The following is a 144,179-nucleotide window of genomic DNA, read 5'->3' on the forward strand; positions in this document are numbered from 1 at the left end:
AAATTCAAAATATCTGATCGAGTAACGTTAGGCAGGAAACACACGAATAATTTTGCGTCTATGGGATTGACGCTGATTCTACGTTTGCCATTGTTTAGCCTGTGGTGAATACCTCATTACAATGGAAAAGACTGGCTATCCCATCAACGCAAAATTGCTCGTGTGTTTTCGGTCTTTCGTCTCTTGTTTCATTGTCATCATATTTTCGGTTCGGCATTCTGTTAATCACGACAATATCTTCATCAGAAGCAACATTCTTCCCCCCATTCCACTGACATACAAAAAACTCATCTCTTGAAAAATTTATCGACAATATAGCCGAAGACTTAGTACATTTAACGATAATGGCACAAAAAAAACCTCACCACAAATGCAACACAAAAGAACCAAATGGTATATGCTGAACTGATGTTTTGTGTACTTTTCAGTTAATCTATTTTCGAAAATGTTTAAAATTTTGCTTCGATTTTCCCAATCGAAACAACAAACAAACAAAAATATGAAACTTTTCTCTCGACTTTTTGTGCAAACACAGTACTTAGTCTGATATCAACTATATTTTCAATTAAAAATATCTTTTGGCTACAGTCGTTTTAATAGAGGGTTTCGGTTCGTTTTTTTGTTGCTAATATACGTGAGTGTATGCCATGGATAGAACTGGAGAATATGAAAAGTTTGCATGCTCAACCAATATTCACTTTAGCTCTTCGAAAAACCGTACTCGTTTCGAATTTATGGTTTCTGTATCTGCATATTATACCTATATACCGTTTTCCAAACCAGACACAGGTGGGCAAAGGATTTAGATTCCTTTATGTCTGGCTTATGGTTTGTTAATCCCTATTATCGGAAATAGAGTATGATGTATAGTGCTTTTATGTGCAAGGCGGCTACGAAAACTGTGTGTATGTAAAATGTTGTTTGCAAGCAACTGATTTTAAAATTTTGTTTTTATTTGAAACAAAGTGAGATTCGAAAATAAATTTTAAAACAAATTTCATGTAATGGGTGGGTGTTATCAAGAGGCATTAGTTTTATGGTTAAGGGTTATTATACACACACCTAGCGATTATTTTAAAATATGTAATCGACAAAGAAATTACAGTCAACGGGCAATTTGAATCGGATTTTTTTCCTCGAATAGAGCCGTGTCCTGTTGTAAAACTTTTAATGGATTGGGCGTTATAAGGTCATTTCGTTCAATATTTCTGTGGCTATTACAATGTCATAGATTATTCATATCGTATGATCAATCAAAGTTACATCAATTTTTTCGATTCAATCGAAACTTTTTCCGCTTTTAATTGAAACAAAAATGATTTTTTTTTGTCATTTCCATCAACATCACTGTGAGTAATTTGCTTTTAACGAATTAACGGCAATGTCAATAATATTTACAAAATTACACTTCAAATCAGTCAACAGTTTTCGAATTCCGAATCAAATTCAAATTCAAAATTAAAAATTAAAAAAAAAAAATCGTTCCAAACATACATGTAACGCTGCGTAATGTATATATATAAATGAGTATATCGCTATATTATACACATAACCCATCCGCGAGTCCTGCAAAGTCTGTTAATTTCATTAACACGTAATACTATGCTTATCGTATCGTAAACGAGGATGATCGTTTAAATGCGCTCATTTTTTGTCCGTCTGTTAATAGCATCGCAACATTTTCTATTTTGTGATAATAACATATACAATGATTGTGTCGGTGTGCATAGTGTAAGTGAAAAGCTTTTGATGTAAATTGAAATATTTCGGTAATATTATCCGAGCATATCAGTTGGCTGAACCAAAATCGATGGTACTCTGCAAAAAAATAACTTTTTTTTTGGAGCAAAATAAAAAAATAAATAAATATGAACCAGTAGTCGAAGCATTTTTCTGTGAGCTCTTTAGGGCAGTTCTTGTATGGAGGAGATATACAGCAAAAATTTTTTTTTCATGTGGTTTAGAGCTCCATTTATATGAAATTTTGAGTACAAAAAATAAACAATTTTTTTTTAGTATTTACACTGCATATAATACAAATAAATATATTCAACTGAAAATAAACTCTCTTCACAATCCGTAAAATATAGGAATAGCATCAAATGAAATAGTTTTTTTTATTGTGTTGTTGTCGTCATCCTTCTTTTATCTATCTCAAAACCGCATTACATTTTTGCTTTATTCACCGGATTTTTTTCTGTTTTATAACTTAGTATAAACAAATATATCGTCATTCTCTATATCCCTTAAGTATATTACAAAACACAACACACACACTGAATTTTCTTTTCTTTCTTTCATTTCTCCTATGTTATATGAGTTACTCACATAATACATTATCGCACCGATTCCTATTGATTTAACACTATAAAATCAATTTAAGCGTAAACACAAATACGCTTAAACAAACCAATGATTGTTTGACAAAGAATGCTTGATGTAAACCTGAAGAGCCACTCAAACCCATGGTTTCAGTGGCTGAACTTCTTGAAACTTTGCTACGTGCCGCACCTTCGATGATATTACTGTTTTCGTCCTCATTGCCTGGTGACGCATTGGTGTTGTGGTGGGCATTCTGGTGAGTGGCTGGATGACGATCAAACGAAGACTTTGTATTGCTTTTGATACATTCGCTGGCGGGTGGATGCCAAACTTTTGTTATATTTGGATTGTGACCTTCGATGTATTCGGTGCCCTAAACAAACGGAAAGAAAATTTTATCAATTAAAATTTCTCCGAGCACATTTTCTCATCAAAACTGGAAGCGTTAAAGGTTTTTAGTAAAATAACGAAATTAAATGGGAACAATAAACCAGATTGGAGAGTCAACAAAATATGCAAATTATTGAATGAACGACATGAAAGTATATCGATTTTGCTTTAACCTTAATTTGAAAGTTCATTTTGTAAACGGTAAGATAAGCGATACAAGAAAGGTTATACATTCTTCGACTTGAGCCCCTGACTCAGTAATGGAACTCATTTGCATTCAAACACTAACCAACCCTAAACAGATAACGCAATTTAAACGAACATAAAAAGTCCTGAGGATAATTATCTTCAATTATGTATCTGCGGCTTCTTAAGACTGAACGCAAAATTAGACTTAAATGCAAATATTGAACTCTTTCGTGGTTACTGCCATAATAGAAACTAAAATAGCAGAGACGATGAGAGTGAAAATTATGCTTTCAATTTGAATAAAAAGGAATTGAATGTTCCAGTCACTCCTACGAACAAAAATCTAAAACAACGTTTCTGTACACAACAGATGTACGTATCTTTTCAACGTAGTGCTTCACTCGTAAAATGAACCTTTTGTGCATACTCGAAAAATGAAATTTCTACTGTGAACATTTCCTCAAAAGATCCTCTTCACATCTTGTGTTTGTAATCAACTTTCTTTTCGATATAGGGAAAAAGGCTGGACATAAAATGATTTAATTTTCTGAAGTCGTATCTTTTACGATTACGATAATGTCAACAAAGTCTTTCCTGGAATGTTGAATGCCAGTCTGATGTTACAAATGGTAAACGTTTCCGTTTTCTGACCGCAGAATTTTTTAGAAGCGGCTAATTAATCTCTTTTTATCTAGTCTTACGAATGTTTAAACTAATGAAGTAAAAGATTTTGCATCGCTTGACGAAATGCATCAAACGAGAGAGGTAACAGATTACGTAATAAATTACTTGCTTGTGATTTGTTAAACTACTTCGACCTTGGTTGATACGAAAAAGAAGCAAAAGTTCGTTGAACGTATTTAATACAACAAATCATCCCAGCACAGATTTCTTCACCAAAAGCTCCTTTGTTCATTATATAAAATCCAGATTTTTTACAACTAAATTTTTGTGCAAAATTCATTTAATTCAATCTTCACAAAAGTTTTTCCAAAGTTGCAACGGTTTACATTAAGTTTATTCTACCCTGAAAAGGAGACGCTGAAAGTATGCTAGCAATTTAAATTGAAAATATTAATAGTAATAACTCTAAGCGAAATGCTTTTATGGAATTAAAGGATTCGCGAACTCCCGCCTTTGTTACGTCAATCGGACGACCGTCGGAAAAAGCTTTTAGCACGAGACTTAATTTGTTGGCACAGAATCGTTTACTGAGTAGAAAGTGATTTTGAGTGTATTGATTCCAATATCAAATAAAAATGGAAAATTTATCGAAACAATTTTACTTCGCAAATTCTTGAAGGAAGTGAATACACTTTCGATCATCAGAAAGTTTTTATCTCAAAAACAAACTCTTCATCATTTCGCAAAATAAGAAAAAAATGCCAAAAATTAGTTCAAATTGCATTGTTCTATGGTGGAAATATTCGTAATATAAATTTTCCATATAAACCTCGAGGAAACCATAATAACATTTCGGAATAATAAATTTAACTTGTTTTCTATTGAATTTATTTACAACCATGGCAGAAATTGCAGAATTTAGTTTTATATCTGGCGACATCAATTCTAAATCTGTGTCAGCAGAAAAACAACAATTCTGGTAAACTGAGTAGATATATCAATACAATATAAACTTGGGTTGATTGTCGATTTTAGATTGTTACTTGTTACATAAGGTAGAGCGGTACAATAACAAAACGTCGATGTCGTTGTCGACAAATATGCTCGTCACACGTAAATAGAAGAAAGAAAAACAGATAAATGTACGGAAAAACTTATCTGCGAGACATTTGAAAATTGGAAAGGAAAAACTAATCAAAACATTGCATTTTGCAATGTGTGTATACATCTACCCTTCGTTTAATACCATTGATTGGTAAAGAACAACTGGAGTTCGATGGCATTAAATAAAATTTACTTTTATTTGTCTACACAGAGAACGGATATTAAAAGTGCTTACGTTTTTTTATTAGATACTTATGGAAGAGAGAACAAAATTGAATAATAAATTCAAAAGTTTTTATCTGCTCTCTGCCACCACCCTCACACGTAAGATAGAATACAGTATAAGACCGGTTTCTTACACTTTACATTATTCGGATATACCCCAGGAATCGAGACGAATACATGCCAATGCTGGTGCTCTTCGTTATTTTATATTAAGGTAAATTTATAATTCTATATATCTTGAAAGAAAAACGATTTTTTTTCCTTATCCCAGACGCTTCCATAGGTATTAGAAGAAAAGTGGTTTTATCGTATTTTATTGAAGATGCTTTTTAAAATGGAAATATTTTTCGCAACATCACCTTTTCGATTTCATCGTAAAGTATTAAAATACTCTCTACCCCAAATCCAAGATATACATTACAAATAAGGGTACATCATACATATAAGGTTCAGTTAGTTTGGTTCGTAGCCGGGAGTTTTCTATATACATTTCTTTTTTGTTAATACCACACCTCTCTCCGTATACCCTTTAACCCGATGATGTAATAGTGTGGTTTATGCAAAAGGCAACCGAGTTTATTTTTATACATTTTTTTTTCGTTATCACTTTGCATGTGCAAAATATTTTTTTAAAGATTGGGTTTAAAATTAGAGTGCTATATAACATATAGAATAGTCATTCGGTACTTTACCCTAGGTATTTGTAACGTACAATCTGTTGAACAGAACTGGCCCCGTTTCGTGAAAATTATTACGTTATTTCGAAGAGAGGAGCGGGGAGCGTTTTTTTTATAATCTAAAAAAATTGCTTCGAAATAGGAAAATATTTCAATTCGTCTGTCTGTGCACTAGGTATACAACATGTACAACGCTAAGCTACATATCCTCAATCTTTTTATTTCATGGTAATGTGGGTTTATAGGTTGAAAGGGTATTATAAAAATTTTTCTATTCCAAATTTGAATGAATAAAGTTTTTTTTTGTTCGTTGGTTTGCTGCTGCTGTTTTTTTTTCATGAATGAATGTATGGTTTATAGGAAGATTGGAAAACATTTTTTTGATTTATTTCATTTTATGGTTTTGCCGTTATTTTTTTCCGCCGTTTTTCTTAGTGTCTGGGAATTGGGAAGTACACTAAAAAACGGGAAGTATGTTGAAGGCAAATAAATGGAAGTTAAGCGATAAATCGTGGGATTTATTAAGTTGTGGATAAACGGAACGAATATGATTTATTGATTTTATATTTTTGAGGTAATGTACGATCGGTCGAAAGATAGTAGTTAACTTCGTTCCATTTAAGTAATTTGAGATTTTGAATGTACTTTTCGCATTCGCATAATTTTAGTTCGGCCTTTCATTATCATCATTTTTCAATGAAATCTTAAAAGGAAAAGTTTTTCTGGCGAGATTAGTGAGTTTTCAAATTTTCTTGCTGTTGCTAATTTCTGTACTTTCAGAAATGTATATATTCATCTGTCATCGATTACGGAGACAAAAATAAACGAAGAGCACTGGCAAGAGTGTAACCTTATATAGGAGAATATTAGTGTAACCAAAGTGAACAAACAAATGAAGTAAAAGATTTTCTGAAAAACTCTTGACTAGGACTGCCATGCAACGGAAGCCCTTGTGCGTAAATGGAATTTGCTACAAATCACATTATTTTTGACTTTAAGTTTTGATTGACCTACGACTTTTTCATGTGAGAAGATGTTGTCGAGAAGGTTTGTATCACTTACTAAAACTGTACGTGTTATTTTCGCAGAAATCAGAAAATTCAACAATTTTAAGTTTGACATATTGACCAGCTCTGGGAAAACTGAGCAATTTATGATAATTTCGTTAAACTGCTGACTTTTAACAGAGCCGGTCAAATGACTACAACCAATACTACTAATACGGTATTTCTACAACAAAAACTAAATTTTATTTAAAGCTAACACATTAGTGGTCGTTATTGCGGTCGGACATTTTTCAAAAATGATTCTGATGAAAAGATATCATCAAAAATGAAATACTAAACACACAAATGTAGGCTACAATTTTAGCTAAGCATCGATGTCTCTTAATCAGAGACTTCTTTTGTTCGAACTTCGAAGAATCATCCACAAGCATTTTTGATTCAGAATCTATGACTTCATTCGTTTCCACATACATTTCGATCATCAATGTTTCTCAAAGTTTGTTATCGACGAAAGCTAACCGAAGGCTTAATTTTTGCACCAGGGAACCAGTTCATGAATGTTTACTTTCAACAACATTTCAAAGAAATTTAAAAATTAAATCGTCCTCAAATCTTGGCATAATTCGCATCTACTCAACGGTTATCGTTATCATTTATTCAATTTTTTTTTCCTTCTGCCTTCCGCATAAAAGTTAACACAGCACATTATTCGTCTCACATTTCCACTGTACACACACAATTCTATCTCTGGCTACCAGTAGAACAATACAAAATTCGTACATTAAAGTTCACATAAAACACGCTTCAAAATTGTATTTTTAATTCGTCTTAGCAATTATCCTTAGCACACAGCTATACACACCGGCTTATCTGCATTTTCTTTAATTAAAATTATACGGAAAGCCAGAGAGCTTGTAATTAATACTTTTTTTTTCATGCAATTAGCCGACACGTTCATTAAAGTGATTTTTTTTTGTTCTTCTTTGAATGGATAGATTGTTGTTGGTGTTGTTCTTGTTGCTTTTTTTTCTCGTTAAATAAATTTTCTTTGACTCTTGGAATACCATAACAAAACTATAATAAATTAATTAAAAATAACTTTTGTTGAATTACACAAAGAAGGGTCCATTAAAAATTCCATATCTTTCATTCAGACACACATACACACATCCATGCACGCACACGTTTTCTCTGTACAATGGGTAACATCATCAATTAAAACGGAATGAGATTGCAACTTTTATAAATTATTTTGCTGTAAAAATGCCCATCACAAGTAAAAGCAATGAACTGAACTGAAGAAAGAGAGAGAGAAAAAAAAACCGAAACAAAATTTGTATTAAACAATAATGACTTACCGGTATTAATATGTTTTTGGCGTCCCAGCAAATTGCTTTAAATGACCCTCTTCTGGTGACTTGCTGAAAACTATCAAATTGATTTTTCCAATCGTACGTTACGAGACGTGACTCCAACGTCATGCCAGCCAGTTCTGTGGGAGACGCGATCAACACTGGATTCGAACCACTTTGGGGAATAAAAATGAAGATAGCACGAGAAAGAGAGAGAAAAAAACAAATTTATTTTCAAGCAAAATTGATGATTCAATTAGATTAATGAACACGAGGAAACTGTCAAATTTTTGTTGGTTTAAAGTGTTAATATATACATCGAGTCATTGTGGAATATATATGCGTGATGATCGTTGACGCATAAATGCTATTTCATGCAGTAGCCTCATTTTACTACTACAAAACCACAACGAATCGTTAGAAGCGTACACGCACATAGATCAATAATTAGATACGTGGACATCAAATTCAAAAATTTTAAACGACTGCAGAAGCAACCACAGTTCTTTACCAACATTCAATTTGACAGTATCATTTCAAATGTTCGTTTAACCAAAGGGCACTTACATTGCGAGCTCTTGTATTCCCAATGAATGAAGAACTGTTGGTAGACTAGGTAATGAATGACATGTGGTCAGCTTCTTCTGCCGCGGATAGTAATACGTTAGGACTATACAACTCTCTTCCCTGGTTGTTATCCCACCTAAAATTGTCATTTACATCAATTAGTTATTGCAAACGAAACTCGTTTCCCATTTTTGTTAACAACCTAATGTTATTTGGTCTCTAGTCGAGCTGTCGTATGTGCATTCAGATATCAGTCGATCGCCGGGCATAGTACGGATAGCCGTTGGCAGTCGCCTGTATTCTTGGTAATTCGGATCGATATTTTTGTCGGATGCAATCGGTGTGAATTCCTCATCGTTTCGGATGTGTCGCAATTTTATCTCCTTGCCAATCAGATGTGTTCGCATCATTACGGCAAATATTGAGATCCCCTGGCGGGGGAACGCTTTACGTGTACACTCTTCGATGCAATGACCTTCGGATACGACTTTTTCTTGGAATGGTGGAATTATGTGTCGCCAGTTCGGGTCCATGCCTGTTGGTAAGTTGGTAATTAAATAATGGATGTCAGTGTTCAATGCACCTTTCAGAAACGTCACTGGTCATCTGTTAGCAACAGCGACGACAAAAATGAACGATGAGCTCAATTAAGTCATCTATTGTATTGCAAATTGATTAAACAAATGAAGTAAAAGATTTTGCATCAAAGACCAGGCGATATAGTAAACAAAAGAAGTAACAGATTAAATCGCTGTTTTTGAAAGGCAAATTTAATTTCGCTTAATACAATGCGCTCTGTTTCCTAAATGAGTTATGTATAGAAAATCCTTTGGGCAACTGTATTTAAGAGACGAATGCTTTATGCTAAAATTAGCTCTAATTCGGGAGAGGCAAACGATCCATGAAATGATGAAACCAAAATTTTAAATGAAAATCCATTGTTGCCCATAAAGTCTGTATAGTTTGGATTACTGCAACAATCAGTAGATATTATCTTCTCGATAATAATTGAAAAGAACATGGCTCATTACGTTCATTATACGGAATATTGTTAAGCGAAACTACGGTCGTAAATATGGACCATATTGAATATGCACCATTTCAACTCAACATTATCTTGTTACATTAGTACCAATCCTATTGTTCCAATTAACGTCTATTCGACCGGCAAATATATAATACATTCATGCCCATCAATCGTTTGTGTATATATATACGTCTGTTAATATCAAATTCCCCGAGGAAACAAAAAGTGACATTGTCGTAAAATCACGTCCATACAATGTCGTTATTGCAATTACAGGAACAGGTATACATATACGTACAATGTTAGAACAATACCGATTTGCCATGGCTCACATGTACAAGGAAATCTTGTGTCATGCGTGCAACAAATATATAAATGTCTTGCAATAACGTTTTTCACTCTTCGAGAGACAGAACGGCAAATTATGACGAATATCACACAACGTACCTATGGACAGAACACCTGCGTCATGCTTCCTCAAATTGCTCGTATAATACAGTCTTAAACCGGAATTGTCTGCCTGCTGACGATTGGTTGATTTTATCGAATCGGCACTACTCAATGGATTGTTGTAGTGCGTTTCCATCATATAGAATTTCGTCTGTTTCGAGTCCAAAGCGTAGCCAGCCTCCAGTGGAAATGAAAATCCCTGTGAAAGGAGAAACAGACCGTCGTTGTACAACACACTCAATTTTACATAATTTATGTTGTCAACTCTCCGCGAAAATAACATTTTCCCGGACTATAACCTAATAATTATGCATTTTCATTCACTAGTACTACAACAAAATGTTTTAAGCAAAATACCTCAGAGCCCTTCGCCCATGTAGCAACGATAGCATTGCACGATAAAGGTGGATTATTTGGACGGTAGCACGGGCGACCTTGCTCCCTTGACATCAATTCCAGTTCGGGTGATGCCCCCTGACACTCGTACAGTATTATATGTTGCATATATGGAATGCTTGCCGCTGAATCAAATACTGGTTCGTACTGTGGAACATTATTTTCGGAGAAAAAACATTTAATTAAAAACTTAATTAAATTTCATGTCCTCTGCACATTATAGGGAATTGCGGGAAATGGTGAAATTTGAAAATTTACTAAAAACAATCGAGCAAGAATCATTTCCACGGTGATTTATTTGTTTTGAAATTGTATCGAAAGTTGTAAAAAGTTCATTAAAAATATGAAAACTTTAATTTTTCTAAAATCATCAACCGATTTTAAGATTTTACTCTTTTCAGTTTAGCTCCAGAATTTTATGTAAAAAAATCCAATGTCCACTTATTGAACGAATGAAACGTGAAATACTTACACTGAAGAGTATAACAATTTTCAAAAAAATACTCAACTCATTTATTATTTTTGATTAAACTCTAAACTTCTTAGAAAAATATTTTAAACAACAGCTCTTATGAGTTTAGAATTAATATGGTTGAAAATTCACACTTTCAGTGCTACTTGTTAAAAATTCAAAAACATTTCCTGCGAAATTCGTTCTCCGTTGAATTTGGACGTAAAATTTCACAAATAAAAAAAAGTGCAGAAAAATTGGAATCAGTTGATATTGACCAAATGGCTTTTTGTCAGTTTCACGATTTCTGTAAATAAGATCGCTAAAAATCGTTCATAAATTTACGACATCAATTCAACATCAAAAGATTGAACAAATTCATGCACATTCGTTCCAAATTTGAAAAGCGAATTTGCTCACATTTTATGTCATCAAATTTGAGCAAATTCGTTTCGCATCATTTGAAACGAATGTGCTCACATTCGCTCAAAAAATGTGGCGCGAATGTGGCCACATTTATTTTGAATTATTTTTGAAAATGCAAATTCACCAATAATATTGAATAATTCATGAAAATGATTTGCGAATCCGTAAAGTACAGGTCAATATCATTCTAGATGTGCGTCAAAAAAATCCGAAGTTAGTTGGTTCATGGGCGCATTCGTTCGATGAAGATGGGCGAATGTGCATTTTTTGGGCAAATTCGCTAAGTCTCATGGACAAATTTGTATTTAAAAAAAATATTTTCAGAATTTTTTGTTGTGTCACTAGATTGCTATGAGCCTGAAGTCTTCGGATCTGCAAAAATATTTCAAGATTTATTCAATATTGTTGGCGAATTTGCATTTTCAAAAATTGTCATAAAAAAATGTGGCCACATTCGTTTCAAATTATTTGAAACGAATGTGTCCACATTTGCCTCGCAAATGTGATCACATTCGCTTTCAAATTTGAAATAAATGTGAACGAATGCGAAATATGTTCTTTGAAGCAGAATGAATCAAAATGGTTTTTGAAGCATACTAAGATTGTATGTTAGAAATAAGTTTCAAGAATATAAGCTCGAGTGTTGGTTAAACACGAATTGGTTAAATACATTTGATTTTTTTGTGGTTAATAACGTTCGAATTTTGGGAGCACAATTTATTTAGCCTGGTTTCTCCAGACAAACACTAGAAAGAAATGTTGGTCTCATGAAGATGGTGTAAATACTAACTTTATTCAGCGTGAGTTATACGTAATTTTTGAAACAAAAGCTTTTTACTTTTGCTTTATAGATTGAGAGTTTATAGAGTAAGAAACGAAATTAATTAATTTTTTAATGTACGGTGCAAGTTTTATCATTCATGTTTCGTTGGTTCTATTAGTACCATCGTTAAACTTGTGGGTATACAGGCGTATACAGGGCTCAGAAACGATAGAGTCTAGAGTAAAATTAAAGAAGTAATCGGCTGTTTCGTTGATTTTTTTAGACAATAAAGTTTACAAACGTTGAAGCTCTATAAATCAAAGAGCTATATCGAAGTTACAATAAGTCTCGAAATGGATTAACGTTATGAACCTTTTTGCTGAGATTTAATTTTTGTTAAAATACCAAATATAAACATTTCCCGCAACTCCTAGTATGAGCGTTCATATATATATGTATAACATTCAGCTCTGACATGTTATGGTTGATAAATTTAACGTAAAACGGTGTATAATTTACCTTAATAACATGGCTCTTCTGGTTTATATCCTGTAATTTAAACATTTTGCACCAATATAGTGTGTCGTCTCCTTGAGGTAATTCAACATCTTGGTTACGTAATTCCATGATTTTCATGTTTGGATCAACATTTTGATGTTGTTGTGGTTTTTGTGTAAGGAACAATGACCGATAGCCCCTAAATGCAACTTCTGGATTCGGTAAATTACCTGGTATCAAAAGACCCCTTTGCGGTTCACTTTCATGGTACATGTAAATGACTCTCATAGTGTCGTTCTGTAAACAAAACATAAAATATTCACATAAATAACAAACATTGTACAATAAATATGTAACGATGGTGAATTTATATTATATAAATCTATGAGTGTGGTATATGTGCTGTCGGACGACTTGTATTATAAAAATGTAAAACAGCCAGCCATAGCGTTCTATATGGAAATCGTGTTAAATTTCGGCTGTAATAAAATGGTAATCAAACGACACGACACAATAACAGCTACGAAAAATCAATTCGATAATTACCCATGATTATAAACATTTGATTGGACATGGCTATAAAAATGCGCACCTACGCACGTAATAAATGGTTTGCCGGTTCATTAAAAGAAATGCCAAAACAAAAATTGTACACGATCAGTACTTAATTGAGAAGGAAAACATATGGCAATGACATAAAAGATAAATGCTAATTGCTACATATGTATATGCGGCTGAAATTGAGATATACCGTAATTAGAGAAGAAATGAACCATCCTGAAAAATGATACTTTTAAGCAAGATATAAAGATATATGCAACAAGACATGTATAGCGACGAAAGGAAAACAATTTGAAGTTTTCTTTTACCAATATATGTGGTGAAGTTGCTAATAAAGCTCATGTACTTGCACACTTTTGACGTGTTTTACCGAACCAATCATCGCTAGTAAAAGGTTTTTTCATCACGCGATACGTTTATTAACCCTTACCACGGTTGCAAAAGCAGGAGGCGATGAAAGGCAGTTAGCTTTTTATAGGAAAAAAGTCGGTTTTCGTAGACAGTCTTAAATTGAAATCGAATACAATGTTGACCTACCCAAAAAAGCGACCTTACTTTTATAAAAGAAGAAGATAGATGTATCAACAAAAAGTGGGCGTAGGAAGACCAAACAAACAAAACATCAATAAAACCATTAAACTTAAAAACCGAACCGATATTTTCGTTACATAAAAAGTTGAGACTGCGGCGAGGGGTAAACCACGCAAAAGAGGTGCAAACGAAAAAAAAGAGTCGCATCAAAGTTGCACGCTGAAAAAAAAAAGTTTTTCAAGCGATTACCTGAACTAACCCTTAGATAACTTCAAATATAGAACCCTATTAACATTTATAATATTTGATTAAATCAGCGCACTTCAAGCAAAAGTACTTTTAGTGACAGCTGTCAGAGTACTATTTTGCATGAAAACGTTTTCCAAATTTTTACAGTGCCAAAATTTGTATGATACACTGTCCAGTTTCAGTCCTCTATTTATCTTATCGGTATCAATCGAGTGCTTTACCCCTCAAACTGTGGAAACATAAAATCAGGTCCACAGCAGCGTCGCCGGAGCTTTTCAACATAGGTGCACTGTTTATGTGCCTGCCATAAATTCAATGTATCGGTAACCCTAAGGCTGTAACCTTTCCGAAAATATACAATTGACAAATCGAATCACTCCATATATTGGAAAAGTTTTTTTTTACACAAAAGGTAATTTAATGGTGCAACACCGAAGGAACCTTGATCTTGATGAATTATTAAACAGTTTGTCGGCACATATTTCGAGTAAAAAAAAAGAACGAAACACCGAAAATATATATAAATCAACTAATCAATATTCAGAATTATTTACATTTTTTTGTCATTTTCGTTGTGTTTAAGTTATACCCCACGTTATTCTCTTCTTTTTTGCTTTCTTTTACTTGGTATTCATCGATTTTTTATTCGTCACGAAAAATTTGGTTACCCACCGGCATGCTTCGTAAAATGGTAAAGTTATAAAAGAGTAAAAGATGAGATGTGAGTGGGTTCTTGATCTCTTTTTGAAAAGTTGCATGTTAAACATTATATATTATGTTCACAAACCAGATATATTGGTTTCATCATAAAATTAAGACAGGAAGCAAGTGGCTTTAATGTTGTTGGAATGTTAATAAGATTCTACCAGAGCAAAGATTGCCTGCTCGATTGAAAACACTTTTGTCAATATGTTGTCATTGGAGATACTCTTTTTGAAATTATATTTATGAAATATTAAAAAATGAAGAAAATCAGAGGCAAGATGAATGCTCTGTGTTTATATGTGAATGGATATATAGTCTCTCGGTATCGGTTCTAACATGTTTTACCGTAATTTTATTACGTGTATACAACTCAGATAGATGAATGAAAAAAAATATTGGGTAACATTTCTCCATCGTCAGTGTATCCATTGTGCATTCTGAAGCAGATGCATTTTTCTTGGTAGTTAGTTATGTTATGCATGAGGTGCTACACTTGAAGCCAGAACACGTTTTTGTCGATATTTTTTTGCAAGAATTTGCATCAAGAATCTCTTTTGGGTAAATTGAAAAAATTTTGTGTTTAAAGAGATATGTTTCGGATGAAGTGAACGATGAAGTTGAAATTATGTGCTTTCGAAAGGTTTTGATGCTGTTTTACATGGTTAAATTGTTGAATGCAAACAGCCTGACAATACAGTCAGAGGCAGTGAAATTTCAGCATGAATTTGCTTCAGCTGTTTTTCAGCTGATTCACAAATACAATCAAAACTGTTTATGCGGTTGAAGCTGCTAAACGTATAAACAAAAAAGTTTTGATTGTTTGTGTGGATCAGCTGAAAAACAGATGAAGCAAATTCATGCTGAAATTTCACTGTCTCTGACTGTATAACTTTTGACTAAATTTTTATTTCTTGATCTCTGACTGCGATTTGCGAGAACATAAAAACGCGTCCAAACAGCCTATCATTCAAAATGTTTCATTTTAATCGGTAAAACACGAAACGAACATTTTATGATGAATCATCTTCTAAACATCACCTTCATTAAAGTCATCCTCACAGCTAATACAATATCAATGTGGAGTTTATGAACTCATAAAAAATAAAATCTCTCAAAAATGGCTTTTGAATACGAAGCCGTATATATATAAATCTTATGATATGTTTAAATAAAAATTACTTTTCCGCTTGAGATTCACGTTGATTTGGATAAGTTTTAAATGTAAAAACTTGTCATACAAGTCATCTCGAACGATCATACATTATAAATACGAAATTGTTCGATTAAATATTTCCAAGTGATATTTTTACGCATACCGCATATATGTGTGGATATTATACATTTAGATGACATGGTAATGGATAAAAGGTGTTATTCCAATGCATGTATGTAGGCTTATTTTATAATTACAGTCTTACAATTTTGTAAGCATAAATTTAAAAGAAGAAGAAGTAGAAATAAAAAGTTTGTACCGAGGTAACATTATTGAGAAAATCTCGTAGCTAAGAATGTAAACGTTACATTGTGAAGTCGTAATGGATAAGAACTAATGACTCTGTAAGAAACGTTCTTATACCATTATGGAGTTTCCATTACAAAATTCATTAATAATTTTAATTATACCTCGGAAGGTATATTGGATGTCGACAAAAATTCGGTGCACAACGATAGGAAAAATTATTTTCTCATTCCTATAACTGCGTTCGAAAAATAATTAAACTTTGATTAAAAAAATCGTTTATCTTAGTCCAGCCGCGTTCTTTTTTTTATACCCAATTCACGCAACTTGTTTGATAAATTATCTTCAAAGTATTTAAGAAACAAAAAATTTAATTGATAAAAATCGAAAAAAGAAACCGTTCTCATGACGATAATACATTTTGAGACCGACTTTTTTCCAATGGAATAATCTACTTCTTTGTAAATTTTCTTATTTATTAATATTTTACCTCATCAAACCTACATTTGATTAACCTTTTCCTTTCATTTATCATGAAAAAAAAAATCTTTATTTGAATCAGAAGCAAATTGCCTTTAGATCAGTGTGTGGGAGTATATCGGTGTGAGTAAATAAAGGACGCCTAGTCTTTGTTCATGCCAACTATGCTGATTACTTTGAAGGATGTTAATTACAGGAACGAATCAATATTAAATTTATGTAAATGAAACCAGCTCGGTGGAGTCAACTCTCGGTAAATTAATTGGTACTTTCAAACATATTATTATTATCATAGATCAAAGGTGAAATGTAATTTATACAAATGTAAGAAGTAATAGGGGGAATGGTTGAAAATTTATAATTTCTACAGTATGTGGAGTGGAGGTGTGTAGTACATACATAATATTACTGTATTCAATAGAGTAACGAATGTTTTTTAACCTGACAGAAAGACAAGAATCCTAAATTTACTTTACAGTAACAGATATCAATAATGACCACTAAAACAAGCGATGAGCGCTTTCTAATTTTCTTCTATAAAGCTGAAGGAATGATCAAAATATTGAAGTAGTAGATTTCATATCAAAAAATTGGAAAAACTTAAAACAAGGGATTCAATGAATAATGTGTTCATGTGGCAAATAGATTAATTAAAATTTGTTTACATATAAAAATTTTAGGACCGTGTGGGATTACATTCGATTTGTTAGCGACTATTAGGGATTAATGTTTGTATTTTAATCCCACTGGGATATTTTTCTCTGTACGGTTCGAAATAAAACTCTGACGGGATTAAGTGCAAAGATTCTCAGCTGTTGTGCTGTAGGTTCAGATCTCGTCAGGTATATTACAAATTGCATACCTAACATTCAAACATTTCTCATTTCAGATAAGAGAAAAATGCCTCCCTAACGTAGTAGATGTCGGTACATCAAATAGTTATTTACATGACTCGGAATAAAAGATGAAAAGTAGAGATTTCGTGTGAATTTTGTTGATCCGAGGCGTAGCCGAGATCATTTACATTGCCTAATCACGTAAAGCATTGTACTTACGAGGTTCCAAGTTGTGTATTTGACAAGTGGGGAATACACCCCACTTATCAAATACACAACTTGGAACCTCGGAAGTAATATACTATTACATGCTGAGGGTGTCGAAAGGACAGCTTGAAACATGAAAAGTATGGTTTTCGACGCATGTATCCTGTAAAAAACTTTAATTTTACCAGTTCAAAATGTAACGAAAGTAATTCCATAGGGAATCAAATTTTAATTCAAAAGATAATGTTAATCTCTAAAATATTTAAATCTAGGTCCACATTTCTATCTGTGTAACTAACTTAACGTTGAGTTCTCCCCATTTACTGTACTACGGTAAATCACCCGCACTTTAAATTCGGATTGAAATTGATAATTACAATTCCTTCCCTGTACTCATATTTCGTTCAATTGAAATTGTTAAATTTGTACTGTACGATCTGTTCTCGATATTATGTCTTGGAGGAAGGAGAAAACACTCTGAATAATACGAAAAGCTTTCTATTCGATCCAATATAATTAAATTTGTCATTTAGCCGCCTTAATTCGTAATTTATAATTTACGTTAGTTAATCGCACCAATTACAGTAAGTAAAACCAGCTTACGTATTTGAGACTACAACAAACCAACCATGTCAGGTTCTGCATATTATAAATCACATAGTCTGCGACAACGTTTAAACATTTAAATTAAATTTAATAAGATTCTTCCCGTTTTGAGAGAGATTTTTTTCTAATCATTCGCTTTTTTCACATTTATCACAGACGCAATGGACAAGAGTAGGTTGTTAATTGCCATTGCGATGACAAAAAACCTGATTTGCATACCTATTATCCAAGCCACGATGTGCACACAATATGTATACACACGCTATGTGTATACATTGTACATATAAAAATGTTCATTCAATCTGTCCGAATATATATAAAATTTTATACATTACATCGTTGTTGGTAAGGCTGGCTGGCTGGCTGGCACAACAACGTTCATTACAATCGTTACTCGCAACTCTTAACCAGCTCACAACAATAATTCCACAAAAGCATTAAATCATTTACGAACGGTAATTGCAATTTTACATCCGGCAGTCGTGGTAGAGATGAGAAATTCTTTTCATTTGCATTATTTTGTAACCATTTTACATATATAAAATATTATAATGTACCACAGTCATAACACAAAACGAGCTTTTTGGTATAGCGTTTCGTGTAATAGAGACACGCAAAAGTGAATTTCGCATGTTCTAGTTTTCCATCACACAGGGGCTTAATGTACGGGGCCATACATTACGGGCTAATTTTACCTCATCAAGGAAATAAATTTAATGACAACATTCAACAAGTCGACACAAAACTGGGAGTTCGGCATTTCAACAGTTTGTCATACAAAATTTTTTTTTATTCTGTTAAAAAATTCATTTTACAAAATTCTTCGACTTTTTATGTATGGAAATGAATGTTGCTAATTATGAAATGACATGTAATTAAAAACAGATTAAAATTGTAATTTTTTTATGGAAATTCATTTCTAGCTTTGGTATGTGACGAATCAAATTTATTAAAACATTCACAGCAACGTATTTGATTTAGAAAAAAACTCGTGTGAAATAAACCTGCGCTTTTAAATTTGAATAGTCTAAAACTTCTGTTCATTTTTTCCTTTGTCAAATGTAATACTGTACAATTTTAACCTGTTACAGGCGACAGGCATATGACCAGTATTATTATCTGGTCTATTACTTCCATCGAAATCGATCAATAGTATATTACTTCCGAGGTTCCAAGTTGTGTATTTGATAAGTGGGGTGTTACAGCCCGACCCGAAGGGTAGGCTAAAAATTTGCCAAGGGGTGAGTGCTCTTAAATGTTTGCCCTCTGTTCATCTTTCAATCAATGAAAGTATACTCTATAGGTCTAATGTCAATGATGATTTTCATTGAAAGGTGAGTTTGTTTATATGAAATCGCTATTTCTTCCGGTTTGTATGGACAGACCATGCCTGTCTGGTCTGTACTTTCATTGCTTTCAATCGTATTTGAAACAATGGATTATTATTCGTAAATTTGATTCTGAAAAAGTTTCAAGAATTATTCTCAAAAATTCTTAAAGTTCCTGAAAATTCTTGAATTTTTGAAATTAATCTTAAAACTCCTTAGTAAAATCAAGTCAAAATAAAATGATCGATTCTAAGGATTTTCAGGGTATTGTGGTTCGAAAACTAGTACATAGAAAACATTTGAACTGTTTTTATTACTGTTGAAGGGTTCATTCACTGTAATTGAGCATGTGCGTGTGCACGGCTATATTCTTAAAAATTCCTGGATATTCTTAAAATTTCCAAGAATTTCTCAAAAATATTCCGAATAATAAGTCCTGTTTCAAACGCAATATTTTCGAATGAAAAGATTTATTTTCAATTATGTTCAGGTGCCCAAAAATAAAATCGATTCGAATTTAACCACTTAACACCCCCCGGCCAAATAACAATTGAATTTGATTAATCGAAACTCATTTCAATTATTGGAACATGTTTAAAATCATGTTGTAATAATTACAACCACTCCGATAACATCGGGGATTCGTGGTGGTACTAATAGAATGTAACTGTTACTCGATCCTTATGACTGGGTAAATGTTTCAACACTCATTATCATTAGTAAATTAGTTGTTCGAACGATAATAGCAATTTCAGAATGGAAAAAAATCCAACGGCTAAGATACAAAATTTCATGCCATTACTATCCAGATACACAAAGTGGCTATCTATTTTCACTTTTCTTGGGGCTTGGGGACGACTAATGTGAAAATGCTATAATTTATGGAGCTTAGGTTTTTTTTAACGAGGGTACACAGTGAATGTAACCATATGCTCTCACACAATTCAATTACAATAGAAAATTGTTTTCCCGGAATCGGTTACGAAAAACGATTTCAGTTGATTGTTAACGAAATTGGTTTTCTGACAACATTCTTTAATTGCTGAATGCGTTTTATGAAAAATTGTAGCGATTACATCCATCAATGTCATTCGGGCACACAAGTAGAGATATCACTGGATATTGCTATTTTCTTACAGTGTTAACATGACTATACAAATTCGACATTGTTTTGTAAGGCTCAAGTCAGAAAAATAAATGTAATTGCGAAGGATTAGACTTTTTATTGGGTATTTATAAAGCCGCCGTGAATGGAAACGTTTCAAAAGATTTTGAGAGATTTACTCGTAAAGAAAATATTTATTCAGGTTTTTGTTGCCGACATAAATGAAACTTTTTCACCGTTAATTATGTTACAACTGGTGGGTTGTTGGAAAATTTTTTCCAAAACGTGTTCGTTATATGTGAAAAGTGGTTCACGAATCTTTTCATAATAATTCCCATTATGACACCACACAAAACGGAATTCTTGAAAATTTCATTTTTCGGCTGAAGTGAGTTAAGTCATATTGATTTATAATGTTTAGAAAAAAAAATTAGAGAGAAAATCTGGAAGCTTTTAAGTAAACAAATATTGTATGAAAATCAACATAAAACATACATTATGCTCAAGTCATTCAAGTCTATTCAAGAAAAATATAAATTCTATTTTCAAAACACATTTTCTTGAATAATATTTTCTTAAAGGAAGTGTTACATCTTCGTTCACATAAAGACGAATAATGTATTACAATAAAATTCATCATCGATGTCGTTGTCGTTCACTTTTTTTTTCTTCTCTTCATCATCGTATTTATTTTGTGCACTTAAAAAAATATTCGAAAGAAATAACTTACCGAAATTGGAATATCGTAAGATGTATCACATGTGTCCAATTTCCGTTTAAATCGCATGACAGTATGAGTGGCATTTTCATAGCCTTTTATCAGTACGTAGTCTTGGGATGGATCGACAATTGGCTCGATATCATTCTTTTTTACATGACGATCCTGTAAATATATAGAGAAAAATACATGTTGTTTAGTTAATGATTTTGTCAATGGAATTGAAATAGCAGACGGTACAATTTATTTTAGGGCTTTAAACGGTTATTGTATAAGTCTGTACTGTCGTATTTGATGACACATTTTTTTGCCAAAATATACCGATCGATTACATCTGAATATATAAAACAGTGATATGGCGTTTCTTTTACAGACATATGTATGTCCTGTGTGTATGCTCGCCAGTTCCCTTTTTGCACTGTCTTTTCGATGTGCTCACATGAAATGTTTTAACGTTCCATTCATCACATGAAAGTTTCTCTGTGTTATGGTTACCTCAAATGGTTACGCATATTTTCTGCAGTTCACGTCAATCGAATTCAAAATCACAATTTATTGTTTAATTTGGGATTCAATCATTGAAGTGCAGAGGAAAAAATAAATTTTACATTTGGAAATAAATGGCCTGGAATTGGAATTTATGAGGCAGATTTGAATAATCCTTGGTGGAAATTGGTATCAGCCTACATTATATACTGGTAATGGTTTATGTATCTTATGCTAGGATTTAGTAGAAAACGTTTTTTTTAGGAAATATTACATTATACAAAATAAAGCGGTCATTAGTTGTATGTAAGTGCGTGTTCAGATGGCGCCATATAAAGAATGAGGACTAATTCTGTGTTGAACCCTATATTTACTGTGAAAATGAACTGATGTCGCCACTTTAAATCACCTCATGCTATTAATATCTTACTGTAAGTTATTAGAAGTTATTGATTTTCACAGCCCATGTGAAAGAAAAGTGAAAGAATCGATTCTCTAGTGAAGTCATAGTCAGAAGACACTATTCACAAGCAACTTAAGTTAACTCATTACATTAATCGCCATACAGTTTTAAATCTAATACTCCTTTCGTAAAACGTAGCACCTGGTGTTAAATGCAAAATCTATTACTTCATCTTCTCAAAATAAATTTTCTTATGCTAGCCAAGGTTCAACTTTTTTTTTCTCTAATTCGCTATTTGTCGGCTAGTTGCAAAAAGTCTCAGAACTAGAATTTTAGCAACTAGTACGCTAAACAGTAATACCATGAATCTAGGTATTCTCACAGACTAGTTAAAGTAAATGTTTTTCCTGTTAGTCAAGAGAATTTTTTCTCTATCAAAATGAATTAAAGAACATCCAATCATCGTTCAAACCATTAGTTATTATAATTCAATTCCATTTCTTGTCCACATGATAAGGGTGTGTTAGCGACGACAACGATCCCAATAATTCTAAATAAAATTTATTGAATCCATTCTTCCCATCAACATGGTAGATTTTCAAGCAATGAATTGAAGAATGTTTCTGTCAATAATGACTTTGAATTCGTGTTTCTTTTTATCATTCAACATTTTGATGTACGTTTTATGGCTCGATTGACGAAAGCAAACATCAGGCGAAATTTTTTTTAACTTGGTCAGAAAATAGTTTACCACACATTCAACAGAAACAATCTTTCAACAACAGTAGTCATCTGTTATCGAGAACAATAACAAAAATAAGCGATAGTATGATAACAATTGAAGTAGTAGATCATTTATTCATTATTTAAAAAGACGATTGAAGTACTTTTTCAAAAATGATCATCTGTAATCGAGAACAACGACAAAAATAAGCGATGAACTTTGTTTAAAATGTGTTTATATATAAAAATATTATGTTCAAACAAATGAAGTAATAGATTATGTATTGATCTTGCTTTAATTTTAAACAAAATAAGTCATAGAATCAAAAAATTTAATTATAATTTACTATGAATGTAATGGAGTCCTGTCGGATAAAGTTTGTACGAAAATATTACGAAATCCGTTTTCAATTGTGTGTTAGGTGGATAAGTCTAATTTAAGCCACAAGTAAAAAGGGCACATTTTTCTAACAAACTACCTGCAAGCAAAGATATTTCATTCGAAATGTTGATGATCATAATTTCTGTTTCGACATGTGCGTCCGTCGTATCCACCATATACGAATAAAATATTCAAATTCACATCAATTCAAATTTAAAATTAATATAAAATGCATAAACACAATGAATAATAATACAGTCGTTTTTTTCCCTTTTATTTTAAACAAAAAAAAAGTTCATTGATTTATGATTCGATGATGCCAACCTATGCTGTTTGAGTATGCGGCTATAACATAAAACATGTAAATAGCTGTACAAACAGCATATATAAGACAAACAACAAAACAAAATAATTATTTGTAAAAATATATGTTTGCCTGTCAACACCAACTGTATTATTAAAATGGGAAAAGAGAGGTTATAATTTAATTTGATATGGTATCAACATCGTCATGTCTATGTTGTGACGGGCATAATGACTGTTTTGTTCATAAATAAAAAAAAAAAAACAAATCTCATAGTCTTGAGTGAGTTTAGGTTAATATATCTGTTTGATGAAATGAAATTTATAATTTTCGTTACGATTGAAAACACTGGCTGCTCATCATCCACTGGTAACAACACGCAAATTTGTTTAACAAACACTTTGCAACAGTGAAATTAACAGTTGTCCTACGGCACTTAAATTATCCAATAATACTGTTTAATTGTGCCCGACGAAAGTATGCCAGTTCAATCACGTTCCACGGGTAATACATTTTGCTGAGGGGCAAAAACGCGCCGTTGTTTTCAGTCAAATTTGTGCTGATTGTATGAGTTTGACAAACAAATTGAACTGCTTGAATTGCACGGGATGGTTCTCGTTAATATTGATTTGTTATTATACGGCTTCCATTCCAAACTATTTTATTTTAAAGAATTTCGAAGCGGTTAGCTGATAGAAATGCAATTGTGTTATAACACTATTTAGAGACCAAAGGCATTTGTTTGCGGTAAAAACTGAAATTGAATTTCAATTCACCATTATACAGTTTTCTGTTTCCATTCAAGAGTGCATCCCCTATTTCTAGTAAATGATTTACACAATTATGTGTTGTTTGTTGCGTGTTCAGAAGCCATACCAGTCGTACCGAAAATAAAAGCAATTAATTTTCTAGACAAAAAACAATGGTAAAATAGCAGCTAAATATATAGCAATTAGAAATTAGTTTTTAATTACTGGTTAGTGTGTTTGAATTTAGTTTTCTGTTTTATGTAAACTTTTGGATGGTTTTTTGATGTTATCACTTTCAACCTTTCATTTAGGGACCCCTTTCATAAAAACGAGGTTAAACTGGTGTCATGTTCATTGGATTTAACGATGATGGAACACTAAATTCTATTGCTCAAATGTCTCAATCGGTACATGTTTGCCAAATGCAAACAGCTTGTGAATTCGAACCATAAATTACTCCACTTATGTCGCAATGCATGCAATTTTTCGACACACAAATTTTATATTCTTTAAAATCAATTTTCCCTTTTTATTCGTGTCAACATCTCAAGTGGCATAGAGAGAGTTTTTTACTTACTTGGATTCATATTGATATCAAATTACTGTTATGTCGACAGAGGTGTAATCTCGAATTGAATGAATAAAATATAGTTCATATCGAAAACCAAGCGCTACCTAAATGATGTAGTTTATTCCTAGAATTGAATGCCAATTGAATGGAGAAAAGCTGTCGCTCACAATATGAATTGGCATGCTTGACGGTTATATAACTTCTATCGTGTTGCAACCTGATGGTTACAATCGAATGTCCTTAGAACATTATTATCCATTTATTATTCAATGATATTTTCGATGAACATAATAGAACGAATGAAATGTTTGAAGACAGAACGAAAAAAAAAACGTTAGAAAAAGGTAATCTTTTCAGCTAGACTGATGGTTGACACCATATACAATGTTATAATGTACATCATCCCAAAAATATGTATTTTTAATTAAAAAAAGGGTAAAATATTTGTATACCGAAATCCTCGCCGAAATCTTTGCGAAACGAAATTCATAAAAGTTTAAAAAATATTCTGTCCCGACATCTGCAAAACAATTCAGACACCCCGTTAACTCTCCAGGCAATTCTTTACTCTTTTTGATGGGTACACACAGCTAAAACATTCCTTTTAACTTCGAATAAAAGCGTACTTCATTCAAAATGTTTTTTTGTTTCCCTTCTAATTGACCATTAATACGTTTAGCCACAATGGACACAATAGACAGAGTTTTGAGTGGCAAAACTAAACGCAGATAATAAACTTAATGTTGTTTTTTTCCTGAACGATCCATGGTATATATATATAGACATTTTAACGTATTTGTACAATAGATTTTTTGTTTAATAAATATCAATTCCGAACGTGTGGTAAAAGTGTTGGTATTCCATCTATTTGTCGATGGATGACTGCAAGAAATTATAAAAAAACATGTTAAAGTGTAGAAGGCAAAATATAGCTGATACACAGCATGATTCTTATACACAAAGTTCCGAAATGGATGGTCGAATGAATAGAAAAAAAAAGGTTTTTTCCATCAGAATTTTATTAATTAAAATACTAATAAAGAGTAGACGATTAAATAAATTTATTCAATTTCACACTTTCTGCTTAACATTTTATGAGATACATGTGAAAGGAATACACGTTAATGGATTTTGACACTCTTCTTAATTTGTCTTAACATAACATAATATGCAATATCATCATCCATATCTTTTGTGTAAATCGAATAAATTGACCAAGTCCACTCGACTACACACTTGATAGCCGATAGAGAGAGAGAGGGAGATAGAGAAACTATATCATCTTTCACATTCCATATCAGTATATTGATCTAAAAAGGGTTTTTTTTTCCTCTGGTGTTCGTAATGGATGAGAGTTACGTTACATTGTTATAAAATTTTTCATTTATTATTTCGAGTCTAATTTATGCGTCGAAAAATTTATATGGAAAAACGTTATCATTCAATCTCTAATATGTAGATTGCATTATTAGTTCTTGTAACGAAATTCAAAGCATAAAATGGAAAGAGGAAAAAATAAGATGAAGAAATTGCATTACATTAACCGAGTTTGTATTTTAGGCTATCAGATGATTTATACAAACTCGAACGTGATTCCATGGCCGAAATTCATATTTACATTTTTTTTGCAACGTTTTACACTGACATGGTGTATAATACATACAGTATATATATATACATGGTAGGATGTACTATATAAACCATGCTGTTTCTTTTTTCAGATGAAATTTAAGAGAAAAATAGTGTCAACGATGTTTTTACAACGGCGATGATGCTTTTTTTTCTGGGGTTTTTAAATTCAAACTACACGAAAAGATTATTAATAAAACGTGAACCTTCTACACAGTGCGATCGATAAGATCTAATTATGTTAGTCTGTCATTTTGAAAATCTATGGTACACAAAGTAATATGTGTATGGTCGACCGATTCCCATCAATCAATCACAAAAAAATGTTATTTGAATAAAATGTTACATCATTTTCGAAATGAGAAAACCAAACAGTGAAAGAATCCGATACTACGGCAATGCATGTAAAGCAATGGCACACAATAGTACACATAAGACCAATCAACAAAAAAAAAAAAACGGCTGACATAACGAATAGAAAAGTTTAATTGATACAGACGTTTTAATTGATATTTGAGTATAAAATCAACCAATTTAATTGATATTTCTTGCAGCGTAAATGGTAGAGGAACAAAAAAAAACTTGTATTATTATCAACAACATTATAACAATATGTTTAATATAGATCTTAACTTACGTAACGCTAATTGAAGGAGTCATATATAACTACATATGTGACCTTCAGCTTCGTATATACCATTTTTTTTCGATTTTAACATCTTGTCTGTTTTGCCTCACCGAATATTCAAAACCGTTTCGGCTTTAAATCACAAACGAGCTGTGCGATGAAAGATTAATTCTATTTCATTCAATTTGAATTTGCCTTTATGACACATTGAGGACATTTTTTTACAGATTGATTGTCAGTTCGACGATATAAGTATATATGTTTTATGTCGCATTATTGGTTACACTATAATAAATTATGGAAGCGCAATTCAATACCAGACCATATGTCGTATATCAAAGTAATTTTGTTGATTGAATTCAATCATTGTTTTTGAATGGTGTCTCCAAAGGAGATACAAATTAATAGTGTCACACCGATCAGAGTAGTTTTTTATTCAATTTAAGTTAAAGTAAATTATTTATCGTGACTATGGAATTAGCGTGGCTGAATGTTTCACATGAAACAGTAAATTTTTTCGAGTTGTCACCATTCATTCATAAAAAAGTTTAACAGTGAAAAAAAATGTGTGTCTGACTACTGGATCATGTCCACTAGCACAACCTGCCTGCCATTTTGAAACGAAAAAGTTAGACTGCTTCATACGGAATCGAACCGCAGTCCTAACCACTTGCCCATCGCATCACTCTTTCATTCGTGACAATCTCGGACTACATCGACCTTCTTATATTGGGAAATGTATGTTAATACTATTGAAGTAAAAGATTTTATATTTATCAAAAAAGCAACCAGCTCGTTTGTGAAAATTTGGTTTTGTACAGTCAGAGGTAGTGAAACTTCAGCATGAATTTGTTTCAGCTGTTTTTCAGCTGATCCATGCATACAATCAAAACTGGTTGTACATGTTTATACGGTTAAAGCTGCTTCACGCACGCGCTTGGTAATAGTACCGTATAAGTTGTGTGGATCAGCTGAAAAGCAGCTGAGCCAAATTTATGCTGAAGTTTCACTGTCTCTGGCTGTAGTTTGAATTTTGATTTTAAAAGATTCTGTGGAAAAATTGCATGATGTACAAAGATGGATGAAAAGACAATCGATGTTCGTTAAAGTACTCAAATAGAGTAACTAAAAGTTCAACAATGTATTGGTGCTATGCGGAATTCTATATTATCATGTTGTCGTTGAATTTATCGTTGAATTTATTAATTTTGATGAGATTTTCGTTATGTACATAGCAAAGGGTACAAAACAAGCGAGTCCTTGTCATACTCAATGATACTAGTGCCGTTACTGCCACAACATAATTATAAAATCTCATTATTCATTCTGGCAAAAGTAAACTAAATGTAATAATGCAAGCTGGAAGTTCACAGTTGCCGTAACGAAAATCAATAGTACGTGCTTCAATCTACATCAATTTTCCATGAATAGAAACACTTTTCGATCAAGCATGGACATTCATTCCATTCTATTTTTGCCTCAATTTAAATTTTGTTATCACATTAATTCCACATAATCTCAAATTAGTTAAACAATAATCAGATTATGTAAATATAGAATTTTCATAAAGCTCCGCACGTTGACTGCTCGTTTGCGTGTCATGTTTTTATCTATATATTTGATATAACAAAGCTCAAATAATACGCCGGTGGGATGAAACGGTCGGAAAGATTACTATTGATTTAAATTTCTATTCAATTGCGTATTTCCACCTCTAAATAGTAAGAACACGCATAAAATTCATTTTCTCCCATGTGCCGCTTTCCCACTTGAAATTGCTTTTTTACTGGAGTACTTTTACAACGTTACAAAATAGAAAAGCTGTGGGCTGTGCTGTATGGTGTTTTACGTAATGCTTATTAATTGAACATGAACATGTATGGGTTTAAGTTTTTACTTTTATGAGAATTTTATTGCCTTATTAGTTTTAGTGGCGAGAAAAATTTCACCATGAAAAAGTAGTAAATTAAAATTGCCTCATTGTACTCGAGAAATGAGTGGCAAATAAATTATTCTCTTTTCGTTTTTGTAAAAAGGGATCAGTTTTAAATCGAAAAACATTGCGCTAACGCAGAAGCGCGATCCAGATTTTTTGCACTTTGCACATTGCACATCTATAGAAGAATCAAAACACCGTAGTCACATACATGTTGTACGGCTTATGAAGGTTTGAAAAAACTTTTTTAAGTTCACACCGTATGAGACACAAAAGTCCAAACTTTGTTTAGCAGTTTCGCTTTGTGTTGGCTTAACCACAGACCACCACGAGTCTGCAAGGATAGTGATGAATTGGAATTTCATTTCGATTATGATTCGCAATACTTGTTCATGTGCAAATTGATATATTGTTCCTAGAGCATTGTATCAAGTACCACTGTCGCCATGGCCTGATGAGAAATGGTATTTTTTAACTGCAAACATGTCGAAAGGCATATTTAATTTTCTCACAGATCGAAACAGTGGTCAAACGTACCTTCAGAGCCGTAGTTAGAAGACACAACCTTGGACTTCCGATCTTTGTACAGAAACTAAGCTTGTAGTGTCAATACAAATATTAAAAAATAAAAAGTGGGGGCGCATAGAAGTTTTTGAAAGGCAAGGCCAAAACTGTTATAAAATTCGAATAGTAGAGTCTTATAACAGTTTTTATAACAGTTAAGCACACATTTCGGTATCGCATTCAAAAAACTTCTATGTGTCCCCACATTTCTTATTCTGAATGTCTATTGACACTACAAGCTGCTAAGTGCCTGTACAAAGATTGAAAGTTTTAGGGTTATATTTCCTTGCTACGGCTCTGCGTACCTTAATTTAATACGACCGAGTATGGAAAAAGTTTAAAGAAACGACAATCTGGCATCAACAAAGATGAGAGAATAAGCGGTGAACTCTGGATATTGTCCTCTTACATAGCTTACGTATGATTAAAATATAGAAGTGATAGATTTTGTGGACACTTGCCTATACTTTTAACAAAAGAACCAACAGATTTAATGATTTTGTTGCACAGGTGTTGCGGTTGATCTCCATAACACAAGTAGCGGCCGTTTGTTCCCGAATCAATTGATTTCTGGTTGTATTCTCCTAATAATCTAAAGCTCACGTATGTGAGCTCTTTTTTTCTACATGATCTTTGGTTGTGAATCTTTGTCTTAGTTATAAATGTTCGATTTTCGCTATGATATCTTTGTAATTGGGTGTGTAATCACCATACGCTAAATAAATGGAAGGAACACGAATCGAATACTTTACGTTACAGACGGTTGTCGCCTTCGGCTCTGGATACCAACTTTCCCCTCGTGAGTAAGCAAATTTTCCCGCAGGTGCGTAATATACTATAAATCTATTCACCAAGTTCAAAAGAATTAAACTTTTAATTTAATAAATAAACAACTGAAAACGCTGAATGTTATCAATAATAAATAATGCGATTTGCAGAATGTGTGTGCAAAGGTCTCTTTTATTAATACGAAAAATAAAAAAAACAGACCGAGTAAATGATGTAAGCATTAATATGTTTTTAATTTATTTTAAATTAATTTTTAATAATGTTTACGTTGAAATTGTGCGCTCTACGTAACCCAATCAATCCATATTTTAATATCAAAACAAATTCCAATTTTATTTATATAACGATGCTAATTATTTTAATTAACAGGAACATGACATCAAGTTATATCGATAAAATATTCCGATTATTTGCAGGACAACAATGGTGATGTTAGTATAATATGTACGTTCATATATATCCGAATTGTATCGGGGTATTTTGTATATGTATGAACTGTGGCGAAAACATGGTAGTATGCGGTTAAGTATTATTATTACATTTTTTCGGTTTCAAAACCATTTTCTGGAATAATTCATGTGATTTTTTTTAGTGGGTGGCTTTTATGTTCGTACATGACATTGTGTGTATAATACGTGTGACATTTTTGGGGTGCTCCCTAATATTAATATTATTAATTGCATATCCTTAAGAGGGTTGTAAATAGTTAAAGTAGTTGTAACGCCATACATATGTAATTTAATTATGAAATTGTGTGTAAATAACGAAATCCCAACGATTTACGATCGGCATAATATTTTGGGTTTATTCAGTACATAAGTTTAATTGCGAGCTCAGCTGGTGATTTCGGGGGTAGAATTTATATATTTGCGGTTTATACGATATAATGCTAGTGCCTACACTTATTAATTGAAATATTGAAAGAATGAGTGCAAGGTATTCAATGAAATTTTTGAATATAATTTGAGGCAGCCGGTGCTAATGGATTTTGTAAATAAAAGTTACACAATGATTGTGCTACCAGTATGGGATATAATTTGTTTCGATCAATTTTTACATTAACAACAATATATGTACAGCAGAGCAATAATTTCTTTACCATTTCGGTCATGGTTTATACTTTGGTAAAGATGGTCTTCACTCGAAATAAATAATTCAATTAATCCGGACATTTTGGAAATGAATCAAAATTGAATTAAATCTCAAATTGTACATCTACTGCATTCCGTTCCAAATGCATTCAAAAGTATACGACTCTGTGGTTGGAAGACGTGGGATTTATCTGACGATTTTCTAAACTAACCGAATAAATTGAATAGATTTTAATCTCGAAACTTTTAAATTACTCTTCCATTATTTTCCAATTTTTATCAATAATTGTCGTTAAAGACATAATTGGATTCGATAAACAGAATAGATGTAATAAAAAAAAATTGTTTAAAGTAAAGTGGTTAGACAAATTATCTTCAGCGACCAATTTGGTTTTTCAACTTTTCTGTATTGTTCTCTGATAAAATGCCTTGTCATCTGATTTATGACAGAGCTGTTAATTGAAAGAAGAAGAGAAAAAAATATGCTTCAACAACATAAGACGTTTATGACGAGGTTTATGTGTAGCTACTTACAATTTTAAGTAGAAATTTTACAGCATTTTAATTTAATTTACTAAACAACGCGATTGAACAACAATAGGTCTCTTAAAAATATTTTGACAGGTACTTATGAACTTCGATAAAAGAGTTGTGCTGCATCCATTATTAAGAATTGATTGTTGTTGCTTGTTCAACAAACAAAGAGATTGTTAAACACTTTAAAACAACGAGATGTGTTTAAAAATGCAAGAAAAATGTCTGTTCAATTGCATCTTGAAATTTTCGGAAAAATAAGAAATGCTTTCGATATCTGAAGACATTTTGTAACGTAATACCGTCGGTAGATAAGTATCATACGAGCATTTGAGGGCTTAGCTCGTTCGTTCCATAAATAATAGACGATGTGTTTTCGGTTGAAAAAATTCCAAGCAAAAATTGATATAGTGTCGGTTGATAAAACCTATTGAATATTGGATACGTTTGTCCCGAAAAAAAATGTTAAACAATATTCTTCAATAAAAAAAAAATTTCTGCTATCGTAGACCGATTAAGAACGATTGACATCTTCTTGTGTCTGTGCATCTAACGCCCTTTTTGTGTGATTGATTGACTGAGAATAGTCGAATATATCTATTTTTTCCACTTCGTTTGTCTGAACGACAATGACGTTCGATGTGAAGAAACACTCTCGATACAGTTCAGATATAGCGACTAAATGACCGTAAATAATTTATATTCCCAGACTTGTAACTTTGCCGTGTCTTTTTTTTAATGAAGTGAATGGAAACCCACGATCGAAGGAAAAACATTTCAGTTGTATTTCTGTTGCTTTGTTTTCGTTAATTGTTTCATGAATTGGTCTTAAGCATAACTATCATTAGTAATTTAATACATTTTTCTAGCTGGTTTGGTGGCTCGGGAAAAATGTTTTAAATGATTTTGTGTATTTGACTTGCGTCTAATTACACTTTTTGGTACAACGATTTTTTTTCTCTCTTTCGTTTCAAACCAATTAACCTGTTCGCTTTGCTATGATTAATTTACCGCTTGTCCTTCAGCACAACATAATCCATTTAACTGCTGTAACAAAATCGATTTTTTTTAAGCTCACTGCTCGCATAATACTCACTACTCAGGAAAATAACAAACTCTTTTTATTTGTTTGTTTTTTTTTTCTTTTTAAATTTTTTTTAAAAATTAAAATGGTTTATACAACCTCTGATCTATCTAGTTAAAAAAGATATTTTTTTCAAGTGTCATTTCATTTCGATCTTTGCTTGCAGTATAATATGTATACGCATTCAACAACGTTAACGTTCTCATTAACCAACGAATTGTTGATGAATGGAATCTCTTTCATACGTATGTGTTTATTATTAAGGAAATTATTTTAATTGCCTTGATTTTTGTAATAATAATAATGAATGATGATGATGGCGTTGCCGGGTTTGATGAATAAATAGAAATATAGACAGAAAAAAACGTTCAGGTTAAAGTTCGGCACATAAGTAATAATGGGTAATTTAGTCACAATTGATTAAGAGTAAACACAAATAATATTAAACTAAATAAATAAACGAAAATGTTGGTTCAACAATCGAAACTTACCTGAAAATACGTTTGGCCTTGACTAACCCAACCAATAGCAATGTCGGAGCCGGATAACACTCCATCTCTAGAAAAACCTAAGCCTATATACCCTAATGTCCTCACTTGCACTTCAACTGTCACCTCACGATCGACTATGTTCCACAGCATACGAAAATCATCGTTCAAATTAACCGAATTATCCCATCGTACGCCGCTCACGCAAATGATTAAAAATAATTTCAAAAATATTAAAATATATTTACACTGGCACAGAATGTATAATTTCATTTTTAATTTAATAATTTTTTGTTGTGTTTGTTTTTTTTTGCCTCTTTTTCTAGCGTTCACTAAAAACTTTATTTAACAATTTCAATTCAGTTCAATTTTCACAGTTTATTTGAAATGTAAAACGGAAAGGATTATCCGTTGAATTGCCTTTGGTGTTTATTTTACTGTTGATGTTCAGCAACATCTGAAATGGGAGAAAAATAATTTGCTAGTTAGTGACATCATTCAAGCTGAATATCGGATTATTTTATTATTATTAGCACTTCATTTGACTACATTGCACACAGGTCCGGAAGCAATATTTCATATCGAAGGCCTTATAGAAACGGCTAGTAATCTGCTATCGACAAGATAAGAATAAGTGATGAGCTATGACAAGTGTTCTGTTTTATAGCGAAATGTAAGATAAAAATATTGAAGTAGTAGATTTTGGATTAATACATTACACAAATAAAGTAGCAGATTCAATGACTTTGTTGTGGTAAGTTCGCCGTTCCTAAAATGTTAAAACTTTCACAGCCGTGCGTCGTCTTTCATAGCCAGTGCGGGCCTGACTAGACATCATTCAAACGTGTACTACATTTCATTCATCTTTTCATTAATTTCCAGCATAAAATGCTTAGCAAAAAAAAAGATTGATACAAAAAAAGAACTTATGAGAGATACTTTAATCGACTTAGTTGTGCCCCATATTTATTTCCCATCATATGAATATTCGTTTGAGGTTTTTTTTTCTTGAATGGTTATTAGTCGGTTTAATTACAGCTGACAAGTTTATGACACAAATCTCTATAAGAATTTAAAATTAATTTCAAAATAAAAACCGATTTTTAATGTCATAAAGTTTAACATTGCAGAACTCGCAGCAGAGTCACCGATTGTCACCATATCAATTTATAGTGCTCATTTGGGCAACATGCAGTAAACACAATAATCAGAAGACAATCGGCATCTTCAATTGATAGTGCTGGTGAGGCTTTTTCTCTCGAATAATCCATTTTCTACTTTTCATTCATTTCATTTTTGAAGTTAGTGTTCAGCTACTAGGATTATCATAGCTGCAACTGTATTATTAGCGGAGGAGTAGTGAATGTCAGAGAGCATCTAACACTCAAGCTTAATACGGTTTTCAACATGCTGACGCTCCAGCTTCAATCAATTCAATATCAAGTTAAAGTCAGCGATAAATTTGATTCGTTGAGCCTCTGTATAATGATTTTATTATGATTTCTAATGGCATAAATCTCTTAACCTAATAAAACGTATAAACCATCCATCGAATGGTCGGTCGTACTTTAAGATTTCTGGGAATACGCCTAAAGAACCAGAATCATCTACGAAACATGTATAAATGACAATTGGGGGAACATTTTGGGGGAACGTCCTCTTTACAATTTCACCTTTGAAATACGAAATGTGAACAAAGCACCGCACAGTAATGGTTTCAACGAAATTTAAATCCTTTCATTCCTTTAATGTGATATACAGCGGCTCTTAAAATAAACACAGAATTATTGCTCCCTATTGAATGACTGTGTAATTATTTACATTAACCGAAACCGAAAAACGTATAATAATTTCGTCTCTCTTCGCTTTCACACATGGATTCGCTTCATCAAGACGAAGAAAAAAACACACTAAATGAATTTCCAAAAATTTTAATGTTCATGAAGATGGATTTGTTTCTTCCACATGAAATATAGATGTAAATCCATCTTCGAAATAAAAGAAACACATCAGCTACATAATTCATCATCGCGTAATAAAAATAAAATTTTATTGGCTCTTTAAAATGTCTTAAAAATTCTGTCCACAAACAGATAAAATTTAAAAGTCGTTAATCCGACAAAGAACATCAAATATGGTTTTATTTATTCGAAAATTTCTCATAAGGGTGCGAGACAGTAACTGTAGTTTAAATTCGGTGGATATGTATATAAATACAATAAAGAATTCTGCCTGAAATATACTTAGCAGTTAGGTGAGATGAAATGAAATCATCGTACAGTAAATGTGTGAAAAATACATATTCCGCCAAAGTCACGTATTTCAGATTAATCGTGTTTGTGTTTGTATATCCGAAAAAAAAAGACGAAATATATTTTTTTTCGGTAAAAATATACTTTTGTATGCCAACATCACATGTATGCCCCAGCACAGAAAGAAAATCTTTTTTTTTGTCTTACACCCAAAACTTAAAATCCAAATGAACAACCGACGGCAGCAATAATTTTTAAGTACCGAATATCCTTTATGCCATTTAATGGTTTCTGTGTGTTTTTGTGTTACTCACGAATGATGAAATATAACGAAAACAGCACTACATAAGTCTAAAAGTGTAGCAAATTAATAAAATCCGACTTCAGAATCCAATTACATTGTCACGTACTGTGGATTAAATGTGTTTGTGTTCAGGCTACGACGAAAAAAATAAAAATAAGAGAACGGTTTCATGTATGCTATAATACAATATACATTTAAGAACCATTTGCGTCGATTTGGATATATTCCATGAACATGAGCTCTCTTTTTTATGTAAATACAAACGTTCAAACGCGCATAAAAAGGATAATAAAAATAAAATCAAATAAATCAAAGGATCAGAAATGAAATGAGAATTGTGTTGGGTGTTTTTTTTTTGCTGTGTGAGTTTCGCTTCAATATAATTAAAAGCGTACATTGTCTGGAAAAGGGGGATTGGATTTGCGATGAAACAAACCAGACACTCGTCCTCACTCACATAAATTGTTAAAATAAAAGTACCCCAAATATTTTTTCTTCTCTCGTGCAATGAAATAGAATCAATGGCGGCATAGTCACTGGACAAGTAGCATTTCTATTAAAATAACAATTGTATAAGTCACGTCACAATGCAAATTGTACTATTGCCACGATATATATGCCCTTGTCTAAATGACAATAACCGGATAGGTATACATGATTGACATTTTTTAAATTACATAGGATTAATGTTGTATCCTCTGCAGCATACACAGAGAGAGTAACGAGAGCATGTAGATTTTATACATTACTTACGGGTATGTGCCTCAATGTTAAATAATAATATTTGAAGCGAGAAATGTATTTAAAACACATTCTATTTTTGATACACTGTGTCGTGCCTACTCTCTATATATCGCATAAAAGTTATGGAAAAGTGTAACATAGAAATCCGGAGCGAATGGATTATGTTCCTTCTGAGTGATTTTGAATGGGAACAATATTTTTTTTCGTACATGGTTCAACTCACAATTGTATACCCTAAATTCGGGAATGATTGACTCAGATATCATTGTGATTTATATGTGGACACCGTCTATCAGCAGAATGTAATCAGTGTTCGTTTCTCGTTAGTGAGGATTTGATTAGTGAACAGATGTAAAAAATTTGTCTCTATGTTTGTCGTTCAATCGAAAAGAATTTAATTTTTACTTAACCGTTGCTGTGCTGGGAATTTGAGGGAGTGATTGTCTCCTTTGAAAAAAAGGTCGTGTGAAGAGCGTGAATAAAAAACGAATAAAAGTTAAATTGCATTGCATTTACTTGTATCCTATTTCAACAACGACATAGTTTTAGTTATACTACAGATTCGTTATGCTTTCATTCAATGTGTTTTTTATATGAATATCATTTATTGTCACAGTTGTTTTAATTAGTTTCAGCAACAACATACAGCATTATAAAACTTAGCGTGCAGCTAAGAACGAACGTTCTGCAATTCGTCACTGTTTATGCTCTCATCCAATATTTTTTTATAGAAATTTCTTTCGCATATAACTCCACATAAGTACAGGATAATATAACATTCACAATGCACACCAGCCTTTACTACATTTTTGATGAGGTGAACTTGTTTATCGCAGTTCGGGTTGTCACCAAGTTTTTGTTTGCTGCTGTGTGGAATTAACAAAAGTTTAGCATTCCAATTAACTTGGAAAAGTTTTTCACAAAAGATTCTTCCATCTCTCGCGTTCTACTAGTCTGATATTATTAAGTAAATCCAAGACTAGATCCAAACAAAAGCCGTTGCTGAGAATTAAGGTTTATTTTAGTTTATAATTTGCATTGGAATTTCTATATGTACTCTATATGCTGACACTTTTTAGCTAGAACCATTTTCGGTACGCTATTTTTGGTATTATCAGAACTTATGCAGACTTTGTTTTGTGTCTCTAAAACAGCAGGAGTCAATGCGATGGCTTTAATTAGGTAAAATGAAAACGCTTTAAAATGATCCATAAATGAGTTAAAAATACTAAACATGAAACTAAAATCACTCAATTCTACTGATTCTAGTGGTGTGTCGCCTTTGAACGTAGTATATCTACTCATCAACACTTTGAGTGTAGATGTATGTAATTAATGGATACATAATTGAAAACATTGTCAGAAGCACAAAATCGTTACGTGACAACTTCCGAAGTGTATATATATTCCACTACTGTATTTAGAACTATTATATTCTGGTGTGTATATAAACTAACAAAAGAAAACAAAAGCACTATATTGTACTGGATGGCATGGCTTCAATGCTATGCTATGGTGTGTATATACGCATGTATAATTATTTATTCAAATTATTTTTAAATTTTTAATTGTTTAACAAGTTTCACGGCGTTTTCCATCCAGCCAGTGCCATCACCAATTCAAATTTATACCATAAATTTAAAATTTAAATATCAACAAACATTATGATGCATTTGAAGAGAGGAGGGAAAAAAATATTGAAAAACAGTGTTTTTGGTGTGTTACAACCTTAACAACATTTATAAAAGCGATTTAACATAAATTGTTTTTTTTTTCGTTCTCTCTTTTTTTTAAAGGTTTGTTTGGTTTGAATATAAAATCTGTTTTCATTTTATTTACATATAATATTTAAATTCTTTTTTTTATGCTCTTTATAAATATATGTTTTTGGTATGAAGAACAAAAATAAGAAATTCATGCATTTCGTTCGGTATTTTATAAATCATATTTAAAACATCATGTAGAATGTTGTTCAAACAATAGTTGGATTCGAGGTGTAAATTGCAAAACGTGACTTGACTTCATCTTGATAAAAGTCTGGTGTGGAAAATGAGTGTGTGTGTCTATATGATGCCTTTTATACACAGAACGATATCTTCTTTTATTCCGTTGAAGAAACGAGCCTCTTAGTTCAATTGAGAATGAAATTGCTGTGGTTATGAGTATACAGTGAAGAGTAGATTTTTTTTAATGATGAATATTCGACATTAACATTTTACAGAGTCACCAATTAGAAGGTTTTTTTATATTTAAATGAGTCGAAACAAACCTTCCTGCGAGTACATGTAATGTATAGCAAACAGCTCATAAATTCCAAGAGACAGCAAAAAAAACCGATAAAAACCAAATTGCTTTTACCTTTCGACGAATATTAGATGTTGGATGGTATTAGGAATAAAATTTGTTCATGCGAAAGTGTCCCTATTGCATTTAAATGTTACGTTATTTCTTCTAAATGACCAAATAAAGAGAAAGAGAAAATTGGAAAAAAATGAGTGGTCGGATCGCAAAAACCTTTCCATTTCGAAATATCGTAACGAGAGTGTCTGGAAAAATATTCAATGATTTTGGAATAAGTAAAACCTGTTTTTTCTTCAAACAACAATCCCGGCATCCCAACCACCACCAATATAATCGTCAATCTAACAAAAAACCAAAAAAAAGCAGATCGCCCACCTGACACTGACAAAAGGAGTAAAAAAAATTGAATCAAGATGTAATCACCAATTCCAGGTTAGCAAAATGGATATCCGCATCCACCTTTAATATAACTACCAACGCCAAGAGCTTCAACAACAACAACGCATAGAACAAAAGAAACGACGACCACAAATAAACCAGAATGAAAATATCAAACATTTTTCTGCAGGGTACACGAGTGGGATTTAAGAATCACTTCCGTTAAATTAAAATCTCAAAATCCAAAGCGCCTGAATGGAAGTTAAATGCCTACAAAACCGTACTACGTATCATAGACAATTTTAATTCATAAAAACCGTGTGCTGTAAGATGTTGAACGAAAAATCGTGAAATCCAGAAACATCGACATTGGCACCCCGCAAATCCGTAAATGAACGATTCTATTTTAAGAGATGAAAGATGAAAATTGTAAGTGAAACAAAAATTTTCTTTGTGTGAATCAAAAGGAAATCAACTTTCGTTATATCTTAAGAGAATCTTCATTTCTTGTTGAGAAAAATTCGACAAAAATAATGAATTAATAGGACGAAATAGTACCATTTCAACCCACCATTCATCAACATTTCATGTGCATGTGCTCGTTCAAATTCTACAAGTTGTGGAGATGATAAAATATCAGAAGATAAATCGGAACATTTTTTTTCACTGTAATCAATCCTTGAGCCACATTCAACGATAACACTTCTGTTTGTGAACTTTTTGGTCATTGGTCTTGATTTAACAGAGGAAATCCAACATTAGCAAAAAAAGAGAGAAGAAAACAAATTAATGCCCCACTCATTCACAACTAATCAAAGCCTCTCCTGACAAATGTGTCCACATGGTATTCGGTTCGTCTATTTGCAGGAGAAACATTATTTATATCAATTAGATGTCTTAAGCACAGTTGATTTCAATAAGCCAAATTGTTAAATAAATTCACGTTCTTAGTCCCGTGCGGTTGTAGGAGCGTACTTGTGTGTGTATACATAGATTCGGTACAGCATTGTAAAAAGAAAATTCAGAATAATGCATTTCTGAAAAAGAATTTATTGAACCCCTTCAACCACATCGCATAAATTCAGACCAGAGGAAAAGAAACCGAGTCGTTAACGCAATAAATAAAATTAATTCTTTTATTTCCAAAACAGAAATACTATACCATATAACTGTTACGGTTTTTTTTCTTCTTCGTTTTTCTTCTATCTATAACACTTATCCAGATTGATGGCGACTTAAATTCGAACCGAGAAACGACTCTAATTTTTTTCCTTCTTCTTTTTTTTTCGTTTCATAAACATTTATTTTGTTATTTACGGGTTTCAATTACATAATCCCTTAAATACCATTGGTATTACGTTGCCGTTTAAATTTTCCTTCAGCCATAACGTTCGTTGAATGCTGTGTACTACATATCTAGTATAGTTTAATCTACAGAAAACATTACTTGCTCATACTCGGTATTATAACACGACACAAATATTGTTGAAATACAGCCGAACAGCACAGCACAAACGCTAGAAGTATTAAATTTCCAAAGCGAAGTTCATCATTCCGATAGAACGGGAAATGGTATAATAGGCGATAATGATCCATTTTATTTAAAGTAATGAGGCCTCGATTCCGATGTATGCTCTTTTTGCAACCAAATCTCTTCGAAGGATTCTATAATCCTCTTTTATGTTACAATGGAACACGTTATAGTCTATAACCTTATAACGAAAATCATAAATCGTGCGAAATAGATCCACTTTTATACAATGTTATAATTCCCATTCATATTCCCGACCCAATCCGAAAAACGCTCCTTCCAGCCGTTACCGAGACAAGTGAAATATATGGACTTATCGATTTTTGAGAGTGTTTAGCATGCAAATTCATTTTTACTTTAATGAATATTTTTTTTCCCATTTTAATTAAACTATGTCAAACAACAGTCACAAATTGATGTATTGAAGCACTATACTGGCAAAGCAGAGGGAAAAAAAAGTGAAACCAAACAACGGAAAAAACAAAAAAATAACAAAAAAAAACAAAATTACATATTTCATGTAGCCTCTGCCACAATATATCCCATGAGCATTGCCTTCAATATAACATTCAACCGCGCACCAAACCATAAACACAATCAACTTTGGGAATCAAAAAACGAAAAAAAAAGTTTTTTTATAAAATTTGCATGACAATTCAACATTAAACATTACCTTTTCGTCTCCTATTGTGAGTGTACAAAAAACATTATAAACTAAAAAAAGAGAAAAAAATGAAGAAAACTTTTAAACAACCCCACAATATGAAGCAATTAAATGATATAAAGAATGGGGAATAATTCCATTTCTGTATTGATGTTTATACCATGGTGGATATAACGACTGGTCTGGGTTCAGTTTTCAACAGTTTTCAAAAGCTTAATAATGCAATTGTTACAACCAACATAACATTTTTAATGTCATGTTTGGAAAGAAAATTGTTGTCCCATTCGCCATTGGCTGGTTTTTAGTTCAAACAATGGAATTGGATGACCGACAAACGTTCTTAGTTAAAAGGTTTCGGTCGATGGTGAAAAAACAACAACGAATTATTGAAATACTAACACTGTACAACCGAAAAAATTGTGATTTTAGCTATTATGAGCTTAAGCGTTCATCCAATATTTTTTGCGTTCGTCGTCCGTGTTCGAATATTGTTAAATACAAACGTATACGGCTAGCTCGGCATTCATCAGCAAATTTGAATAATTGAATTAGAATAGTGCCAAAGCAGCGTCGAAGCGTTGCATGCGAATGTTCGATAAAAAAAAAACAAAACAAATTCGTTCATGTAATTCAACGTGTATTTGTTGGAGAATTCAATAACAAATTGCAGAAAATGGTTGCAACAGCTTTTAATGGCTTTCAATAATTCACATGACTTTAAATTGTTGTTAAAACAGCAAGTATCGGGAATAAGATTTTATAATTATCGAAGGGAATGCTTTGGGGAGATTTTATATAAATTTGTTGAAAGAAAGAAAAAATTTGTTTGTAGATATTGGTGGACGTAATGGTAAATCGCAGAGGGGGAGACAGTCACCCCAATAATTTCTCAAAAAAATTACCAAATTTAAAAGTTTTTCTTTTATAAATTTCATTGAAAGCTAAATAGATTTCTCAGCAAAATCCATTAAGTGAAGCGATCCATCCATTTACATTCATCCAATGCAAGTTATACCTACATTTTTATTGAATTACAAATATATCGGCTAAGTTGCTAATTTTCTTTTATTGACCAAAGCTCATTTTATGCTGTGTGTATTGTTCGAAGGGTTCCCATTCATTTGCTGAATATATCCGCTGACTATGCTATTCTGCCAATTATCATCGAGAAATATTATTAATGAAGTGGATTCCGTTTTGAAAATGGGTCATAATTTAATTTAACTCAACGGAGCAGAACTTCCAATAAACAAATATATCTATATAGAACGGCTTTCACTTCGTTTGCAAATATCAAAAAAAAAAACGCTAACAAATACAATTCGAAAAGTTTTCTCTTAAATCTTAAATTAAACTTCACAGCCCCCAAACCAATTATTATACGTTATATCTCGCAATGATGAGAATATATATATTCGTACAAACAACACTTAGAGAAAATCAAGCGAAGGGTGGTGTGGTGATATAGACGAAAGTTCTCTATTCATTTCATCCATTAAGCATATAATTTAAATCGATATGAAATTATCAGTTTGGATACTTCAACTTCTAAAAATCTTTTTGTAGAGTTTACCGCATGTATACTAATCCTATGAAAGAAAAAGTGAAAAAAAAAAGAAAATGAAAAGGAAACTTTTTTTTGTGTGTGTGAGGAAAAGTTACTTAATGGAAATTGTTCGTTTTCTTTTGTGTCTTTTCAATAACTTGTCTTGTTTTCTTGACAATCGTTTCATTCAATTCATTATTTTCGAGAGTACGTCAGTTAGTTTGCGTGTAGTTTATAGTGTGCTGTTTTTGTATACTGATCCCGTGCTACCACATTATTCGTTATCGTTTATTGATATTACACAAATTACGTTTAAGGACTAGAAAGTCGTCGGTTCATCCTAACCGATTTACTTTAAATATTATGTATATAGATTGGAAAATAGACTCTCTTGTCACATCGGCTTTCTTTTGATTGACATGTTTTGTTATAACAGACAATTAAATTAATTATACTGTTTGTCCTACGGAGTAAATGACTTAGTCCTTTTCTCATAATAGCCATGTTATGTATACGTTGTTGCTGGTGTATTATTGTATAGATATGTATACAACAATTTGGATATGATAACTAACCAAGATTATGTTTAATAATCAAATTTGTTGGGTTGTTAATTCAATATTTCGGAAATATGGAAATTAGTAGAAGTTTAAGGGGCTAATCAATATAAGTAACAACTAACAACGTCGACTGTTCGAGTTTATGTAAAAGTTAATGATCGAGGTTATGCCAGATATTGACATAGATAAGTGTAATTAGCTATATTTGCCTTTGTAATCAACTTTGTTTATCGTTAATTAGTTAATTGAATATTTAATATCCTTTATGCTTCCCGGGCGTATACAATACTTACGCTATCCTGTCGATGGTTATACATAAAGACCTTTGAAATCAATCGTTGTTGGAAAAAGAATGGATGGAATGAGATAGAATGTATAATGTTACTATACATAGTCGAATCTAAATTTAGTTTTACACAAAGTGAGATTAAAACGATATTCATGTGGTTTATGGCTGGCTATACCATGGATAAAAGCAAAATGTTATCTAACGTTCAATTTGGTACCCTTCACTGATTGTTGGCCGTTATATAAAAGCTTAATATCCATGTCCAATATAGGGGATACAAGGTAAAATATTTGAGAAATTAAATACAGCTTTTTTCCGAGAAAAAGAAATTCTGCCATTAAAAAATCGTATATTGAATGGTCGAGTTATCAAACACACAACCAATTCGTAGAAAATGAACAATGGAAAAATGTGGGAAATGTTAGGAGAGAGAGAAAAAAAAGAAGTTGTTTATTCCTAGTTTAATCTTTTCTTGTTGGGATGGAATAAACAAATTGACTATACGAAATGAAAGACCCGGTCAAGCTTGAGAGCATTTCGAAACATTTTCAATTTATATATTTGTTTAAGGATGGGATTATACAAGAGGTCAAGAAATAGTTGGAATTCAAGAGAGATTAGGAATTCGGAAACCCAATCATTGACGACATAAAAGCAATCAGAAACGACACAAAAGCAATATCAAACAATTTGTTCAAGCTGAGATTATTAAATATTTGAACCGTTTTTTTTCGTCATATTCAATTAATTAACAAGATTATAAAAATACCAAAAATTCCATAAATTATCTAAATGGCTGCCAAACGAATGTTACAAAAATTCAATTATAAAAAATCATTCGTCTTCGAATTCAATTTCAATTCAAATTAAATGTAAAATAATTCACCTTTATAATCTCATTAAATTTTCGCAATTCTGTCGGAAAGAAAGTTTACACAAATAGCATTTAACTTCGTTTTTTTTCCTTACCCAGCGCCTCAATGATATAAATCGTGTGAAAGAACCATTCAACCCGACACGAAGGACGAATGAAATTCTTACCGCGTTGTAACACTAACGATATTCTTTTCATTCGAAACGACATAATGGACCCTGCGACGACGTCGTCGTTTCTGACTTGGTGGGAAATATATATACCTCTGCACAAAAAACCCATAATTTAGCGAACATTTAAAGGACCCATAAAAGAGTTTCTTCTACGACGGCATTTCAAATTCAATTAATTAATTTTTCGAGAGAAGAAAATATACGAACTTCGTACACACAAAAAATGTAAATCACTTTAAATCAGGTAAACATTACAAGCTTTTTTCTTTTTAGAAAATTCGTTAAAATTGTAGAATATATAGCACAAGGCCTGGTGGCTATACGTATATTATATATACATTCAAACCGTTTGTGTATCTGTACTTGAAGAGCGCACGAAAAGCTTTATTTGCCAACACCGAAAGATGGTAATGTAGAAAATATCAAAATTCACTAAGGTGAAATTAAATTTCCTGTGAAGCTCATTCCTATTGTATGATGGAATGTCGACTTTACCCAGTTACCATGTAAATCTAACATTATTCTTATTCAAATTTTACTCCTTCAACTCAGTGTTAATGACATTTTCTTATAACACAAAACCATATACAGATGTGTCTATATATATTTCAACTCGTCGTGTATATGTACAACATATTACGTCATATAATAACTAACCTTTAGGTATTCGTATATAAATTCAACAACTCCAGTGTGCCATATTAATATCGATCGTTTCGCATGGGTTGGGAATTTTATGTGATGATAAAGAGCAAGCTTTTTAGGTTTTACAATAGATGAAGGTATAATATACAAAACATACCAGTCTGCACCTAAATCCAAGCGAAATGGAATTATTCTTTGCTTATGGCATTTGCCAGGGTTTGTAGAATTTTGGAGGGTTATAGAATGGTTTTTACTATGGTGTGTGGAAGAAAATGTATGAGCTCTGAAGATGAATAACAACACGACGAAAAATATATCAATGAACAGCAAAATATTATATATACGGCGCAGCGTATAAAATAAATATGCCAAAAATGTCACTACATTTATACAGTTTGTGTCAGTTGTTGAAAAATATTAATAACATCTGTTGGTTGCTTTTTAATTTTCCGGCATTCATGCAAATGCACAACTATGTAATTAGGTATAATGCTAAGGTACGATTCAGAGAACGTTGTGGTTTTGCAAAATTTACATTACTGAGTCATTTCACATGATATGTTAGTATGTAAATCGGTAACGACATTTCATATAAACTATATATATAACCGGTACATGAAAATGTGAGTCATGTTGCGTGATATTCCAAGTGATTTCCAGTGCACAAATTATGGCGACAAAAAACGAATATATAACAAAAATCGAGTAGAAATATAATTAAGGAGAACACAGAAAAGTTGTTAATGTTAGCCGAAGGCGTGAAATGAATTGCGAAGAATTAAATTTAAAACATTTTCGGTCGGCATATTTTGTAATAATTTCAGTAGTCAATTTTATTGACATTATTCGGTCTGAGAGCAAAATGGTGGTCGTTTCGTATATATATATATTCCCGATTTACATCTGGCGTTTTACATTTCTATAGATATTTATTCGTGTCGAGTGTATTCGTTTTAAGTGGTTTGTCTCGGGCACCTGAAGCAAGTCATTTTTTTATTGCTACGATAATTTTTTAATGTTAAATAAAATAAATAAAATAAACAAGAAAGAACATCTACGGATAGTCGAAGATTCCATATTTTAAATCAGACAGACTTCTGCGGTATTTAGACGTTCAAGAAGGTAACATAACAATTATAATGCCATCAAAAACTTGTTAAACAGTTTAAGTATAACATCTTCGTCTGAACGAGAAAAAAAAGAGAATATATTCGAATTATCCTAATCGATTAATTAAGAAATTATGTATGGTCGGGTCCCGGTCCTACCTCAACAATTCATAATTCATTCTACGCTTCAACTCAAATTATATTAATACATTTCACATGGTTGGAAAAAAGAAATCCCGCCACGAAGCCATAAAAACCTATAATTATGTAAATCTATACTGATTGGTAGCACCAATTATTTATCAGCATTTACATAAAAAACCATGAAGTTTACACGGGTTCTAAAAGCATTTTTATTAGAACATTATTATTTTCTACAAAATAATATATGCATCACTCTTCATTCTTTGTGTAAAACAACACAAAAAACTAGAAAAATCCATATTTTATTGACACAATAAATTTAGATTGTGTCTTTATTCTATTTATGTTCATGTTTCCTGGTTCCAATAGAAAAAAGAAGAAAAAAAAGAACACAACAAAAGCCCGCGAGGTCTAACCATATAAAATGTGTATAGCAAAAGAGATAAGGACCGAATGATGTGCGGGTAGGAATAAAAAAAAATAAACGAAAAATCAATTTTAACCTATCTGGCTGATGTCCAATAAAATGTAAGTTATTAGAGTTTAAAAAAAAAGTGGGAATATTTAGTAGAGTAGGCTAGGTTATGGGGACTTTACGAATGGGACTTTTACATTTGTACACCGGAAAGGTGAAATACAGAATCAAGCAATGTTTGTGGTTTAACGAACCAACGGTTCGATAACGAGCTGGAACATAAATTTTCTAATTTTATATAGAGATGTTACGTAAAGACTCAGTGAGACCATTTATGTTATACGTATTATGTTACAAAACTCAGATGTTCGTTCTTTTTTTTGTGTTCGGTTTTCAGTGTTTCCCATTGGTATTACATGTGATATATTCTTCTCTACCTAACATATTTTTTAATCGATTTTTATTTGAAACATTTCTTCCCAGTTAAGATTAATGTAGCTGCTAGGTACTCAGGTGCATGTAACTAAAAGTTCCATGCTTGAAATAAATTAGTTTTGCGTCGGATTGGTGCTTAAATACGACATGTTCAAATATAAAGGTTTAACCATCTTACGTTTGAAGCTTCTTCTCTGCTACATATAACAAAATGTATAATGGAACATCACTCCTGTTATACTTCTATATGTGCATATATACTAAATACTTTATTCGTGATCTCATTTAGAGCTTTGTAAGACTTGAATTTTCAAACAGTTACATGCATAGATTGAATTTGAGTTTGAGTTCTCTGCGTACGTATATATACTACTACCGTTGAGTGTTTAGTATATTATCCATACTTTGTGTCTGTATTCAAATTCAATGGTTGAATATTGCAAGATATATTAATAAAGACATGGTACAGTACATTATTATGTATATGCTTCGAGCAATGCCAATAATTTTAATCAGCAGCAACGTGGACTGGGAGTGAATTTGTAGCTTTGTGTTCAGATGGATGATGAATGGCAGTGTCACCGTTGGATTCGTACACATGCTGCAATGTGAACAAACAGCGTCGCGAGGATTATATACATTAGAATCAGACAATTGAATTCATTTCTGAGATTATTTCTGGATTTTGGACTGGAATTTTTTTTTTGTAATAACTGTGCATCAGTGCACAATGAAAAGGGGTGGTCATTATTCGAAGAATTCAAGATTGACGACCAATTCATTTGCTTAACTCTTAGTATACGGATTCAATTTTGAATTCGCCTTCGGATAACTCACATCGAACTTTATTTGCTAAACTGCTACTAAACTTACGAATCTGAGTGAATAAAACGGAAAAGGATTTAAAATTGAATTTCATATTTCGTTGCTTCTCGATTTGTGGTGACATTTCACTGTCTCTATAGTCGTTCGTCAGCATACACACTAACACACAATTTTGCTCGAAATTCCCAGTGCTTTTGGCCTATTTTTATTTATTCTGCCACAATTCACTGCAGCATCTTACAATTTGTTTTGTTGCTTTTCTTGGTGAAATTGAATATAGTTTTTTTACAGAAGAAGACATGAGAAACGTTATTTCGATTTGAACTGATTTCAATATACAGGCAAACTATTTTCACTGATTCATTCATTTATTCCTAGACTGACAGAAGTGCACCAGAGGTTGGTCGACCTCAGGCTGTGCAATCTTGAAGGAAACTTAGACCTAATGAAACTTAATGTAGAAAATAATTATCCGTCGATTACCACCGAAAATTATCTTAAAACCTTTCGTGCTTGTGCTGCAATTTATAATTCCATTATTTTAATTACAAATTTACAGATTTCCATAGCAATGAAACATTTTACTAAAAACCAAATTTAATCCCAAACGAAAACACTTTTGCTCATCGTTTCATGTTGTTCTTTTCCATTTTATTTTCAAATTTAGCTAAAAATCCCCCACACACAGACAGCCGTTATTTGTATTGTGTTCCATCTAAACTAAATTATGCACTTGTCGTCTCTAATTATAAAATATGTTTCTACCCATTTTACCCATCAAGATAGAATCATTACAGCGCGCATCCGAAGCATTTCGTTCAAAAATTTATGCTAGGGGGAAATGTCATAATAAGAAAATTGGTTCGTAATTTGTCGGGCTTGTTTTCTAATTTTCATGTTTTTAGAAAACCACAATGTCTATTCAGTTGGATCCGCATGTTTTCAAATAGATTTATTGGATAAAATCAACTGTGTGACAGTTGTTGATGATGATTTTAATTTAATTTAATTTTTGTCGTAAATTGGATGGAAAAAAATATTTATGTGGGAGATGAGGCAAAGGATTTTACGGTCATTTTACGCGAATGAGTTATTTTTGTTGAACATATCTGTTTTTAGTAATTTAACGGAAAGATATTTTGTGCTGTCAGGGATTATTAGGTTCAATGAGCAGAGCTAAAATGAGGTGGCTATATTTAACCTTCCATAAACACTGACAGATGGCAACTATATCACTAATATAATTATGAATCTTTTGCTCTTGTTCCCGATTTTTTTTAAGAGACCGTTACCTCATTTGACTTTAAATTGATTTGGCTAGATGAAACGTCGGCCAAAGCCCATTGCTCCGTAAATGGTTAGGGAGACTTTATTTCATATCAGAAAGCCTAAACGCTAATAAGCGATAGTTGCCACTCAGCTGTATCATTATCATCTGTTAACCACATGGACGACATAAATAAGCGATGACTGCTAGAATTGCCAGCTTATATACAGTCAAATGATGTTCACACTGAATGAAGTAGAAGATTTTGAATCAAATTTTTGAAATCACTTAGATCAAAAGATGTAATAGATATTATAATTAAACCGACACGCTTATCGTCAATAAAAGGTTAACATCTGATCCGCATTCTAACTTTTATTTTCTGTTTTAATTAATTTCGATTATGTTTCTTGTTTGTACTTCCTGAACTGCGATATTATCAATTATATTGTACTGTTTCGATGATCGAAGCACATAAAAAAACTCTTGCGTTCGCATAATACAATATTTTGACGGCGTAATTACCTGTTTTCTATGTATCAAACAATGTGATATTTCATTTAACTTTCCCATTGAAAGCTTATTTTACCAAATTGTGTGGCAGCAAACAGAGTGTGTACTAACATAGTTAAAACATATTAGCTGATTCTGTTAATACAATAAACGAATTGTATTTTCGATTACATTCGAGCTACTTTTACGTTAGTGAAGCACAAAACAGCCCAAACACGTTACTAATTTTCCAATTTCGAAACTTTTAATTATTTCAGAAAATGGGAAATGAAATTTGACTGAAAACATTGTTCAGACAACTAACATCAGAATGTTTAACCCCTGTCGGATAGAGTTTAACAGAGCCGCAAGGCATTCTCGTTATACATTACACTGTACAACCGCATAGATCCGTAATCGAAATAAATGTTACAGAAAACAACATTAAAACCACCACGACAATATTTTCGTTGCAAGCTGATACCGCCCAGCATATAAAATGGTCTTGATTGAAATTATAAATTATAGACGACATGAGGGTACAAAAATTTTACTCTCACTTTTTTTGACATTTTTGTTTGGCAGAATTTATTACCAATAAGTGGGGATTAATCTTTGAAAGGTTGGTTTAGCGATTTGGATCAGAGGGTTTTTAGGTTGATTACCTTTTTTTTCGCAGAGCAGTCCATAAATATTATGTAGGGCGATAAAAACAATTACGAAAATAGAATTATTTTGCTCACTTGGTGGTTAAAATTGGTTTTGATTTTTAATATAGAGAGGCTCTGCTTCAAGGAGTGGCTGTTGTAATAATAATAAAATTATTTCATCTGATGTAGATAACAACGCTGAGCTCTAATTAAGTGGTATTTTTATAGAAAAATTTGTGTTAAAACAATGAAGTAAAAGATTTTGGATCAAATTTTTAACAAAGGAAGTAGTAGAATTAATGATTAAATCATTATACATTTTACCATTGCAAACGGTTAGATTAAATAATGTGCTGTGTGAAGCGTATCCGTTCATCTGATCTGAGCTAAAGATATTCGAAAGATATTGTATTTTCAGTTCGTAAAACTTAGTGAATAATTTTTGGCCAAGAATAGTTATTGGTTGACCGAGATGAAAAAGAAGTTGGAACATTTTTCACAACAAAGGCTCCTGAGGAATTACGGCATCAGTTCTCTATTCTGAATTTTATCTCAACTTTACCGATAGAGTGTGATTCAACTATTTCACTGGAAGATGTCGCTGCATTAAAATTAATTTTTTACTAGACGGATTTTAGGGAAATAAAATGCCGTCGTAAAGTACATACATATGTTTGATGTTTGCTGGACTATAGCGGTCATGTACATTTTATTTGACTAACATCCGTTAAAAATTAATTATTTTTCTGTTGACTTTGTTGGCGTTGTTGCAGCGACATCTTTCAGTGAATCTATCGGTATAGTTGAGATAGAATAGAGGAAAAGGAACTAATTCTGTAATTCCTGTACAGTACATAAAATTTTGTTGCTAATATAACTTCTGCCTAAACTAGAACTTTGCGTATACGATGTGTTGCCAACCTCGGCATCGCCTCGGGCTGTCAATTTTCTCTTATATTGCGCAAAATTTCTATTTAGGCACATGTTAGTAAAATAGTTATAAATCAATCTCTGTGAATCTGTGTAATCATGATGGCTCAGTATCATTATGAAACCTTGTAGTTTCTCAACATCTTTAATCAGGCATTTCTCAACCACTGTAACTAAGTATTTTATAATAGCAAAAAAAAGAGCTGGATGTTCAAACTACAAAAAAAATTAATTCAGTAAATTCTCACTTTGAACAACTGCATTAAAGTAATGCATTTCCGTAAAACTACAAAAGAATTCAACATTAAATAAACCGAAAGTGTTATTATTTATTTGATGTATTTAAAAGTAAATGTTTCATTCGTATAACCGCTGTATATATAATAAAATACAAAACTTATAAAATTACCTTTATTCCGAACCTTGTGCTGAAGTGTTTATACGTGTGGACTAATCTGAAACGAAAAAAAAAAACCACACTCAATTATGAATGATATTTTAAGTAATACAATTATTCTATATTAACTCCATCCTTTTATTCATCGGTAGAATATTTAAATGAATATTCATTAAGAAAGTAAATTAATGCAAATCTTTAATATTCATTAAAATGAAGTGACAAGACACATATATATATAAAATACAAAGAAGTTGCCGCCAAGCAAAGAAGCAACAGAAATTAAAGAATAAAAAAAATTATAACCGACAAAATAATAACAAAAATACCTGTCCAGGCATTTAACATTTTTGTCTGTATAATATCATATACAGTATATCTATACGCCGAGCCGGGTTAATGTTGATATATATATGTTCTACCTATAGTATTACGAAAGAAAAAAAGTTGTACTTCATCTTCATTTTCTTGAGGAACCACGGTTAAACTGATGGAAAATCATCACAAAAATGCACTATGGAGTACTTTTCAGTAGTATAGTTACCGAGTGTAATGAACTTTTCATAATTTTCTACTTATATCTTTAATGCATTTCTGAGCCACAAAATAGCTTAATGTTTTATGCGCTTACACGGCTTATGTTTATAGTTATAAATTAGATTTTATGTGCTTCATTCAGCTATAAATTATTTATAGAAAATTATAGTGGAGTGAAATGGCTTCTTGATTACCCTTAATTAAAGGAGGGCAAGCACACATCATATAGCAAAATGTGTTTAAAATAATGTAAAATGGAAGCATTTAGACTGGATGTGTTCAAAAAGGAGCATACACTGTGCTCATGTCTTTGGTAGTTTTACTACGTCAATTATGTATACCACATAAAGAACAACAACCATTCGATAAATAATTAAGTGCGGAGTGGTTTGGTTTTTTACAATTACTTGCTATTCTGTTTGTTTACTCTTTTTTTTTACAATCAACGAACTTGTGATTTTCTTTGCTTTTACAACGAACATAATATTCTTGTCTACACAATTCGATAAAAAAAAAGCAACGAGAAAGAAACACACTAACAGAATCATCAATGCTGTTTATTTGCATTAACGAAATATTGTCGATTTTATTTGTTTATGTTTGCAATGGCAACAATACCAAATGTCTAGACAATTTAGACATTCGAAAATGCTGCGTCACCCAATAGAATCAGTAAAAAAATTCCAAACTTTACATAAAACTTTCGAATAAATTATTCATAAGCAATTCACAGCTGAGAATTTACTCAGTATTTTCGTTTCGTCTAATAAACAAATCAATGGAATGCAACTTTGGTACCTCGTGACTTATTTCACAACACCAATGTTAGCGAACCGATCTAAAAAAAAGAACAATCGATTTCGTTACATCAACGTTATTAACTGCAGGTATATACCTAACCGTTGAGAAATGTTTTATTTATTTTTTTAAACCCTATAGGTCCAATTAGGTTAAATAAACATCAAACAAAACTGTTCCCGATGAGCAATTATCACATTTTTATTCCATTGAATTCGTGACAAAATCCATCTGCTTGTAAAATTCCGAACATAATCAAACTGAGAAAAACACTTACGTCGTCGTAAAATTTAAGATGAAGAAGAAGAAAAAAGAACCCGAAACATCTTTACGATACGCTACTTTAAATTTTCCATGCCAATAAATAACCAATAAATATTTATTTAAAGGGAAGTACTTACTTACTTGTACGACACGGAAGTCTTGTTTATGTTAACTAAATTATTCGCAGTGTTAAATGTGTATATAGTACAACATACACACATATTGTGTGAAATTTAAACTCCCATCTCTTGTGGTATTACTTCTTATACACCATTTTACAATATGCGAGTCTGCGTTTCACCATTACGGGAAAGTTTCTCTCAAGTCATTCGGAAATTGCAATCCACTTAAAAACTAAAATTATTAGAGTGTGATTAAAAGGAACGCTGTAGATACTTAATGAAATTGTATTTAATGTATTTTCTAGGAGGAGGCAGAAGAAGAAGAAGCGCTTGTAATAAATTTGATGTATAACTTTGGCCATGTTTTACATGCAAACATATTAGACAGAAATTTAATGAAAATTTTACATAATTTATGGAATGGATGACGAAGGCGATGGACTCGCTCGATTTAATCGTAATGTAAATATAAAAGTTTATTGGAAGAAATTTTTATGAAAATTACAATAACAAAAAAAAAAAGTTCTAATGAAACTGTCTAGACAGTAGAAAAAAAAACCCCGAACTGAAACTAATTTCAATGCGACTTAATTAATGAATCTAATCAATTTCTTTTCTTCACATAAATCAAAATGCAAAAGGGATGTTACATAATTTCATGCAACTTTTTTTTCTCATTAAATTTCCTTATAAAAATATATGGTAAAATGATCCTCCCTCTGCATTACTGCCTGCCTCATCATATGGAATGTTGTTCTGTGTTTTTTATTCCATTTCAGAAAAATTAGAACAATATTTTTTGAAGAAGCCGAAAACATTAAAAACGGAAACCATTTCACGCTTTATTGTATTTTCATATATGAAAACGGTTTTCTGTATAGGAGGTTGTTTTTTCATGTGTAAATGTGGTTTTGTATGAAAGAAAGATTATTCATATTTTTTGGGTTATATCCATATTCATTGTTGACACTCTTCATTTTCTGTATATAATATCCTTTTTGTATAAATAGATATATTACTAACCATACATAATGTAAAAATGCTTCTTGGTTGGTAGGGAATAATACTGTGTATAGTCGGTTTTTCAAATGTCAAGTCGTTAAATAACAAAATTGTAAAACAAATATCCATATCCATTGTAGGGACAAATTTATATTTCCAATAAAAATAAACAATATCTCTCTAACATTCATTCCAGTCATAAATAATAAAGTATAGTTATTTTAGGTAAAAACCATTCAAAATGGATGTGTTGTTTTTTTAAATATACAGAGAAAGACATGGGAAAGACGAACGTGTCGTGACATAAATTTCTGTTTTGAGGAAATTTCACAACAGTGCCGGGGGTTTAATGCCAATCAAATTACGAACTAATTTTGAGGTAGCGTTGAAATATCGCTCGTGGAAATAATTTAGAAATTAAAATAGAAAATTTATAACGCAGCGAATGACATCCTAAAACATAAATTAATTTCGTAAAATGTTGCCAGATTTTAATTGAGCATTTTGTTCCATAGAAATCCTATACACACCTGGATCCGTTTACTACCTGTGTAGTTATCTCATTTTTTTTCTCTCGAAAATTTACAGCAGCAGAACTGATAAATAAAACTATTAACCTGTCTATAGCTTAATGGTTTCCAGGTAGTTCAAAACGTACATTAATTGCTAACTTTATCAATTTTCTGTAGCCACAAAAATGTATTTTTTATATTTCTGTTGCTCATAAAACATTTTATAATTGGACTGATAGTTGCGTAGAACATTTTTAGGAAGTGCACAGTTCGGACAAGGGCGCCGTCGACTTTCGTGTTAGATGTTGGGGATACGATTATAATAACGACATCTATTACTTCTTTTGATTCAAGTATTTTTTTAAATATTTATAGAAAATCTATTACTTCATTAGTTTCAACATGCATTTGTCTATTAAACATCGCATTGACCTAAGGGTAATCGCCTATATTCGTTAGATCTGTCAATAACACATGACCTGTCGCCTGCAACAGCTCTGCAGCAATTTGCATTTTCTTATATGAATGATTAAAAGCAGAAAGGGGACATGTCCCAGATTCGCTAGAGGACATGTCCCCTTTCAAGAATCTAATCGCTCATTGTGGAGTGATCTGAGTTCAATTAATAGACGACTAGATGGGATATTTCTTCTTCTATATGCCAGAGAAAATTGGCCAGAACTCATCGCTTATTTTTGTCAACGTTGTCGACAATAGTAACTTCTAAAATCAGTAAAGCCTGAAACAGCAATTCATTAGTTCGACGACGATATTAGTTTGATTGTCTGGTTTAGAAACTCGTAGCAAGTAAACAGCGTGGATATCTTTACTAAAAGTGAGCCTTTGACTTGGGTCATTCAGCCTTAATGTCCGAGGCACATATTTCTAATAAAAATAATCTTTTAATTACCACTCCATAGTGGCTCCATAATTGAAATTTAAGTCTTAAAAATAATTTATGACTTTTCACCTCTCAAACGTCATTTCATTGAACAATTCAGCAATACTCCAGTGGACAGAAAAAAATATGAATTTTCCGCTTTCATTGACAATAATTCCCATATTAGTATTTTGAAAAATGAACTGAAATCCGGAGCATCGTTGAGCTCAACAGTAGACTGAATATATGTATTGTACAGGGGATTATCGATTAAACTCCTATCATTTTAATTGATGTGATTTATATTTTACCAGTCTACGCTTTAATGACAGTCTAGTGATCATCGCATCACTACATGATTTAACGTGCCAAGTTTTCGACTGCGATTCGTTTAATATTTAAAAAGAACAACAAAAAAAGATCAATTCTCGATTTGTTTAATAAATAGCGATGCCATTGTAACGAATAATAAGAGTGCATCAAAGTGAACAACATAAACATTCCGAAAATGAACAAAAACAAATTGTTCATACGATTCCATGTATTTATGCACGAAAAAGCAATACTTTTTCCATACACACTCCAGTATATATTTTAACGTGTAGCATATACCAGTTCGTTAAACATCGGTTCGGAATTATCCTATGGGCAACAGCGTAAAAAAGCAGATTTTTCATTTCGTATGTGGAGAACGTTTATCATAAACCTGAACAAAGCATATCTCAAAATTTTAATCTTCAACTTTAATCTTCCTCGCTCAATTGTGTAAAATCCAACAATAGAAGAGTTTCGTTCTTTTGTCACATAACATAGCAAAGGTTTTTTTTTTTACTTTTCACATTTCATATTACATTTTAGGTTATACATTTTTCAATATGTGTATCAAAATAATGTCCACATTCCAATTTTTTTCTTCCTCTCCTTTCGTGTTGTGCCTTCCACTATGGCAACTTTAAATGTTTACTCGATTCGTTGTATGTTACATTATGTTTTCTTGTGGATATAATGTATGGCTTAGGTGTAGCGTATACACATATATATATACAAAAATAGCATCAACTATCGATATGTAGCGATGTTCTTTTGTCATCCGAAAAAAAACTTTTTTCCTTTTAACATTTTTAAAACATCTGCGTCGGTTGAAGATGAAAAAAACCAACCAATCAGTTCTTGTTTGGCTCAAGTTAGAAAACTTTGATTAAATATCTTATTTAACACATATAACTCATAAATAAAATATTATAAGAAAGGGCGTCAATGGCATATATAATATACGAAATAACACACTCATATATGTATGTCGATATCATAAATAATACATTTTCGGTTGTGGAACCATCAACCAATATTATACGCATTCAATATGGCATGACGACCGCTTCGAATTGTATTTTTGTGTAATATTTTATAAATAAAAATAAATAGACTCAATCGATCGTTTGCGTTCTGAGCTCTGACCACAGTAAGTGATTTGGTTTTTTGTGGGATACATAAGTGAAAAAAAAAATCAACAGAATTTGGATGGGAAAGTATTTTGGGATAATGGATTGAAATTGAAAGAAAATTTATTCATTTGCATAACAAATATCGACAATAGCAATTTCCTATTCTACTTATGTGAATTAGGAAATTTATTAATTTTTCTTAAGTAAATCCCACTTTAATGCAATCATTAGCAACATTACTTTCATAGAAAATGTTACCGTAAATCTATTCAACCACGAAACAGTCATATAGCAAAACACTTTCGTCATCGTGATAGGCAGATGTGCAGACAGACCATTTTATCTTATACAACTGCGCCCATACAAACAATCATTTACATTATGGTAAACAGATTTTACACCCTTCGTCGAAGAAAGATTGCGTAATGCACGATGCCAACAAATATCGATTTGTCAACAAGGCGATTACAAGATTGTGAAAAAAAGATAAAACGGATGCAGAAGGGACTCGCGGAATGCGACATTTACCTGGATATAATCAATTGAGTTGTCCCCTAAAGGTTGTCCCTGATAATGTTATTCTTTCAAGTTGGAAAGGTTTCTAGAAACCCTGAACTAACACTGACATTCCAGTAGGTAAAGTTAGAATCAGTGAACTAATGCAAGTTATAAGGAAAGACTAGTCATCTGTTAACGACATTGGCAGTAGTAAATGATGAGCTATGGCTGTTATCTTTTCATATTTATAGCAGAATGTGGTTATATCTAATGAAGTCATAGATTTTGTACAGTTTTTTTTAACAAAAGAAGTAACAGATTTCCATCAACTAGACCAGATGGAACACTCAGTAAGACTACTCTAGCAGTCGAAATGTTATTTTACTGATAAAAAATCCTGACTGCTAATTGTTTTACCGATTAGGCCCTAGTTCTAGTTGCAGCCTCAATTTTTTTCTTTCATAATGTCACGGTACTTCTTCTGGAAGCACTAATTTTTAGTGAAATGCCATCAACGAAATTTGCATTTTACTGTTACTTCATTGACATCAATAGAAATGGGATCGAAAAAAATCGCTTCAGTCGCTCAAATTCGTCGTGGTGGCAAATTTTCACTCAAGAAAAATTTCATCTATTAAATGCGTCCCGTTTGTCGATGTCTTCAATCAGCGGTAATGTATAAGCCTTTCGTATCATTGTCAATGTCTATAAATACATTGTCTAAGCTATTATGGCAAATATATATATAAAAAAAAGTAACGAAAAATGCCTGAAGCGAATAGAAAATACTTCAACGCTATTCATAACCTCTGACATATTGACAACAGCAGATAGCTTCAAATTTATAAATTCATGTTATATTGAAAATCATCCCCATTCTGTTGCATTGTTATTGAATTTTCGTAAAATTTTGTTATAATACAATTGTTGTTGAGTCTCGAAAGTGCCATAAGCATAAAATGGGTCTGCTGTGTCACGAAATGATTTGCAGTGTGAATACGTACATATAAAATGCAAGCGAACCAATTCCCCTTGATTTCTTTTGTACGAGAACAAAAAGTCGAACTATGTGCACAACTTGCATACGATTTATACGTTATATATGTGAAATAATCGCTTTTTGAAAGAGCGAAAAAAAAACTTCCATACCAATATTGTTTGTGGTTATTGTTTCTTCCATTACATGCACATTGCATCCGAAGTTGGATAATAGTACATTATGCAAGAAAGTGCTGAGACTTTGTACGCTTTCATAGTTTATGAAGCAAAAAAAAAATTGTATAAATAAATACTAACAACACATCGGGAATAATTTTATACATCAAGATAAAATCGTGTCACGTTTTGCAATTTACACCTTCCAAAGACTGAACCATTGTTTATACAAAATAACACATGGTGGTGGTGTTTTATGTTCGTTTTCCATGCAGTTTGGAATCTGTCGGTTCATGCACCAAAGGTATATTATACACATCGTTTTTATGATTTATAAAATTTAAATTCTTTTTTTTCGTGTGCTAAAAAAACATGGAAAAAATATAGTTTCAAGGTATGTTCCATTTTCAATACTTTAAAGTAAATAAGAAGTGCGCACCTCCACCTATATATATGTATATATATTTATGCAACAGGGAATTTATAAATTATGAGGTTTAGAATACAAAATTGTTCGAGCTATAATAATAATAAGAAAAAAAATGAACACAGAAATAATTCTATTGTTATAAATATTGAGCACTAGGAAAGTTATCGCGTACACAGAGAATAAAACCGTATAACGAAGAATTCGTTTTTTTTTCTTCCTACAAAACATAAAGACGGATTATTATAATAGGTTACATTGAGGTTATAATATGTTGCCACGATATATTCACATAGTTGGATTATATAATAATATGTGAGTATAAGATGTGTGTACGTGAGTTGATGAATCAAGAAGCTGCTTTATGATATGCACACAGTGTATGCGCATTATAAAAGTTTTATTTGAACGTTCAATGTGGAAAAGCAAAAGACTAAAAGAGTAACTTTATTGCACCTCAACGTACACCACACACCAGAAAACTTGGCTGGTAGGTCTTGGGAGATAAATCATCTTTTTTTATGTATACTTATCTATAGAGAAAAGAGATATAATGTATGCTCCGCGTTTTGTGTGTAACTAGCTGGTGTGTTTGGATGTTTAAAAAAAAATGTTTTTAACAAGCTCAGCAGCATTTTGTTTTTATAGGTTTGTCGTACAACAATTTCAAATATTTGTTCACTTTGTTTCTATGGCCATTATTTTTCGCCATATACTTCAAAGTATAATGCTGCGACAAAATGACGAAAAAAGAGAGATAAAAGTTGACAATGTAAGGTATATATGGGAATATAAAGAAATTGCATTTCATTATTTCGCTACCAACCCGAACCCATCAAATGCAATGAAATGAACTCAATAACAATGACAATTAATGAGCATTCAAACTCTCTTTCTCTTGCTGCATGTTATATTATGCAGCTATTCGAGTGTATATATACATTTGTGTGCAGTCGGAACATATAGCATAATAAGTGACTCTTCCTTTCATATACCCAAAATTCAATATGAATGACAATAGATGAAAATATGAAACCAGCATAATCTCCCATTTACTCGTACAATTAATGTTCATTGAATGACTATAAATAAATTGAATAAATTAACGTTTTCACTTTTTTTTATTTTAATATTTTATTCAGTGCCTCGGTTCATAAAAAGAAATTATTCTGTTTTTTCTTGGTCGCACATAAATAAATTACAATAAGTTTTAATTGGAAGGATGTTAGAGGAAAGACTGAAAAAAAACGGAAAGTGACAAAAATAAATTATTTGAATTATTTATGGTTTATCATATCAATCGACGGAAAATTACAAGAACATTTTTTTCGTTTTGTATCTTTATTATTCATGGAATAATTATCGATAAGAAGGGAAAGGATATCCTTTTTTAACAGTAAGAAAAGAATGAATTATTAAAAACAATAAATTAATTATTATTCTATTCTGTAACTGAATACTAACGTAATTATCGGAAATAGCTTCGATGATCAAAAAAAAAAAATTTGAATTCTAAAGCAATTTTCATTCTTTTTTTTGGTTTTTCATAATTACAAAAAATTTCCACGATAATTGGTGGTAGTTTTTCGAAGTCCTAAAGACGGTCAATTAGCTATTATCGCTGGTTGTAAGTTTGAAAATATTTTTTGAATTTCGGGGAAAAATGTCTTATTTACTCGACCTATAAGAAAAACAGAAAGAACTTCTTGCAACTTCGGCTGTCAACGACGACATTTCGTCTGTTAACGACAGCGACGGCAATAGTAAATGCTGTGCTCTGACTTATGACGTTTAGTATAATACATTTTTTGTTTAAACAAAAGAAGTAAAAGATTCTGCATCAACTTGTTGAAAGGTGAAATGCTAGATTTGATAAATATTTTGGCGATATTTGAAATTAACTCCGTTTAAGACCTTCGAACGAATGATATGTTGATATTAGAGAACGTCAGATTTTTTTAAACGCTAAATGCCACACACTAACGCTAAATCCGTACGGTAATGGCAAACGCCGACGATAAAGGCAACACTAATGAGTTAGTCGACGCCATGTTGCTTTTAAACTTAGCCTCTACTAATATGAGATTCGACATTTATTTGCAAGATATCTGTCGAAATATCACACTAAATTTGGTTTGCATTTAAGGCAGACAACTAGACTTTAAACAAATCCTGAACAATTTAAAATAGTAAAATCTGTTATTAACTAAGTTGACAAAAATAAGCGTTCAGCTCTAGGGGGCCGTTCATAAATTACGTAACGCAAAAATCAACATTTTTCAGACCCCCCCCCCCGGGTCTGTAACGCTAAAAGGGTCAAGTTTGACCCAATTTTGTTAGAACCGTAACGCTTGCCTCATACCCCCCCCTCCCCCCTCTTGCGTTACGTAATTTATGAACGGCCCCTAGATAGTGTTAAATATTGATGTTAAATATTGGCACATGTTAAAACATTTGAAGTAAAAGATTATGAGTTAACCTCTAACACAAATTTTATGGTTTAATGGTGATAAGCCTGCCGCTTGGAAAAGTTTTAGTATTAACGAGGAAACGATCAAAAGCTCGATAACTAGATTTGTCATTTCTTCTTTCTTTCTTCTTTCTTTCTTCTGTATTTTTCTGTACGTACGTATTACACCCGCAAGCATAAGGAAAACTGAAATGTTGTCAGTTTCGATTCATAAATCTTTAAACACATTTCATCAGCATTCCTTCCCTAAAGATCTTTCAATTAAAGTCAAAACTTATTGCTGCAACATAATTTCCTTACAAGTCTCAAAATTTCCTCTAATTGCTGCTAAAGTGACAACTACCGGTGCGGGTACGTATATACATAAAGTTCTAAAATGTTTTTGATTAAACCCATAATACCAAATAGATTAATGCTATTCCCATTACGTACACTTTATGGTTCATTGCTCATGATAGAGATACGATGCAATTAATAACGAACTGTATATTTATGGTTTCGCACTCTAAAAGCTGCGAATATGAATTCAAAAACTTTTGCACTGCATCAAAATTGTGTAATTTGAAATTGTATACAAGAAAAACACTTCAATTCAAAACTTTTTACTTTATTACCATTGCCATTACCAGTTAAGCTGCATTTTCCCTATCAGTGTAACTGGGTCAAATGAAAATAAAAATCAAACAAAGTGGATTTGTAATATTTTCCGGATAGTTTTTTCTGTTCCTTTCCTCCCCCCCATTTTAATCGATTATTCATTATCAATATAAATTATTATAATTAAGTTTGTGTTATGTTCAAAACCGACTCGGAACTATTGTCAACGTTATTATGATTAATCGATTTATGAATAAGTTTTAATTTTGTTTACATTAGAAATATGAACATGAATGGTTTTCTAATGGATATATACATATTCTACATTTGCTTCCCGTCATTATTATGGGGCTTGGGTAAGACCCCGTTGTACTGTAACTAGTTGTTAAAAAGATATTCATTATTTTCTATTTGTTTTTACGACAAAAACGCTTCGTATAAAATGATATAAGGCACATGGATAATTCTATTGACTAACCTTAAGTATTACTTGTGTCTATTTGGATTTGGGTCATTTTATTATAATGACGAAGCTACGACGAATCTAATCCTCTTGTGTAACGATAATCAATGCTGTAAGATTAATGACATACACTTAATCGGCAATGAATAAGATTGTCGTTTGTAATACAGTTGTCATTCCTTTGATATCAATTGGAAGCATAATTAGCCACTAGCGACGATTCGTTTGGATCCTATCAGCGTCTATGAACGAGAGTAGCAGATAAATGCAAATTACAGAGGATTACAAAAACTTTTGGTGTAGTCCTTTGGAGAATTTTAAAAATGTCTTGAAGTTTTCAAGGACCAGAATGAAGTTGAAATAGGGCTTAATCACATTTCGGTTAATAGTATCAGTTACATTTACTCAGCTCCGATGTGTATTTTAACTAAGGTCTCGACTTAATCATTTAATCTGTTATTTCTATTGTTTAGGGAATTAACAAAGAATTTGACGTCGATTCTATTACTTCATTAGTTTCAACAAAAAATTGTTATAAAAAAGAGCTTAACGCTTACTTTTATTGTTGATATCGTTGTGAGTGATCCCCTGATGCAGTTTTTCTAACTGATTTGGGAAAGATTGTGCAAAAGGCGCAAATAGGTTCAGTGTTAAATTCTCATATCCGTTTTGACATTTTGTCTTTTACAGTGGAACCAAGTTGCTCTATAACTCCAGGTAAATAAAAGTAAACTTCAACATGTTTTATGGGAGTTGGTATGATTTGTAAGTGATTCCGTTTAACATTGCTTAACAAATGAAAATCTAGATTTTTCATTTTAGTATTTCATTCTCGCGTTAGCAGAAATTCAGAAAAAGAAATCTAGATTTTCATTTGTTCAACGAAATTATCTCCCTGTTAGTACTGACAATGAAGACTAGTAAAATAATCAATAGAGCTTTAGATCCAGCTTTTGCTCTGACCCAGGCGGATAGAAGAGAAACAGTTTCTGACCCAGACGGCTTTTGGTTTTAAAAAAAATTTCTGTGTAAAAATCTTCTTCTGACCCCCGGCGACCGCCACGACCGCACATAGGTGGATCCGCGCCTGATGAGACACATGGTCCCTCTTACTTTATTTCCATTTACAGAATTAACATCGAAAGCAGTTGTAATTTATTTAATTTAATCGAATGCATATAAGTTTGTGGTTCTTGGGAAATTTAGAAATGTTTACAAATTACTGTTCTGAATAATTTTGAATTGTAATATTTCGTTTGAGTCAAAGAGAGGCACTCATGCACGAAAAAGCAAATCATTTTTTTATTTGAATCTTTTAAAGAACAATCTTCAAATATAAATTAAGAATATCACATCTAATTAGATAAGAATTCTTTTATCGCTAAAAGAAAAAGTTTGATGAAACCCCCGACTGAAACCCTATTATGTATGTACTCTACTGCGTACACAATATCATCTATCAAATCTTGGGGATGATATATTCCGCGCGTGGAAAGTATGAACAAAAAAAAAAGAAGCAACCGTCATTTAGATTTCATCCGCGCTTGTTATGTCTTTGAAGTTTTAAATAAAAATTTTGCAGAAGAAAAAAATAATTGCACAGAATTTCAGTTTATTTGCCAAAATGATGTCGCCAGAGATAAAAGTTAATTTGTATTCAATAACAATATCTAATTTGCATGAGACATAAAGCTAAAAAATTATTTTTTTCGGGAAAGGGAAAAAAATATAAAGAAGAAAAAAGATATTTTAAACAACATATTGAATACGACATGCTACTGAATATATTTTTTTTATTCCATCTTCTTTTATAAAATATATAAATTTTTTGTTTTAAATAAACGAGATATACAACACAAAACGTTGGAATATTATTACGAAAGCCAAACCACACGACTAAACCGAATATAAATATATACAAAATATTCAACGAAAAAAAAAACCGAGCCAGGAAAAAAAAAACATTTACAAAATATTACATTGTTTCGTTTCATTACTGTCTGGATTGGAATAGAGTGGAGAGGAGCGCTTGAGTGCAGAGCTTCCTCCATATTATAATGCAATGGCACACAAGTACTTTTGATATTATGCTGCGTTATTGTATTGTCTCTGCTCCAAAAGCTTATTAATTCATATAATGCTAATGTAATCGTTTTTGAAATTCTGGTTTCAACTTCACTAGAAAATGCATATTTTATGGACGAGCTGCTGAAGAGTCGAAACTGGAATTTTCAGCTACTTGAAAATTATAATAATAATATACCGGAATAAAAGCCGTATTTTAAAATTTATTTTAATGATGCTGTTGGCAGGGATTATATTTATAAATACGTAATATTGTTTAGTCTATCTACCACACAATTTCACACATGTTTGTAAATAACCATACAAGGCATATATTCAATTTGAATACAAATGGGTAGAAAAAGGAAGTTTTTTTTCTCTATTCTTTTTGAAATCTTCATATTAAATAAATTTCCACATTAATCTTCGAGAAACATCAACGAAATTAAACGATATAATTGGATACACCTTATGGATATATATATAAAATTGCAGTTAAATATGAATTAATTTTCTTAAATCCTTTTTTGAGTTATTAGAATTTTTCTGGTTGAATTTTTAAAAGAATGAAGAGGAACAAAAAAATCTATAGTAAGAACCAGACAAAATTAGACAACCATAAGAATTATACGCGTCTATAATATCCAGCCATACCACCATACAGATTAGTCACAGCGGGATATTTAACTAAGCCCAATAAGCTAATGATAATAAAACATTCCTGGGGTATTTATATTCACATTAGATCCATTTTTGTGAGTCTCTTTTAAGTAAATGTTCCACCAGCCGATGATGATGCCCCAATCGTTATAAAATGCTTAAACCGAAACATAAGCACTGCTCAGATGAAATAAATGGAGATAAATACGTATAGAAACGGAGAAGAACGTTGAACATGTATATGAAAGTTCTTATGAAAATACAAATCGAATAGCTTTATGGACATACTTTTTAATGGCATTAGGCACATACATTTCTACCACATGGTAGATTACAATTTTTTCGATCAAAAGGTTTCGTTTTTTTTTTTTCATCTTCTTTCATTCGTTTTGTGTGTAATTGCCCGGTAATTAAGAATTTAAAATATGTTTAATATACTTTTGTGTGTATATGTGAAAGAATATCTTACGTTTAATCGCATATCGTTTCAAATTTTTTTTATATTATTTCTTCCATTTAACAATTTTTTGATATAATATTCTTTTCAAAACATCAGAATGGGTATACATATATTCAAATTGTGAATTATTTATGTTACTTACTTCTGATTTTATTGTATACGAATATAATGAATAAAATTGAATATTAAACAGCATGATAGCATTGGAAAATATCATCGGTTTTTCGTTATGTTCCATAATAAACGTATAAAAACCACCAAACGCGATAAAAAAGGTTGTTGTTCTCGTCGTTGATATTTTACAGAAAGCGTTATGTGATACCCCCCTAATCAGAGTAGGAAAAAATCATGAATATTTATTTAATAAAAAATTTTTTTTAACGAAAAATGAAAATATTTTTTATTTGTTTTTTGAGGTTTCGTGACAGGTTTAAGTTTTGTGGTATTTATGGATTGTATTGTTTTTTCTCTGGATTTAGATTATTGATTCGGATAAATGTTGAATACATATATATATAAGATAATCAGATTTTGTCGTATCTATCGTTTTGTCTTTACAATACAATATGAAAATACTCACTGATTTAAATTTCAAATTTTATTGTGGGAACGACGAATTATTATTATTTTTTTGTTTCAATTTTGATTTATTTCAATTTTTTTCTTCGAATGAACTGAAGAAACTCTCCATCGGAATACAATGAAAGAATCCATCTTTGTTTCAAAGAGCATCAAACAGATGGTATATTAGGCATTGCTTATAGCATCAATATTTAAATTGGATTTCATAAATATTTCGTAAAAATTCGTAACAATTCTTTACTCTGAACTCCGCCAATATGGAGCGCAGGTATCCAATGTATATATTCAATGGCTTAATGAAATGCTTTGATAATCATTGATTTTTATTGGTGGAACAAGTATCTGTCGTAAGAAATCAATATTTGACTGCTATTCATTTTATAACTTGTTTTTTTGGAGTTCGTCTTTGATGTCTTCGGAGACGACGAACTCATGAAATGAAAGAAACCCGGGGTGTAAATATTCATAGAAAATACTTTGTCAGCAGGGAAAATTTTTGGGAAATTATTTTCTGAAAAAATTCTGAAATTCCGAAAACTTCTGAAAACTCCAAACAACTATGAAAAAAATAATTTTCTGAATTTTCAAAATTTTTCAGAATTTAAATTCCCAAAAATAAACCCTGGGGTGTAAGTCCGAAGAAAATCGAGAAAATCCTCGAAAATTTTACGAAAGACAGTTCTCAAGAATCATAGAAAATCCTTTAAAAGTCTCAAGAAAATACAATTAAAGAAGAAAATTCTTGGAAAATGAAAAAATCTTTTGACAATCCATCCAGAATCAGTAAGAAATCCTCTAAATATCTTTGCAAAACGAAAGAAAAATCCTCAGAGAATTATCTTTTCGAAAATCCTTTGTCAACGAAACTTACAAATACCTGCCCCTCGAAAAAACCTATGTCCACTTGTTCCAGTGTGGACTGATTTTTAAATTGAAAACTTGAATAATAAAATCATTTTTCTTTGTGTGTACATCCGCGCACTGCCGGATACTTCAGGTATTTGTTAATGAAATTTAAATTGGAGTGAACCTATACAAACTTTTTTTTGTTGTTGAAATGGATCGCTTTTTGTTCGACACAATATCAATAAATATAAAAATCAAATGGTAATTTGATACGATGTACCAACGGAGAACGGTGTTTTCTTTCCTTCATTATTTTGTTAAATCGATACCCATGTAAATGGAATTGGTGTATTATTTGTATGGTCAATATGAAAACCTTACAAGTCGGATCTCGTGATCATTTTATTTACATGAACAATTTTCAATGCACCGCAGTCGAAACTTCATGGGGTGTTCCATAGTGGAGGGTTAAATAAAAAAATCAAAACAGATATTTGATATCGTCAATAAACAACAACAAATAATAATACAAAAAAAATCGTAACCCATGCATACACACAGCGAAAGGATGCATATTAATTGTGAAATAAAATATAGAAATTTATGGTCGTTGTACCACGACAATTTTTGGTGTGTTTTTTCGGCTGAAATGTGACCTAAATATATGTAGTATCTGCAGAATGGAAGTTGCCAAAAAAAACCTTTCCCTGTTATTATTATCTGCGAAATGAGATTTAGAGGATTTCTGCCTTGGCAAAATCTCAGCACTGTTCCAATGTTATGTACGTTCGCCTAATGAAAAATTATTCATTTTATTATTGTAGGAAATCGTGCAGTCTGCTAATAAGCGTTAACGTTTTAATCTCTTTGAAAGATTTTCGCTCAAATAAATACACACTGTCTTCATTTCGGACGGCTATAACTTTGAACGGATGTTTAAGGGGACCCAGATTTATGGTGCGGTACGTGATTTAAATCACACGTACCGAGGGTATATACATACCCGGCATACCATTTTATAATACACTACAGTCATGCTAATACGTTTTTTTATATATAAAATATTTATTTAACAATATTTCCCAGCCGAAAATAGAATGAAACTCAACGTTATATTGTACTTGGTTCAACTAACCATGCCAAATTCCACCCGAAAATTTTATGACATTACCAGCTCAAAGGAAGTAAACTTGGTTTATGTATAATTTTGCGGTGGATGGCAATGTTCAAACGACAAAAATTATAACGTAACAATATGGGGTTCGTTAAAACTGGAAATTAAGGAAATTGTGTAGAAGCAATAACTCTTCAAAAAATACGACTGACTTAATCACACGTATAAGGAACAGTACAGATTCTTTTTCTAGTTTACTCCTGTGTGGTTGTAAAACGGTAAATGGCGTTGGTGGTATAGAGATTTATATTTATTCAAAAAGTGTGTTTTATCGGAAATGAAGGTATTTATAAATCAAAATGTGATATTAATACTGAAATAAATCATAGCGAAAATATGGTAATTTAGAGAAAACCATTGAGTTTTTGCGGTTTGCATGCGGTTGAAATTAGGGAGCACATTATTATCTTGATTGTGTAAAATTTTTAGAAAATACATTTTGCGTATGGAAGTGTTATACGGCTACACCTCAGACTAATTTTATATTTTATTTTCATATTCTACGGACTAATTGACTTGTAATTCGGTTTGTTGCGCAAATAATATTCGTACTAATTGGAGCTCGATAAATTCAATGAATTTCAGGGAAACAACTTTTTTATTGAGTTAATATTGATACTAGGTTGGCTCGATTTTCCCATTTTTATTGCAGCTTGCCAGGACGAACTTTTTTGCATTTTTAGTTGTCTAGTTGTTTATTGAGAACTTTTGAATATCACACCTCACACGACTGTATGAATGGCTTTTTGGGTTACAGACGGCAAGCATATGACCAGAATTATTATTGGGTCTATTATTTCCATCGATCAAAGTATTTTTAATCAGTTGATTTCAAATCTTGTACTTCAATTTTTGTAACATGCATTTTACAATATAAAGGACCATATTACCCAGAGCTTGTCATTATTTTTCTAGTCATTATCGATAACAGATGAATAGCCGTACTCTGTTGTCTTTTATTACCATAAGCTCGATCTGTACTTGATGTATCTTAGCTTTCCAATAATACCCCACATGCTTTTAGTGAACTTGTTTAGCGTAAATTTAGTATATTCAACCGAATTTCTACAGAATGCCTAATGTTTCGAGAAAATGCTCAATACGACATATTTAGATCAACTACAGCCAGTATTTATGATCATAAGATGATTTTTTGGAACATCAGTACTCCTTCAAGTTCAAAGTCTGTAACATTCATTCATGCAATCGTGTGATATTCAAAAGAAGTCGAAAAAATTTAGAAAATGCAAAAGACTTCGTTCAGCAATATGCTGAAAACAAACGAGGCATTCAAAACATGTTTTCATGACGAAATTGTCGCAACTGTCAAATAAAGTTAGAAATTTCTCTATCGAAAATTACGATTGCTGCATTTGTCAATGAAAACTAGGACCAAAACACGTTTTCAATGTCTCGTTTGTTTTCAGCAATAGGGAAAAATGAGAAAATCGACACATCCTAATTGATACTTAACGTGTTTATTAAATAAAGAGCTCCAACTGTAATTTCTCTTCCGTAAGGCAAATACTATCACCTGATTGGCTCAAATTCTCTCCTGTGAGGAAAATGACGTTGTTTGATTGGATTGTTAATTCGCTTTTTCTTTCTGCATTTGACTTATTCTGAATCAAGACATTCTGAATCAAATAAGACGACCTTGAGTCTTTGCTAGAAATTTTTTCAAATACTCTTTCCTTCACAGACGAATGCATTGAGTCGTTAAAGGTTCGATGGAACTCTCATTTTTTATAACCCTTCCGTAGTATATAATCGAGACGTGTAAAATTAATCAACATAAATTCCGCCATAAAATAATGCGAATAAAATTCCGAGACTTTTTAATTAAAATCAACGCACTAAGCTTTCAGAGAAGAAGTGATAAAAACAACAGAATTAAAGAACAAAAAATAATAATTACTTTCACGCCCATGTATTCACATCCAGAGTGCATTTTTGTTTTATTTATACCGGTTTTCGAGAGACTCAAAAATTATTATACATTAAAATATTTATAACTATCATATTTCTTGCAATAAAAAGGCATTTTTATTCGATAATGAAATAGACTTACAATTCCATTTTAATTATATATTTTTATAAACACGTACAGTGAGTGGTTGGCATGGTATGCTATTATTTTTACATTTTTAATTGAGTTTTATTAAGTTTTTGTTTCGAATTAAAATTTAAAATAAAACAACACGAGAAGGAACGGATAGAACAAAAAAAAAACTTTCGGTTATGAATCACTAAATGTGGTGAGTTTTCCAGACAGTTTATTCATCTGACAATTAATAACAGTTTTACGGTGTGTGTAATTTTTATTCGCTTTTATGTGTCGTTTTTTACTCTACATTAAATCAAGACGGGGAATTAGGTAGACACAAAATACCATATAAAAAACCATATGAGCTTTTATGATTGTCATAAAACGGTTTTTAGTGCAATACACTTTTTTAACGTTGTGACTCCTCCATCTGTTTTTAGTTTGGGAATTGAGGTTAATAAATGTATATTATTTCGGGGTAATGCTTGACATAATTACAGTTATCATAAACAATATCATGGCTCAATTGTAGGAGAAATGCCGGTTTTATTACAGTAAAAATGTTCGCAATGACTATAATAGTAAACGGAATGGAATCATGGATGAGTACGGCGCGGTGTCATGGAATTTTTATTACTTTCAGAAACTTTAACTTGAAGTGCCTTGTTGTTCACAGAGTGCAACATTACTGGAAGTTAAATATTTACCATCCACGTCTAGTGGTTTTACGACATTTCCAGACCTTTTTATTCGTGCAACTTCAACTTGAATGAATTAATATTCCCCTGATAAAATTTCATTGATCCAACGCTTTCGTTTTATGGTCGGATACAACAAACAAAAAAAATTTGATCGAATTTCTTTTCTTTCTTTTTTTTACTTCTGGTTCTTGTACACCAGCTACCCAGAATGTTTTTTTTATTACGATCAATGTACAAGTACATATAATATTACTTATACATGCGTTCGATAAAATCATAATAATTATAAAGAGAAACAGAAACCGACATCAAAACTAATTAACTCAAAAGATAAAGTAATTGAAGTTTATCAACTTCAATAAATTAAATTATTTGTTTCCGTTACGAGCAGTCAATCTATACTTCATTGGTTACATAAATGTTTTAATGCATTCGGGAATGGTTCATTGAATATCTTAATTTAGTTCGAGATAAACTTTAAAAATTGACTTCTTATCAAGCAACATTTTTCGGTTTTGCTTCTTCTAAAATGTTGGTATTAATATCCACATGCATCGACTTGATTTTAATATGATTTTCTTGTGTGTGAGTGTGTGTGAGCTTATACAATGTTATTGATATACGTAAGATGATTTAGAATCCGGAAGTGATATACATATAATCGTATATTAAATTCATCATCATCTTGTGCAAGATCATTGAATTGGAAATAGCTTAAAATGTTGAAATTTAATATTATACCGTTAATAATAGCAACAATATTAATCTGCTTATATGCATATCAGTTTGAAAAATAAATACAAAAATCAATTATCGGATTTTAGTTGTTTAGTAACGTTGAATACATGATTTTGATTTATCAATTAGAGAAACCTCACATAGTATTTATAGACCGAAGTATTCTACACACACCCCAAATATATATTTATTCGTGGAAATAGATTTTGATAAACTTTCATACGATTTCAATTGTATTGAACATCACATTATGAACATTTCAAATTTTAGAGCTCTAGGCCTTCGAACGATTAAAGAATCGTTACGTTTATAAACCAGCATCACTTTCACAATGTAGTTGTAATCTGCAGGGCATTTGATTGATCTCCTTAGTAAGTAGTCCTTACCTTTTAAAAACGGCAATCGTATAGCAACATTTCGCAAATCATTTAATCTGCTACTTCATTTGTGTAAAGTATCTCCTTAGTATTTGATTCAAAATCTACTACTTCAATATTTTTATCATACATTTCGCTATATAAAAGAACTCGATCCAGTGCAAAGTTGTCGTTGACGAATTTGTCGTTAACAGATGTAATCAGAGACAAGTGACCGATCAAAGGTCTTCGCAAACCTATTCTATTTTGATTTAATCACGGAGGTATGTGACTATGATTCTTCTCTGCTAATGGACAATAAGCGATCTCTACGGATCATAGAGAAAAGAAGTGTGTCAGACAATAGTATCGCAACCAAACCATTGAATCTGCTACTTCATTTGTGGAAAGTATCTGTTTAGTGTTTGATTCAAAATCTACTACTTCAATATTTTTATCATACATTTCGCTATATAAATCCAGTGCAAATGGCTTATTCTTCGCGTAGTTGGCGATAACAGATATAATCAGAGATGAGTGACCGATTCAGATTTATCGTAAACCTATTCTATTTTCATTTAGTCACGGAGCTATCCGACTTTGGTACTTCTCTGCTAAGGGACAATAATCACCCTCTACGGATTCATAGCGAAAAAGAAGTGTTTCTGACGCACATATACTGTTTCACTTAACGATGAAACATAACATCATCCCGATTTATATAAATAATATAGATCAAGTCGCTGTTCAGAAATCCAAACGAGGGATTAATATTTAAAGGTCCAAACATAGGGTAACATAAACAATGTACTGACCTGAATATCAGATCTATCTCAATTAATCGTTTGTGTTTTCTACAAATGAATGTAATATTTGACTGTGGAGACCTATTGCACCATCATCTATTATACACTTGAGATCCAGTTCTTTGAAGTCAACCATGTTGATCCTGAAATCATATACTTGAGAGGATGAGGTTTTAATCAGAATTTAAATAATTATGTGGAATACACCGGCATGCTATTGAAAGTCTAAAAGTAGATTCAGTAAAATTGCTTTCATCATTTCCATCAGATGTTATATGTTATATGAATAAAATGAAAATTTCAACACCAATTTTCCCATTCAATTACCTACGAAAAAAACAAACTTCTTATCTGCTTCATCTTTCCGAATTCTACCAAAAAGACTTTCTTTGCATTTCGGTCACTGCCAGTTTAATATAATACTCGCCCCATTTACCAAATATGATGAAAATGTGCATACCAAGTTTGCTTTAAAGTTCGAATTCTTCTTATATTATATAGAGATATGTAAATACGGATTTTACTGCCATTCTTTATATGGACCAGACCGCGAGACGAAAGCTGTGAATCTAATTTGAACTGTTGACTTCATGAATTTATGCAGCATTTTTACGATCAAGTGAATTTTTGATAGGTTTCGTTTGACTTTGCATAACTTGCCAGTGAATATGAAATGAAGAAACAAACTCGAGCAAAAATGCCAGTTGTGTAGACGACGTATCCCTAGGTCAATAATTCCAAGTGTAAACAAAGTAGAATCGTATCTTAATACCTAGTATGGCAGCATGTCTATACATGTCTATCGAATCGTCATTTTCCACCCAACAAACAAGTGATGACTGACAACACTTTTTCGAATTGCGTATAAATAATACCCAAAACCAAATTCAGCGCAAATGTTTCGGAAATAATATTGTGTGTAAAAGCGAACACTTCTCTGAAATCATTTTTTTTCCTGCTGCCACCCCTCTTCAACGAACATTTAAAGTTATTGGTTAATTTGAGATAAGATAACGAGAAAAACAGAAATGAAAAATGGTTCATTGTGCGAACGCTTATCGAGGTGACAATGGAAAGACTGAGAAAAACGAAAACGAGTGAAATGTTTGGTAAAATCAATGTTTAAAATTTATGTCAAGGATTGAGAGCGAACACGTCTGTATTCCATTTATACCAAACGAAATGCATGCTTACATTTACTATATACAATAAACGAACTGAATATTCGATAAAGTTTTCACCAATAAAAAAAGTCAATTTAAAAGTATTTTTCGTTTTATAATATGTAAATAGACATATGCGTTCTGTGTACATAAAGATAGTTTAGTTGTAACACTACGACAGAATTATAGCCGAGCAAACATTTAACATTATCTAAACCAAATAAAAAAAAATTATTTTCTATTTAGTTAGGCAGATTAGTTTTTATCGGGTATCAAATACCTCTAAGTATAATTTCTATCATTTACTTACATTTCTCTATTTCCACATTCTGGTATTTAGTGGAAGGTAATTTATCCAATTTAAAGTAATCTTATCCATCCACACATTTTCCCCGTCGTCGTCAGCCGCTTAATCCAATTAAGAATGTTATAGTGTTAATCCCAGTTGATCCAAGATAATCCTATATATTTGCAGTTTCAGACTTTAACTAAATTGAGCCGCTCTCTCTCGTATACATAAACTTTGTTCTTCGACTCGTGATTGAATGTATATGTACATAAAAAACGAACTCTGTCTGGGTGATAAAATGTATTCTCATCGAGGTCCTCCAGGCATAACACTCGAATGCCGATGGTATAGTTTATTGGGCTCAATGCTTTTGTTATATGTATACAACACAAAGCAATAAACAAACGCCTCACACGTCAAAATTTAATTAAACACACCGAACTTTTGGTGTGTGTATGTATCATATACGTTGTCGGGAATAAACATGATTGTGATTAAACAAAACGAACGAGGAAAAAACAACTACAACAACTCCAACATAACAAAACGTTTGCCGCACACACAAAATCTAACACTCTGTAATGAATGGTATGGTTATAATGGCTCTCTGTTTTCGTTTGAAGAGTCATAAACACTCTTTTCATTTAAATGAAAGTAGGAATTATGGTGGTTGATACATAAACCATATCACCCACTCTCTTTGTTTCGAATATTAATTTTATGGTTTTCGTATAAATTTCATATAAAAACAGAACATAAAAATCCGTTTTTGTGTGTCTTATATGAAGCGCTCTTTTTTAACAAAATTTATTTATTTTCAAGAATTAAGTCAGTTTATAATAAATATATACCAAACCATACCGAAAATGCGTATTTGGCGCCTTATATGAATAAAACTATGGTCTTGTAACGAAAATTCTGTGAATTCCTTCAGATTATTGTGATTTTATTATAAACATGCTTCGTCTACGTGAAACATATTTTGTGACGTTAATCGTAAAATAAATTGTTTTTTTTGTATCTTTTTTTCGCAGAGAGACAAGACAAAAAATAAACTTGAAGTCATTTATGTTATCCCTATTTTCACGTATTTCACTTTTTACATTTTTAACAATGTCATTTATCAACTTAATAGTAGGTAATTCCTTTGAAAAGAGCAATTTGTTGTAGCCAAAGTTTATTTTAATTATGAGAATTATTTTCAGTCTTTTTAACAAACGATCTGAGTCTTCTTCTCCTTTTTTTTACAGCGTGATGTAATAAAAGTAGAATTATTGCGTGAATTTAACAGCCAAAAAAATCTTTTAATCGGTCTCGATTTACCAAAATTATTTCCGAAAAACGTTTTCTTTAATTGTTTTATTTGCCAAAAATCTATATCATTCTAGGTAACAACAATCCATATGAAATACACGAATCGTTTTATATAATTCCAATCAAATATTTTCCAAAAAAAAAAAATTCTTTCACATCAACAACTTTAACATGATTGTCTTCCTCTTAAGCGAACAATGTTTTGCAAGATGTGGTACATTTTACCATATACGTTCGTACAACAAGAAAGACACGACGAAACTAAACGTTGCGTTTGGTTTGTCGGTTGAGCATAATCATTCTTTGAATGAATTTCGTCCGTAAGTTCACCAGTATACCCATGGCATTCCGCTCCTGAAAAACCAAAAACTTAACGTGTATTCAGCGCCATGCATGCACTCGCAGAAGATATTACAACATTCTGTGTGTGTATATATATATTGTTGTTGTGGTTTGCTTCAACTCAATTCTCATTTATACGAATACATCTTGATCATATAGTTGGAATTTTCAGAGACATCAATTTGCTAGCTCGAAAATTGTTCTACGAAAAGTTACGAAATAAATTTTTTTCTCATTTTGAATGAAAACATGAATCTGCGCAAAAGTATAATACTCTCAATAGAAAAGACTCACACTCTCTCTCTCTCTCAGTTGATCATTCAAAAGTTCATTCATTCCATGGAGAGAATTGTATAAAGTGGAAAAACTTAACGAAAAAAGAATTGAGCAAACTGTAAAAAGATTCATTCAAGACTTCTGGCTCATGTGAGAAACAAGTAAAATTTAACAGAAATGTTGTCTTTGCCGCTATACCTTCTAGTAAGGCAGTCACGCCATGATTTTTATTATGCGAGTATTTTGTATACCAACATTACACAGCAACAAAATGTACAATTCATCGAATCTATGGATATGAAGATAGTCTATAGTCGTCGAGTATAGAAAAAAAAACAACTTTACTATGACTACTATTATAGATATGTGGCTCGAATGTCCTTAGTCATCCTTGTTGATTTTCTCATCTAAAAATAAATTTTTCATTTACGTATTTTTTCTGTATATTAATCAAGTACATTATAGATATGAATATCTAGGTAATTTTCGCTATAACGCGCTTTCATTGATTTTCCTTATTATATTCTTTGATTGCTGGTGGTGCGTGATAACTATATTTATGGAAAGAATTTATTTGCATTATAAATCATTTGTATAAGTGTTGTTAGGTAAACAACTGGTAAAAAAAGTGTTGTGCTCAGCTGAACTATTTTTATGTAGATAGATTGTTGGGTTCACGTTTTACCGTTATGAATTTATGTTGACGAAAGTGATGCAAACGTCTGTTACTTTTCATAGATTGTAATAGTGTAATTACTTCATTTGATCCAAGTTCAAACACATTATTCATTCGTGCAAATTCTTTTACTTCATTTGTTGAATAAATGATTTGATCTATTATTTCCTTTAATCTAACACACGGGACAGGTGTGCATATTCTTTTACTTCATTTGTTAGAACATATGATTTGATGTTGACGAAACTGATGCAAAATTTGTAATATTTCACAAACGGCAAGAGTAAAATCATTCGTACTTGGGACTAAGAGTCTTTTTTAGCATGTGAGAATAGTTACACGAATACGCAAAAAAAAGACCTTTAGTCCGTGCCCGTGGTACGAATAGTATTTTTCATATTGGACGGAGAAAAAATGCGACCAAGTCCATAGGTCATAGGTATGAAAAATCAATTACATCCTTTGATGGAAGTATACGCAAATTCTTTTACTTCATTTGTTTGAGCATATGATTTGATGTTGACGAAACTGATGCATTTGTAAGTTTTCACAAACTGTAATAACAGAGCCATAGAATCTAAATGTATTACTTCCTTTGATATAAATGTAAACCGTGGAAATTCTCATATTTTATTTATTTGAACATATGATTTGATGTTAACAAAACTAATGCAAAAGTAACTTTTTACAAAAGACAATAGTAGAACCGTAGAATCTACTACTTCCTTTGATTCAAGTATACACATCTCCATTGGTGAGAATTCTTTTACTTCATTCGTTTTAATGTACATTTTGCTACAAAGTAATATCAAAATAGAAACGCTCGTTGTTTAGTTTTTTCGTCGTTATCGAAAACAGATGACGTAAGTAAAACGTACGCCAGGTATATCCATTTTCAAGATACCATTTAAAATCAATATATCAAAAAAATATTATCAATAAAAATGTAAACGAAGAATTCTTATCTAAATAAAAATAAATCCATCGTCAAACCAAAAAAAAAATTTAATAGTTTTTTAATTGCTTCCTTCCAGTGAACATGCATTCAAACTAAACTTTGCAAAAATAAATTTATTCTTTCAACAGAATTTCTCAATAAAACCCCTTTATTCACATACCTAACTGCATACCATTTGCATACCAACGGTTTGCAAATTATCATATTGATCTGTCCCTTTTAAACGATGGTAAAAGTACAGCACCCTCGACGGAACCTTTGCTACGCGGTTTTGTTTTTAATCGCAATCTAACTTTTATGCCAGAAAATCGGATGTCCGTTTTTTTTCTCTCTCTTCTCTACCTGCTCGTGATGTTAGGCCATTGATATTTTTCATTCAAAACTGGCATACGTTTTTAATGCTTCCATAACATTGGTCATGCAAATATGTGGATGAATATGGTTTGGTTGGTGGATAAAAGATCTTATGAATCGTTTGCGGTTAGGCTGCACTTCGTGGTTCGTTGGCTATGTGGATATGTTTTAATAAATCGAAAACAATTTTATTCATCGAAATTTCGCATAAAAAATTAAAATGAGAAAAATTTATGGTTTGCCAATTTTTGGTGTACTTATAGTCAGTGTCGCAGACTCAGATTATAATATTAGGATATTAAAGATGGTAGACGATATCTTCATATGCACCATATGTAACGCATAGATCTGTTAGCCTCTGAAAGTTCCAAAGTAATTCATTGGCAATCGTCAAATAAAATGAGCTATAACTCGAGTCAAACCTTCACACCTCGTCGTAAAATGTATGATTTTGTTTGACGTTTTCGTTATTTCCTTATATTTTCTGAAAGGCCTGTAGGTGCGTACATGTGGGCTGAGTCGCCTCTAAGACATCGAAAAAAAAACGGTTTTCATTAAATTTCTCCATACACAAATATTGTTTTCGGCTCTGAGCTCTCCCTGGAAAGTTCAAAAAAGAATTTCTTCCTTTTATAAGCGGCAAATGTGTTGAACATTACGATCAGATCTGTTACTTCTTTTGTTAAAGTGTCGCCTAATGTTGGATGCAAAATCTTTTACTTCAAAACCTTTACTAAACGTCTTCCTATAAATAAAAGAACACTAGCCAGAGATCATCATTCATTGTGTATGTCGTTTTCAATAACAGATGATGAGTCGATTGTAAAAGGCACAAATAAAAGGAATAGTCTCGAGTCTCGTTAACTTAGCACAGATCGTCAATCACTTTACATTCAACAATGACTTGCCTAAAGATTTATTAGTAAACAAATGAAAAGTATAGGCTGTAAGACAGCAAGTCTTACTTGAAAATCAATATATATCCGATCCAGAATTGTAGCTAAGTTACTATGTTTGACCTGGTTAATCAATGATAGATCATGTTAATAAAAACGAGTGTGCAACTCCTCGCGGAAATCATTGTAAATCATGATTGCCTCCGGTATTTTGACACTCTCACCCCTCGGAGTATTAAGTCTTAAATTATTTTAAATAAAATTAAGGAAATGCAAGAGAAAATATTGTCTTTTCATATTTCCTTAAACAACACCGTATGTACACTAATCTAATGTAAAACATGTAGGCTCATCTAATGGTTTTACAAAATTATTTTTTAAGTAAATACACATTACACACTCGAGTCGATCCAAAAACTAAACAACGAAAATATTCTCACAATCTTACAATGAACGTTCCAAAAACAATGTAACGAGAAATTTTCTGTAAATACGGAAAACACAAAGACGATATGTTATTCTAACGAAGTACTCACTTTATCTCGCACTTTATTAATTTACTTTTTGAAACTAAAATATAATCCATTTGCTTTTTGGAGAAATCATGCATCATGCATGTCAAACAACCGCGAAGAAAAATGGTAGAACCGTACGTGTACCATGGTAATATAGAATATATACTCTCCGGAAAACAACAATCGCATAAAATATATAGAACTTAAAATAATAATATTTAAATGATATGTTGATTTAAAATAACACCACATCAGCTACCTAATCGCCTACACATCCATTAAACATACATAAAATATGCAAAACAACAAATTTATTTTCGATACGGTGGGAAAGGTATATATACGTATATAATGCGTGTGTATTTCAGGAATGGAATAACAACACACCGAACAACAACAAAAAATATAGAAAATTTTTACTTCCATACAAAAATAAACAAATATTTAATAAATTCTTTATGTTGTTAATCCTCAAAAGAATTGGGGGTTATCGATTTTGATGGAAAAAAGGTCATACGATAAATAAAAAGCCCCCCTTTTTATTCGGATTTACATATTAGCTTTATTCCGATTCACATATAGAATTGTTGGCTGGCTGGCTGCTGCTGCTACTGCCTATACAAATACCTCAATAAATGGGTATACTTTGTGCGTACAATATCCAAACCTGATGTACGTGAAAATTTATTTTTATTTTTATTCCACCTGTCTATAATATTAATCGGTTTTGTCTCTTTTTTTTCGTTGTTTTGTTTGAGGACTTAATCTGACAAACAAATTTATTCCAATTTTGTTATTCACTTTAATCCTGTGTGCGGCCGTTTTTTGTCATTACGCCTTTTCGTTCGGAACCCGACTTAAGTCATTTTTATTTTTTTTGGTTCTTTTATTATTATACTACCCAATTTTTTACCTGGTTATCTTATCATTTTTATGGCGCATAATTTTTAAATTATAAATTAAGAAGAGAACGAAAGGAAAAAAAATTATTCAACTTTTTGGTCTCCAGATAATCACTTGTCATTTCAGTATAATTCTAATATGAAGTTAACAAAAAAACAGGAGGTTAGCGACCGATTATAATATTTAATGCATTATTATCATGAGACGTGCACCTTTTGAGCAGAGGAAGGACGATTATATGTATTAAAATGCTGTTACTGTTTTTTTTTGTTTTTTTTTTTTTGCAATATAACGAGACTGGAGACAGAAGAAGACTGACAGACAAAATACCAAAGCCCATCATAAGAACCCGTCATTTAATGGAAGTAAGAAATAAATATTACTAAATTCAAAGTGCCAAAATGTCTTTTTTGTCTTAAAAAAAACACGAAATAGAATGTGTCATATAAAACGTCTTACACAACAATAATGTCTCATTCCATATGATAATGTCGTTTAATGTCGTTAAATCTAGTAAAGTATAAACAACCGAAAATGTTATGGTTCACAAATCACAATTTTTGGACAGACGCACGTTACGAAATGTTTCAGTTGTTGTTTATTTATTTAAGTTTTGAATGACGGTGTGTTGTTTTCATAATTAAGTAGCATTTTAAGAGTCTTTTCTTTGTAGACTTCTGACATCGTGGTGGGTCTCCAGTGCTGTGTTATTAGCAATTACATATTTTATCTATTTATGTTTCATTGAAATAACATTTCCTTTGTTATACCCCATATACATACCTAAATATTGACGACCATTCTGTAAGTTTACTTCCGTCCGAAAAAGACAGTTAATTTTTGTACAAAAAGTTCAATTTATTTCCCCAGAAATTTAGTGATAATTGTTTTACTGTGGTATTACTAGTTCGTTGAACTGACTCCGCTTTTTATTGGTTTACTTGTTTTATTGAAAAACATTGTCAGACGATATTTTCCACCCCAACCCCGTGAGCATTACTGATTTTTTTCTGTTTCATTCAATACCAGACAACCACTAAGAAAAAGTGTGTTAATAACTTTTAGCAGATAAATAGATCTCTCTACGTCGACAAGACAAAATACGTTTAATTATTTTCTTTATTGTCTGCTGATAGTTTCGGTGTACAGTCTGTTCTTTGTCCAATAAAATGGTTTAAGGCGGTAAAATAAATTTGAATAAAAATGCAACGAATTGTTTTTCCAAGAATGTCTTACCAAATAAAATGCTAGCCCGCTAACGACACAATTGTCCCTAATCGACTGGCAAGAATAATGAAAAATAAAACGTAACGACATCGACGCCGGAAAAAATATCTAATAAATTCAAATGAAAAATGAAAAACATTGAAATGCGGTTGGTCTGGAATAATTTAATAAATTTGTGTGATGTCCTGGATGTCGTTGAACAGGGGAAAAAAATATAAAAATTATTTCACTAATTACATTTTAAACGAACGTAATACCGGAAAGTTATGTACTATTTTGGGATATGGGTGTCCTATGTCCGTCCGTGTATACATCGTATATAATATGACTTTATCCACTGTAAGTTGAAAATATTCATAATTTTCAGCAACAATCGAGCTAGCAAATGTAGTTTATTTTCACGCAACGATTGTCGTGCGAAAATCTATGTAATACATAAGGGTCCTTCTACGATCAGATGCAGAAGTATTCTGTATACTTACGACTTACGTAACATGTGGTTTTCATTGAAAATTATGAATATTTTCAATATAGCAGAAGATAAAATCTTGTTGCTAAAACGTTAGTAAATGGGGCTTTGCGCACACGATGTGCTACCGAACTCGCCTCGCTCATCAAATTCACTTCTAACCCCAACATTTACTCACTAGTTAGCAAACTAGCTATAATGTGTAACCATAACGTTGATCTAAATATCTATTCATATATACAGAAAGTCAAATTTAATTTACTGTTGAAATGTGATACTTGTAGTAATAAGTACATAATTTACCTATGATGATATAACATATTTAACAGTTTTGAATTATTAATTCAAACACAAACTTATTTTAATTTATGCAGAAAATGCGAGACGATAGGTTATTCTCGAGGATATTATTATCTATACGTACACATCTCACAAGAGATATTCGGATATTTATATGTTTGTAGCCCCGTCATAACTTGTTTGACATCTTGAAATAATTGACAGTAATGTAAGCAGTCATTTAAATTATGTAAATTGAGTTAGTGATATAAATTTATTTGAAATTATTAAAAAATTTTGTTTTAGTTCTTTATCTTTTCATTGATACGTCTAATGAATGTTTTCTGTTATTATTGATGTAACAGGGAGATATTTCTTTAATAAACCAAGAAATAAATATTTAATTTCGAGATTAGTTTTTCGATTTTAAATTAATTTCATTAAATATTTAAAGGCGATTGGTGTTTTAAATGTCGTCTTATTTTACCATTAAAAGGTTTCTTTTCCAGCTTAATGATAAACGAGGTTGTTTATAAACTATTTTTTTGCCACTAGCAACTATACTATAGATAATTGGACAAAAGAATACAGATGCGGATGATGTTTGAACACTGAAATATTCGAAAAGTGAAAAAAAGTTTTTAATGAGATCGATGATTTTATGCACAGCTTTTTAATAATAACAAACTTAAGAGGAATATTCATTTGACAAATGTGTAGCCTACATTTGTTCGCAAAAATGTTATATTTTTAATGATAATTTTGCACTTGCACTTCCAAAAAGGATGGAAAAAGTAAAACCATCGTTTGGTGTTGAAATGTGTTACTTTTGAATAAAAAACAGAAATTTTTGTGGTGCGATGTAATTTATAGAGAAAACTCAATAGTTCACGAAAATTGACACAAATTAAAACAAATTGAGTTTTCTCGGACCTAGGTTACATCATCACAAACATTTCTATTTTTATTCAAAGCTAACACTTTTTAACACCAAACGATGGTTTTACTTTTTCCAAAAAGGATGCGGGTGCAAGATTATCATTAAAAATATAATATTTTTGAGCCCAAATGTAGGCTACACATTTGCCAAGTGAAGATTCCTCTTAAATGGTTGTCCGAATGCGCATACGGGGTAAGCACAGATATCTTACATGTCCTGTACCACTGTTCCAAACTAACAAAAATATTGTGCCAGTCAAAGGCTGTAAATTTTGATGAACGTTAAAACGTGATCGGGTACGAGATCCTGGCGAATGTTTATGTTTAGATCGGTGGATGCCCTGATAGAGCCTTAACCTAGCTTTACAATGATACCTCATTTGCCATAGAAGTGACAGGTTCAGGACAGGATACATTTTTGGGTACAAAGTGAATAGTGTTCGTTCACTCGAAAGCAAAATATTAATTTTAGAAAATTATCGAATTATCACTGATCTACTGATCTCAAGACTAACATTCGCCACGTACGAGATATGACCTTTTGAAGTTCATCAAAATTTCATTCTGTGCTGGCACCGTATCTCCTGCACAATACCAATCCAATGAACCCACACACATGTATGTCCATAGCATGTAGCGGCAGTAAATCACGGACAAAAAACACCCTTTTTCGACTTTTGGTGGAAGTTCCCCAGCCAATAAGAGAATATTAAAATTGAACGACTGCGATTTTCGACTATTTGGGCCAAGGGCTATCTGGGCATGTAAACAAAGCGTCTTTAGAAAATAGCTCCGAAGGAGCCTGGTCCACTTTCAACAAAATCACTCACTATAAAAAGGGTAACTTATTCAACAATACATGAGATTTTGTTTATATTCACCAACTAAACTAAGTTCGATAAGCCAGAATATTGTATTAGTTCATCTGTTATCGATAACGACGACAAAAATAACGACAAGCTCTGAGTAATATAGTCTTTTATATAGTAAAATGCATGTTTAAAAAAATTGAAGTACAAGATTTGAACTCAACAGATTAAAAATATTTTGATCGATGGAAGTGATACACCCGATAAAAATACTGGTCATGTGCTTGCCGTCTGTAAGAGGTTAAAGACAGTTGTTACATCCACTTTTTTTTAATTCTGGTGGTGGTGAGGGTAATAATCGCATCTATTTACCTTCTTTTACGGAAGCTAGTTTCGAAATTTGTTTTCGTTTCTGTCGATCGGTCGAACTAATAAGAAAGAAATAACTAAAAACTTTTGCGAGCTGCTATTAGCGATGCTACCCAATAACCATGATTAAGAGTAAGATTTAATTGATTGGTAAAAAATTAAAGAAATAATTATACATTGGTCTGATAGTGAAACTCTCGTTTAGCAGGTTTGTTGTATCGATTCCTTTTTAATTAAAACTTTTTTAGTATTATCTAGTGAAAAAAACACTTTAGTCTTCGAAAATCCCGAAGCAGTAAAGAATTTCAATTAAAAACTCACACACAAAGTTTTGCCAAAAAAATTCAACATTCGAACATTTTGAACGATTTGTTCGAAACTGTAATCCTTTCTTCTTTAGTTACGATTGCTGTTATAAAACATTTTGTGGATAACTGAATCCTCAATACGACAACGCACGCCACCATAAATTGTTACAAATGCGTATCCCAAATTGAATTGAATGTCAATTACGCTTCCGGGAAAACGTATTATTCCGTCAAAGGAAATGCGTAATGACATTTAACTAGAATGGTTTTGGCTTTAACTACTTTTTACATACATAGCAAATCGCGCTTAGCATGGTGTCTGTATGCCATGCAGCCAGTGAAAGGAACGATTTTATTTTTCGCATGCCGCCTCATATCTGTTACCAGAAGGCAATCATTTATTCTGACCCATATATTCATCACTAAAGTTTCTTCATAAAAATACAAATAATTTCTTGGACTTTAACTTTCTTCTACTAAATTACATCCAAGTAAAAATGTCAAAAGGGATCATGAACCTTTTTATGGTTTTGTGTCCGAAAAATGTGTTTCTTTTATGCGAAGTATTTTCTCTACTCTATTGTACAGTGTTCTTAGAGCAATGGAAGCAGCAGGGATAATTGAAATAAACATTTTGACTTCGCTTATATCTATACGATACTATACCTGCTCCGTCTATTATTTCGTGTGGGTCACTGGGTTACTAGGGTAATAAAACTACTTTAATTTTTTTTTTTCTTGATTTATTACAGCCAAGGAATTGGATTGTGTTGTAAATAAAACTAAAAGGACAATCTTTTGTGGAGTTCATTTTTCTTATGACTGCACTTACTGAAGTTGCAAAAAGTTGCACACATAATGTGTGTATGGGTTCAAACTATATTTCCATTCATCAATTTTACGGTTGTTTTGTGCATCTGAATTCGCATTAAATGCACAGCATCATGCTGCTGCAAACAGAACCGTATAATAACTTGTTTTGAAAAAGGGATGGAATATTATTGAAGGCCCGGGCATCGATGTATTGTTTGATATGATATCTTAACTTTGGAGTGATTTGACAACTTAAAGAGTTTCAAAAAAAAAATGTTTAGATTTAGACACACACGATGTACGTGAGGTCCATTGCAACAACAGTCTGACAAAAAACTCTATGTCTTTTGAATTTTATCGTTCTTTTTCCGATCCTGCTTGTTTCTCACAATTTGTTAATGGAGATACTTGATACTTAAATTATGTTCTTTTACCTATTGATGAGAGTCGTAGTATTTCGAGAATATGTGGGTCTTATGGATTTCGACGAATATCTCGAGTTTATGTAATTAACGATCCCCTTGATGTGTTTTACAACACCTTTTCATTTGTTTCATTTAAAATGCAATCTCGATATTTTTAACGATTTTATGGGATCCCATAAAATGTTGTCTACATAGCTTATACAAATAGTCCTTTCAAACCAGTCCTAAACAGTTAAAAACTAATAGATAGTAGGTGTATTCTTTTAAACATTATGTTAAATCGATCAATCGATAAGATTATTGTATCCTTATTGTATCGAACAGTTAAATGTGACAGGAAAAATTAATGCTTCTTTCAAACTTTATGGAAACATCTAGTCATCTGTTATCGACAAAAATAAACGTTGAGCTCTGACTGTTGGTCACTCATGTGTAGCACAACTACAACAGTTGAAGGAAAATATTTCAATTAAAATAGGAAACGATAATTTGAACGAAAGAAGTAACAGATTTAAGGGTATCAGTGAATCTGGCACACGGAAATGCTTTTTAGCCATCTCATTGACTTAATGACTCCTTTTACAAAATTTTGGTATTGAAAAATTGTGTACCCCACGCCTTCGGCCGTTGAAGATAATGCCAGACGTAAACATAAAGTTTACTCGAAAGTGATATCCAATAATGATGTTTTCTGTATACGTGAGAGTGTATTGGTGAGCTATGATATGAATCGGTCGGTAGGGAAAGTAAACGGTCGAGAAGGAAAGTAACGGTTGGGAAGGAATGCACCAACACACTCTCACTATTACAGAAATAGTACATTACTATGCAAGGGAAGTAAAGTGATATCTCGTATACAGATGAGAAAAAGTATCCGAGGGCGGTAGCCCGAGGTACTTTTACTCATCGTGATACGAGATATCACTTTATTTCCCGTGTGTAGTACGACGTTTTACTATGCGAGTGATGTAAAGGATATTGCCTATACATGTAATAGCCTTATTACATGCACCAGCATAGTAAAATATCTTTCAAAATACCCCAATACACACTCGATGTGTGTTTTCGCTTGGGCTTCGCCCGCGCGTGCACACACATCTTGTGTGTATTGGGGTATGTTGAAATATACTATTCATTCATTTCAATCTCAGTCAACGTCAAGCCAGTATATTGATAACAACCAAGTCAATTAAAAACTGCGATGACATTTTTTATTATGACAAATCGACAATATCAATGAAACTCTCTTCTATTAAAAAATAGTGTTGACAATAAATGTTATTGAATGAGGAATCAAATTTGGTAGAACCCCTACTGTATATCTGCATACTGCTCCGGGCTCCCTAATATTTTCTCGTATTAAGTTTATTTTTTCAGTAGCTCCAATGTTTATCTTTTTTTTTCATTTCAAAAATTTGAGTTGAAACAATTTCCCATTTAATGACAATTTTTCAAATTAAATTTTATAATCAGTCTTAATCCACAACTTAACTAAGTTTGTTTATTACCTACGAAGTCTACCTCAAAATGTAAATATTAAATTAAAATCCACAATCCCACATTAGATACAACCACGGATACTACCCTCGAATAAAAAAAAAAAAATATTTGAACATACCAAGTACAAACATATGGGGAGGTTCTACTATGCGTGAATCATTTTAATTTTTTTTGTATTCCCTTGACTGAAAGTCAGGGTCTTATGAAAGAAAATACCCTATAATGTCCGTAACGCTAAGTTTACTTTGATATTTTGAAAATGTTCTACATTGGCAAAAAAACGTTAAATACAGAAAACGTCCGTACACTTGTGAACTCGATAACTCGAGTAATTCTTTACCAATTTGCAAAATTTTATATTTTAAACAATATTATACAATATAGGAGACTCGTAATAGAGTAAAAGAGTAAAACATCGCTCGCTGGGCCAGCAACTCATAGCTCTTTTTGTTTCTGCAGAAAATCAAATTAAATTTTGAGTAAAATGAAGCATGTGATAGCTGCTGTTTTCTAAATAAAAGAGACATTGATTTTTCATGTGACTATAATTTTGTGATCGTTGTTACAAGACATGGGAGAAATTATACTCAGACGCTTTTCCTTGTTATCGTGATAACTTAAGTAATTTTATGGCACATGCTATTCGCAGTCAACTGCCAATAGTCAATATTGATGCTATTCGCAGTCAACTGCCAATAGTCAATGTTGATACTATTCGCAGTTGACTGCCAATAGTCAATATTAATACTATTTGCAGTCAACTGCGAATAGTCAATATTAATGATATTTAAAATTTGTGATTAAAGTTTTGTAGAGGGGCGCAGTTTTGCAGTCACAGTTTGTAAAAGGGATCAACAGTCTGCAATGTTACATTTTGTAAATAGGAGGAACACTCTGTTATGTCAAAGTTTGTAAAAGGTATCTGCACTCTGTAATGTTACAGTTTGTAAAAGGGAGCGACAGTCTGTAATGTCACAGTTTGTAAAAGGTAGTAACAGTATGTAATTTTACAATTGGTTAAAGGGATATACACTCTGTAATGCTACCGTTTGTTATAGGGAGCAACGATCTGTTATGTCACAGTTTGTAAAAGGGATCAACACTCTGTGTTACAGTTTATAAAGTGGAGCGACAGTCTCTAATGTTACAGTTTGTAAAAGTGAACGACAATCTGTAATGTTACTGTTTGTTATAGGGAGCAGCACTTTGTAATGTCACAGTTTGTCAAAGGGATCAACAATCCGTAATGATACAGTTGGTAAAAGGGATGATCAATCCCTAGTTTTAAAGTTTGTACATGTGACCAACAGTCTCCAAAGCTTATTCAATGGATAATCAGTTTCTTTTGTTGCATTTTGCAATATATATACTTTACAAATTATCGAACAATTCTAATTTTTTGACTGAACGAATTTTCTTTGGTTTAATATAAGTAACAAACCAACAATCTTCCCAACTTTACTTTTATTTTAGAAGATATTTTTAGTTATTTACAATTTTTCAAATAAGTAACTGCGAATAGCATCAATATTGACTATTAACAGTTGACTGCGAATAGCATCAATATTGACTATTAACAGTTGACTGCGAATAGCATCAAAATTGACTATTGGCAGTTGATTGCGAATAGCATCAATATTGACTATTCGCAGTTGGCTGCAAATAGCATTAATATTGACTATTCGCAGATGACTGCGAATAGTCACTTCGAATTTTTATTCGATTTTAAGTTCGTAGATGGATAATATTGGAGTAGTGAGGTTGGAGTGTAATTGTAAACACATTTTGTTACATTTTTGCAACGGATTTAAAGAAAAATTTCTTATTCGACGAATAAGTGAATCTGGATTTCTGGTCGAACAATCTAGAAGTCTAGAAGAATCTTGCTTGCTTGATAACACGATAACTCGAGTAATTCTCAGAGGCTTCAAAAATCGCAGATTTGAAAATATTAAGTGTTTTCGACCAGTATCGTAATTCATGTGGTTAAATTCGAACATTGGATTTTTATTGGACTGGTAATCTGCGATGTACGACAATTTTTGCGTGAAATCGTGTTCTTAACCTGTCACAGACGGCAAGCATATTTATAGTTTTATTATCTAATCTATTACTTCATTTGATCGAAGATTTTGAAAGATTTATTTCAGAAATCTTTTACATCATTTGTTTTGACCACGTTTTTTGCTATATAAGACCTCATTTGTCGATGATTGTCGTTTATTATTGCTATCGTTGTCGATAGCAGATGACAGCCGACTCAATGAAACATGTGATGACTGCTTTTTGACAAATAAAAGAGACATCACCTTTTCATGTGACTTTAATTTTGTGATCTCAAAAACACCACCTCATTTAAAAATGGTAAGAAAACTAAGACTGGAATTATAAAAAAAAAAATAGCCAGTCAAGGGACCTGACCCACCCAAGAGGTGGGGCCAAGTTTTTTTTTCGAGTCGTATATTTTAAATAAATTTCAATTAAAATTCAAACTGTTTTCGTTCCACGTCCATATAATATTCATTATATGAGCTCACCTGGTGAGCGTCTATTAGTCCATTGAAAATCGGTGTGACATAAACAAAATTATTTTTTATTGTAATTTTTTCGGAAATTAATTAGAAAATGTTTACATAATGGCAATAAATTCTACGAACACAATAAAATATCAATCAATTTTGTGTTACCAATTGTATTATACGACTTTTTATTCAAAATGAAAAGATGTTATAGATTCTAGGTATGTGGTGAGTGTGAGTAGACGTTTTTACGGGAAATGGATACATTCCGAGCATTCTAAATTATCAGGTGTGAAAAGTTATAAAGAATTCATTATAAAATTTGGTTCAGAAAATTATGAAAAAAATATGTAGCGAGAACTTGTGTAAGAGCTACATTTAATATTTGAACAATTGAGGTGAATCACATAAATTTAAAGACGGCTTTTGTGATCCACGAACCGATTATTCGATCGATTGCAATTGACTATAAGAAGGCGTTCAAAGTAAATTCCAATATAAATTGCCATAAGTAATAGGACCTTTTGATAAATCAATCAATCTACATCACTGTTATATGAAGCGTAATAAGTCTATGTAACATCGGATGCTACGAAAGTAACTCATTAAATGAGGTAACAATTTTGTGATAAAAGTAAACTCAGAAGTGTGTTTGAGCAACAAGCTGCGCAAACTGGCTTTGTAGAGGTTGTATATCCGAGCCGAACGACTACACTTGTCAAAAACATTATTGGTCAACTTTCGCATGGGGTAGGTAGTAAAATCATTTTACTCACTAGGCTTATGGAAAATGCGTCATTATTTCAATGACGTGAGCGTAAAAACTCATTTCTCGGGGCTTTGTGAGTAAAATAACTTACGTAATTGTTTGGAACTTTATATTTTGCCTTGTATGGTTGCATCCCTCGCCTACGGCTAGAGCTGCAAACAACACAAACAAAATAAAAAGTTCGAAACAAAGACGCAAAATCTTCTCTAGTTTCGACACCATCACCTTTAACTTGTTACTAAAAAACTATTTTTCTTCGGCTATCACTCATCATTACGAATTAGCGTTGGAAATTGTCTGGTAATATGTGCAACAATTCATCGGCAATTTTCCGGTTTTCGAATATATATTGACACATCGACAAACCTTTCTCATCCAGGATCCGAATACCACTAATTACAAACGTGACAGTAAACGTACGTGGCTGGATATTTTAAACGGGTCTGTAACATAAATTAGGGTAATTAAACAGTTTAGTTTTTCATTAGTTCTTTACTTTGAGTTTGTACTAAAATAGCGCTGTAACTAAAACTTTTGACCGCACATATATTGTGCTTTATATATGTGTCAATACCGTGATTTACTTTTGTTTTAGTAATAATGAATTATAAATTTTTTGATTTCGTGAATTTCATTCTAAAACGAATTAAAGCATAATAAATTGAAGTGAATTGTTCGCGTTTGTTCATTAATATTTATAGGTTCCTGTTGTGTTATATTTATACAATTTTATTTTTTCGCTGTGATAATGCAATGTTAATGTACTTAATTCTTTAACTTGAAGCTTAAATTATTATTCTGTGTTCGTTCTGCACGAACTTCAGAACTATTAGATTTTCATTTTATAACAACTACGACCAATGGTATTTCTAATATTCGTTTTACGTCCTGCTTACTGACTGAGTTAATCAATTCAGTGTGCTACAACCGAGAGAGTGAACATTAAGTAATGATCCTTAAAAGCTTTGTTTACGTTCGGTTGATGCAAATTTAACTAGTTTCGAATTGTGGCTGCTAAATGGCGTGTAATTCCAACCTTATTTCAAGGATTTTTTTTGTTGTTTTAAAATCAAAACAATTTAACATAAAGGCGAGACACATGAAATGTTTATGTTGATTCAAAATAGACACGAGAAAATGGTATCGAACAAATTTTTGATTTCTACCTGTTCCCCGAACGAATGTATACATCCATCGTAAACATCGAGTAAATTGATTCCTTCGAAACCAAAACTATTAAATTTTTTTGGGACCGGCCAGGTAAATAATTAACTGGTTGCCAGCTGTCTGTGTCCTATTGTATAAAATAAATGTACTGCGTACTACCGTTATCTGAGCTATTTGATTTAAAGATCTTCCGAAAACGATTATAGGTCTACTAAATGTGTGGTGTTCAGATAATTACATATGATTCTGTAATGCAAATATATATTCGGAGATCACAACTTCATCGAGTATCAGGGTGAATCATTTTGTGTTTGCTGTTTTTTTCAGCCAATAAATGATCCGAAAAAGGAGGGTCGGGTCATTTTGATTTTAACAGTTGCAGAAATTATTGTTCCATTGACTGTAAAGTCAAGGTCTTACGTCATGTCAGAAAATACGTCTTGAATTACCTTATGATCGGTTGGTGAAAAACATAAAATGCGGAAATGTCTGTAACATCTGTTATTCCCAAAAGAATTTTTGCTTATTTTTTTGTTGGGATGATAATCTGGTATTTCTGAACCTATCGAAATCCTTCATTGAAAATCCAGATTCATGAGGTCTGGTTCACAGATCAACAAAATTGATCTAATGATCTAGGAGCTATTCGAGAAAGAGTATTTCCCTGAATTTTCGATGGTTGATACTTTAGTAAATTCGAACCGATTTTCAAAAACTTTGCGATTTAATACATAATATGTCACCATGTCTGACTGATTTCAACTAGCAGGTTTTATTACTCATGCTCATACCTATGGTGTATTGTACATCCTAAAGTTGTCAGGTCGTCTGACTTAATATGTTTTAAACTGGTCATCAATTTGGGCAATTGAGCATGAGTGGTACTATAAATAGAGTACTGAAAGGGGACAAAGTGTATCAAACAAATTTTTGCATAGTAAAAAAATCTGTAAAAAAAAATTTCATACAAAATAGTACTCTATTTGGCAGCTGTCACTCGAAGCACTTTTGCTTGAAGTGCGTTGTTTTAAGCCATTAAATTTACATCAGCAGAGGGATTATGCCATCCGTTCTCTTTTCTCAATTCTATCTCAACTCTACCGATAGAGTACAATTCACTATTTCGCTGAAAGTTGTCGCTGGAACAAAGTCAAGTCAAAAAGTGAATTGATGCCGCAATCCCTCTCCAGTTGACACAAGGCATAATTATCTCCCAACACAGCCTCGATTAAATTTTTTTGCTGTTGTTTTTAACTTTTTGCTTAAAGGCAAGATCAGGCTTATGTAAGGTAACGAACGGTGATATGTGATAACGCTGCAACTTTCAGCTCTGTGGGCTATTTCTGTACTGTATGCGATCTTTAGATAGACGTCTAGGCTTTATTCCAAAGATTAATTCTTTTTATATGTCTAGAACGATAATCTCGAGCTTATCCCTCTAGGGAGTTTTTGTTTATCTCGATATATCTGTTCTCGACAGATAAAATATGATATGCACCTATTGCCAGACTGTTATTTTGATGTGTAGGCATTATGACCCACGCCTTCGGCTAGGGCAATAATGTCCTACACGTCAAAATACCAATCTTGGCAACAGGCGCATAATATATAATAGCACTAAGATTCAAGAAGAATAATTGGAATAGAGTAAGATTTGATCTCAAAATCGGAGTGCGTAATTCATAGAAAATCAATGAACTGTGTGTCGGCTTAATACCCTCTCTAGCAACTAAACTTCGTTTTGATGCAGTCAAAATACCTCCTTATTTTGACAAATGTGACACTGACTTCTTTTTGTGCCGCGCTCTTTTTTAAAGCAATATCGACGTCACACGAAAAAGATAAATTTTAAACTTTTCTTCATTTTTGAACACCAAAATAGCGGAGCACACACAAAAAAAACACGTCACAATCACAAATTATTCATTTTCGAACACCGAAATGGTAAGAGTCGGACGTAATATTTTCAACACAAAAAATGACATCGCTGCTCATACTTCATTTAATTTATTTTTAAAAGTGTAAAATTTTCTATGACAGAATACACTATACAGTTTTACCACCTTAATTTTCCTAGTTTGGTTGCTAGAGAGGGTATTGGTCGGCTCAATATGAAAACGTCATTGCACAAATTACGGTTCATAGCATCGTCACTTGTGCTACGATTTTCTTTCCATACAAATTTACAAACACAAATCGATGTTCGTTTTTACATGCACAAATCACCGTAGCGAACGCTTATTTTATTGTTTTAATTTTGAGAATGAAATGTGTAACTCAAAATAAAAGAATGTTTTTGGAGAACTTCATCAGCCGAGGGACCTTACCCACTCATTAAGTCGGGCCTAGTTCTGTGGTTTTATTCTGAGATTTAATAAGGACTCCACATACCTGTCCTGTATTTTTCAATTACTATACCAAATTACTGAAAGCTGACAACCACATAGTTAAGTTAAATTATTAAGAAATTATTTACCCGATTTAATAATAAAAACGTTCCACATAAAGAAAGAACCCTGTAACAACAACATACAGACTATATTATAGTGCGCACATGGTAGAAATTCATGATATAATTTTGCTATACCATCTTTCGGTTCCCATAATTATAACAACTACAACAACTTATCTAAGCATTGAGGATTATTTAGTTTTGAGCATATAATCGTACATTTGTTACATATAAATAATCATTTCACATGATTCCACATACTTAATCAATAGAGTCAGATCGTAATATTCTCAGGATACATTAGCGTTACTTTGTGTTCGTAAAAAATACATTTCTATTCCCCCACAGCTTTTGCAAGAAGCGAGAATAATTACCGTTTCTGGTGTAAATGGTATGATATCTTTTGATTATAGCATCCCATGCTCAAACATTAAATTGTATTTACCCTCAAAATATATTATATTTTGCTATGTAATAGTAGTAGAGGTGTAATTTTTTGTTTGCCAGCGTTACACGTGATGTAGTAGTAATAATAATGGAAGTGAAGAACATATCTTATGGAAAATTGTATCAATATAACATAGAATATATACGTATAGTGGCAGTGTTATGATATCGATATTCTATTATATTTCTAATGAATAGTCATAAGGAAGACTACGGTCCACTTCACCGTAAGTAAACTGTTAATCCTAAGTAACAGAACGGATCTTTCATATTTCTTTTGACACATCACAACACTGTGGCTAATCGTGACCGGCCGAAGACAGTTGATAAAAATTATTTAAAATAAAACTATGTCATTGTACAGTAGCAATGAAAACGTAAATTTAGCATGGTAGAGCTTGTGAATGTTTAACCGCGATTTTTTCTCACTGTGAGTTCACGGAGGCTTCGGCAGGTTACATTCCATCCAATTCAAATCTGAAAACTTTGTGTAGCGACTAGATTATGAGAATTACAAACCGACCATGGGCTACTTTCATAATCATAAAACGCTAATCCACAAAAAAAATTCTGAATCAACTCAGTGATTGACATTCCTTCAACTATTGTGCTATTTTAAGACAATTAAGGTTTGCTATTTATAAAAGTAAACTGAAAGCATATCAATATCGTATAGACATCTAACATAGAAATAGTACCACATAACTTCAAGTCTATTCATTGTTGTCATTTACTCATTTATATCATCAAATTACATGTCATTTAAATTCTCTTCACAAACAAATTAGGGAAGAAACGCTATGTTGTCGTTTAAAGAATGATTGCGTGTCAAAAAGCATTGTGAATTTACATTCTTAAAATTACTGGTAAGTTAGTTGTACGAAATTCATAAGATAAGAGTTCTATACCTGTCCATAATATACTTTCGAAAGTCCATGAAAATTGAGCCACTGCATGGTAAATATGTGGGGGAATTGAAGAGGCCAAAGAGGTCAAAGTTCTCGGAATTACTCGAGATGAGTTATGGGCAGTATCGCCGAATCAGGATTCCAAAATATGTTGAAATATTAATTAGAGAAACGAAATGCTCTTCTAATTAGGTTGAAAAACGCCTACACAAAAATAAGTTCGAAATACATCCGCCCTCGCCACAACCACATTGTATTTAGAAATTCAATTCTCTACGCTGGCATATGTTGCCAATGTTATATTGAGATGTATTACTGTGATCTTGTTAATTTTCATACCCTCTTGATCATCAATCAATGTAAAAAACGAGCCTATCTATCAATATTGATGCTAAACGTCTAGCTTACGAGGACACTGTATTATATACAAGAACTGCATTTGATTTGTATTGCGGTTATTACAACCGCACATATATACATCCTTTAAGAGTATGTTGATTTTGCCACCGGACACCATATCAAACACTCATCACTGTTAACGTACTCACCTAATACAATCAATTTATTAGAATTTGTCGTCATATATCGGTTTTCGAATCTTTGGTTGATAGGGAAGAGCATCAAAAGGTTAACTTAATTCACATCTTGCATGCAGCTACATGCAAAACAATGTACAATGTCTGACGTTAATGTATGCATTGCTTATAACGCTTCGGAAAGGCTTTCATAACATTAATGTTTTCAAAACATTTTACGAACAGATTGCAACATGCGACATATTGATGATAAAAGCAGAAGTACATTATTGCATGCGGAATATTATAGCCTAGAGAATAGACGAAACTTTAAGGTGAAACAAGTTAATCAATCAAAATAGTGGCATATTCAAAGTTATGGTTGCATGTATAGTTAAAGTCGATGTTCTGGGTTCATTATAATATGGTTTAGGGGTATTATGATAATTCAAATTTTTGTTCCGTCCATTTTGTGAATTTGTCCCAGGTCGACATGGGGTGGCAAAGCACCAACAATTGTAAAATATAATGAGCAACCATAACACCCTCGAACCATGGGTCATCGCTGGCAACTTATTTACGCAAAGATTTTATTAGAATGTACATGGCGTACCATCATATGAGTGGAATTACTGTCTGACCTTCGATCTAACAAGTTGCACAAGATTGATGGAGATCTTATACCTAATTTCTTCTGAAATACACTTTGCTACATAAGATAACATTATACATAGCTTGTAGTCTGTTTTTTTGTCATTAGGATCAATAAAAGATGACTATCCATCTGCTGAAGTATTGGACCATGCTTATTCATTAGTGAATGATGCAATCCTTAATTCTGAAACGACTGCAATTTATTTGGATGATATGATATACCGACTTACAGTAATCTAAATAGTGACGCCAATTCAAAAAAAAAAGCTCCCACGCACCAAGATGTGAGGGATTCTTTTGAAAAATAAGTTATCGAAGTCGTACGAAGTCAGACTTTTTATATGTCCTTCTAGAGAGGTTCCTAGAAGTCAAACTTTAAAAAAAATCTTGGATGCTTGTCGGAGGTGATCGAAAAACCGAAGACATGCTCTATGGAAATTTATACATTTAATGTATAAGGTGGTGTCGATTGTTTCTGTGAACTTCTAGCGGTTCCTCTGCATCCGAAACTTCGGCTTCTGCTTATGGTGATCAATAACTTTCTAAATACAAATAAAAAGTCCACTGGAAATTGCATCCGATTTAGGTAGACTGTTTTTCTAAAGAATCCCACTGTAAAAATAGTTCCAATGTGTAAATGACTGTTAATATTTACTTACCTATGGACTAACAGCTGAAAAGTTCAGTTTACGTCTTTATGTCTAGAGGTGGCATCGAGGTCGGTAATAACAGGTATACGTGACACTTTTTTCCCTAGGGTTGTAAAATATGTACATATGAAAATCCATTACACCACTGTGATATGTAAAGGAGATATTTGTTTAATAGCAGATAGTCCAAAGGTTAATTTTGCCACAGTGACGATAAGAACACCTACCAGTTTCATATTAAACATTGTGAAATATTACCTTCGACATTTAACCATAGCTTTTAGTGGGGCAGAAGCAGTGGTAATTATTATTAATGTTTGTTCGTTCATTACTTTAACTACAATTGAATTCAAGGCTCTTAAGTGAGAAATTCTATTAAAACCAAAAATGTCATAAAACAAGTAAAATAATGTTTTCAGTTAATTTGTCGTGCGTAGGCGTCATGGAACAAGTTACTATAATCTTTAATTTTGAATCAGCATGGAAAGCACAAATATAGCGCGATGCATACAGAACAGTAAAACAAAACAACTAAAAAAATAATGACTTTAATGGTAAAATTAGCCTGGAATACGTTAAAATTCATTTTATTCAAAAAGAAAAGAACGAACGACCGTGTAGTAGCTAATGACCATTTATTCGGATTTGTTTATTGATAAATATAATGTTCCTTACCACTGCGGATTTCTGCTCTGCATAAACGTATAAGTAAATTGAATGTTTTGTATTTTTTTTCAATTTATAATTCAATTTTGTAATGTGGAATATTCCAAGTGTAATTAAAGTTTATTCATTTACGTTCGTAATGAAGTTGGGTGTTTTTTTTAAGTGTGTAACTTATAACACTTTGCTAATGAAATTGTTGATATATTTATGTTACAGCAACTTGTCTCAGCAAAAAACGGTTGAATCGAAAGCTGTAAAAACTAATAAGCGAACGATTAATTTATATGACCACATTTCCTCTCGTTGAACTTAGGAAATGTGGAATTAAGATTCTCTGATAAATGAAAGTCTTGTTGCACATTTGTATATGAAATGGTATTTTCGATTATATTGCACGTACATGCAAAGACTTTCAACGATGCAATTTACCACTGAGTGGTAGTCATGACAAAAACTCGAAGTGATTTCTATCGGCGTTCGTTCCGAAGCAGGCAATAAGAAACAATTGGTTCATTTTAGTAAAATGTATTCAGAGAAAGATTCAAAACATTAGTTAATTGTGAATATTCTCGTATTTCCATCGTATCGACGAACTCCAGTGAATGCTCCTCTTGAAGCTCCGACGTGTCTGACACGATATGTACCATTTTCGACATTTGCTGGAATGGTCCAATAAAAGTCTATCTCACTTGTTCCCAAGAGTGTACTGACTCTTCTCCAAATGAATTTCGTTTCCCAATTAGCGTCCGTTACAACATCCCTCCATGTTCCGTTGGTCTGTAGTTGTTGCACAAAGAAGTATGAGCCTTCCGTCATAAGATCGTTCCTCGGATTACCAGCAACGAACGTTGTGAAAACTACTTGATGTCTGTTATATGTTGCCCTAGGTTCAACAACAACTCTTCCAAATCGTCCAGTGTCCATAACAACCGGCGTCAAGAAAGTTAGCTGACTACGACTTTCATCTCTAGGTGTTGGACCTGCTGGTACAGTTTGTCCATTCATTAGAGCTGTAAAAATTCGTTGGAATGTCTGTTGGTAAATTGTGAGTGTGTGTGGTCCATACGGTGATGATCCAGCTTCGTATCTTTGAACTTGAAATTCTTCAAACGTTACAACATAACTCGCGTACATATTTGCCATTCCTGTAGGTAAAACTACAAGATCTTCGCCCATTGATTGGCCAATTTCTGTAATTGTATCACGTAGCCGACGACCAGCCATTGTTGTAATCTCAGAAGCTACGCCCAAAATAACAGCGCTTCCAATTTTTAGTACCTGAGTTGGAAGACTTTGCGGCTGCCATAAGTATGGCCAGCTCATACCACCAGTCATCAGAAGAATAGGTTTCGGTCTTTGACAATCACGATCGTCGCGAGTTGGTGGACGTAGCGCATTTCCGACGAGTTGCCAGAAAGGATTTCCAGTTGTGTCACCCTGTTCAAAGAAAGAGTAGGCTCCAGGTCCATCAGTTGTTCCAGCAGCAAAACTGGTTCCCATTGCTGGCAAACATCCTCTGAAAGATTCATTCCGTTGTGTTGTTGGATTGAACCAAGTTCCAGTCTGGCGATGCATTTCAACAAATTGATGAACGAAACCAACGTTTCCGGTGAGCTCACGTTGAGGTTCCGATCTTAGGCCAATTAGGGCAGCTTTGAAGATGTTACCTCCAATAATTCTCGTGTTTTCTTTGTCAGTTTCTCCCGGTCCTTCAGCCTTGCACACATCATCAGCTGGGCACGCTGAAGTCAATGTATCACATTCACCACCATTTCTCTGTTTTAAAAAAAAATTGCTTGAAAAACATTCATGCAACACAATCGTTTCGTACATAACATCTCGGCCCCAAAATATTCGGACTGATGTCCGCAGAATTGGAGGTACTAAAAGCGCCAACGAAGGGTCCTCTACCAACCAAATGGCCTGGATTGAACTCTTGTTCCAATAGATAGGATGCATAGCCCAAATTGTCGAACGAAATGAGATAGTTTGTATTGTTCATCGATACGGCGTGAGCTGAAAATATATTTGAAGACTTCAGTCTAATTTTCGAAGGTTATGCTATCACGCTTTTAAATCACGGTCTTCATTGACGAACCGCGAAAATTGCAATTCTAATTAAATTTGACTAGTTCTCTTACTTGCAACCCAATGGAACGCCCCAATGACGTCATCATTTGCGTTGACGAACTTAATTTGTTGTAAATTTCGGTCAATATTTTCGCTATACCGGGCTCGTTCAGACGCTGGATTAGCCAAATAAGAAGCAGGCGAACGGTTGATACCAAAGTCCTCGATTGGAACTTCACTGTAGAAAGCGCGACCTGCCTGCATGTTGTTGTGAGCTCTTGTTATAGCTTCGACAACTCCGATGACGATGGGATTGAATGTCTCCTCAATAAAACCAAGACAGGTGATATCATACAACACCAATTGATGGTAGCCACCTGGTCCACCATGAGTGTCTGCGAGAAATGGAAAAAGAAATGAATTTTCTGTGAATAGTCCAGTTTACGGCATATTACGTGTTGGAGCCAACATGATGTTATCAATGGTATACAAATCGCCGAATCTGAGACGGAGACGTCTAGTGATCTGTTAAAAATCAAAATTGTTCACACCAAAACTCATCAAGTGTACAATTCAGCCTGGATTTACTTCTCTCTTCATTGGATGTGTAAATGCACTGATGTCTCCATTTACGAAAACAACTCGATTTCCTGATCCATCTTCAATAATGAATGCACGAGCATATTGACGAGTATGAATACCGATACCTCTTTGTGTCATACTTCCATATCCCATCTGTAGATTATCGGTTTTAATTGAAATAATTCGATTCGAAATTTACATCACATATGCTTACAAATGGAACTTCTACACTGGGACCGGTAACATCATATCGTCCAAGACCAACTCTTAGTTGACACTCAGTGCCAACGAAAAATGCCAACAAAGTGGCTGCAAATAGTTTCACGTATGCCATTGTTCAGTTGAATACAACTGAAGAATCGAGTTCCAGTCAGTGGCTTATATTGTGGTCTCTTATCATTTTGATGTGACCGATAAAACGTAGTACATGAACAATAAACGTGTAATAATTGGTTTATAAATGACCAGGAGGTATGTTATTTACCTTATCATTACTTAATAACCGCCAGACCGCTACGGCAGCAAACGTTAATTGAAATTCTTACGTTTATTAAACGAAAATTAATTAAAAGAAAAAAAAAAGAAAGTCATCGGACAAAACAAGCTATAAATAAAATCAAAATAAACCTTATCAGTTATTGGTAGTTCATGACTTGATTGTTACAAGCGCAATTACTATCCCATCGAAAAAATGTCGATTTGGGTATTATCGTGATCTTTCAATGATTATATTGACATTAGGCTCAGATAAAAGGTAAGGAAAGCGGTAGGACTTTCTATATTATTTGAAGTCCTAGAATGTTTCCAAAAATGATTAAAAAATCTTAAGTAATATACCAATCCATTACGAACGGCACTCTATTAGTCACTTCTAAGATGATATTTGATTTCTTGTGGGGGCATATTTGCGTTGGGCAAAGATGCCGAGAAAGCCTGCAGAAAGCGATGTCCCACCAACGTAAAAGCAATTACATGTTTTAGTTGTTGACATATATATTCTCTGGCAGTAGTGGCTCAGTTCTCTTTTTCTTTTCAATTTTCGAGATGATAAATATTCAACAGCAAAAAACGAGATAAGGAAAATAAAAGAGCAGACATTATAACAAATTGCAATTTCGCTTCAATTCATTTCATTTCATTTTATTCATCACTTTTGTGTTGAAAGTCTTTCGAGGTCGAATATAAATTTTAGAAGGTTAGAGCTGGTGAGATGGAGCGATGGAGAATTTTACTACTATGTGCATAATATCAACGAATAGGGTATTATATATACACTTAACTTGATGCAATGCCTTTGCTGTGCTGATGCATTTGGATCGTAAGAAATGTATGTATTTCTGTAGAACATAATATACAGAAGATTTCATCTTCTGCTTACCTAAACATATTTGTATTCTGTATCAAATGTATTTATGTACAACTGTATGTCTGTATAAAATTTTGAAGAAACTCCTTGTACTTCCAGTTTATTTCGTAAGATTTATGGGAGATGAAAATAAATTTGCCATTTGGAAAAGGGCTGGTGTTTCATGGAATAAATTCGTCTAACGTATTCTCTCTATATAAAAATACCTATCTCGTCTTGTTTGCGATAAAGCGTATTTATTCATTCCAATAAATAGCATGTTTTTACATTGTCTAAGACTGTATTCCCATATGGCTTGATAAAATGAATTCATTCAAGCGTTATCCTTTTAAATTGTGTAATCGTTTGGCTTAATGTTCGGAAAACGAACATTGCATTTGTTTAATTAAAATGCATGTAATGATGGTGATGATGATCTTTTCGCTCTCATCGTATGTAAATAGTTGCATTTATCAAATTACCGACAGTACCGAGAGAAAAACTCGTCGTATACGATATTATGGTAACTTTATTCTTAAATCAGTCTATAAAAACTTCGCGAAAAAGTTCAAAATTTTAATTTAAATTTCATGAGCTCTAGTGTGCTGGTTGAACTGATATATAACTTGGTTATATTATCATCACCTTTTCTATCCACCCATTTATACGTATACAATCTTACCTTTATAAATTGTTCTAAATTAACATAAAATGAAAAAATTCTCACGAAAAAGTATGAGTGCCAAAAGAAAAGATTTAAAGTAATATAAAGTTAAAATTGAAACTTTTTACATATAATTAATTTTTCATTTTACGAGGAGATGTATACATAGGATAGAAAGACAAAAAACTTCCGACAAAATCAATTTCGAAACTAAAAAGAAAAGTCATTTCAATTTATTCGGAAAAATAAGTTTGAGGAATATTATTGTTTTTTTATCTTTATTCTTTCTGTTACACTGCTGCTACAGTTATTTTGAATGTGTTCGTTTTGAGGTGTAAACAGAAAACTTTTACCGTTTATTCCTCCCTTTTTTTTTAAACAAAAGTAACCCAAATAAGCTGTTTTCGAATTGGTTTAGAGATAAGCGGGTCTACGATTTCGTTTTTCTTTAAATCCACCGGTCCGTACCTGAGCATTCATTTTAGAAGTTTCGACAACTGATTCAAAGCTTCTCCTCGAAAAAAGACCTTCTCACATAATGATTCGATACCCGATCTTGCACATCTTTACTTTTCTATGCGTACTGCGATATAAGAAAACCTTAGGTGGATATCATCTTTAGCGATGTCATCGCAAAGGAAATTGGGAAATCGATAGTGTATTCGTATCGTGTTTGTAGCTTCTTTGAATTTTTAATGCATACTGGAGCTACGCGATTCATTTTCTTAGTTTACTTTATCGGAAATAAATTATATTTCGCCATTCAGAAAGGAAATGTAGCTTCAATTTTGGGAACAATCCCACCCACGAGAGATTTGAGCGAAATATTTTATTTGTAAATTAATTATTATTATCCGAAACAATAAATAAAAAAAAAAAAAATATATATTTGTGTTTGATCGACGAAGGAATTACAATTAATTAAATTCGTTAAATATGTCAGAACGTTTGATTTGAAATTTGAATTAGATGACGAGACATGGCTAGGGGTGAAAACTTGAAAAATCTTTGGTCCTGATGAAACGTTTGGTCGGCGAACCAACTCACACAAGCGCCTAAAACGGTGAGTACGAAACTCACATGATATTGGATTGCGCATCGATCCCACATATTCCTCTTACGTTAATCGTTACCTTTCTTGATAAAATCTTTCACAGTCCTTTCTCCATTCAGATGTAAACATTGGCCTGAAGCCTGAAATCGACTGAAATTCCAATAATTTTTACATCACGAGTCCCCGTTTGCTTCTGGTTTTCTTTGATTAGGTGTTGCAATTTTCGTTGGCTTGTAAAGTAGCACCGATTCCAACAATTGTACGTTATCGCTGGTGTCGTTTGACACCTCCGCGCGATCGCTGACACAATTGATCATCTAGCGGTCCGGGACTGATCGTTTTGGAAATGTTCGTGGAGGCTTCTACGATCCGGTGATTCTCGTATTGGATAACTTTTATACAGCGGTCATTATCTCGCCCCTTTTTGTTCCAGCGCTTCCGTGACTTAGTCCTGCTCGACATTATTTTTCACTAAAGTGGTTTCTTTGTAAAAGATAAATTATCTTATGCGAGCTTGTTTTAAAAGCCGCGCTATGTCAAATTAATTTGACACTTTATGGCAGAGTATTAGTCGTATTAGTAAACGGAGTAACCGAAATTCAACTCGATCATTTTATCAAAGTAATGTTTCTACACCACAAAAATCATCACATAAACCAATATGCAATGAACACACATTTATCCTGTCAAAGACGGCAAGCATCAATCAGTATTATTATCGGTCTATTACTCCCATCGATCAAAATATTTTTAATCGGTTCATTTCAAATCTTGTACTTCAATTTTTTTAACATGCATTTTACTCTATAAATGACCATATTACACAGAGTTTGTCATTCTTTTTGCCGTCGTTATCGATAACAGATGAATAGCCGTATGTCACAGGGTATGAAACAAAACAATATGTGACACGTTTTATTGAAGTAGAAATGAGAGCTAGTTGAAACGAATGAAAATATTTGCAAGAAATCTAGTTCATCTAAGTTGAATGTGAAATTTTGAACTGATTTAATTGATGTTTTTGAAACTCAATATCGCCATTCGTTCTGAAGTATCATTCGAGAGATAGGCAGAATGGTTTTAGTGATCGCTTTTTCCGAGGCAGTCACCACTAAGCTAAGTTTCAGATGATAAAATAAATGGTGTAACTTTCACAGGTGTGTAAAAATTACACAAACAACCAAAATATTTCCGCTCAAATGGGTTGTGATGGAAGTTACAGATTTAGCCGCAAAAATCGACTCCAGCGCCAACTTTGTAATTTTCATTCTCGAATTTCACACGTAATTTCTACTCAAACGGGAATAATTTTTTAATTTTACTTAAACAAAAACAGTCAAAACATAAACAACCAGAATACATGTCTTATTTACGAGCGTCATATACCTTGATCGCAATTCTTCTTCTTCTTAAAATGGCGGAAATCACAACCCATTTTTTGTGGACGAGTATTGTATAAGTCAGGTGTGTGCGAAAGGTTGCTCGGAATCTCGCGCCGCGTCATTCACAGTAATTAACATTTTGACACATTTTGTATAAGGAAGATGTCACTTTGTGAATTATTGTGAATGACGCAGCGCGAGATTCCCTAACACCGTGCGAAATGCTTCCGAAGGTTCGAAACAACGGATTTGGAAGTCAAAGAGCCCTAGAAATGGGAGAGGCAGGGACACAGGCTCCGCAACTCTTCCGATTGTCATCCCTCCGAGGAATTTTTAAGGTTGCCACCTTCAATAGAAACCAGGGAATCATCACAACATACTTATATGCAAGACCGAAGACAGCATCAAAAAATGACGAAGACAGCGATTTGAATTGAGTATTGCTAACAGAAGAAACATATTATTATAACGATTTTGTATTTAATGAACACAAAAATACACAAAAAGTCGGAACAATTGTTTGTGATAATTATAACTATTACAAGAAGGTGTATAAAACCGCAGAAGAAGTTTACTGGTAATGTTCGCTGTATCATCATATAATCCAAATAAATATTTGTTTATCTTTCAGCATTTTATCGATTTCGCAGTTATAAATAGCATTTCCATATGCTGTTTTAACCCTCGCATTAATAAAGGGTAGAATATAGTAAAGCGATCGCCGATGCAAAATAGAAATAGAGAAATATGCTTACCAAGAACAAATACCCATTTCCTATTTTGCTTTATACGCACCGAAAACCCGAAAATAAATCAGTTTCACAACATCCATTTATAAATAACCCAATTACACTTCAAAGAATGGTAACAATGATTCAATTGTTTTAATCGCATATTTTAAATTTAAATCATTTTGCATATTGCAATTATTCATGGCGTGCGTATACGATCTACGAAGAACACCCCATTTAAAAGCTATATAAATTAATGATGGGGACTTCGAGTAGAAATGGGATGTTTAAATCAATCTGCTGAACAACCCTTACAACTTTTATATTATGTGATTATGTATTAAAATGAAATCTTATTCAGAAAGGCTTTGTTTCATGTGGGGTGTTGTGCCGCGTTTCTGAGAGTAATAAGGAAATGCTTTACATTTTAAAAACATATTTGTACATTTTAAAGAAACTCATGTTGCATTTTTTTTGATCGTCTTTTTATCGGGTAAAATAGTTACAAGTATGTTGTGTTGAGCATGAATTGTAAATACATTAATTGGGGCGCGCCAAATTTACATAAAATGGAAAGGCATGTGGACTGTAGTTGGTTTAATTTAGATGACTTGGGCGAGGAGCGGTAATCGTCAATTGTTAGTGAAAGTCTTATGCTGGAATTAGGGTGGTTCGACGAGAGAAATTTATAATCGATAGGATGTCAGACTTTAGTAATAAAACAGATTTTCAGTGGTTCATAAGTGTACAGCATGAAAACCTTTTAGAAATAGCAGAAACATCGCAGCAAAATCATCAAATCTGTTACTACATTTGTATGTTTCTTTGTCTTTAACTCAATATTTTATCATTCTATTTTGATACATTAAAGACACAAAATAACCTGTAGATCGCTTACTATCCTGTCGTCGATGTATATACAAGATGACTCAGTTATCAAATATAACATAGTTGATTCTGATTATTGTGCGACAGTTAAAATCTCTTCAATTTATATGCGATAAGAAATGTTTTTAGGAAAAAAACACCCCTTCAACGAGTCGATATTGTTTGAATAATTAATTATGCGCATTGAATTAAACATAAAAGCTCATTCATCACATTTCGACTTTGTTTAATGTAAAATTCGGTCCTCATCATTAATCCTTATCCCCGGTGATGCCTCCAATACTCATCTTTTAATTCCGTTTTGTCCGTATTCCTCTACCGTTTACCTACATTTATATTCGTGATGAATGACTTGCGTTTTGCCTTAAAACAATAAATTTCATTTTGACATTAATATCCACTTTAGCATTCCGTGACTTCTGTCTTAAAGACGAAGACGAAATGGAATACACACAAAAAAAAATCCAACATCCTTTTGTAACCCAAACGAATACAATAAGATGTGATTTTGGATTAAAACGAATCAAGAATTGGTAAATGATTCTTTAATGACTACTTACTGTTGGCAAAAATCAAGAGAAATGATTTCGAATTCAAAGAGTGGAATCAACACACCATTATCTTATGTTAATCCGATTAAAAGCGAAGAATTTTTTTTTTTTCACACGATTTTCGTCAATCCTTTCGAGAATGCTGTAATTGAATTAGAAAAATGTCGTAATTAAATTCCACTAGGATTAAATTTTAGACTGTGTGTATGTATATTGGGCTCAGTAGAATGTGTGTGTATACCATGAAATTCAGCGAAGAGTGTGATGTAAATTTTCATATTTTTTTCATCAAGCGAGAAAAAAATATGAATTTCAATGAACATTCCAGCAACGAAACAAAACTCATGTGTTAATAAATTGTACGTTGGCAGGTATTTGAAGCATAATATTCTCATGTTACATTTTTCGATTGAATTCTAATAGAATTTTTTTTGTAAAATGATTCGTTTTATGATAAACGGCATTCATTTGTTCTCTAAACACGACTCGTGATCGGCAAGGTTGACGGAAAGAACCGAATCCAAAACGCAAAATAATCGAGCTTCAACAGTTTCCATGGAATAATTTGTTCTGTACGAATACGGACCTAGGATGAAGAAATTCCCTTCGTTTCAAAATGATGAATGTATGAATCATTTGTGTCAACCAGTACGAAAGCAACACTGAGAAATCTCATTACGTCTAAGAGCTATGAGTTTAAACGTGTGATTTTAAACTGCTCTGACTCCGGGGACTGTGGGATGTTGGGCTAAATAGGTGTTTTTCTGGTCCGGAAGGCCTAAATATTGGACCCGAATCTTTTTTTTTAGAATTTTAAAAAATAGTTTAGGCATGGGGAGCGAGGCATCTGTACAAATGAACGAAAGCATTTTCATACACACTCCTTGTATAATATACATTTGCACCCTACGTGTCCGGTGCATATTATCCTAACATCACTTTTATACGAGGTAGACGTAATAACTTTTTCATTGTAGAAAAATTACGAAAAACGGATGAAAACTCGAGTTCCATGTAAAATACGTATAGGGCCCTAGTAGCGGCCTAAGTTTTAGGACCCAAATTTAATTTTTTTGCAACAACATTCTATTCGGTGTTCGACTCCCTTTTAAATGAAACAAAAAATAGGAAAAACAGATCAAATTTACTCGACCTATATGCAAAATACACATAGGGACGAGTAACCTTTCACTTCTAAGGCCCTAACTCACGGTCACGGTCCTCTCACCCGATTTTAAAAAACTTTTTTTTTCTTGGATTGGTATCATTTGCCGTGTCATTACATTCACGAAGAGCCGACCCGAATATGCCCATCTTCGAACTTAGCCTCACTATTTCGACTATCTTTCAGGGAAAAAAAATTGAAATCGGATTTGATTTATTCAAGATATCGACGTGACAGACAGACGGACAGACAACATTTTTATTGCGGATTCGTCATCTATGAACGTAGGCAAACACTTTGCCCTTACTGTCTGCATCGAATTCCATCAAATACACACGGCATCGTAATCCTATGAGCCCCTTTGTACTTCGTACGGGGCTAAACATTCATGTGCACGACATATCAGGTCGGAACATTTTCAAGCTCACCCTGTGTCGTAATTCTTCTCCTGGTATATTCAGCTGAATGTAACTAAACTTTGAAGTTTGACAATGGGCTCAAATATAATTAGTGAAACGAAAGTCTTTGGACGCCATTCCAACGTTCTAATATCCTTTTGTTCGTCAGGAAGCCCCTGTTTCATAGTTTTCAAGGAATATATATTGTATAAGCGACTTCTCGTGCATTATAGGGACGTCTCAAGTCAAAAGAAATAAATAAATTGATTAATTAATTTTAATACGAAAATAAATGAGGCGATTTGCCCATTTTAAACGACACCTAAATTGGACAAACTTCCAATTATAATAATTATCAATATGAATATGTTATTTATGAAAAAACAATAAAAACGAAAAAAAAAAACAAACAATATGAACAAAAAACCAGAACATACATTCAAAAGCGTGAACGAACCATAAAAAAAAGTAATTTAGAGACATACATAAAAAGTCAAAATGTAATAAAATTTCGAATTTATTATAAAGTCATTCAAAATTAATTTCGTTTGTAATGACAAATTAATTAAATGTTTTTCAACGTTATGATTTTATTATGGATAGGAAGTACGAACGAGAGAAAAAAAATATAAATCATTCGGTTTGTTTGTACAACGTGTACGGTGCGGCCGCGTTAGGCAGGTGTGATATGTTAAAAGTTCATAATTTTTGATTAAATTATTTAACGAATAATTTTCGTAAAATAAACAAACGAAGTAATTTCCAGTTTTCTAAATAGCAAAAAATAATGTTTTTGTTGGTATAGCTTTTAGTTATTTCTAAAAAAGAGAAAGGGGTTGTGCAGGTATAATACATACCTATGGAGGGTTCACCATTATATTTTGCCAGAACAGCAATATTATTATTTGTTTTTGTCGTTCAATCCGTTTGTTGAAAGTAATCAATAACTTCTGCAAAATAGTCACATTTTTACTTTTCATTTTCTTTCGTTTCATATTTTGTAATTTCTGCTTCATTTATTGTCGTCTTTTCTTTCGCGCAATTAGTGTGTCTTTGTATGACAAATACACCATTTCAACGACATAGAAATATGAAACAGAAATATAATGATTCCTGTTACGATGAGATCCATATTTTGCAATTATTTTTCTTTTATATAATTTTAATTACACCTCACAAATTGGTTTTTCTTTTTTTTTACTCTACAATAGCTTGCCATTTCTTTTTGTATTGTGCTTGGTATGTTTGTACTGAAGCAAATACTGTTATACACCGTCTATATGTACAACATTGTGTCTCTACAGAATATCTGATTCAAACAATGCCAGTTTTAATTAAAGAATGTATGATGGATTCTTTTTTATAAAAGCATTTCTTTAACACAAATTTTTGTTCCATTTGTTAAGGAACATTGTGTAGGATCTCATTACTCGAAGAGTTTGTGTACCATTTATTTTCCTCTTTTTTAACAAAATGGTTAGCGATTCATTTGTAATGATTTCTTTTGTATGGAACAAACTAAACATCAGATTATCATTTCAGTAATTAAGTGTAATAATTTACTGGAAATTGTTTCGCTAATCACAGCCAGCGCTTCCAGTTCTTTTCAGTTTTTTTTTTTGATATTTGAGATTTTGCTATGTTGTAGCCGCGAGATTTTTGCACTAGAAATTTCGTTTGAAATATTTTAAATTACGTGGAAGGAATCTTCTTTACTTTATGAATGGACATACCACTGCCCAGGCCGAGAAGGCATTATGCCCCTCTCAAAGGTTTATTCGAAGAACCATAAAGAGCCTCCAAAGACCTCCTTGGTTTACATTCAGACTTAAATGCCCTCAAATGCTAAAGAGTTAAAGTTTCATAAGTAGCCCTATATTTCACTTATATGTTCCCAAAAACCATGAATTTTAGTTGCAAGCCACTTTGTGCAGACTGCATACCATAGCTCGAAGTAAATTCTGCAAAATCACCGAATCTTGGTTTTTCCTCAAACAATATTTTAATGAAAAATGTTTTGTCGAAAATTGTCTGTAAAAACTTACTTGCTCCATAAAAAAGACATTATGAAAATCTCTACGAAGCTTAAGTCGATTTTTACCCACGGTTCACTGAAAAAGACCACCTTGTATATGCAGGAATAAACTGGTATTGAATTCAAATGACCCACACTGCATTACAATACTTATATTGAATAGAAAGCCAGACGCCTGATACTCAACGACGAATGCGATATAAAAATATGAAAAATAAAATTGAACAATGGATTATTATTGTGGGTTGTTTATGTCCTCCACTGCCATGCATAGCAAAAACACAAAACTACCATTAAATAACCAATTTAAGCAATAAATTTTTATCGGTTGAATGAATACACCTCAGTTGAATTAATGTCTATAATAGATAAATGGCTAACAAAATGTGTTTTCTGCCTCGATATATTCATCCCTTATTGTTAGAAATATAAATTTCGACTAAATATTTATGACAAATGGCATTTCAGGCATTAAAGGCAAACGTTGTTGTCTGTACTGTACGTTGCACTAAAAACTAGAGCGATTTGGAGTAAATTAATTGTTTAGAATATTACAGGTTAAAACCTGGACAGGTTTTTGGTTTTATGGCAAAGTGATTGACTGTATGAAAAATTGTGGAAATTCGTCCAGATGCATTCATTGTAAATTAATGTACTGTACACATAAGCTACCATTTTATGTATCGGCAGCAATCGATAGTTTTCAATATTTTAGCATACAAACATCGCAACGGTGAATCCGTTCCTTAAATTTTATTTCTGTGTTCGAATTCAACTACCATAACATCAAACTACGATGAATAATTATTATATTTCTTACACAAATTTCAGGAATACAGCAAACGGAGTTTTGATAATACTAAATGGCCGTGTCTATTTTCGGATGAATTTTAGTTGTAGTATAATTTGTGCCAAATTTGAAATTGTAGGGAGGAATTTGTAGTGAATGTTGAGGACGTCATGCCTCGCGTGATGCTCATTTTACCTTAAAGAAATAGCCAGTTGTTATTGACAACGACGACATAAGCGATGGTCTCTAGCTAGTCTTTTCTGATATAGCGAAATCTATAATGAAAATATTGAAGTAGTAGATTTTTCATCTATTTTGTTTTGTTTAGAGACCTGACCATTTGCCTTTAACAGACAATAACAAGTGCATTCTGGACCACCGCCTTAGCACGCTAAGATTTCCGAATCACGCCTCGAAGTATGCAAATACTCTCTGAGGAAAGTTAGGTGTTTAATTGATTTCTCGCCTAAATGTAAGTGAGACATTTGAAGAAAAACTTATCGTATTTGGGTTACGTTATACAAGGTCATTCAGTGTGTGTGCCGCCAAACACACTACAACTACATAAATTATGAAGCCTTAGTGAACTTTAGTACTATATGAATTGTCTGACACAGGAATTGAACCCGGATTTGGTGGAAGGCTAGTACGTAACCTCTGACCTGTCCTATCCGTTAATTGAATTATTATGGCTTATAATTATAAATGAAGTAACAAATTTAATGATTTTGCTGATTTTGCTTATCACAACACATTGTGGATGTTTATGAAAATTTGAAGAAAATTCAGAACAAATCATTCCAAAGCGAAAAGAACTCCAAAAATTGATATTTCCTTTTAGCCAATAAAGTCGATATTTTTTCCTAAATTTGCAATAACTTTTCAAATTTTCTGATGACAAGTCTTAACAATTTTAGCAAATTTCAATTCAATTCAATTCAATTCAACTTTATTTATCACAGGACAAAAAGGAAAAACCTTGTACAAATATCCTTACGATTAAATTCACACTATAAAACTCTCCCTATCAACACAACGGAAAGAAAAAAACAAATTAAAACGAGAAACATTAAAAACACAAAACTATTTCAATGCGGCAATAAATGAGAAAATAATAACATAAATGAACAAAAACTTACTCCAAGGTGCTACCACACACTACGTCCAAGAACATTTAACATACGATGAATCGGAACAAAATAGTCCAAAAACGGATTTTCCCAATCACAGAGCCGACAAGCAAGCCCAATCCGTACAAACCGATCGAGAACGACTTTAGTGAGGACGAAAAAGATCCAGACACGCGTCAGAAAACCTGGACAGGGAGTTAAGCATTTTCACACCGACAGGAATCGCATTATAGTCAGCGACGGTTCTAACAAAGAACGACCTGTTGTACTGGGCAGAAACATGTCTCGGAATAGCATACTGACGACTACGCACAGACCTTCCATCAGCCAGCTTATCGAAGAGAAACTTCGGTTCCCTAAACAGAACAAGGCATAAACGAGCAACGCCGACGCTTCAGATACGTCATAATGTCACAACCTAACAATCCTTCAACGTGATCCCGAGTACTGTCGTAGCGCCTCAATCCATACACAAAACGCACACAGGCACTAAAAGCTCCCTCCAACGACCGAGCATCAGCGGCCGACAAATTTGTCGAATAAACCGAGGCCGGCAGTACAAGAGACTTAATCAGCATCATCCAAATCTTACGAGAGAAAACATGACCTTGATGCCAGAGACTACGAAGTCTAGCAAATACCCTGGAACAGATCAAGCGCACCTGGTCTCTGAATGTCAGTCTTTTGTCCATGACAGGTCCTAGGTTAAGAACCTTGTCTGCATATGGAATGACTACACCACCTAGCAGGACAGGAGGGAACAAATTCGACGACAAGAATCTAGAATCCTCGAATACAATGGCTTGGGACTTATTGGCATTTAGCTTCAAAGAATTTTCGCGAGCCCAACGATGAACTTAGGAAAACGATTTGACAACAGTAGGTATTGAGTGGTGGCGGTGGTGGAGCCATGGTTTATCTTAGTGCACTGATACATATTATCTATCAGAAAGTAATTTTCTATCGAATTTACGAATCAAACCAATCGAATTTCAATACCAGTACCAGGTCAATTCGATTATATTACCCATTATTAAGGAACGACCGGAATATCGAACTCTAGCTGGTGAAACTAAATCCATTCCCTGGGCGTTAGTGTATTATAATAATTTTTTTGTGTTACTATGAAACATGGGCCAAAGCGTCCTATGATGCTCTGTTTAATATAATGCCTTATTTTGTATGAGAAATTCAACCCATATAGAGAATATAATAATTTATCAAGGATAAACTAAACAATAAACATTTCCTTTACCCAATTTATATCTTGAAATATGTATTAAATTGATATACACATAATATTAGTTGAAAACAATGTATCCAACTGGAATGTTAATTTGCTAACCATTATCACTGTGATTTATGTCTATTTATAGTCTTTACCCGAACAAACACCACTATTTACCAATGTAAACAGCACAAGCACAAAGTGAGAGAGCTTTATTGTTTAGTTAGTTGAGATGGTTCGACATCCTGCGCTATAAAATACGTAAAGCTATTTTATTTGTCAGACGAAAATTATTATGCATTTGAGTTTGTAGACAGTCCAATTTACATTTTTTTTGATGTGTGATTTATTAACGAAACTTTGCAATAATATTGTTTTCATCGCGACCAGAAATTTTCTTTGACATAAAAGTTATGTGATCGCTGCATGAAAACTATTTATTCGTCAAAAGGAAATTTCTTAGAATTTTTGACAGTAAAAGGGTCAAAAGTCTGTACGTGAGCCGTTCTCGACTCGTCTGAATTAGATTTGACAAAAGAAAACCATTCTATGGTAGCACCGCATTTTCGGCAAGGTATATTGTACGACTCCGAGGGTCGTATATACACAACCAAATTTTTGTCAAAATAAATTGCTTTCAACGATTTTATTTGTCGTTTCAACTTAAAATATATAAATAATCCCAAACGCCGTGGTAGCCCATACGTGTGGGTTCAAAATTCAGCTGCGGTTGTTGTGGCCGCACATATAAAACTATGAAATATAATATTGTTTTCGTAATATATGTATATACCCATACCCAACTCACATTACCTTTACGTGTGTTTTTCTTCATCCACACGGTTCATACATGCTTGGTATCATTAATCCCACAAAGAATATTTAGAAGATCTGAAAAATAATCTTTCGTTCATTACAAAAACTCACGTGATTCTAAATAGAGTAATGAGAACACATGCTGTTCTCTGTTTTGTGTGTTTTTTGACACCTCGTATAAGTGCAAAATAATGGAATATCGGAAGCACGCTATATAAATGGAATACGCCAATCTGTTTCCAAATTATAGACCATGCTTTGGCACGCAAAAAATGGTTTATATTTGCGTGTGAAGTAATATTTATTGTATGGTGTGTATTGAAATTCATTTGTACATCCGTTTTAAGTTTCTTGTGCTTTATATGAGGTAAACAAGTATTGTAAGTTTACGGAACTGCAACTGGATGTTTTGTCTTTACTATTTAGCCAATACAACTATAGAACATCAAAATATGATATATTTGAAAGAGAAAAAAATATTACTCGTATCTTCATAGATAATATACATTCATATTAAGAGGAATGATTGAAATCATTTCTTAGGGAAGATAACAAGGTTACCACGGGTTTTTTCAATTTTTGAATGAGCCTTTCGGGGAAAACCAATCTTTTCGATTGACTACACACTTTTTCCATATCTATAATAAATTCACCAAATTCACAAAAATGTAGTCATCTGTTATCGATAATAACGACAAAAATATGCGAAACTTAATCGCCCTTATTCAACTGTTGGTTTTATATGAAATAACTACAGCTTAACCTAATAGAAATACTTTATACAAAGGAAGTAGTAGATTTAATGATTATATCACGATACGCTTGTAGTTTCGAAAAGTTTATAACAATAACCAGGGGTGGAATTGCGGCTGCAGTTTTCTATATCGAAAGATTCTTTTCCATATAGAAAAAGAACCGTTTTTAAATGAAAACGTTTCATTTTTAGAGGCAATAGTAGTATGTGTAATCGTAATTGTTTCCATTGTTTCGTAGTCCTGTGCTCATTCTCTACACGCTGGGATTTCGAATGATCGAAATCCGTTGAACAGATAAGACAATATTAACAAACTGACGATGACTTCAATCAAAACAATTACACCTACTACCATACTATTTCCTCTAAAAATGAAATGTTTTAAGATAAATAAGGTACCTTTTCTATATGGCATGTTCTTTTGTAACATTTTCGTGCATGGTATTTTTTCAATACAAAATAAAGATATTTTAAACATTGGAAATGATTTAAAAACTATTTCTAATTGATAAATAAAGATGAATCTTCATATTGAGACAAAAAAAATGTAAAGTATTATGAAACGAGCCATCAGAACAGTCGGAGCGTTTGCTGCGACTGAGCCCCGTACAAACCCGTGTATCTATTGCGTACGTGACCCTAGTGCGTCTGTCACCCTACTTTGACCGTAAGCCTATGCGCCGGTTAAAGTAGTTAAAGTAAAATTATTATGTAATGTGTACATCTTAGAAATTGCGCATAGCGCAATTACGAAGCCCCGTACGACGTTCCTTTCAAATAAAACAAAAATTTCAAATAGCCCTAAAATTTTAATTTATTGAGTATAAATACACATAGGGCCTAGTATCGGCCTCAGTCCGAGGATCCAATTTTTTTTTCAACTACATTCTATTCGGCCTTTGATTACCTTCCAAATGAAACAAAAAATACGGAAAACGGATGAAATTTGCTCGAGTTATATGTAAAATACACATAGGGCCCTAGTAGCGGCCTTAGTCCGGGGACCCAAATCTAATTTTTTTTTTTCAACGACATTCTATTCGGCCTTTGATTATAATCAAGTAATTACCTTCCAAATGAAACAAAAATTACGAAAAACGGATGAAATTTGCTCGAGTTATATGTAAAATACACATAGGGCCCTAGTAGCGGCCTTAGTCCAAGGACCCAAATTTAATTTTTTTTTCAACAACATTCTATTCGGTGTTCGATTATCTTTCAAATGAAACAAAAATTACGAAAAACGGATGAAATTTACTCGAGTTGTATGTAGAATACGCATAGGGCCCTAGTAGCGGCCTTAGTCCGAGGACCCAAATTTAAATTTTTTTTCAACAACATTCTATTCGGCCTTTGATTACCTTCCAAATGACACAAAAATTACGAAAAACGAATGAAATTTACTTGAGTTCTATGTAAAATACACATAGGGCCCTAGTAGATTTTCACTTCTAAGGCCCTAACTCACGGTCCACACACCCGATTTAAAAAAACTTTTTTTTCCTGGATTGATATTGACAATACCTATAATTTGCCGTGTCATTTACATTTCCATCGTTTATTTTGCCATAAATATCACCAAAAGACCTTAAATCACTTAGATGGCCCTAACTCACGAAGGGCCGACCCGAATATGCCCATCTTCGAACTTAGCCTCACTGTTTTAGCTATCTTTCAGGGAAAAAAAAATTTTGAAATCGGATTTGATTTACTCAAGATATCGACGTGACGGACAGACGGACAGACGGCCCAAATTTTTATTGCGGATTCGTCATCTATGAACATAGGCAAACACTTTGCCCTTACCGTCTGCTTCGAATTCCATCAATTACACACGGCATCGTAATCCTATAAGCCCCTTCGTACTTCGTACGGGGCTAAAAACTGCCAAGTACAACGAAATCAAGCGTCATTCCGAACGTTTCTAAAATGAGAAAAATTGTATGCAGGCATCGACGGCAAAGGTGTTTTCTTATGGTATCATAATCAAATGTGAACCATTACTTAATTTAAAAATTAAAAGAAGGGCAAAACTTCATTTTCATCACGTATTAAGTTAAATTTGATTGTGAAATAATTATAAAATAATTAAAAATATCACCGTTCCGAACGTTTCATTAGTAAAAAATTTTAAAATGTCATACCGATAGTCAACAAGCTTTCGCACAAAACGCTCCTAAAGTGCATTAAATTGGTATACAAATATCGCTTTGTGCGCTGTTACATTAAAAACAAAGGATTTATGACACCAAATACCGGTATCCGCTACAAATTTCTGTAAAATACCGGTAACAAACAAAAATGTGGTGCGGATACATTTTAGTAAGTTCTCACTGAGCGTGGAAACTGCCATATAGAATTGCACCCCTGTTGTTGGCTATTCATCTGTTATCGATAACGACGGCAAAAATAATGACAAGCTCTGGGTAATATGGTCCTTTATATTGTAAAATTCGATAGCTGAATATTTTAAACGTAGTTTACACAATGAATAATTAAGCTAATTTTAGTGTTGGAATATTGGGCTATAATCATTAATCATTTAGTAACTGTCAGCAAATATAAAAGACCTGGAGAAGCGATTCTATTAAGTTTATATAAAAAATACAAAACAGACTGCACCACAGCGAGTAGTAGATCAAATAATCGGTCTAAATTACTAATACGGTACTACTATGAATTGTCCTACACTTAATTAATGAACAAAAGATTTAACGAGCCTAAAGTGAGGTTACGTCAAGGGTGTGACAATTGTCTAGGGGGTGGGTTACGTTTTTGAAAGTATACCGAATCATGACGATGATCTATTATTTCAATCATTTTTGTGAAATGTATGTCTCTTCAAGTTACGGTACTTTTAGACGTAACCTCACTTAAGTTTCGTTTAATGTTTCCTTCATTCATACATTCGTATGAAAAAAAAATTAAACGTGAATGGCATTTCAACAATCTTTGAAGGAATCCAATCATGAATGCTTAATTTTTCTTGTGTTTTAGAAGTTGATAGGCTGTTATTTGAATATGGGTAAATCGGGAACTAGATAAATAACGACGAAATTGCTCAGCCATATACAATCAAGTTAAATTACTGAATTCAACTTCGTCAACATTATTTACAATTCGAGTATCTGAATTCAGATGTCTATAACTATACAATTTAGCACATACAAAAAAATAGATAGCGAGGTGAAATGACAAAAGTAACCAAAACTTTATTATTAAAAAAACCCTCCATATAAACATAAAGAAAAAAAGATATGTCCAAAGCCATAACTTTTTGACAGTTACTATATTAAAAGATATTAATAAAAAGAAAATTGCTGTTAATATTCGCCAAATTTGATGATTGACATTTTTAAATAAAAAGTCTATGTTGAGTTTACTGAATGAAAAGAAAACTGTCATTTGCAAATGTCTCAATTTTTGTCGTTCTTATGTAAATTGCTCTGATGATAGAAAGAAAACTTTTCGTTTTTCTCTTATAGAAACGTGTATATAAAGAATAGAACTTTTCCGGAATCGTTTTTCATTTGATTTTTTTTTAGTTATTATGTGGGTTGCCTTTATTTCTATTGATATGATTGTAGATTTGATTACTCTTTTTTTCGGGACTTTGCCAAACAGATGCTTCGGGCACACATGTGCCAACAAGAATCATCTAGCGACGGATAATTGAAATTTGATTTTGGGGTTTAAGGTCTACTTGCATTTGGATACATAATCAGTATAAGATGAACCTCCCAGCTATAGCTCTATTTACTAATTAGCAATGTTAGGAATTATGACTTAGTAACACCACTCGCAGGAATAACTTGTATGTTCGTTAAAAAAAAGTGGGCTATAAATTAAGTACGAGTAACTGTAAACACGAACACTGACAGCTACACGGTTACCCTCAAATAGTACCCTAATCTCAACTCTGACGTTTAATTTTGTGTTTTGTCAGCATCAACAAAAACGTTAAATTGAATAGGTTTCTTCCATCGTACGGTAAAAACGAATTTTGACAGGCCGAAAACAACCGACCGTCATCCACAGAAGCAAACATAACCGCAACTTAAACAAATTTATTCATTAAAACTTCAAAGTGAGGTTGTGTTGGTTTCTCTGTGGATGACGATTGACATTTTGAACGGCCTTGAAAGAAACCTATAGATTTCCAATGTATTAAAGGCGAAATTATAACTGTTTATTGCACGGCGAAAGTGTTTAAGCTCATTATTTTACAAGAAAACCTTTCAAACATTTGTTTCTATTTTCAAACGTGAACAAAGTGTCTGCTCATTTTCACTGCATGTATTTTCAGGTAAAATTCTCTGTGGATGATTTTAGAGAACACCTCTAGCAACTAAACTTCGCTTTGACGCAGTCAGAATACCACCTTAGTTTGACAAATTTGACACTAATTTTTTTTAAAACAATATCGACATCACAAGAAAAACACAAATTTTAAAATGTATTTCATTTTAGCACACCAAAATGATGAAGAAATACACAAAACAAGGGATCACAATCACAAATTATTCACTTTCGAACACGAAATGGTGACAGGATATGTGATATTTCTAACAAAAAAAGAACATCGCTGCTCCATACTTCATTTAATTTATTTTTAAAGGTGTAACATTTTCTATGACAACATAATTTTCCTAGTTTGTTTGCAATGGAGGGTATTGTTTTAGACATTTTGAATAACATTGGACTTGATCTATAGACTTGTTCTAAGGCCAAAAATTGACAGATTTCTTTTGTAGATAGAGATAACCTCATCAACATTTGTTTGTGAAATCGGGTAGGTTATGTCGCTGTGGATGAAATCGTTGCAGTTCGTGTTGTCAAAGTTCGGGCTTACAGTTATTTGGAACAGGCCTATTAAATTAACCGAAATCAAAGTATACACCAAATGGAAAGAAAAACTCATACAGTTTCAGTATCATCGATGGAAATAAAAAGTGAATTTACGAGGACACCATCCACAGAGAAATTACAAATAATCCTAATGAAAGATAACTTTTACGGACGGTTCATCTGTTATCGACAGCGACGACAAAGCATCGAACTCTGACTAACGTAGTCTTAAATAGCAAAATATACGTTGAAACAAATGAAGGTATAGATTTTTTTTCAATCTTCTTATGAAAATATTTGGATTGAATCAAGTAATAGATTCGGTAACTATTATGATGATACGTGTGCCGTTCAGAGTCAGTGAGAGATTCAGATTGGTTGCAATTTGTCACTCGATAGCTTCAGCCAATAGAAATTCTCCACGGATTCGCAAAATGGAGAAAGTAAATTATTTTGTTAAAAATGTCTTAAAATAGAGTTTTTCAACATTCTGGTCCGCAACACTGACATCCTTAAATCAAGAATAACATTGTATTTCGTAATGCCTTTCAAGATTAATAAAATGACTTCGTATTTTATATACGTAAACCCCATCAATTTTACAGCTTGTTTTGTAGATAGACGATAGAACATTTCAAAAAGCTTCAACGTAAACGAAATAATTTAACCCTGCACCCGCATTTCCAGCAAGTTAATTTCCTAAATTTTTGTTTATCAGCACGGGTGAATATACCAAATAACATAATTATATCAGACATACTATAAAGCGCAATGTTTATTTTAGTTCGGTTATGTAAGCTGAACGAACAGGTTTTTGTTTAATTTGATTAATCTGAGCTTCTGGATATATGTGAAAGCCGAAATGGCTTATGAGTATTTATCGTTAACGCCACTTTACAGTAAGACAACTATTTGAATTAGAACGTTTGAATAAGACCAGGAACGTAGCCAGACAGGATTTTCAGGGCGGGCTTAGGACAGGAAGAAAAATTATTTTCATATTGAAGAAAAACCGCAAGGCCTAAGCCCGCCCAGCCCATTAATAACTATGACCCTAAATTAGACAGTTCTCGATGAATCATTCAACAGTGGAATTGGTGCAAGTTTCTATGACGACTAGCAAAGAAATAATGAAGATGAGAAATGTATCCTTTTCGTAAGTAAATGATAATATACCATCTAACACCGGGCAAACGTAGCAAGATACAAATCTGTCAGAATTGAAATGTTACAAAATGTACAGTATCAAAACGAAACTCCGTGTCTCTCTCCATTTCCATTAATTTTCCGCACAGGTTATACACCTTACACAATAAAAAAAAGTAACCCAAACACAATAAAACAACGAAATAAAGTGCAAACCTTGCCTTACAACCTTTACAATTTATTCCTTTCCCATTTGGAACCAATTTTCTAATGCTTATGAAAACGATTTTATCAGTGGAAGGTATCCATTAAGAAACCTAACTTCTAGCATTTATCATTCGTAATCTGTACCATTCATTTCCTTACACATAATGAATCCTCTGATAAATGAAAAGTGTTAAGATTTTGTACACAATCCATTCGAAAACAATAAATTACCTTTCCCAGTTTTAAATGGGTACGTTTTCCGAAAATTATAAAAGTGTTTCACACTAAACACACACACACACAATATCATAGACACATAGCCACGTTTCTGTTCCACAATCTACTCTCCAACCGAATTCAGACACTTTGCTATAGTTTCAATGTACAGATTTTAATGCGAAAATGCGAGGTGAGGTTATCAAATGGAAGTCATTTAAAATTACCATAGGCGTTTTGAAGACAATGCCATTCGTTTACATGTGTTTTGAAGCTAGAGATTGTTGAAAATAAATTTCCATTTTCGGTATACTGTTTGTTTGGTGTAGGTACTCTAGAAAATACTGTCGGTGCGCTTAGTCTACTTCATGATAAAATATGCGACAGAATTTGCATATAAAAAGTCCACTCGGGAACGAATGTCCACAACAAATTATCTCCTTTTTCATTTAGTCAAGTTAACATATCCACATTGTTTAAAGAAAATGGATTTTTTTCGAGTGACTTGAATGCAAAGCAAAGCGGTATAGCATAAAATGAGAACCGAAAAAAAACACATATAATTTTAGCATCGAATTCTGGTGTCTGTGTCACATCAGTCACGTTACCATTATGTCGGTTTCAATGCAACATTTTAATGTTTACACGTTCCAGTACACTAATTCCATGTTCTGCTGCGTTGAACCTGTGTACTTATTTTAAATACTTTCGACCACTAACCTATTTATCTTAATTAAGTGATATTCACGAAACTTTTACGATTAACTTTTTTTATTATGTTGTTTTCCTTTGATAATCAACCATGTGCTGTTGATAAATGAAACAACATGTGAGTTTAACAAAAAAAAAAAAAAAATATTTTGATGTTACATCCTCCAATGTTGCTAATGAAATATTAATTTTTCAAATTTGTTACGCTGAAAGAAAGAAGAAAAAAAATTTCTAAGAAATTTATTCCTTCTTTTATTGTGGAAGAACATTTTCTAAACTTTTGTGTAATCAAAAATAGCGTTCGCCTAATTGTGGGGAAAAGGATATACAGCGTTTTTCACCTGATAAAGATCATCAATCATTTTTATCACAAGTAGCATCGTAAATTAAAGTTCACATTTTGTGGAACACTTTCTTGATAAATTGAAACCGAAATTTCATTCCACAAAATTCCCTAACGCTCAGTCCAAAACCAATTTTATTCGCTAGATTTGTTGACGAAAACGATGCAACTTCCATCTCAAAAATATCCTCAGAAAATTGAACCAATTATACGATTGCCAATAAAAAAAGACACAAAATTACAGTGCACATTCAAAATGTGAACTTTAAACCAACATTTTGATTTCGCATTTCTCTTCTTCGTCACATAACATATACCATAACAAAACACAATTTTCGTATAATTTTGAGTTTCAAATAAAAGTTCATGGCAATGACAAAGTTTAATATCATTTCTGCAAGTATTTATGCAACTTATACTTGAGAAAATCACAACATATTCTTTCTCAAGTCAGAAAAATAAATCCAGAGAACTAAATGGATTGGTGGTTCAGACTTCAGACATGATTAGTTTAGATAATGGGCGCCGAAATTAGTCACGAACCGAACACTTTCCGCCTCATTCCAATTGCAATTGAATTTTTTTTTAACAGGCTCGAACACTGTAAACGTAGAATAGTGTAACACCCACCTATAATTTTCGTTAACTAAACTTTAACGAAAACTTTACCCATTAATTTTGTCATAAAAAAGACAAAAGATTGATGACAAAAAGTTTTGTACCCGAGAAAAACCCGTCATTGGGAAAAGAAAAAACAATAAAAAAAAACTAAAAGGAAATATGAAACTCCAGTTGTAATACACCTTGTAAATTATTATGTCACATTAAATGTATCAAGGTAATAGAAATATAATGGGAGTAATATTTCACTATAAGATATTTTTACAACAACAGGGCCGCATATACTAGTGGCATATAAAGTTTTGCTTCGAATTGTTTTTATTTCGAAATACAAAAAGAGATGGCATTTCTTTTTGATATCACCTTCATTTCTGAATAAATTCAAGCGAATATTTTTAGGATTAACGAACATAGCGAATCAGCAATAAAACATAGTTGAGTACATATCTGTTTGGGACATAATGGAAATGAACAAAGTTCAACGACAATTTTTAGCCCCGTACGAAGTACGAAGGGGCTTATAGGATTACGATGCCGTGTGTAATTGATGGAATTCGAAGCAGACGGTAAGGGCAAAGTGTTTGCCTATGTTTATAGATGACGAATCCGCAATAAAAATTTGGGCCGTCTGTCCGTCTGTCCGTCTGTCCGTCTGTCCGTCTGTCCGTCTGTCCGTCTGTCCGTCTGTCCGTCTGTCCGTCTGTCCGTCTGTCCGTCTGTCCGTCTGTCCGTCTGTCCGTCTGTCCGTCTGTCCGTCTGTCCGTCTGTCCGTCACGTCGATATCTTGAGTAAATCAAATCCGATTTCAAAAATTTTTTTTTTCCCTGAAAGATAGTCAAAATAGTGAGGCTAAGTTCGAAGATGGGCATATTCGGGTCGGCCCTTCGTGAGTTAGGGCCACCTAAGTGATTTAAGGTCTTTTGGTGATATTTATGGCAAAATAAACGATGGAAATGTAAATGACACGGCAAATGATAGGTATTGTCAATACCAATCCAGGAAAAAAAAGTTTTTTAAAATCGGGTGAGTGGACCGTGAGTTAGGGCCTTAGAAGTGAAAAGCTACTAGGGCCCTATGTGTATTTTACATAGAACTCAAGTAAATTTCATCCGTTTTTCGTAATTTTTGTTTCATTTGAAAGATAATCGAACACCGAATAGAATGTTGTTGAAAAAAATTAAATTTGGGTCCTTGGACTAAGGCCGCTACTAGGGCCCTATGTGTATTTTACATATAACTCGAGCAAATTTCATCCGTTTTTCGTAATTTTTGTTTCATTTGGAAGGTAATCAAAGGCCGAATAGAATGTTGTTGAAAAAAATTAAATTTGGGTCCTCGGACTAAGGCCGCTACTAGGGCCCTATGTGTATTTTACATATAACTCGAGCAAATTTCATCCGTTTTTCGTAATTTTTGTTTCATTTGAAAGGTAATCAAAGGCCGAATAGAATGTTGTTGAAAAAAAATTAAATTTGGGTCCTCGGACTAAGGCCGCTACTAGGGCCCTATGTGTATTTTACATATAACTCGAGCAAATTTCATCCGTTTTTCGTAATTTTTGTTTCATTTGGAAGGTAATCAAAGGCCGAATAGAATGTTGTTGAAAAAAAATTAAATTTGGGTCCTCGGACTAAGGCCGCTACTAGGGCCCTATGCGTATTTTACATACAACTCGAGTAAATTTCATCCGTTTTTCGTAATTTTTGTTTCATTTGAAAGATAATCGAACACCGAATAGAATGTTGTTGAAACAAAAAAAAATTGGGTCCTTGGACTAAGGCCGCTACTAGGGCCCTATGTGTATTTTACATATAACTCGAGCAAATTTCATCCGTTTTTCGTAATTTTTGTTTCATTTGGAAGGTAATCAAAGGCCGAATAGAATGTTGTTGAAAAAAAATTAAATTTGGGTCCTCGGACTAAGGCCGCTACTAGGGCCCTATGTGTATTTTACATATAACTCGAGCAAATTTCATCCGTTTTTCGTATTTTTTGTTTCATTTGGAAGGTAATCAAAGGCCGAATAGAATGTAGTTGAAAAAAAAATTGGATCCTCGGACTGAGGCCGATACTAGGCCCTATGTGTATTTATACTCAATAAATTAAAATTTTAGGGCTATTTGAAATTTTTGTTTTATTTGAAAGGAACGTCGTACGGGGCTTCATAATTGCGCTATGCGCAATTTCTAAGATGTACACATTACATAATAATTTTACTTTAACTACTTTAACCGGCGCATAGGCTTACGGTCAAAGTAGGGTGACAGACGCACTAGGGTCACGTACGCAATAGATATACGGGTTTGTACGGGGCTCAGTCGCAGCAAACGCTCCGACTGTTCTGATGGCTCGTTTTTTTTGGCTTGTTTTGTTGAACGTGATATTAAAGGTATTGTCTTACTTTATCATTAGAACATAGATTTTCTTGTGTGACATTCCACGGTATAAATAAATTTTCTGAGAGAAATTTCATGGTAAATTGCATGAAGTATATTTCCATCATGACAAAAATTAAATTGGAAAAATGAAGCTGAAAATGTGTCGCACAGAGCCTGATCGTGATTACGCCACATAGATACACAGAAAAGTTATTCAATTCATTCGCTGCTGGCATTTGAATGACTTACTTCAACGTACAATATTTCCCTTCACTTTTCCCATCTAGTACAGTATTACTATTCCACAAATTACCGTGGTGGAAACATTGTCCATAACTACTCAAATTTTCGTCGAACGTGACGTTCAGTTAACAAGAACGACTACATCAAAATGGGTTACAATTCCGTTCGTTTGCCCTACACATTTAGTATTGCCAAGGGAAAATCGCAATTGAAAATGTTAATCATATTTTATGTGTGAATAACCTCAGTGTGTATGGATAGATAGAGATAATCTCTCATAAGTATTCAGACGGTTGCACAATTAACATTACCAAACTTCGCATGCACTCTTATGTTCGTCGGTTAAAATGCTTGGAGTGTTTTTACAGTATAAAAACAAACTTACAAACTTAACTCTTTATTTTAAAACTGCTCAGCTCTTAATTTCTTACTTGCTCCGCAAACCGTTACAAATAAATTAAGTTAAGTTTCGGTTTGTTAGAATGTCACATTTTCTTAATAAAAACACACCCAATTTTGGGTGAGAACACTATTATAGTTTAGTAGGGTGGTCCAAATTCGAATGAGAAAGTTAAGTTGTCGGAAAAGTTAGGGGCTCTCTGATAAAAATGTCAATGAAACCGACGAGCGGAATTCTAAATACTTCTATTTCCAGCAACTCCCATAGCGAAATAGAACAAAAATTGAGGAAATTAAATAGAATTCATCTCTACACTAAATTAGACGTGCGGAATTAGTAACTGAAATTGAAGAACACTTTTAAGGCCAGTCATATGGAAATGACAGGACAGTTTCCCGAAAATGTATGGAAAATTTTATCACAAAAATTCCCCGAAAAAATTCAAACCTCTTATGGTTTTTATTGTATTCGGGCATAGTCTCTTTAGGTTGCCAAGGCATATTTGAACACTAAACACTTTTTACTCGATGCAAAAACAAATAGTTTTTGATTTGTCGCGACAAAGACACAGAAAATATTTCGACACAACTCCGCTATTATAAGTACTAGAATGAATGTTTGCGGTGTTCACTTTGGCGGTAAAATATTTTTATTCAAAAAAGTGCCTTAAGTGGGCTCGAAATGTTTTACCAACTTAATGGTTGGAACACTCCAAAGCTGAAAGGGTAAGAATTTAAATATCTTATGCTATAACCTAAAGTATTCTAGGTTTGAGCATTGCTCATGCCTGTCGTTTAGTACCTAAATGTGTAAATCATCGATGATATTGCAGTTTTGAAAGCCTTTCAGAGAGAAGAAGCAGTAGCTATTTAGTCATTGATAAAGTATGTCATACATACATGATTGCAAATTTCAAATATTTTTCTGTTAAGGGGGTGTCTATAGAATCTTTGTTTTCGTGTGACATACTTAGCGAACGACCTCTACGGCCGAATAATATAATCGATTTCGCTTCAGAGATTTTGGCTTTCATCCTGATTTTAAGAGCTGAAATCGCATGAAAACCACATTTTACTTTCAACTTGCTGATTTAATATGAATAATTTAAAACAGCTTCATTCAAGAGTATAAATATAAGTGGAAATACGTGTCGTTTCTAATTCTAAATTAAAAGCGTAATGAAATAAACTCAGTGCTGAAAATAAGAAAAGTCAAAGCTGCTAAAAGTTCCGAGAAAGAATTAAAAAAGAAGGTGTGAAGATGGGTTGACAAAACGCTAAAACGTTACATTTTGATCAATATTTAAACAGGGAATTTTTTTTCGTCTAGCCTGCCTCTTATCTTTCTTAAATGGTAAGACTTTGCCATTTTAAAAGTTGTTGTGCTTTTCTTCTTCTTCTTCTTCTTCTTTTTTTTAATTTGAAAGAAGGGTTTATGTAATGAGTAAAAATTGTCCCAATCTGCATAATGAGCAAAGTCATCGAAAATTAAAACAAATATAAAAATAGAGCGCTCAGGGATTTCGTATTTGTAATTGGGCAATTATGGAAAATTTGTTGACTTAATGGAGGGTAAAAGAGATTGGCAATAATCTTGTTATCGTTATACCCGCCAAATTTTACGTTAAAAGGGTTCATTAGCTTTTTGTCGGCAATAATTTAACATAGAGAACCATTGGACTATGTATAAAAAATGACAACAAATCTTGTCAACACGGTACAAGAACCTGTTAATAGATTTTTCAACGATATTTTCAAACCAGTGAGCACTATGGCTTACGTGTGCGAATTTAAGTTAGTTTTTTTTTCTTGAATACGTATCATAGGTAATAATCCGAACTGATCTTTGTAAAATTTATTTAATTCATAATTACCAAACCGACTCTACAATTTTTACGTTATAACTATAGTAGTTCACCTGAATTCCATTGGATTCCAGTTTTTTTAATTAAAAATGTTTTTGCTAAGTCAAACGACACTTGCTGTTCAATCGATGAATTCTGTCCAACATTTTTCAGTGTTCATTTAACGCAATTCAAAATAAGTTGCGAATTTGATTTTAAATTCTGAAGAGAAAGATTTTTGTACAGTGCTGTGTTGTGTGATCGGAACGAACTAGTGAACGTATTACATTTCTCTTAGTGTTGACACTACGTAGACATAATACAAGAGTGAGTACTAAGTTCAATTTTGGAATCGCTAAAGGTAAGTGTTTAGTTCTAATTCCAAATTGATGAAAGCTACGACTGTAGCTGTATAAGCAGCTGAATGTTATTGGTTTAATATTCCCCGACAACAGTGTACCTTATTATACGTAAACTCTTTCTCTAGATTGTCATTGTTTCTCATTGTATTTAACTAGCGTGAGTGCGTAATTATTTTAATAATATTCTTCTCTCTGTACTATTTTGGAAGAAGAATTCCTTTTAGCAACTAAAATAAGTTAAAATTTCGTTGCGCTGCATAACCTAGATTCTTCTACTTTCCAATGAAATGTAGGGTAATATAGGTCTATCGTATATGATGTTTGTAACTTTGTGTAGTAAATATATTCATTATTTTATGACATCTGAATTGACAACAAAATATTGCAAATTACAAGTAAACTCAGCTAGTGAAGTAAAAGATTTGTGATGACTATGCGCACATGACAGATACTATACTATAAAAAGCTTGCCATTTAAACATTTTAAAGTAAAAGATCAGTTCAATTGTAAGAAATTCTAAAATTAGACACATTGATAAGAGTTCCTAATAAATGGCATCTCAGGGAAAATCTAAAAGATAATTAAGTTTTCTGTTTTTTGTATAACATATATCAGCCTCATTCTTTACAGTTATCTCCCTTTCTATCGGTTCGAAAACCGTATGATTTATTTCATTCAAGTGATTTCCCCTCAATTTTCATTTTTGAATTCAAATGTAATGAATCATAAAGAACCGTTCCATTATATTTTCTTAAAAAAAACATGCGAGACAATAAAATTTATGTCTGAAATAAAGTCACAAGAAACCAACCATTCAGTCTATTCTAAATCGAAATCGTATTTTTCTCGAAAACATGATATAATTAAAGATGGCGAGATTTTGAAAATGTTACAGGCAGAAAGTTACAAAAAGTATCTTACTATCGATGGCATTGTACTTGTGTTAATAGCGTTTTTATTGAAGGATATTGAAGGCTGTTTGCTGATTCTATTTTATACAAATTGAACATATCATCCACATCGAAACAGTACTCATGATTGCAAAGCCGACATTAATTCCTCATAAGACTTATGTGTAATTTATTGAACGATAGTAAGAAAATGTTGAGAAATGATAAGCGGAATGTTCTTTTTTTGCAATCATTTATTGATTGATTTTTCTTGGAAATGTTTTTTTTTTTTGATGCGAGATGATTCGTAACGGAAAAAGTTTGTTACATCATGCGTTAGGCATTCCGGCATTTGTCATATATATTTCAGCTTAAGAATAATATGGGACTTGTTATAAAAATAGAAATCAAATGTAGGTGACCCTTTTTTGTCGACGTGCCTAGAGAAATAAGACATGTTCGTCCACAAATTAATATCGGTCGTAAGAGGATTCGGCTATGCTTATTCATATATGTAATAGACATTATCAAATGAGGCGCTCCCTTTTTTAAAGTATTATGGAATAAAAACGAGACTTTATGATTCGTATACGCTTTGTCAAATATATCAATAGTCCAAGCCCTTGTGTCAGAGAAAATAGCTCCATTCGCCAAAAATGTACAGACAAAGTCAATTTTCAAAAAAGAAAATCGGTTACCAATAATAACGAAAAAGCTCGAAAAACGCCAAGCGAACGGATTGACACAAGGACTGGACTACAAAGGAATCAGCCCAACAACTCGAGTATACTCATCGTCAAATAATTTGAAGAAATTTATTTCGTTCGAATGCTTAGTCCTGTTTACATTATTTAATGGAGCTTTTTACGTGAAAAAGAGATTGACCAACATCGATAGGGCACTCCCCATAGTGAGATTTTTGTATTATAAAATAATTGGTAGATGAGTAATAGAGAAATCGTTATAGTCCAGATACATAGATAGATAGATTAAGAATGAAAAGAACGAATCATTTTAGTCCAATTTATTTTATTCCACATCCACATTCCACACATGATATCCACGTTGCTATATATGTACAGGAAATACTCACACGTACATATCGTAATGTTGGTAACTCTTGATAGAAATGGATTGTAATTAATAGTTCTTTGAATTCTCGAACTGTGGAAAAACTGCGTACCATTTGTGTAATAACGAACGAGGATGTGCGAGTTGCGAATTAATCGATGATGGTACTTCCTACACTTACGTTGTCGCATCGTCTCACGAAAAATCTTAGCGTAATTGCAAGATACTTATAAAATTAAATGTACGTCCCTGCTTAAAATCGATAAGTTCTCATTAGGTTTATACAGGTAAAACTACTTTATCCTCTCAATAACATTCAGTGACATGACTTTCAGTTAATTATTTGTGAAACTCATAAATGGACTCAAATGACCGATAAAAGGTGAAAGGTAAAAAATTCACCTCCTCACTAGAACCACCTTAGAGAGATTCTCTTTTTATATATTTGTTGTGTCAATTAGCTTTCGCATATTTGATAAGTTTAAAAAATAATTTTCTGATTATTTTTGCATGGGCATTACGAAGCATTGGCTGAAATTCTAATTGACTTAAAACATTACTGAATCGTCCGTTCCACGAAAAATAGAACGATCGGAAATGTTTGCTTTCTTGTTACGTAAATGATCTATTTAGCTGACTTCAATGAAACGTTAGAACAAATGTGTGTAGCCACAACAACAAAAGAAATCACTTTGAAATTATTGCAAGTTGTTGTATTACACTTCGAAATTCTCTTTATATATACATATGGAAATGCTAGGCAGTAGATACGTTAACCGTTGTCGTATTTTATTTACATCTACATTGTTCAACAAAAATATTAAACAAGAATTCGTCAACATCAACTCCGGCAAAAATATTTAACACACAAAGTTTATCTCTATTATACTCGTCATTAATTTAATATGTTTGAAAGTATATTTTGGTTGGTACATACACCCTTTCGGTTAATAAACCTTGTTTCAACTGTGTTTATTTATTTAATTTCCTGTATAATAACTTCACATAGCATTCCAGCAACAACATAATTTGCTAATCCTTAGCGGTAGTAGATTATCTTCTATTTGATATTCGAAGTTTTGTGTTTGTCTTGAATATTATCTCGTCAGATAGCACTCAGAATTGTACTAATGTTCTTAAAATTTGCGCTATTATGATACCGCGGTAGGGGGATACGTTAGTTTACTATGCGAAGATTCAGTGCGAGAAAGTGTCATAAAAGTGATGTAGTTGACCGTTAACGCGTCACATTGTTTCAGATTGTAAAATGGGAAATACTCTTGTGGCTTCACTTCCCATTACGATAAACTGAACGCTAAAGTATTCGTAATTTTCTTTTATGATTAAATCCCAAAAACATTTTCCATTGTTCCACTTTTAAACATGAAACGAGCGATAAAATTTTGTTGAAAATATATTCATAGTACCCCATTGCATTTCGTTGAAGGAAATGCAATTTTCATTTCTTCAATAAAAATGGTAGACGTGCTGAAAATAAAGAAGAAAAAAATAAATAAAAAGAAATGTTGCAATGACACTCTGCTGAACTTTCTTGTGATTCGAATAACCACAATCATACCGTACAACGAATATGAACAGTAAAAATATTGTCTGAAGCAAATTGTCAAAAGACATCATTTGTTTGGAATTACATTTTAAATAAATGGATCAAATCAACTTATCGTACTGTAGCCGAATTTGATCTGTTATTTGTCATTTTCGTGGATATGCAATTGGTAATTTCGTTCAAATATACACGGTAATAGCTGGCTTAAATATCATGGTTTAACGAGGAAATTAAAATAAAATTTTGTGGCATTCCGGTCGTCTAACATTAAACTTATATCACATTACGAAACTATAATTTGTTTTATTTTGCAAACTATAAAAAAAAATCCTTTATGACAAGAGCAAACTTTTAAATAAATTCTTCGTGTGATTTCTTAAAAAAACATTGAACGAGATGAAAGAGGAAAAGTACAAAAGTAGTAACTAACAATTTTTTTATTATTTGTTGGTAACAAAAATTTTATTAAAATTTCCAGATACCAAATAACCAAACTTAACTTGTTAACTTGTTAGAAAAAACTATATTTCTTGAAGAGAGGGAACAATATTTCTTTCAGATTACATTTCTCATTCACAAATACAAAAATTAAAAAAAGGAGGAAATATACCGGTGACAGCAAAAGATATTATATTTTATTGCACATATTACTACATTAAAGTATATTTTACATCATACGAGTATATATTTCACTAATACATGTCTACAGTGCACTGAATGCATTGTGCAGTAACTGATATCATCGTTTATCCGTTTCGGTGAGTCTGTCAGTCGTTATGATTGTATTTAATGTAAAATGGTTCTGAATTGCATCAAATATGCACGTACGAAGCGTAATATTCTTCATGCTCGCATCTGGTAACATATGATACGAACGATTTAGTATGATACCTGCAACAACAAAAAATCTATAGCAGCCACCACTGCATTTCTTTCTCTTTTGTTGTGTTACATTCCAAAGTTCCGCAAGGCGCAAATCATTGCATTACTCGATGGTACGTCAAGTCATTAAAACGTGATGAAAGGAATGGTCCTCGCCTATCTACAGGGAAATCTTGTACAGATTTCAAGTCACTGATATTTTTCTACTGAATAAATTGGTTACTTGGCTGCTGTTTTTTTCGTTCCGGAAAACTAAATTTTCCGAATTAAAAATATTCCCGAGACAAATTTTCTCCCCAACTAAACCGCATGTCGCCTTTAAAAAATATGAAATCTAATCATACAGGCGTGATGAATGGCTTACAAAAGGAAAACTATTCCGTCTGGATTTAGGAGTGGAAATGGAAAAAGTTTACAATAAGCACACCTGAGTCCCGGTTAAATTGAAGCAAAGCCACATGAAATACTTTCACCCAAAGCCGAACGAGAGATAGAGAAAGAGAGAAAGAGAAAAACCATAAAAACATAAAACTATTACTTTTGTTGTTCTCCGGGGAGATTTTTCTATGTCATAGATACACCGTTCCGTTGACGAAACATCTCAACTTTGGATGCGTTGCTTATACCAATTTCTTTTTTTTTGCTTCTCCTTTTTACAACTTAAATTTAAAAGAGTGATATGTCGTTGTATAGTACATGTTGTTCGAGCTGCTTTCGTATTTTGGCCCGCCGATCTATATTAAAGTGATTTATTATTGCACATAAAGTTAAATTATTTAGCACGATGATAAATGAACGAGAAATTGTCCAATATTTCATCTTGTAATGATTTGTAATATTTTTCGTCGTTTCGTATGGGTTAAATCTTTTAACGATTTCATTCTGAAAGTAATTCAATATAATATTTTAAAATATCCACAACATTTCGTATACACTTTTTGCAGAAAACCTAATGAACCCTAAAACCCTTTTTCATTTAATATTGATACCAATTTCCTTTTGCATTCAGTCCATGAGAAAATTGTTAAGTCAAGCATGAATTTTCTTTCACATTATTTTATAAATAGCTTAAGGCATTTCAAAGTAGATAACTGACAAACGATATCTAACAAACAGAAATTTTCGAGGAAAAAAAACCAACCCAACTCATTAAATCAATAATAATGCGAGTATAGATGTATATACGTACGTATGCATATAATTACATAGAGGTTTATTTTAGAAAGACACAAGAACTTTAAGAGAAATTTATTCTCACAATTTTATCTACAAAGTTCAATTTTGCTGTGTACTTTTTTCCTATCGAATGTTAAAATAAAGTAGAGACTAAATAAATTGGAAATTGTGTTAGAACGAACTTGTTTTAAAGTCATCTGTAATCGACAACGACAAAAAGACTATTAGGCGTGTCTTTAAAATAAAGAAGTAACAATAACTTGTTGTTCGTAAATGGTTACCAGTTATCTTTTACCCTTTCTCAGACGACAAGCACATCCCCAGCATCATCTGTTACTTAAAAAATATATTTCACAAGACTGGAAAAAATCTTTTACTTCACTAGTTTTAACATATATTTACTATAAGAGACTGCACTATCCGGTGCTAACCCCTTATTTTTGTCGGTATGGATTCAAGCAACGCACTTCAAGCATGAGTGGTACTCTAAATAGGGTACTGAATCTTGACAGTGTGTCATACAACTGTAAAACACTGTAAAGAACCATTTCATATTAAATAGTATTCCATTTGGCAGCTGTCACTACGATCACTTTTGCTTGAAGTGCGTTGATTCAAGTTGATTAAGGTTACTGAGTTGTCAAAGTACTACATTTTGTCATGAGCAATAAGAAAGTTGAATTTTTGAATGCGATATGTGCGTCTGTAACATAATAGACACACCAAAAACATAACTCCACTTTGCAATCAATCTACAAACGTCAATTTTTTCTATGAACAATTACAAGCTGGATTGCGGCCGTAAATAGTTATTTTCCTAACTCATGCTAAATGGTTTTTTTAGCGAATTAATTTTTATCCCGAATTATGTAAAGGATTTTACATGCTGAGGGCGTCGAAAGTAGTGTTTGATTCAGGAAAAGTACGGTTTTCGACACATGTATCATGTAAAATTATTAGGGTAGTCTACCATGGTAAGACTTGACCCGAGTAATTTTTTTTTTGTTATCGATTGATAGTTTTTGGATATCGAACTTATTAATAATTAACAAACTTCCCGACCTTTAATTGTGTTGTTAATTTTTAAATTGACGCTTGATTCATAATTTGAACGTTTGTATAAGTGTATGTCTCCCTCACCATATACTTTGGGAAATGTTTTCTTTTTAAATTAAAGCAAAACTTATAGAAATCCGGAATGAGGATGCTCCTCTGGCAATTAATTTTTAAGAAAATAATTGAACATGAACCAAAGAAACTCTTAAATGCAATTTATTTGTAATAAGCCAAAATGCACGTTTCGGTTAACATTAAATGAAATTTAATGGTACTTGTGTCGTGTCCAAAAATCAATGTTCCTGTCGAAATGTACGTGTGTGGTTGTCTCACCCTCTCAATTTTTTTTTTATTTTGAAAAGAAAATGAACAATTCTGGTGAACCTCGAATTCTTCAATTTTATTTTCTTTTCGTTTTTTTTTTGTTTCTTCGTGTCGTCAATACAAAAACATTCTTAAAATCTGTACGGTTCAAATTGAATTTCAATTGTCTGCGTTATGTGCCGTGGACACCTAGATACAATACCTGAATTGGTCTCCTTCGTTTCTATGCTGTTAAATCATTAAAAGTCGTTTCTCATTTCGTTTTATATTGAAAAGAACCAGCGGTTCATAATAACAAGAAGAATGTAATTTATATTCATTATAACATTTACGTACGAGCAAACAAGAAAAGTGCTATTGAACTTTCGCAATTTAATTTAAATTTTAATTGGCATACAGATGAAATATCATTAAAAATAATCGTCTCAAGTAACCGTAGCCTGCTGTCTTATTAAAAATGTGGAAAAATTAAAATGATTCCGTCTCTCATATCTGGTTCGTACAATCTGATGAGATGCATTATTAATTAATATCTGGGTGTCATGTTACAATATTTAAAATAACAAAATACCAACCAAAAAAATCTATAAAAACTGTCATGTATATTTCAAAAAATAAATAACCAAAAAAGATTACACATTATTCATGCATATAAATATTCAAAATCGTAAAATTAAATTGGAACCAGTCCTGCGACATCAATGGTAATCATACACCATTCGCAATTAGCTTCTTCATACGAAATTTAATGGGCCATTTCGTATTCTCTTCTTTTTTTTGTTTAACATTTAATAAGCCGTCCTTTAACTGCATACCAAATAATAATTTAATATGCCTTCAGCTTAGCAATAACTTAAGTTTACATGTTTGTTGTTTACTCATTTTATTTTTGTTTCTTCTCAAAACTCCGTCTTCGTCGCAATTATTTTTGAAACTTTTGCTTTGTGCGCTTGTTCGTTGTGACAGTGTCCACTTTGTGCAAATATTTTTTTGCGAAAACCTACACAGCAATAAGGCCGACGCATTCACAATATCTCAGTATTTATGTTCATCTTCGTTAATAATCCCCTTCAAAGAATTACGAAAATTCCTAACAAGTTTTGATAGTTTTGTTACTTTTTTATTGCGCAAATAATTAAGAGTCAATGTTTTTGCTAGAGCAGAAAAAGGCAGGAAAAAAAACTTTTAGCTTTAACATCCTTCTAATTATCTTTTATGTTCTTCTCTTCTTTGTTTTGTTTCAAATAATGTTAAAATTGAGTTCCAACATCTTCCGAACGTGTTTAAGACATTACACAAACTATGCACCAAAGTGTTTTTCAGATACTCGCCGTATACATAGTTAATAACACCTTTTGCATATTTTATATTTATAGGTAGGTACATGTAACGGAAAATTGCATATGACGATTTTTATACCCGATGTGAAGGATTGCTCTTCATCCGATGTATTGCAAAGAATTGAATGCCAATTGTGTTTGATGCTGGGTGTTAGTTTCGACCTGTGAAATTGGACTCGTTTCATAGTCCTTATATTTCATTGTCCATTTTCCAGATTTGCTGGTAAATTATAGCCTTTGTGGGAGTGGATTTGGCACAAAGTAAATTCGGAAACATATCTCCAAAACTACTTAATTAACCAGGAAGTCCATTTCACACCATATCTATGCACTGTACTGTGTATCAGTCATTGATTTTATTCGACTATAAAAGTTAATTGAGTTTCGCCGAAAGTTTTTGTTTTTTGCCAACTTTCAGTCCGGGTATGTATGTGTTGATGTAGGACACTTTTCGTTGCACATCTACGAATACAGTGGATGCAGTGTTAGTTGGTGTTCTTTTTTTTGTAATGGCTACTTTGAGAGTAATCAAAGGTCAAGATTGTCTCGATGGTCACCAGTTATTTATTTCAAACAAATCTGTGCATCCGAGTGCATTGAGATGAACAAAAAGATTGCAACACAGAGAACATGTTATTTGTGTGTATATATGTTGCCAGTCTCATTGCAGTGAAGAGAAAGGTGGTAAAACCTGGCGCGTTTGGAATAATAAACAATTTGAATATACAAGCGAGAGATAACACATATACAGAAATAAAACATGTTTTTATATATGATTTATGAATGTACACATTTTTGAGTTGCTATAAATAATGGCAATCAGTTAAACGTGAATATAAACATTTGCATAAACTGATGTTATTTGTTAACAGAACATAACATATTTTTGCTTAAACTCAGTTCATGTTAAATAATAAATTCTACTAAGAAATCACTTTTGTCATTGCTTAGTGCTGTTATACGGTGTATAATGGTAAAAGGCTTGAATGCAAGTGAATATTAAATTTATGATTAGCTTAGGCACACTATACGTTTCGGATTGATACAGTCAAGAGCAGTGCTATAAAATATTTAGTTTCTTTTGATCAAACCAGAGAATGAGAAATGTTTCGTATGACTGCGCCTTTAATGGTGTTTATTTTCAGAAAAAGTCATAACTTATAAGCCAGGCCAGGGGATTAATTTAACCTCGATTGGTAAGTTATTGCTATTTGCTGTAATAGTACATTGCATATCAATTGGACATATGATGGCAAATAATGCTTCTTGTGGGAAGCTTTCCGATCAGATGACGAGGACGAGGTTGTTAAGCACAAGGAGAAGTCATTTGAATCATTTGTCTTATCGAAATGTAGTTTCTCAGTCGTTGAGTAAATTAATTATTTTACTAAGAGATAAACGTTAGCCGAATTTATTTTTAAATTTTGAAATTTTAATGAATTAAATTCCTAAAAACTGGACCATTACTCGTGACGGCTAAAGTTTCCGTTCTAGAATAGAATACCTCACATTTAGGTGAGTCAAATTACGTAAAACACTTCTTTTTTATTAACCTAGGCTTTCCCTCGCATCAGCACTTAAATCTCTACAAGAAGCATCATTTCCATCTTTTTTCCCATTCATATGCAATATACTATTAACCGAGTTTCTTTTAACGATTTTAACTCCAAGAATTGGCGATAGAATTGGTATTTCGTCGCCCATTCTTTCTCATTTTAGATACTATACGTCTATACGATAACTTGTTATGTGTGTCGCCTATTAAATTTTAAAACATTTACCTTGATTCTTGTTAGCCTTTTATTCTTGGATCAGTTTTTAAATTTCATTCAATGTCAAGTTCCATTTACCTAAAATCGAAATTCGTGTATAATTTCTGATCAATATTTCAGCCGATCATGTACTCTGTTATATGCATCCCTTTCCGAACAACCTACAAACTAGAATACCAGAAATAAATAATGAAAATTCCGATATTTTCGGTAGTATCAACAATCACAAGTTTTAATATTTAACGAGTCACATCTAAGTTTTATTCATTTCTTTGTTATATATACATTCTTTTCCATTTTAAAATTGGATCCTGCGTTAATGTCGATTCGACACCATGGTTCACTATACGTGAGGCTCTATGTTTTACACGAGAGTTGTCACATATTATAACCTATATATACACCTTTGCGAGTGTTTCCCTTTGTTTTTGATATTAATATTGTATGTTTAAATTAAAAAATAATAAGCTGGAAATGAACGTATAGCAGCTAAACCATACATTTCATCCTCAGAACTGGAAAAAGTTAGAAGTAACAAAATTGTGAAAATAAAGCTTAATTCAATTAGTTTACGTTGGTCGTTTTTTATCAGATTATAAAGAACTTAATTTGTTATTTATGATCCGGCTATAACCACGACACCAGTTTGCTACTGCATCAGTAAACGGGGGAATCGTTAGCTTATTTCAGTATAATGTATTACCGTATTCCATGCTTGTAAAGTACACAAAACATGTAATACCCTTCCTCCAATTGACTGTCGAAGCATATGAACCGAAGTATATTTAAATATGATAATTCATGGAAAACTTATAGTTAGCATATGTAACGCTGGTTGTACGTACACTCGGTTCAATTTACGAAGGAAGTATTATAAAAATAAATTCTTCTTAAAAACAACATTTCGAATTTATTAAAAACTGAATATTATTACAATTTGATGTTATGTTCATAACGAGAAAAGCCAAACTGACACAAAAAAAAATTATGTAAAATACGAACGTGGACGGTCACAGATGAAGAAAATGTTTTTTTCTTCCTTTCTTTTTTACTGCATTAAATTTATATAGAAGATGACAAAGGAGATAATCGTAAAATGTGTAGTTAATAAAAATTTATTGTTCAACAAAGGTGAACAAAAAACTTGGAGTTAATATTGTACATCAATTATAAATATTCTGACAGAATATGAAAAAAGTTTGTTAGGTTTTTCTGTAAGGAGATAATCATAATATTTTTCTATAATAATATTCCTACTACCTTAGACTTTTCGCATCAAGGGCATACACCGCTGTGTGTTGTTCACTTATATATTTCTTTATTTATACTTTTTTCCCTTGTATCTAAAGGAAACTGGTTAGGTTAACGTTGTTTCTGACTTAAGTATTTCATATGACAATTTATTGCCTCTTTGCTATTGTTTCACATTATAATAGAAGCGGACGGATGGTTTTTTTTGCTACTGTATTACTTTCTGATTCAACGAACATATCTGGAAATATCGAAAATATATTTATAAAAAAATAATGTTTACTTAACAATGCTTTTTTCGATATTATTTTTGATGAAGGTATAATGAAGATGACATCAAATTATCTTAGATACCATTTGCTACGCACCGAAAATGTTTCATTTTCATTGTCATACTGCATTGATTTATAAAATAATGATTGGCAGTAAATGACGATAATGCTGGTTCGAACAACATAAAGAAATGTTGATTTTTAATTACAATTTTGATGTGAATCTCTGTCTTTTTGAAAAGCAGTATAGGGGTCGAACACAACAATAGAGACATCCACATCCTCGAGTTTTTTTTGTATACGTTTTTGTCACTATGCAAACAATATTGACTGTCATACTCAACCCACTATCAGGGGGAAAGTCCTAACACTACGAAAGTTTATTTATTTATTTTTCAGAAAAAAAAGTCGGCAGCGACGATAAAATGACAATAATCTGCGGTTAATTTGGTCTTATGTAGTAAAATGTATGTCAAAACAATTGAAGTAAAAGATTTCGTATTAGACTTTAGGTGGTATTTCAAACAAAAGAAGTAAAAGATTAATTATTGCATTGTTTTGTCTAAAAACGATAATTTCGTTCAGAAAATTGTACATTTTAATTATCGTCTTGTGTAAAAAGTTTAAGAAAGATAATATCGTTTTTTGAACGATCATATCGTTTTTTGAACGATCATATCGTTTTTTGAACGATCATATCGTTTTTTCAACGACCATGTCGTGTTTTGAACGATCATATCGTATTTTGAACAACAATATCGTATTTTAGTCGATATTATCGTCCGAAAAACGATATTACTGTTATTAATCAGATAAAATACGATACTATCGTTCTTGACGATATTAACCGTGTAGAAATGTCGCCTCTCCATGCAGAGATCCTTATGTGTTAAACAAATCATTAAACAAACCACAACATGACGATTTTCACTTTTCTCTCCCTGTATATTGCACGCTTTTAAACATTAATTTCCTCTCCAATTTGAACAATTACGAAAATATTCACTTAGCAATTCCATGGCAAAACCCATTTTTATTCGCAAATCTTAAGTTTCTTCTAATATTTATTACATTTATACAAAGCATCACAGAGTGTGTTCGTAGATATACCTAATGCTACTTACCATTTGAAAAATATTTTCCTGTCAGCGTTTTAATAAAGGCACAATAGGTTGAACGTGTTATTGTTGCATGTACATACATATAGTTGCACTTGGTCATTACATTACATTACAGGGAATAAGCATTTTAACTATTTTATTTTTAACAGCACTCAAGATAAAACTCCATTAGGAAATTTTTGCAGTTTTAAATTTCATAAAATTTTAAGTACTTTGTAGCGTGCTTCGCATTTGTACATAAAAATATAAAAAAATGCATTTAAGTGGAGATGGGGGATGAAAAATGTGCTTTTGAATCTGATTGAATACAACGGGAATTCGTTGCTCAATTTAATTTACGCAAGAGCGAGGAAATATTCCACCTGTCTCTTAAGTGATTTTTGAAGTCAACAATTCTTTAATTGCACATTTTCAAGAGCAGAAGCAAAAATTACCGTTGTCATGTTTTACAATTAAAAACGTTTAACGTTCACTCGCAAAGGTTCATATTTTCCATTCTTACACTGGATGGAAGATGCGGGAAAACGTAAAAAAATACATCTAAATGTGTAAAGCATTACAGTACTTGTTCAATAACATATACTGTACAAAGCCTATTAACATAACACTTTTTATGGTCAGAATAAGTTGATCCTGGCAAAATTGGCAACAAAAGCTACAAAAATATAATGACTAAGACTTTAAAAGCGTGGGAGAGTTGCAATTGAGTTTGAGTATTTGCGCTTTTAAAAAGAAAGTCCATTGTGTAACACAAACACTCTTTTAATTATCAAAATACAATGTACTTCTTCAGTTCGGCATTTTCCACGATCAGACATAAATGCATGCAAACTTTATAAAT

The 144,179-nt window shown here is 32.4% G+C and overlaps 3 protein-coding genes across 4 annotated transcripts in view; all 3 read right to left on the bottom strand.

Moving 5' to 3' along the window:
- Window positions 1–632: 632 nt before the first annotated feature.
- Window positions 633–89,246, bottom strand: LOC119066872 (MOXD1 homolog 2). Of its 2 annotated transcripts, none has more exons than XM_037169547.1 (12): window positions 89,236–89,246; window positions 75,617–76,943; window positions 52,552–52,592; window positions 33,618–34,071; window positions 21,266–21,418; window positions 12,490–12,765; window positions 10,292–10,477; window positions 9,932–10,133; window positions 8,660–8,992; window positions 8,458–8,593; window positions 7,897–8,065; window positions 633–2,695 (listed from the first exon to the last, which is right to left on the bottom strand). In XM_037169547.1, exons 4-12 carry the CDS (start codon window positions 33,885–33,887, stop codon window positions 2,366–2,368), a joined length of 2,055 nt encoding a protein of 684 aa, XP_037025442.1. In that variant the 5' UTR covers window positions 33,888–34,071; window positions 52,552–52,592; window positions 75,617–76,943; window positions 89,236–89,246; the 3' UTR covers window positions 633–2,365. The 2 variants fall into 2 exon arrangements, with proteins under 2 accessions (XP_037025442.1, XP_037025441.1); XM_037169546.1 differs by having other exon boundaries at window positions 52,552–52,597.
- Window positions 89,247–100,223: 10,977 nt separating this feature from the next.
- LOC119066870 (neutral ceramidase-like) lies at window positions 100,224–102,722 on the bottom strand. The gene is made up of 6 exons (XM_037169541.1): window positions 102,581–102,722; window positions 102,373–102,519; window positions 102,240–102,309; window positions 101,856–102,179; window positions 101,546–101,730; window positions 100,224–101,490 (listed from the first exon to the last, which is right to left on the bottom strand). Exons 1-6 carry the CDS (start codon window positions 102,698–102,700, stop codon window positions 100,264–100,266), a joined length of 2,073 nt encoding a protein of 690 aa, XP_037025436.1. The 5' UTR covers window positions 102,701–102,722; the 3' UTR covers window positions 100,224–100,263.
- Window positions 102,723–144,171: 41,449 nt separating this feature from the next.
- The window catches only part of LOC119066015 (catalase-like), a 1,748-nt gene continuing 1,740 nt past the window's right edge, over window positions 144,172–144,179 (bottom strand). The window contains exon 3 of the mRNA XM_037168232.1: window positions 144,172–144,179. This exon is cut by the window's right edge and continues 1,207 nt beyond it. Coding sequence (XP_037024127.1) covers window positions 144,172–144,179 — 8 coding nt within the window.

This window comes from Bradysia coprophila, chromosome IV (genome assembly GCF_014529535.1).
Source record: "Bradysia coprophila strain Holo2 chromosome IV, BU_Bcop_v1, whole genome shotgun sequence".
NCBI lineage: Eukaryota > Metazoa > Arthropoda > Insecta > Diptera > Sciaridae > Bradysia > Bradysia coprophila.

Coding starts and splice junctions, on each gene's coding strand:
- LOC119066872 (XM_037169547.1), bottom strand. CDS start 33,887: ATGAAATTATACATTCTGTGCCAGTGTAAATATATTTTAATATTTTTG. Junction 12,766..21,265: donor CTTACGATATTCCAATTTCG/GTAAGTTATTTC, acceptor TTTTGTTTACAG/AACGACACTATGAGAGTCAT. Junction 8,066..8,457: donor GGAATACAAGAGCTCGCAAT/GTAAGTGCCCTT, acceptor TATTCCCCAAAG/TGGTTCGAATCCAGTGTTGA.
- LOC119066870 (XM_037169541.1), bottom strand. CDS start 102,700: ATGGCATACGTGAAACTATTTGCAGCCACTTTGTTGGCATTTTTCGTT. Junction 102,180..102,239: donor CATCATGTTGGCTCCAACAC/GTAATATGCCGT, acceptor CATTTCTCGCAG/ACACTCATGGTGGACCAGGT. Junction 101,491..101,545: donor TTTTGGGGCCGAGATGTTAT/GTACGAAACGAT, acceptor TTTTTAAAACAG/AGAAATGGTGGTGAATGTGA.